At 40.7% G+C, this 144,179-nt stretch overlaps 1 non-coding gene across 1 annotated transcript; it reads right to left on the minus strand.

Annotated features, from left to right (window-relative positions):
• Positions 1-114,594: 114,594 nt before the first annotated feature.
• Positions 114,595-114,666, minus strand: trnav-aac. The gene has a single exon. It is a non-coding gene; the product is annotated as a tRNA-Val (tRNA).
• Positions 114,667-144,179: the final 29,513 nt, after the last annotated feature.

Consider the following 144,179-nt stretch of genomic DNA (forward strand, 5'->3'; position numbering starts at 1 on the left):
TTGAGCAGCTGGTACTGAGTAAACCTGATACAGGCCATTGGACTTGGAACCTCAAGAACATCAAAGTGATTAGCACATTACAAGCTGTCCTGCAAAGGTCCTCCACCACACTAAAGGCGTATGCCCGCCAGATAGCTGATGTGAAAAGTCTGAGGCTTGGGGCAACAGCTCCTGGAAGGCGAAACCTGAAGTCCAAGTTTGTGAACACACGCTCGTATATCCAGGCAAGCAGCTGTTTCTTAAACTCCACACATCCAATTCATGGAACCATCACTCAATGGGAAGGATGTGTGCTCGAGCTGCGGACAGGAAGATGGTGGCAATGATCTCATGCATTTCATGCTGAGACGTGATGCCCACTGGGAAGCTTGCAAGGAGTTCCTGGTACCTACCATCCACCTATTGAGGGCTCAAATGCGCGCTTGTTGAATGTCATGACTCGTGACTATCTTCTTGGGTGGGGGGGTGTTGGTAGGTAAGCCAAGGTCTGAACTAGCTCCAAAGTGACATGCCGGCAATGGAATATCGGAATTGATCCAGTCCTCTGTGGCGGTCTCGGTAGTCTGGTTCCTGAGCCAGGCAGATCCGCAGTATTCCGGAGCACTGCTCACAATAACACAGCCAACCTTGCTCATCAGCAGGATCTGGAAGGGCAGACTAGTTACTGGAGGCAGGGAGTCATCAGAGTCAGCTCCTGTTTAAGAGATTGTTTAAGGATTTATTAATATAATTATATTAAATTAATGTTTAAGAATCTTCCTGTTTCCCCGCCGTCTTTCACTCTGCCCCACCCTGACCCCCAGCTAGGGTCCTGATCCCTGTCTGTCCAGCGCCTTGGGACGTCCTCCTGACGTGAAAGGTGCTATACAAATGTAATTTTGTTGTTGTTGTTGTTTAAGCCTTCAAACCAAAGCGCTAATGGGTAGAGCAGTCTAGCTGGTCAAGCAGCGGGAAAGCTTGCTGGACAACAATATCAATGGCAAGCTGCCCGGTTTTAGCTGTTTAGACTCCAGTAGTACCCCCAACGCACACTCTGGGGTCCTAAGTCTTGGCTCTTGCCAACCTGCACCTAATACTTTACAGAATTAAGTAAGCAGGAGGCGTCCCTCCAGGGAGAGAGCGTGCATTCCACTCCAACAATCTCTCTCTGGAATTTCCATGTGTGGGTGGGTTGCATGGAAATCTCAGCTTGGTTTGGATAATCTAAAGCATGGTTTCCGCATCTGTCAAACACCCAAGTGAAAAAATATTTTAAAAGGAAAGTACAGGGTGACCAAAAAGTTGGGATATCATTGCAATGTTTAATAAGTCTTAAAGAAATTATGATTTTTTTTGATAATAGGGTAGTTTTCACAAATTCTGCGTCACCCTGTATATGCACTCTGAAACAAAGGTTTTATTTCTGTCTGTTCAGGTCCACATTCCCATTGCACTATTCACAAAAATCCCATTGCACTATTCAAAAAGAGAAAGGAGTTTCTCCTGAAGCCCTAATCAACAATCCCCCAAAATAAAATGATCTGTTTGTGGGACATTATTGTGCTCAAACTGGCTGGTGTGTTCACCTAGCAATACGCAGTGACTACTGTTCATAGTAAGATCCTGTGAGGCACTTTGAGATATCTCAATGACATGATAAGTGCAAGCGAGGATTATTATTTACTTACAGCTGCTTATAACTGAGTACCTTGTTGCCTTATAAACCTATCTGCTCTCTCTGCTCAGCAGGGTTAGCTCCAAGTCCCCTGCCCAGTCCGCCCTACCATTAGTGGACCTTCAGCCTCTCTGCCCCACTCTCTGGAACTCCATCCCACATTCCCTTCACCTTGCTCCCTCCCTTGCCTCCTTCAAGGCATGCCTCAAGACTCTCTGCCTTGACTGTGCCTTCGGCCACCCTCCTATCCTCTCCTATCCTCTCTGCCCTCCACCCTCCCTGATCCCAACCCCCAACCCACTCGGGTCCTAATCCCTGATGTGAAAGGCGCTTTACAAATGTAATTTTGTATTATATAGTATTGTGTATAATCTAGCAGCTATATTCTAGTTTATTTTCATATCCATACAATATGACTCATGTAAGCTGATCACAATGTAAATACAGTCATTACAGGAATATTGTATGTGTCCACATGATGGGCAGGAATAATTTGTGGATTTTAGTCACTTAACTTAGTACATCGGTGTTAACACATTACAACACTGCCATTTTCACCCTGCAATTGGGAAAAGTTCCCGTGAGCATTAATGTTAATCGTCTTATGCAATGTTGGCTATGAATGGGATTTCCAATAATGATTAATGCTGCTCGTACCAGAGTTCTAAGGACTTTGGAGCAGGAGCAGGCCATTCAGGCTGTCAAACCTTTTCTACAATTGTATTGCTCATCCTATGTATTGCTCTACGAAAATCATTATTTTAAGTGGAGACCAATATGAAACCATAGGCAAGTTTCTTTATTCCACACCTCTATTTACCTCGCAGTAAGTAAGAACCCGGTTGTTCGCAGATTCGCAGATTGATTTCCGGGGTTAATAATCCTTTCAAAAAGATAATAATAATTTTGTCACTCAATCTACAACTGTTGTGAGAGACTGATGTGCTCAATTGGCTGCCGTGTTTCCGCCACAAAATATACAGTCAACTTACTTTACAGTGTATTCTGTGGAGTGCTTTGAGACGTCTCAACAACATGATAAGGTGCCATATTAAATGCAGGGAGTGTTAGTATCAATTTGTTTTCTCTTCTCTACACAGATCAAAATAAGGTACGATGATGTTGAAAAAAGAGCCATGCCACAAATCATACAAAACCAGGAATCCTGGATTTTTGCCCCTTTCTCTATCTTGGAAAAAAATGCTTTAGTATCAAACCTCACTGAGAATACACGCACTGCTGCTCTGACTGATTGATCCTGGATCATTTGTGTCACTCAGAGTCATATCACATAGAATATTAATCACCTGAACCTGAGGGGGAGCCTTCATTGCATAACGTATTGCACTTGTATGAGAGAAGGGAAATGTAACAAAGTTAGCCTACATTAGCTCCTGGAGCTAGCTTCTGCAGAACTGGACATCGAGGCCTCAATTGCCTCATTAATATCAACAAATATGATGCCACTGTATCTGTAACAGTAAAAAAAAAGCCTGCTGGCAAGACCAAAATAACATACCTCCAGAGAATACAAGCCTCTGATGCAAACACACAAGACAGATTGGTGTATAGAATTGAGCATTATTAAAATGTAAGAACATACAGAATTTTGAAAAATTCTTAAATCGTGTTAGTTTTTAAGTAAGACTGCAAAAAAAACAGGTTTCAAACCTATGATTACAGAAATGTTCAAAATTCTGCAAGTTCTTTAAAACAATGGGATTCAGACTTCAGATATGACCTAATTACCTTTTTGTCTCTTTAATTGTCTCTTTAATTCTTAGGAACTTCAGGCTCATAGTCTAGGATGACACTCTAATCTTTGGGGAGTTCTGCATTGTGGGAGGTGTCGTCCATTGGATAAGGCAGTAAACAAAAATCCCTCTGCCTGTTCCAGTCCATATTGTTAAAGATCCCAAAGCACTATTTAAAAATCAAAGGGAATTTCTCCTGATGTACTAGTCAACAAACCCACCGAAAAAAAATTATTCATTCGCTTCATGGCTGCTTGTCAGTCATTGCTGTGTGTAAATAGCCTACCATATCCACCTACGGCTACACAGTTGCTACACTTTACAAAATAACTCTGTGAAGGTCTTTGAGACATTTCATAATAATAATCCTTGCATTTGATATAACACCTTATCGCACTTTCGAGACTTCTCAAAGCACTTCACAGAATATATGGTAAAGTGTAGTGACTGTATATTTTGTGGGCGAAAGAACTTTATGTTAAACATGTACCTAGAATGAACATGTGGAGCAATATTTCACCTTGATCTAAATTTTCTTCCAGAGCATCCAGAATTTGGCAAATTGTTGAAATCAGTCTTAGCTTTGAAGTTGGTTTGCTGTAGTTCTGTAGTGCCACATTCTGGCCTCTAAAATACTGGATAAATAGAGTAATTCTAAACCAGTTGGAATTTCTTCTCAATAGACTAATTTTTCTGTGTTTGGTCCATAGTCCTGGCATACAGCTACCAATCCAATTAACAGTGAACGTATCGACGAGATCAGAATTGGCTAAAGTTATGTCACGGTGCCCCCAGGAAAATAGTCTGCATTTATGTGCTGGTATTTCTGCATCACATACCACCTGAACATTAATAGAATGGAAGGTTTTCCTTTTAAGATATGTGTGTGAATTCTCAGCGGGCCTGTGGATGATTATGAGGATATGTATGAGAGTGTTCAATAGAGTGAAGAATAGCAGAGTATCTTGGTCTATTGCTGCTTTAGGGATTTTGGATAACAAATAGAGAAATGTTCCTTCTGAACAGATCAGCACTGAATTGAGAATGACTTTGGACACTGCTGACTGAATGAAACCCATTGTAGCCTTGCCTGGAGTTTGGAAACTGCCAGCAGTTTAGAAGGCAAAAGCTGAGTTCACTATTGCTGAGAATGTCTCTCCAGGCCCTCACTTACAATTCCTCACAGAGTCCATAAAGGTTTCATTTATCCAAACAACCAAAATCCCAAATACTGAGTGTCAGACTATCCTATAACCTAATGTGACAGCTGTAAATTTTGAGGGCTGCTGCTCTCTCAGTATCACTAATAAATGTCAGCCATTGTGAAACTGACAGACAAGATTGGACGTTGCAATACATATGCAGCTGATAAAGAAAATCCTTAGATTTGACCCAGCACCTTTGATATCTAGTCAAGTCACTATATGTGACAGAGTAAGGGGCTTGCATTTTAAGAGTACATATTAAAAAATAAATATCCTTGTGTCTATGGCAAGAATTCACTTCACACTTTTATAGCTGTTGGATCATATTATTCTCTAAGGTGATATCGATCATCCAGTTCTTTAGCCAGGTGAATCCAGAGTACTCCAAAGTAATTTTGATGACAGATTACAGAAGGAACTGGGAAAACTCAGCAGGTCAGGCAGCATCTATGGAGAAAGGAAAGTGAGTCAACGTTTTGGGTCCACGACCCTTCATCAGAAAGTTCTGACGAAGGGTCGTGGACCCAAAATATTGACTCACTTTTCTTTCTCTATAGAATCTGCCTGACCTGCTGAGTTTTCCAGTTCTCTCTGTTTTTCTTTCAGATTCTAGCGTCTGCAGTATTTTGTGTTTTGTTGATGACAGATCAACCTGGTTCATCGACAGGTTTGAAATGGTAGACCAGTCATTGGGAGCAGGGATTCTTTCTACTTGGCTCCTGCTAACCCTGCAAACCAAGACCCTAACAGGTAATGTGGACAAGTAGCATGAAGTTTGCCTGACAATGCTTAAAACTATGTAGTTTTAGCAGATTAAAATCCAGCATTATCCCAGCACACACTCTAGGGTCCCCAAGCCTTGGCTTTCACCAACTTGCGCCTAATACTTACTGAAATTAGATAAGAAAGATGCTTTCATCCAGGGAGAGATTGTATATTCCGTTCCAGACACAGGAACATTTCCATGCATAAGTGGCATTCATATGTGGAACTTTGATACTCTTAAGCTTGGTGATGGGTTTCTGCTGTATCAGCTGATCAAAAAGATAATATATGTTCTCAGTGTCTGACACTATAATTTGTCTACAATGTGCAAGGCAAGCTTTGTACAGTCCTCATTCAGGTCATGTCGGATGTCACCTCATCTTATTTAATGCTCTCACAGTCAATTCCAATTTACGCTGATTGTTTTCATAGAAAGTTTTCTCTAGGGTTGAAAGACACCAGATGGATTTAGGAAGATTAAGTGTGTTTAAACACATGCAAAACTTGATATCTTCAAGATAGTACAAATCTTTAACTGCTGGTGGTCTGAATGAAACAAGGATTAAATAAAACTGAAAATGCCATTAACACTAGGTGATTGCTAAAGGTTTTTTCAGTGGGTATAAAAAGAAACTACGGATATTGGAAATGTAAAATAAAAGCAGAAACCAGAGAAATTGCACACTAGGTAAAACAATGCCTGAAACAAAAGAAAGGTTAACTTTGCCAGTGGCATCCTTCATCAGAACTGGAACTGAGCTGATAAGACCTCATAGGAGGACAATAAGGACCAGATTAGGAGAAATTAAAATATTAGAAAGAAAATTCAAGGACTAACTACAAACTACAAACAAAAAGTAGGCATTAATAACCATTATGTATTAATGTGCATTGTTTGTCAGCCTGGCTAAGTTGGTAGCACTCTTGCTCCTGAGTCAGAAGGTCAGCACCTTGGGACATCCTCCCGATGTGAAAGGCACTATACAAATGTGATTTTGTTGTTGTTGTTGTGGGTTCAAGCCCCATGTCAGGGTTTGGAACTCACTTTAGTGTTGTGCTGGGTGTGTGTTGCATTGTTAGAGGTGCCATCCTTCAGATCAGACATGAAACTAGACTCTCTTCAAATGAACTCTAAAGAACCCATGGTACAATTCAAAAAGAGAAAGGATTTTCTCCCAGTGTCCTGGCTCCATGCCATGATTCAATTCCCCAAATAAAATTGGTCATTTTCTGTTTGTAGAGTTTTGCTGTACATAAATGAAATATCACATTTGCCTAAACAATTCGCAGTCACTACACTTTATAGTGAAGTGCAATATCAAATGTAAGAATTATTATAACCATTAACAGATGTGAATTGGTGGAACAGAATGTTAAAAGGTTTTGCAATAGAAAGACAAAGGCATGAGCAATAGGGATAGATTTTACTATAAAACGCTTCAATAAGTTCAATATGTTCATGCAGTGCTTTAGTACCGTAAAAGGAGTAAGAACTGTTAATTCAGCACTAGAGGCAGAAGGCAGTCACCTCCATAAAATAGCTCTAAAGCTGTAAAAGTTCTCTTTCACACCTTGATCGTCTGCAAATTATCATCAGTATCTATGAATGTCTTTGATCATCATAGAACTGGCGTTATCAGTCTGGGTCACATTAGTGTTCACCCCTGGATACTAAACTATTGCATCTGAATCTGTGAATAACATTTCTTAAGCATATACCTTTCTCAGTTTGCACATGTTTGCCATTTTAGTGAATTCTATACAAGTACAGCCAGTGTTTCAGGTTCTCAACAACTTTTTGACAAAATTACTATGCGATGGATGCCAAATCCATGTGATAAGTGCTTCAAGACTTTAAAGAGATTTAAAAATCAAAGAAAGGCAGGGTATACTTTTGAAGGTAGGGAAATATTAAAAGATGTAATGATTTTGGAAGATAGTTCCAGAGGACTTGGATGGAACAGAAGAAATGTGGAAAGAGTAATGGATAAAAGTCAAAAGAGTGGAAGGTACAGGTTCGAACTTTTGACTGGAAAAGATTTAATTATCATGGTGCGGGGAGAACACAGAAAATTGGAGAATTATTGGAAAATTGTAACATTAAGTTTTCTTTTTGATCTCTTTGAAGACCAGAACAAGAATAAGACTGAGACACTGGGAATGAATAGAACTTGGAGAGGATGAGGAAAATGGGTTTATTTAACATTGTGCACAAAGGACTGATTTGTTGAAGCTTTTGGAGAGTGAAGCTAGGGAGGAAAACGTTGGAATTATCTAACATTGAGGTGCTGAAAGCACAGAGAAGGGTTTGCGATCAGCCCTATAAAGTAGCTTCTCCAGCTTAGAGAGAGTTAAATAAGGAATGCAACCATAATGTTAACCTATATTTCTTTTTCATTTACTGTGCAATTCCAGCATTTTTGTTTATATTGGAGAATTGTGACATTTAATTTTCCTTTTGATCTCTTTGTTTAAATTCCTCACCCCAACACTATTCATAATGGGTGTGCTCAAACGTTAGACACACCACGCTCTGTGCTTCCATCTTGGGGAATGTGGCATTGGATAGAATTTTATCAGGATAGCAGCCCAACTCAAATACTTTTCTAATTACCTAAAATTTTGCTAAGTCAGGGAAATGAAGTACTCTTCCAACCCACCTGGATCCCGGTCAATAATTAACACACAGATTTGTCCTTTATTTCAAAAAAGTTTGGAGAAAACCTGGGAGGTTGTGTATTCCTGTGTTGTGTATTGTGTTGTGTAGTGTATTGTGTATTGGAGTCCTGTAGCTCAGTGGTTAGAGCACTCGCTTTGCAAGCGAGAGACCTGAGTTCAATTCCAGGCAGGGCGAAACCTTGGGCAAGTTTCCTTACTCCACACGCCTAATAATAATCCCTCCAAAACCAAAACCAATAATAAAAAAAATTGGTCATTTTCAATTTACGACTGTTTGTGGGACATTGCTGTGCGCAATTGGCTGCCGCGTTCACCCACAAATATACAGTCAATTCACTTTACAGTATGTTCTGTAAAGTGCTTTGGGACGTCCTCCTGACGTGAAAAGCGCTATATCAAATGCAAGGATTATTATTATTATTATTCCCACTGTTTGGAGCTAGAGGGGATAAAGTGTGATTAATAGGACAGTGAGAGAGAACAATTCAGGGTAGCACCAAGTGCAGGAAACAGACCATATTCATGAAAGGTGTGTTGATAAACACCATCATAAGCACCATCGTAAACTTTCTCTTCGACTGTGCCTACGGTCACCATGCCCTCTCCCCAGCTCAGCGTCAAGCTCTGCCATTGTTAAATGTTCCAAGCCACTATCCCACATGAAGGGCACCATATAAATGCAAGTTGTTGTTTCATAAGCCATTTAATGTAATAAGTATCACATCAAACACAAAATGAAATTACACTCATTGCACCTCCACATTTTATTATTTTCTGCTGTAGGAATTTGTTTCATTATCAACAATGTCTTGCATTTACATAGCACCGTTCATATGGGGTAAAGTCTTGGAGCACAAAGATATTTTTGAACTGAATGATAGTCACACATGGCCTTTCCACACTTCTTCAGCAGGAATTGAGCCAAATAAAAATCTGAGAAACCAGGTTATCCATGTGTGGTTTATTAAGGATTTTCTCCTCTAGTATTTCAGAATCCCTTGCTCTTATGCCACAGTAAATAATCATCAGCGAGGGAAAATAGCCACGTGAGCTATTCTTTTGATGTCAATAAGAATGTTCATTAATTAAGACCCTAAGGCAGATGCAAAATATTACTTTTTTTCCTCTATTTAAATGTCCAAGATTTTTGTCGGTGCAGCATTCAGAACATTTGGAATGTGCTATACATCTGGAGTTAACACATCTGGGGGAGAAATTCCACTTGGGCAGGGCTAGACATAGACTAACTCAACATTTCATCTCTTGCCAAATTCTGGATTATTCTTAGTTTTAATTTTCAAGTCAGTTATCTGAATGTTCTCTTAAAATCTGCAGAAAACTGTCTTCAGATTAAAAATCAAGACCAATTTTAAAAATATTAAGATTTTATGCTCTGAAATTTTAAGAAAAAGTCTCTCCTCTTCCACCCTCACCCCTCCCACCCCCACCTCACCAATCCCAACTCCTGAGTTTAATATTTCAATGGACTCGCTCCATGGACTTCACATTATGGAAAACAAATAGCAACACAGAAAATATTAAACCTCAGCCATGAATGTTCAGACCCCAGCATATTTCATTAATAATTTGACTCAGATGTACAATGCTCCCTTAATTCAAACAGGTTACACAGTAAAAGATTAAACATTTCTAGGGAGAAATGAAGTGATAATATGAAATTTACCAAATGGAATGAGGAACAAAACAGTGTGAACTCTGGGGGTGTTAGAATATATTATCAGTGACCTGACAAGCACATAGCAGAATTTAACTTCTTCGCAAGCAAATAAGTATATTAAGCAGTCTAGCTGTGAGAAAATTGAAGCTTGTTTGATCCACAATGTGGATCCACTTTACAGTATATCCTGTGAATTCACTTTACAGTATATCCTGTGAATTCACTTTACAGTATATCCTGTGAATTCACTATACAGTATATTCTGTGAAGTGCTTTGAGACATCTCAATGACATAATAAGCCACTATTTCAAATGCAAAGATCATTATTATCGTGATTACCTTTAGATGGGTAGACTACATGAACCAGAGATTTATTCTTGACTGAATTTGTTGCTACTCTGAGAGGCTGCAAGCAAAGAATTGATTTTGCACAAGGAAGCAAGCAAATATTTTTCCTTGTGGTTGTCAATCCTTGCCAGTTTTGAATATCTACTAATGGCTAGTGTTGGGGTGTGGTACATTGTTGGAGGTGCTATCCTTCTTATGAGATATTAACCAAGTTCCCGTCTGCCTCTTCAAATAGACTTTAAAGATTCTGTGGCATTACTCAAAAAGAGAAGAGTTTTTTACAGGGTTCTGACCAGCAAAGCCCCAGGTAAAATTGATCACTCACTTCATGGCTGTTTGTGAGACATTGCTGTGCACAAATTGGCTGCTGTGTTCACCCACAAAATATACAGTCTCTGCACTTTACAGTTTATCCTGTGAAGCATTTTGAGACAGTTTGACAATGTGATCAGGCACGACATGAAATGCAATGATTATTATTATTAATATGGTAAAGAAAGCACCACAAAACAAATCACTATCAGAATTATGGGGCAAATTTCTCCCATTTTTTTTTGCCTGTTTACACAGTAGTATTCATCCTTGCACCAAAAGGAAACAACAACATACTCATTTACTCTTGAGTATATTTTTTTAAAACGTTACTATGGGAATAATATAATTTTCTTCATGCATCATGATCATTACCAGTTCCAAACTATTAATTTCCAGTCTAAGTAAAGCAAAGCATAGTCGTAGGTATCAGCCTGGCTCAGTTGGTAGCACTCTTACTTCTCAGTCAGAAGGTTATGGTTTCAAGCCTCAGATCAGGACTTTGAGTTCAAAGTCTAGGCTGATATTTCAGTGAATGCCGGGGGAAAGCTGCAGTGTTGGAGGTGCCGCCGTTTAGATGAAACATTAAACTGAAGTCCCTTCTACTTGTTTAGGTGGACATTAGAGATCCTATGACACTAAACAAAATGAGAAGGGAGTTTCTCTCGGTGTCCTGGCCAACCATCCCCCAAATAAATTTGGTCATTCATGGCTGTTTATTGGACTTTGCTGTGTGCAAATTGACTACTGCACTTACCCACAAAATACACATCAACCACATTTTACAGTAAATCTTGTGAAGTTCTTTAAAACATCTTCCTGACATGAAAGGTAATATATCAAATGCAAGTATTAATATTATTATTATCAATATCTCAAGCCTAGCAAATGCCCAAACCAAGTGATTTCATTTCATATCTTTTGATCTGGAGATGTAAATTTAATGGAAAGAAAGTATTCTGAGTAAGAACTGTCAGAACTGAAAATTACCAGCATAAAATACAGCAAATCAAAATATGTGCTAGTTTTGTTATATTGTTACTTTCATTTACCTGTGTCAAGCACAAAATAGAATTGTGTTCTCAGCACAATCTATTTATTATAGTTTAAAATAACCATAAAACAAAATGAAGAAATGGTTACAATTAGAGAATTTGCAAATATAAAATTTCAACCATATTAGAACTTTATGCAACACAATAATTACTGAGAGATGTCCCGAGGCAATCAGAGTTGAATCTCAAAACCCATTTGAGATTTTTTTTAAAAAAAAGACTACCAAATGAAATGAGTTTAAAAGTATTATTTTTTCCAATTTTACACGGACTTTCAAAGTGCCCCTTTTTCTGGCAGTTACATCAGGGAATGAATAATGCTCTTGAATTAGTTGGAGAAGCAGTAAAACAATGTGATTATCGATCATTTGCAGAAGGATTCCAGTCAATATGAAACGGTCATCAACAAAGCTAATGGGAAACAAGAATTCACCTCTCAAGGGCATTGGACTGAAAGCTATGAGGAGAAGCTAGCAGAGTTGGGCTTGTTTTAATTGCTCCGCTCTGTATACATTGCAAAAATTAAGCTCAGGGCACACACTGCGCACTGTGCACACATAACTCCTAAGTTTGAAGAGATATGCTGATTAAACAACCTATTTTGAAGTCACAAGGACCATTTTGTATATTCACTGCATTCTGAACTGTTGCAACTGGCGACAGAAGAAGCTCCATGATCCTATTAGTAGCGTCAAACTAAAGTGGAGGTCAGTCAAAGATTCCCAGATTTAGAAATGTCATTGTTTTCTAAGAACATAAGAACATAAGAATTAGGAGCAGGAGTAGGCCATTCGGCCCTTCGTGCCTGCTCCGCCATTCAATAAGATCATGGCTGATCTTCTCACCTAACTCTGATTACCTGCCCTATCCCCATATCCTCTAATCCCTCTATTTTTCAAGAATCTATCAGTCTCAGCCTTGAAAATGTTCAAGGACTGAGCATCTACAGCCTTCTGGCGGTAGTGAATTCCATAAGTTCACTACCCTCTGAGTGAAGAAATGTTTCCTCAACTCTGTTCTAAGTGGCTGACCCTTAATTTTAAGACTATGACCCCTGGTTATAGATTCTCGTACCAGGGGAAACAGTCCCTCTGTGTCTACTTTATCTGGCCCTTTAAGAATCTTATAAGTTTCAATATGATCCCCCCTAATTCTTCTGTACTCTAGAGAATACAGCCCTAGTTTATTCAACCTATCCTCATAGGTCAGTCCCCTCATCCCAGGAACTAACCGAGTGAATCTACGCTAACATTGAATTCCATCTGCCACCTACTTGCCCACTCCCCGAGCCTATCTGTATCCCGTTGCAATCTTTTTGCATCATCCTGAGAGCTCACTCTGTTACCTAGTTTAGTATCATCCGCAAATTTAGACACATTACATTCAATGTCCTCGTCCAGATCATTGATGTAAATGGTAAATAGCTGAGGCCCAAGCACTGATCCTTGTGGCACTCCACAGTTACATCCTGCCAATTTGAGAATGATCCGTTTATCACTACTCTCTGCTTTCTACCCGATAGCCACTCTTCTATCCATGTTAATATTTTCCCATTAATCCTGTGGGCCTTGATCTTGAGTAACAGCCTTTTGTGTGGCACCTTGTCAAATGCCTTCCTAAAATCCAAATATACCACATCTACTGGTTCCCCTTATCCAACCGGCTGGATACATCCTCAAAAAATTCTAAAAGGTTAGTCAAGCATGACTTCCCTTTTGTAAAGCCATGTTGACTCTGCCTAATCTTTTTATGGTCTTCCAAGTATCCCATAACTACGTCTTTTATTAAGGACTCAAGAATTTTCCCTACAACTGACGTCAAACTAACTCGTCTATAGTTTTCCCTATTTTCTCTCCCACCCTTCTTAAATAGTGGAGTTACGTTTGGAATCTTCCAATCAATGGGAACTTTTCCAGTATCCACAGACTTTTGGAAGCTTCCACCACTCTCTGCAAAATGATACCAGATTTTCCCACAGGGATGTTCTGGAATCAATTACAATCAAATACCAATTAAATACCATAAGGACAGTATCCTCATAAGATAACTTTAACCCTTTTCTCTGCTGATATATCCAAACTCGTTCCAATGGTGATTTGGAATGTACACACTGATGCATGGGTATGATGCATGGTAGACACATGTTGCATTTGCAGTCTGTTTGAGAAAATATTAAAGATCCCATGGCACTACTTGAATAGAAAACAGAATTTATCCCATTTCCTGGCCAAAAATCCTCAGATAAAGTTCATCAAATATTCACCTCATTACTGCACGCAAATTCGTTGTCTTGTTCGCTTACAAATACACCATCACTATACTTCACTATAAAATCTGTGAAGCGCTTTGAGACATCCTAATATAACACCAACAACAACTTGCACTTATATAGTGCCCTCCACACATAGTCGCGTCTTAGAGCTCTAAACAGTGGCAGAGCCACTGGGGGGGCATGTGGCTGTAGGCACGGTCGAAGAGGAAGGTCTTCAGATGGGACATGAAAAAGGGGAGAGAGGGGACAAGGTGGAGGGATTGAGTGAGTGTGTTCCACAGTTTTGGGGCATAATGACTGAAAGCGCAACTTCCAATGATGGGGCGGGGGATGCAAGGGACAAGCAGGAGGCATGTGACAGTTGAGTGGAGGTGCTGGGTGGTGGATTGCGGAGTGAGGAGGTTGGAGGTGTAGGGAGGTGTCAGAGAATGAAAAGATTTGAACACAAGTGTGAGGATTTTGAAGTCGATCCGTTCGGTAATAGGATCCGATGGAGCCTGGCCAGAACTGGTGAGTTGTGGGTATGGAGTTTGGTCCAGGTCAGTATGTGGGTGGCAGCGTTCTGGGTGAGCTGGATCTTTTGAATAGTGGAGTTGGGGAGACCGGTGAGGAGTGCGTTTGAATAATCCTGCCACCCACATACAGGTGGGAGGTGACAAACACATGCACAAGGGTTTCAGCTGCATTTGAGGTAAGGTACTGTCGGAGGTGGGCAACATGGAGGAGGTGGACAAAGGCGATCCTGGTCAGGGACCGGATGTGGGGGAGGAAGAACAACTGGGGATTGAACCAGATGCCTAGATTGCGCCCTGGTTCAGTGAGTCTGAGGGAGAACCCAGGGAGGTTGAGGAGTTTAGATCCACAGGAGTGAAGACGTTGACAGGAGCCAAAGAATATGGCTTCCGTCTTGTCCACATTCAGCTACAGGAAGTTTGCACTCATCCAGGCCCTGGTGTTACCAGACAAACTGATAGAACATCAGCGGATCTGGAGTTCCTACGGAGAAGGCAAAGTAGATTTGTGCATCATCCCCACATCTATGTGTCATCCGCATAATAACGTAATAAGGAACTATATGTCAAGTGCAAGTATTATTAATACAACTATCTAACTATTCTCTAGCTGAGCAGTAAAGTTGAATAGTTGAGAGTTTTACCATAAAATACATCTGGCACCGCTGAGAGGAGTTCTCTGATTGTTCTCTGAATGGAATGTTTTCATAAGTTTCCAATTCACATACTGTGAATGACACCAATAATGGCATCTAAGAAGCACACCAGCACTGTCTCCTCTGTGTGGCTGCTGGCAAAGACACCCATCCTGTGAATGGTTTTCCAAGAAAGCAAGATTCCATCAGAGTTGAGTTGCTGCAACACTGCATATCATAATTGTAATAGTAACAATAATAATAATAATCCTTCCAATTGGTACAGTGCCTTTCACATAAAGTGCTCTGAGATGCTACCCCGCTTGAAGGGCCTTATGTAAATGCAAGCTGTTGTTGTATCAAAGCGCTTCACAGGATTTACTGTGAAATGGAGTGATTTCCGATTTCAAACAGGTTTCTGTGCTGCCCAAAGCACGGAAACAGCCCCTGGTCAAAGTCATTAACAACATTCTGATCATCTGCGACCAAGGCTCTCTCTGTCTTTTTGTCCTTCTTGACTCTCAACTACCTTCGACACTGTCGACTATTTTATCCTCCTATACTGCCTCTCCTCTCAGCTCAATTTTCGCAGACCTGCACTTGCCTGGTTCAAATCCTACCTCTCCCAGCTTCTCCACCAGCATCCCCAATGTTCCTTTGGGTCCTGTACTTGGCCCTCTCCTTTTCAGTATCTATTGGCTCCCGTTTGGTAATATGATCCGCAGACATGGGGTCAACTTCCACATGTATGCGGATGACACCCAACTCTATCTCTCTGCCTCCACCCTTGAATCCAGCACCACTGCTGTCCTTACAAACTGCCTGACAAGCATCAAATCTTGGATGAGAGCTAACTTCCTGCAGTTGAATGTCAACAAGACCAAGGTCTTCCTGCTTGGGCTCCCATCAGTGCCTCCATACCTCAGACGCTGACAGCATCTCCCTCCATGGATGCACTCTCACGGAGCCAATACGGAACCTCAGTATCCTGTTCAACCATCAACTGTCCTTCATACCCCACATTCATGCCATGACCCGCTCTGCCTTTCCCACTTCTGCATCGCTCAGCTCCGCCACTGTCTCACACCGCAGGCTACCGAGACCTTCATACATGCATTCATAACATCCAGCCTCGACTTCGCAAACTCTCTGCTTGTCAGCTTCCCCAACTCTTCCCTCCATAAGCTGCAGATCATACAGAACTCTGCAGCCCATGTCCTCTCCCGCACCAGGCTCCTCTCTGCAATCACCCCACCCTCACCTGACTCCCCTGGCTTCCCAGCGTACAGAGGATACAGTTCAAGATCCTGGTCCTCACTTTCAAAGCCCTCATGCCCTTACTTCTCCCTACTTCTGTGACCTCCTAACGCACCACCAACCTGCCCCCTCCCTCTGCTCAGCCGGCTCCGGCCTGCTTTACATCCACCCAGTCACCTGTCCCATCATTGGTGGTGGGCCTTCAGTCACTCCGTCCCCACCTCTGAAACTCCATCCCGAAGTCCCTCCACCTTGCCCCCTCCCTTACCTCCTTCAAGACACGTTTCAAAACGCTCCTCTTCAACTGTGCTTTCGGTTACTTTCCTCCACCCCTGCCCTCCACCCTCCCCGATCTCAACCCTCAGTTCGCGTCCGAAACACTGATTGTCCAGCGCCTTGGGATGTCCACCCGACGTGAAAGGCATTACACAAATGTAATTTTATTGTTGTTTGTTGATTGTGTAAGTCATTGTAGCTGGAGAATTGTACACAGCAATGTTCTAGAAGACAGCCATGAAATAAATGACAAATTTTATTTGGAGGTTTGCAGGTGAGGATACCAGTAGAAACCCCCTTCTCTTTTCGAATAGTGCCTCAAGATCTTTCACATAACTGAACAGGCAGACAGGGCCTTGGTTTAATGCCTAATCCTTTGTCTTTGTCACCTCAAGGCTGGACTATGGGAACTCTCTCCTCGCCGGCCTTCCCGCCACCTCCCTCCACAAGCTGCAGGTCATTCAGAACTCTGCAGCTCATGTACTGTCCCGCACCAGGCTTCGGGACCACATCACTCCCACCCTCTCTCGCCTCCACTGGCTCCCCATCCCCCAGAGGATTGATTTCAAGATCCTCATCCTCACCTACAAGGCCATTCACGGCCTTGCTCCCTCCTACCTCTCCGACCTACTATCCCCCTACCTACCTGCCCGTACCCTCCGTTCCTCTGGCTCCGGTCTGCTCCACGTCCCCCGCCCCAACCGCCCTACCATCGGTGGTCGGGCCTTCAGCCTCTCAGCCCCCAGTCTCTGGAACTCCATCCCCCAGTGCCTTCGCCTTGCTTCCTCCCTTTCCTCCTTCAAGGCCGGTCTCAAAACCTTTCTCTTTGACCGAGCCTTCAGCTCCCCTCTCGACTCTCTTCCCCCTCCTCGCTCCCTCCCTTCCCTCCCCTCACCCTGACCATTTCCCCCCTCCTCGCTCCCTCCCTTCCCTCCCCCTGACCATTTTCCCCCCTGCTCGGGTCATGACCCAACTGTGCAGCGCCTTGGGACGTCCTCCTGACGTGAAAGGCGCTTTATAAATGGAATCTTGTTGTTGTTGTTGTTGTAATCCGATAGATTGCTCCTCCGACAATACAGCACACCATCAGCACTGCAATGGAGTGTCAGCTTAAAGTATGTGAGTTCAAATCCCAATATGGGACTTGAACCCACAACCTTTTGACTCAGAGAAGAGAGTGCCAATGAGCCAGGGTGACACAGGTTGTACAGAAGAATCCCTAGAATAAAAGCATTCTCCAATGCATAAATTTCCAATGTACATCCTCTCCTCAAACTTGGGGTTTGGGGTCAAACTGTGAGGAAATGCTGTATTTCCAAAATCAAGGGGATACGCTCAGCCACATCTGCCCCGTCCACAGCCAACCCCACATCATCTCTCCCTCACCTATCCCCCCCATACACCTTCAAACCTATCTCTCCCTCCTCCCTCTCCGCGATTTTTTGGAAACTCAAACTCACCACCTTATCCCTCGATACCATACCCACCTATTTCCTCATCTCCTAGCTCAACCTTCTGGCCACTCTCCTGCTGACTTCATCAATCTCTCCTTGTCAACCGGTTCAGTTCCAACTTCCCTAAAAACTGTTCTCATCACACCCATCCTGAAAAAACCTTCCCTGAACCCATCCCTACTCTTTAGCTACCACCCCATCTCTAACCTCCCATTCCTCTCCAAGGTCCTGGAATGAGTCGTCGTGTCCCAGCTCCACTCCTTTCTCTCTCGCCATTCCCTCTTTGAACCCCTCCAATCCGGCTTCCACGTTGCCCACAGCACGGAAACAGCCCTGCTCAAAGTCATTAATGACATACTGAACATCTATGATCAGGGCTCCCTCTGCCTCCTTGTTCTCCTCAACCTCTCTCCCGCCTTTGACACTGTCGACCACTCCATCCTCATACATCGCCTTTCCTCCTTACTTAATCTTCGCGGACCTGCCCTTGCCTGGTTTGATTCCTATCTCTCTCACCATCTACACTTTGTTGCCTCTAACGGCTTCTCCTCCAGTCCCCGCACTGTCACGTCTGGTGTCCCCCAGGGCTCTGTCCTTGGCTCTCTCCTCTTTAATATCTACATGCTCCCCCTTGGTGACATCACTGCAGACATGGGGTCAACATCCATATGTATGCGGATGACAGCTTTGTCTTTCTGCCTCCACCCTCAACTCCAGGACCACTGCTGTCCTGACAGACTGCCTGTCGGACATCAAATCCTGGATGAGGGCAAATTTCCGACAGTTGAATGTGAACAAGACTAAGACCCTCCAGATTGGCTCGCGCCAGCGTCTCAGCACCTCAGGCTCTGGCAACGTTAACCTCCATGGTTGCTCTCCAACTCACCAAGCCAGTCAGGAACCTAGGTGCCTTGTTCGACCCTCAACTGTCTTTTCTTCCCCACATCCAAGCCATGACCGGCTCTGCCTTCCATCACCTCCATAACATCGCTCGACTCCGCCACTACCTCACCCCTCAGGCCACTGAAACTCTTGTTCATGCCTTCATCACCTCCAGGCTCGACTATGCAAATGCCCTGCTTGTCGGCCTTCCCAACTCCTCCCTCCACAGGTTGCAGATAATCCAGAACTCTGCAGCCCGTGTCCTCTCCCACACTAAACTCCGCGACCCCATCTCCCCCACTCTCGCCCAACTCCATTGTTTCCCTATCCTTCAGAGGATCCAGTTCTAAATCCTGGTCCTCACTTACAAAGCCCTCAATAGTCTCGCCCCACCCTTTCTCTGTGACCTCCTAACCCCCTACCAACCCATCTGCTCCCTCCGCTCAGCCGGATCCGGCCTGCTCCACATCCCCCGACCCACCCGCCCCACCATTGGTGGGAGAGCCTTCAGCCACTCTTCCCCCAACCTCTGGAACTCCATCCCCCAGTCACTCCGCCTCGCCCCCTCCTTAGCCTCCTTCAAGTCCCACCTCAAGACCCTCCTCTTCGACTATGCCATTGGTTACCCCCTTCCCCTCCCCTCCCTTCTCCCCACTGACCCCAGCTCGGGTCTGAAATGCTGTACAGTGTCCAGCGCCTTGGGACGTCCTCCCGACGTGAAAGTCGCTATACAAATGTAATTTTGTTGTAGTTCTTGTTGTACATGGAGTCCTGTAGCTCAGTGGTTAGAACACTCACCTCGCAAGCAAGAAACCTGGGTTCGATCCCCAGCAGGGCGAAATTTTGGCAAGTTTCCTTACTCCACACGCCTCTGTTTACGTAGCAGTAAGTAGGAACCCATTTATTAGTTGATTGGCAGATTGCTTTTCTGGGCATAATAATTTCTTCAAAAAAATAATAATAAATTGGTCACTTTAATCCATGACTGTTTGTGGAACACTGCTCTGCGCAATTGGCTGCTTTGTTTCGTCTACAAAATATACAGTCAATTCACTTTACAGTATATTCTATGAAGCGCTTTGGACGTCTTGAAGACATAATATATCAAATGAAAGGATTATTATTATTACATTGCAATATTTGTTTCACTGAAACAAAACATCTTCGCCTATGAAGTTTTACTGAACCAAAAATGCGAAACACTGACTTACATTTTAGTTGTACAGTCAAAATTCAAACAGCAATCAATTTTGTTTAATGAGTGAATTTTGGAATGATTCACTGTTAGCCAGGATCCAAGTTGGTATAAGAGCGAGCTGCGGTCAACTCATGTGCAGTCAAGCATGCGATGGAACTAAACATAATTCTTTGGGTGCCGAGCTGCTGAAGTGTAACCTAGGAATTGTGTTCCCCTTCTGGGGCTGCAAACTTTATTCTCTTAATCTGACATTTGAATACCCAGTGGTGCTTACTTGTGCCTTATATTCACAAGATTGGTTTGGATGAAGAAGGCCCATTGGCCCATTTGATCTCATCCTTCCAGAACACTACATCTTACATTCTTCTCCTCTTAAGGTGTAACTTAGTGATTTCTAACAGAATTCTTGAATAAGGAAACTTGATATGTGTTACCTTCACTCAAAGTACTCTGATGTGATGAATTTTCGGAGCAGTATTCTTTTGAGCCTGTATAATGTGAGTGGCTATCCCAGTTATCAGGAGAAGTCCACTCTTGAGTACCTTGTTATAGAATCCTGTTAGAAGTCCCAGTAGATCTCATTGCATTCACTATAGGAAGTTGAATTTTTAATGATAAAATCATCATCTTTCAAGGGAGTCCTGTTGCTCAGTGAAGGGAGTCCTGTAGCTAAATGGTTAGAGCACTCGCCTCACAAGTGAGAGACCTGGGTTTGATTCCAGGCAGGGCAAAACCTTGGGCAAGTTTCCTTATTCCATACGCCATATAGTCACTCAATCCACGACTGTTTGTGGGACACTGCTGTGCACAATTGGCTGTTACGTTTCGCCCACAAATATACAGCCAATTCACTTTACGGTATATTCTGTGAAGCGCTTTGAGACGTCTCGTAGACATGAAAAGCGCTATATCAAATACAAGGATTATTATTTATTTATTATAAGTAGTCTGGGTTAACATTGCTCATTCTTATCTATAGCAACAGAGAATTCTGTGTTTTGGTACAAACAATTTCACTGCACTAAGATGAGGAGTTTGTGCCCCACATATCTCAGCAGTATTGATACAGAAATGTATTCTAAATGGCTACATAAATGGTCTTTTAACAATAGGAACAATAACGATCCTTGCATTTGATGGCGCGTCTTTGCACGTGTTGGAACATCTCAAAGCATTTTGCTGTATTTAGTGAAAAGTGTAGTGACTATATTTGTTTGCGAACGAGCAGTTAAAACTTTCAAACATATGGCATTACATTTTGTCACTCACCCAATGCTTTTCTTTGCAATTTTCTCTCATCTTGTTTCACCGTCAAACTATATAGTCAATTCACTTTACAGTACCTTCTGTGAAGCGCTTTGAGACATCTGGAAGATGGTGCTGTATCAAATGCAAGGATTATTATTATTATCTCCTAAGGGACATTGACTCATCTATTCCCTCTACATGGGGTATGGTTCAATGACATCAGTGGTCCTCAGGTGACTATTCTAGCAGTTGGGAATCAAATTGTCTTGCTATCACTAGTCTTTAAAAAAAATAAAAAAAATAAGGAGAAACTATTTTAGAGAATTAGAGAGAACTTTAGACTGTTACAGCTTTGAAACAGGAGCCTTCACCACTCCTATTCCCCTCTCCCTTAATTATACATCAAGTTTCCTCTTATTATTGCTGGGAAATAGGTCACTACTATTCCAGAGACATTGTTAGAATTTACACTTTTTGTATAATGTTGCAATCATAACAGATGTTGCGAACGGGTTAACTTTTAAGTTAAGTGTGTTGTGGGCAGCTGGACTGAAACTCATGAGTTTCCCAGGATCACGTGAATGTCTCAAGGATAACATGTGTACTACTGCCCTGCAAGTACACAAGATAACGGACTGTCTCAAGGACAGTGTGTTTGTGTGTGTGAGGCAAGTACACCCCATGAGATGTTCACGTGAACCCAGCATGATTTTGGCCAGGTGACCTAATGTCTGCACCATGATTAGATGGACACAAGCTTAAGACACCGTGCCAGACCAAGATCGACGCGTGCCCAGGACAGTACCTACCGTGGATCGAAGACTGAGAGCTAGAAGGCAGAAGTAGATGACCACAAGGAGGGATTACGCGGTACTATTGTTCTGTTAGTGAATCTATTGATTGTGCTTACTTGCCCATGCCCATCGGGAACTTGGACGAATCCTAGAGTTTAATAAACACTACTCTGGTTGCAAACAGTGGTTGTGTTTGATTGGAACTCGAAAAGAAGATTTTATTTTCTAACAACATTCAAAGTCAGCTACAGTACTAGTTAAAAGCAGAACTCCTTTTGCACTACCCCAACTATGTCCTTTCTTCAAAAGAAAATCTCTGAATGTATCAGTTATTGTTTTTCTTCAGCCGGAAACCAATCACCATGCTTAATAATAATAATAATAATAATAATAATCCTTGCATTTGATATAGCGCTTTTCACGTCGGGAGGACGTCCCAAAGCGCTTCACAGAACACACTGTAAAGTGAATTGACTGTATATTTGTGGGCGAACGCGGCAGCCAATTGCGCACAGCAATGTCCCACAAACAGTCGTAGATTGAAAATGACCAATTTATTATTGTTTTTGGTTTTGGAGGGATTATTATTAGGCGTGTGGAGTAAGGAAACTTGCCCAAGGTTTCGCCCTCTGCCTGGAATTGAACTCAGGTCTCTCGCTTGCAAAGCGAGTGCTCTAACCACTGAGCTATAGGACTCCACGAGTATCCAACTTAAGAGTATCCAAACCAAACAGAGTTCAATGCATCCCATCTCCACATGGAAATCCCACAGATAGATTATTGGAATGGAATGCGCATTCTCTCCCTGCAGGAATATCTGGTTTACCTAATTCCGGAAAATGTTAGATGCAAACTACCAAAAGCCAAAGCATGAGGACCTCAGAGAGTGCATTGGGGTACTGTTGGAGTCTAACCAGCTAAAATCCACAACTTGACATTGATATTATTGTCGAGCAAGATTTCAGTCAGCAGTGTTCTAGAAGTACGGGAAAGCCTGGATCAGGAATCGGACTATCAAGACCAACCGCTCCAGAGGACTGGCTCAATTCTGCTATTCCATTCCCAAATATGTCACCTTGTGACAGTTCAGCTCCAAGGAGACCCCGATTGCCTTCCCTCCAAAGAGAATAGTCACTAGTTGATCATTTGACATTCGACAAGCATGGGTTGGAGCCATCACGAGGTAGATGTTTGGTACGAGGAAGTCCCTGCAAGCTTCCTGGTGGACAACACAGCTCAGCATGAAATGCATGAGAGTAATGCCACCATCATGGATGGTGTAGACCTGTAGCATATTGGATTGAGCGCTCCCCTCACAAGTAAATAGACCTGGGTTTGATTCCCAGGCAGGGCAAAATCTTAGGCAAGTTCCCTTGCTCCACATGCTTCTGTTTACGTAAGTAAGCAATTTAAGTAAGAACCTGGTTAGTCAATGGTGGATCGCTTTCTGGGGGTAATAATCCCTTTTAAAAAAAACTTGATCATTCAATCCACGACTGTTTGTAGGACAGACTGATTGTTGTACACTGTTTTGTGGGCTGCCACGTTTCGCCCACAAAATATAAGCTCAATTCACTTTACAGTATATTCTGTGAAGCACTTTGAGATGTCTCAATGACATGATCCAAGGATTATTATTATCATCTTCCTGTCCACAGTTGGGCACATGTCCTTTCCCATTGAATGATAGGATTGGGACCAGTACACTAGTTATTCTCCTGAGATACAGTCCCAAACATTTCATTTAAGCATAGGTATTAAGGAGCTGTTTTATACTACAATATCTGTACCATTCCTTAATTATCCTTGGTGATAGTTAAGGAATATTTTGAGGAATATTGCAATTTCCTCTTTTATTTGTCTACGAGGATTGACCTCATCTGTTCATCCATGTGACAAATGTTAATTGATGCCAGTTCAACCTGACAGCCTTTGTTGGTGTTGCAACTTCCCTCAATTCCGGAATACCATCTATCTGAGAATCATCTGTAATGGAGCAGACAGTAAACAAAGCTGTGTCTATCCCGGCTGTGACATCCTTTAGTGAGAGCATTGCACAGTTGGTGATGGGCTTACGCTATATTAATAAGACAGCATTGGCAACTTCCCATAGGCAAGAACTGGAATCAAGAACATTACAAAACACCTTTGGCCAGAAGCACAATTTGGTCACTTTTCATGTGTGAGCGCAGACTTTGAGTGCCAGTGGCCTGTTCAATCACAGTGGAAAGCACAGCCAAACTTGATCTTCCTTTCGTGAAAATTACAACGTTAATTAGCATATCATTGAAAAATAATACAAACAGTACATTACATATTTACATTTGTAATAACACTTTTCATGTTGGGAAGAAACCCCAAACACTTACATTTCTGGCTGGACACTTGAGCAGGGTGGGAACGAGAGGGCCAGGAAGAGGAAAGATGATTGAAAGCACGGTCCTTGAGATAGTTCTTGAACTGAAATATTTCCAGTCCATCTCTAATTGTATCAACTGCTCCACCAGTGTGAGCGGAGCAACATCCCACCCCCGTTTGTGTCACAATGGTTGCTCCAAAGCTGGCCTCACAATGGATTACTGGCCTGTGAAATGAATTGATTTTATTGAACTAAAAGATCAATATTAAACCCAGATCGCACTACTCAATGGAACAGCGCTGTTCTCCATGGCTATTTTCAGGCCAAACTATTATGTTGGTGTCAGGGAGGATCAATCTCACAGGTTGCTGATTATAGCATTTCAGACATCTTTAAATTATGAGGGGCTTTGATATTCAATAGAAGGAATCATTTCCACTGGTTGGTGAGTCGGTCACTTGGAGGCATCAATTTAAGATAGTTAGCAAATGAGCAAATGGGGAGGTTAGGAGAATTTTTTCAACACCTTGAGTAGTTGGGATATGGAATGCAGTAATTGAGGCAAAATTTATATTATCTTCAAGAGAGAACTGAACAACTACATGGGTATGAGGAATGTGGGACTGAAAGCATTGCTCTTCAGGGAGCTGGTACAGATCGGCCAAATGGCCTTCTTCTGAGCTGCAAATTCCTATGGTTCTAAACATCATATTTTTTCACTCTTATGGGAAGATAAAATTGCATAGTCAACTTTTTCACAACATTCTATGGGTTTTTACTTTTAGCTTGTTCACTATTTATAAAGCATTGACCTAGTTATAAAGTTTTGAAGACTGCATTTCTTTAATGTTTGTCATGCGGAAAGTATTGTCATTTGAAATGCAAGAGATGTGGTTGACTTTTCCAATTCTGTCTGAGAAGTGTTTTCCTCCGTATAACCTCTTTTTTTAGCCACATGTATTATCTATGATGGTGACAGTTTTCTGCCTGATAGAAAAGTTTAGATGTATTACTATGTGGCTGACCTCCTAGAATTATCTAGGCCCAGATAAACATAAGAATGAAGGGATTGCGAACTGATCAATCTATTCCAGACAAATGCACTGTGGGCAAACTAGTCTATGTATCATAATTATGCTTTCCAGACACAATATTCCCTCAAGCCATCAGTCTGAAGCTCAATTAAAACAATGTGAAGATTTTCTACCCAAAAAGTTGGTTGAGGAGCAAAGAGATCTTGGGATTGAGAAAAGTAAATCTCTAAAAATACAAACACAGGTGGATAAACCCATAAAGAATGTCAGTATGAGTCCCGAGCTTTATGTGCAGAGTAATACAATATAAAATAATAATATAATAATAATAAGCTTTGCATTTGATATAGCGCTTTTCACGTTGGGAGGACGTCCCAAAGCGCTTCACAGAACACACTGTAAAGTGAATTGACTGTATATTTGTGGGCAAACGCGGCAGCCAATTGCGCACAGCAATGTCCCACAAACAGTCGTAGATTGAAAATGACCAATTTATTTATTGTTTTTGGTTTTTTGGAAGGATTATTATTAGGAGTGTGGAGTAAGGAAACTTGCCCAAGGTTTCGCCCTGCCTGGAATTGAACTCAGGTCTCTCGCTTGCAAACCGAGTGCTCTAACCACTGAGCTACAGGAGTCCACAGAAAATAATGGTTAATTGTATAAAACTGACAGGGCATAGATATGATAGCCATAAGAAGAGGGAGGCTTCGGAGATTTTTTTTCATACAGAGAGTTGTTGGAATCTTGAATGCCAAGTAAGATGATGGAGGCAGAGTTCATTGTGGGTTTCAGGAAGGAGTGAATAATGAAAGATTGAAGGGATATGGAGTTAGAGGAGAGGGGAGGGATAGCATAGCTTGCTCTGGGAGCCGGGCAGACTCAATGGGCCAAATGGCCTCCTTCTGCACTGTAAATTCCTGTCATTCTAACCTTGATTAGACCACATTTGTAATACTGTATACAGTTCTGTTCAGTGTTACTATCAATACTGTAGATTCTATGGATGGATCTATGTACTTTGGATGCAATTTGGATGCAGTAGCAATGCTCAAATCTAAGGCAATGAAACTGACAATGTTGCAGTATTTCAATACCATAAGAAGTTATTATCATTAGCCTATTTTAACGGCCACAAAGGATGTAGCCTAAACTTAATTGAATGTTGTTGTTGAAGAGGATTACCATACCTGTGCTATTATATTGTAAATGGTTTCAATTACTTTCCTGTTTCCTTCACAGGTTTTACATTTCTTTGGGTATCAGGTGTTTCTATTGTCACAGTGAATGTCACATTTGTCGTTATATCAGGATTTATGTTCACAGGGTTGTTTATTCCCCAGTTAGTCAGGATTGTTTTCATTGCTTTTTGATCAGCATTGTCTCAAATTTATTAAAATATTTGTTTAAATGATGCTTGCATTCCATATTGGATCTTATCACATTATTGAAACATTTTAAAGCAATCAACAAGCTAAACGTTGAGTATTTCTTAACAGAATTACATAATTAAAATGCCTAATTACATTTTGCAGACTTGAGAATGCTAACCCCAACTCAATTTATTTTGGGTCATGGTTACCTCAATTAATGTGATATATTTTGCCCACAAATATACAGTCTATTTACAGTCTACAGTCTACACTTTACAGTCTATTCTGTGAAGCGCTTTGAGACGTCTAGAAGACGTGAAAAGTGCTTTATCAAATGCAAGGATTATTATTATATTTCCAGTTCTTTACTAACTAAGAAATGCTGTAAAGAAATATCACAAAATTAGGTGTCAATCTGGCTCAGTTGGTGGTACTTTCACCTCTGGATCTGAAGTTTTTGGGTTCAAGCCCCCATGTCAGGATTTTGAGTTCACAGTCTAGGCCAATACTCTAGAGCAGTGTTGTTAAACAAAGGTCCCATGTCCCTGTTCAGGTAGATGTTAAGGATCCCACAATGCTACACAGAAAGAGAAGGAAGTTATTCCCAGTACCCGATCAGAGCATTGTCTGACAAGCTTGCTACGGCTGGGACTATCCTATCTACGAGGGCTTTACCTTGCAGAATTAACAGAAGAATCCCTGCTCTCAGTGACCAATGAGCCCCCAGAAATTCTAACACTGTCATTAGCAGTGCCCTGGATTACTGTGGACCTACCGGGCTCAGCAACTGGACTACCAACACAACACAGAGGGTTTACTCAATTCTGGCATTCTGTTGCTAAGCATGTCACCTTGGAGCCAGTTCAACTCCAAGGCAACCCTGCTTACTTCGCCCACCAAAGAGAATTTGAACCCAAGAATGAGTGGGGAGCAGTCCATTACTGAATAAATTTCCTTGTCATGAAGGGAATAATCATGATAAGCTCACTTCATAAGCTGTCATGAAAGCTCATTTCTTTGTTCCGTCCCTCCTTCATTTTTTTATACCCTACAATATTAACAAGCATCGGAGGAACATAGGAACAGCATAGGTCAACCCTCTGATTTTCATTCAGACATCATTATGATCAGTGTGTGTTTATGGTGAGACACTGCATGTGAAATAAAAAAACTCTGAAACACTAATTAATACTCCTGGGGACAGAATTTTTTTTCACCTGCTGTACTCTTGCCAGTTGGAACAGATGCTGCAGAGCTGAAAAATTCAGTTTTAACAGTCTGTGTCATCAAACTTAAAATATCTCCACAGAGTCCAGTGCTGTTGTGCTAAACCTTAACTGCAATGTCTATTTATGAGCAGCTCTCACATTTTTTTTTATTACTTCAGCTTAAATTTATTGAAATATTTTCATTTTGATTCAGTGTATTATGTGTGTGGCTAACATCGACCTGCTTCAGGGCTCCCACTTCATTCACCCCACCATTGGTGAGCAAGCTTTCAGTCAGCTTTGAGACATCTCAAAGATGTGATAAGTCGCTATATCAATTGCAAGGATTATTCTTATTATTATCTCCTTATTTGGCTGTGTCAGCCTGACACAGTCTCGCCCCCTCCCTACCCTTTGATTTCCTAATCCAGGCTGATTCTCCAGCACAGGGCAGGGTAGGACAGGGTGGGGGGAGAGGGTGGGAGGACTGAATGCCACATTGTCAGAGATGCCATCATTTGGATGAAACATTAAACCCAGCTCTCCATCTGTGCCTGTTCATGCGCATGTTAAAAATCCTCATGGCCCTACTCGAAAAGAGAAGGGAGATTCTCTCTCTTGCCCCCACCCCATTATCTTGGCCGACAATCATTCACTTCACGACTGTTTGTGGGACATCGCTCTGTGCAAATCGGCTGCTGCTTTTGCCCACAAAATACACAGTCACTCCACTTTACGGTAAAAATCTTGTGAGGCACTTTGAGACACCTCCACGATTATGTTTGGATATTTCTTTTGGATGTAAATGTGGAATAATGTATATTTTATTTAAAATTTGTTAACGTAAACTGGGGTCTTTGTTATCAGTTTTCCCACACCTGTTGCCCCATCTCATGGATCCTCCCATGGAGTGCTCTAGGGTAGTGGTGAGCCCATTCGCCTCACAAGTGAGAGACCCAGGTTCAATTTCCAGGCAGAGCAAAACCTTAGGCAAGTTTCCTTACTCCACACACACGCCTCTGTTTACCTAGCAGGAAGTTTACCGGTTGTTAGTAGATTGGCAGATCCCTTTTCTGGGGGTAATAATCCCTCCAAAAACATAATAATAATTTGGTCACTTAATCCACGAGTGTTTGCGGGACACTGCTGTGTGCAATTTACTGCCACGTTTTGCCCACAAAATACATAGTCACTACACTTTACAATATATTCTGTGAAGCACTTTGAGATGTCCCAATGACGTGATAAGGCCTATATTAACTGCAAGGATTATTATTTATTATTATTTTGGCCCGCTCTCTAGAACTTGAATCTCCCACTGTTAATTCTGCCATCTCCCTCCCCCCTCCCTTTCTCCCCAGCTTTAAAGGCTGTGCTTTTGGACTTCATTGATCTACTCCTCCTCCCACCATCCTCAGTTTCCCCCCAGCTGACTCAGGCTCCTAGTCAAGTATATGAAGTACTTTGAGATGTCCGCCCAACATGAAAGCCACTATGTAATTGCTGATAATAAAATCATTCTATTGTAAGATAATTCTTCCACAGTTAATGACCACCAAAATCATACAGTCAAAGATATCAAATAAAATAAAGAAATAAAGGAAATTAGATAAAAACCTAAAACGAAAATGCAAGCATATGGGGAAAGGCAGGTAAATGGGACTGAAAAGATTGCTCTTAAAAGAGCCACGATAGATATAATGGGATGAACGGCCTTCTTCTGTCTTGTAAATTTCTATGGTTTTAAATTGTTTTCAAGAAATTTCAGTCTCTGGTGCGATATTGTTCAACTATAAAATTTTCAACTGTAATTGTTCATCTTGAGAGCAGACTGAAGTATATTGTTTTAGAATTTAAATGATTTTTCGTGGTTTCATTGCTAGTTTTCTTGACAATTTGCAGATGTTGCAGAGGCTGTGTTGTGATAATTTGAATATAAAAGTGCACACACAAATAAATAATTCAGAGAAACAAACATTCTTGTTCTACATTAATGCAATACAATGTAGCTAATTAAATAATTTTAATTCTCTCAACTGTCTTTTCTTCCCCACATCCAAGCCATGACCCGCTCTGCCTTCCCTCACCTTCGTAACGTCGCCCGACTCCGCCACTACTTCACCCCTCAGGCCGCTGAAACTCTTGTTCATGCCTCATCACCTCCAGGCTCGACTATGCAAACATGCTGCTTGTCAGCCTTCCGAACTCCTCCCTCCACAGGCTGCAGATAATAATAATAATAATAATAATAATAATCCTTGCATTTTGATATAGCGCTTTTCACATCGGGAGGATGTCCCAAAGCGCTTCACAGAATAGGCTGTAAAGTGAATTGACTGTATATTTGTGGGCAAACGCGGCAGCCAATTGCGCACAGCAATGTCCCACAACCAGTCGTGGATTGAAAATGACCAATTTATTATTGTTTTGTTTTTTTGGAGGGATTATAATCCAGAACTCTGCAGCCCATGTCTTCTCCCACACCAAACTCCGTGATCCCATCTCCCACACTCTCGCCCGCCTCCAGTGGCTTCCTATCCTTCAGAGGATCCACTTCAAAATCCTGGTCCTCACCTACAAAGCCCTCAATAATCTCGCCCCACCCTTCCTCTGTGACATCCTAACTCCCTACCCCGCCTGCTCCTTCCGCTCAGCTGGATTCCCAGCCAGCAGTGTCAATTACTTTGAGACATCCTCACAATCTGAATGATGCTATAGAAATGAAAATGATATTGTATTTCATGATACAATCCTCCATTTGTTGACAAATTTGCAGACCTTGGATCTTCTCATAAAGTACAGCTTGTCAGTAACTAATGGGTTTGTTGATGATTACAGTGATGGAGGTGTCCCTGGGCTTCTCTGCTTTGGGAGTGCTGTTGAGGCCATGTCATGCATATAATTGGAACATGCGAGTGTGAGTGGAACCTCATTATATTCATAAGATCCCAACACCATGTTATAATGAGGTGTGATATTTGTGCAGCCAACCAGCTCCCAACCTATGTGCAGTTTGGTTCTCACGGTAATAGAATAATGGGCCACTCCTGGGCCATAAGGTCACCCCAATATTACTTCCTGGTTACTGTGCACACACAAACAGGAAGCAACATTGGTGGTTACCTAATCACTCGGAAGTAGTCTAGACTTCTACACCAAATGCAAGGATAATTATTATCTTTCCCTTCATGTCAAGCTGTTCATTTATCTAAGGTAATGAGTCCTTGTGTCTTCCTCAGGAAGTGATCCAGCAGACTGCTTCATACACTTTGGGAGTTAAATGTAACCTGATTGATAAAATAGCTTTATTTCTTACGAATAAGATTTTCCAATTTTCCAGTGAAAAATCACTACTGCATTTTTAGTGATCAACTTAAATGACCCCATTTAAATTTAGATGGAGAAACATGAACTCATTCCAACCAAACCCTGTTGTGTCTGTCCTGGCTCTTTTAAGAGCAATCTTTTCAGGTCCATTTACCTGCTCATATGCTTGCATTTCATTTTTAGGTATTTATCTAATTTCCTTTATTTCTAATGTATTTATCACAGCTGGTTTCATGACCTATTTGTGAATGGAAGTGTTGGACTTTGCTGTAGTGAGCGGAGAGGGGATAATGTATCTCCTTCCCATTAGCAGTGAATGTTTGCACTAGCTGCACATTGTCAGATATCTTCAATCAGCCAGGAGCAGCAACAGCCAAACAAGATTGTCTAGCTTTACCCACTGTCTAACAGACACTGTGCCTGCTGCCAAAGGCATCTGATGCTAATACTGTATGCAAATAGTAGAAAAATGTTCCAATCATTTCGATGATACTATTGTTTTGCTAAGTACATACTGTCATTCACAGTAAATACTTAAAATTCAGCATAGGATCAACTATTTATATTTTGTGCACTTTATATTAGAGCCGCACATATTTCTGCACAACAGAAGCGATTCTAATGTCGTATAAAGGAAATTTGGAAGCCAGATTTCATATTATGGATCTAACTTGTTGTCTCAATTAAGAAATTCCTTAAATATTTTATATAAAAATATAAAAGATTTACAAGACAGAAGAAGGCCATTCAATTGATGCGGAAACTGAAAGTTGTTTTGCAAATTTTGAATGCTTTCATAATATACATCATTTTTGTCTTGATAAAATCCAACTAATTTTCTAATTTTCCACAGATTTAGGAAATTTAGAATGTGTAGGAAGACAATTATTATCTTTTTTACTTCCCTGCCGCATTCTACCCACCTCCAAATTTCTCTTCACCCCTCTTGAAGGTTTCTAACTCATTCAGGTATTGGGGTCTACTTATATCTATCACTCTCTAGTACTTTGCCCAAGTGGTCTTCTTTTATGTGAGAAATGATACAATGAGAACTGATACGTCGTAACCGACAACTTCATGACCCACAGAGGAAAGAGTACTATCAATTTAGCCAGACTCCAGCAGAGGTCACTGGTGAACAATCCGGAACCAAGGGGCCTGAGGCTAGTTGTAATAATAATAATCCTTGTATTTGATATAGCACTTTTCACGTCGGGAGGACGTCCCAAAGCGCTTCACAGAACACACTGTAAAGTGAATTGACTGTATATTTGTGGGCGAACGCGGCAGCGAATTGCGCATAGCAATGTCCCACAAACAGTCGTAGATTGAAAATGACCAATTTAATTATTGTTTTGGGTTTTTGGAGGAATTATTATTAGGCGTGTGGAGCAAGGAAACTTGCCCAAGGTTTCGCCCTGCCTTTGTACTGTACTTTACTGCCCTTATTCCCACCCTGGTTAACATCAGTGAATACTGCATGAACAAGGACAAGATATTCTTTTAACTGTTTAATTCATAGGATTAAATTGAATTGAACTGCAAAAGGCCTTTTTATAAATTGTGATTTAAATGCTACTCTTGTTTTTTTGAGACAATGCCTGAAGAATTTATAGGGAACAATGATAAATAATCCTTGCATTAGATGTCAAAACTTTACATAGGTGTAAAGTGCAGTGACTGTGTATTTTATAAACAAACAAATTTCAAACAGAATCATGAATCGATGCTTCATAATTGATAATCATAATAATAATATTTTTGCATTTGATATCAATATCAAGAGGATGCCTCAAAATGATTCACATGAATTGCTGTAAAGTTTAATGACTATATTTTGTAAGCAAATGAGGCAGCCAATTTGTACGCAATAATAATTCATAATTTGGAGAACATTTATAAATAAGCTCAGATTCTGGGAGACATATAAAAGTTAATTCAATAATTTCTGATATTGATTTTGTCAAAACTTCCCTTATATAATGATGTAAAACTTTATTGTGATCCGTACAGAAAAATTGCCCAAGCTATCAGCTTGGAATGTGGTGAGTCATACTTCTATGCATGACTCAGACTGAGGTTATAGATCTAACAAAAAAAGTACAACGCTTGATAGATAGGTCTATAAAATAAGATGAGCAATTGGCAACTTGCTAATCGGAATTAATACAGAGCTGTCAGATGTTTTAATGATACTCAGGAGCCAGTGAACAAATTTACAGCTTTATCAGCTTTGGGTATAAACTTGTCTTAAGTGGAAGCATTCATGCCCCTTGGTCAAAAGGCTGTAGGTTGCAATCCCACCTTATGACTTGAGCTCATGATCTGAAATGACCTTTCAGTACAGTACTGGGGGAGCGCTGCTATGTCAGAAGTGCTGTCCTTTGGATGAGAGCATTTACCAAAAATACAGTCACCATAATTTATAGTAAACCCAGTGAAACACTTTGAGACTTCTCAATGGTGTGATTATTAAACCACGATCACATCTGTCTGTTCAAGTGTATTCTATTTGAAAAGAAGATGAAATTTCATTCTGGGTTGTAGACAACAATACGCCCACAAAATATACAATTCTCTTTACAGTATATTCTGTGGAGTGCTTTGAGACATTTAGAAGAAGTGATAATAATAATAATAATAATCCTTGCATTTGATATAGCGCTTTTCACGTCAGGAGGACGTCCCAAAGCGCTGCACAGAACACACTGTAAAGTGAATTGACTGTATATTTGTGGGCGAACGCGGCAGCCAATTGCGCACAGCAATGTCCCACAAACAGTCGTAAATTGAAAATGACCAATTTATTATTGTTTTGGTTTTGGAGGGATTATTATTAGGTGTGTGGAGTAAGGAAACTTGCCCAAGGTTTCGCCCTCTGCCTGAAATTGAACTCAGGTCTCTTGCTTGCAAAGCGAGCGCTCTAACCACTGAGCTACAGGACTCCACGGTAAGGTGCTATATCAAATGCAAGGATTATTATTATTACTGTGCACAAATTAACTACCACATTAGCTACACGTACACAGTTACCACACTTGACATCAGTTATGTGTTGATGTTATAAACTCTATATCAAATGCAAGGATTATTGCCATTGTCTTGCACATTTTACCTATGCTTATTCAACACCCTTAGAGATAAACCTTTAGAATCCCAGTTGATCACTAATATAGTCCTTCAGCTGGATTTCACTACAGCTCATTGGACCATGTGTTTCAGAAATTCTTGAGATCAAACGCTACTCTATATGTAATGTCCAGGACAATATAGATCAGTGGTGCCCACCCCATGGCCTGGAAGTGGCCCACGAGGCCATAAAGAAATGCCCCCCCAACCATTCGCTCAAGTCTAGGTAAATTTGTGTTCAATCAATATTGCGCTTCCAGTTTTTTCTTGACTGAATATTTCTTGCTTTATGGCACACATCAAGAAATATTCAATCAAGAAAATGTATTTTGTTGGTCAACCAAAAAGGTTGCCCACCACTGGTATAGATAATACCTTCAACCATCCATTGACCTGTAGAAATTCACTTCATTCAATTCGAACATGCCTTCAGTCACCCTCCCACCTCTCTTCCTTCCCTCACCCCTACCCTACCCCTCCCCCATGCTCGGGTCCTGACCCCCTGACTGTCCAGCACCTTGGGACGTCCTCTCGACCTGAAAGGCGCTCTATAAATGTAATTTTGCTGCTGTTGTTGATTGTTGTGGGAGTCCTGTAGCTCAGGTTAAAGCACTTGCCTTGCAAGCAGGAGACCTGGGTTCAATTCCCAGCAGAGCAAAATGTTGGGCAAGTTCCCTTACTCCACACGCCTCTGTTAAGCTAGCAGTAAGTAGAAACCCAGTTGTTAGTCAATTGGTGGATCACTTTTCTGGAGGTAATAATTCCTTCAAAAAAAAATTTTGTCACTTCAATCCACGACTGTTTGTGGGACACCGCTGTGTGCAATTGGCTGCCACGTTTCTCCCACAAAATATACAGTCAATTCACTTCACATTATATTCTGTGAAGCACTTTGAGATGTCTCAAAGACATGATAAAGTGCTATATAAAATGCAAGGATTAGAATTATTATTGTTGCTATTTCCTTGGTGCAACATACATTTTGACATTGTTGATGCATGTTGTGAGTGTGGTCACTGTAGACAATACACGTTACCTGGATGGATGGCCCGACTTCACTTGCGAAGAGAATACATGGAATAGTTTAGGAGTATCATGTGGTAAAATGACAGCATCCTTAAAATTATTTAGCTGTATTTATATTTTCCAACTTTTCTTTCTATCCTTTAATTCCGTTATAATCTTTGCATTACCTGTTTTAACACCTCAATTGGCTGTGATCCTCTCACATCTCACTTCAATCAAACCTCATGTTTACCCAGCATCTCATCATAGCTGATTCTCTTCAAACCAGGTATCATACTGTGAATTGACATCAAAATTTCACTCCTCGCCTCAGCACAATGCTTGAGCCTGTGGATTTCAATGCTCCTTTAACTAGCTCCTTCCACAGCAAACAGCATTTTTGTGCAGCTACAAAGAGGATACTTATTTGGTTTAAATCAATCAGTATTCTTTGATGCAACACTGAAATGGTACCTCCCAGATCAGGACAAGGGCTTTAGAGCTCATTAGGCTAAACTGGAATCCTACTGGTCTTCAAAGTCACTGGTGGGAGGAGGAGATTGTTCATTCCCAACCTGGCGATAGTTAAAGACAAGTGAGGATTCCCAGTTTTTGACGAATTGATAAATTATTCCTTATTTTAGGAATGTCATTACTTATGAAATTGAATATATTTAGGGATTTTCCCCACAGTGATTTTTCAGATTAGTTTCAATTTTATAAATTCTTTGTTATGCAGAGATTAAAGTTTCCAGTCCTGATCTTACTGACTGCTTTTTAATAAAATAATAATCCTTGCATTTGATATAACATCTTATCACGTCTTCAAGACTTCTCAAAGCGCTTCACGCAATATACTATAAAGTGAATTGACTGTATATATTTGGGGCAGCCAATTGCAGTGTCCACAAACAGTCGTGGATTGAAGCGACCACATTTTTTTTAAGGAATTTTTACCCCTGGAAAAGCGATCCGCCAATTGACCAACAACCAGGTCCCTACTTACTACTACATCAAGATTCCATTTTTTTTAATACTAGGTATTAATTACTAGGTAGGCATTTTTTTAATTACTAGGTAGGCATGTGGAGTAAGGAAACTTACCCAATGTTTTGCCCTGCTGGGTTTTGAACGCCGGTCTCTCGCTTGTGAGGCTAGTGCTCTAACCACTGAGCTACAGACTCCCACGCTTTCTGAATCTCTTGAAACATCCCCAAGGTACCACTCCCTTAAGTAACTAGGGGAAGCAACTCTACAAACAACTCTTTACTGCATATCATGCAGTCCTGTAGCTCAGTGGTTAGAGCACTCGCTTTGCAAGCGAGAGACCTGAGTTCAATTCCAGGCAGGGCAAAACCTTGGGCAAGTTTCCTTACTCCACACAGAGCCTAATAATAACCCCTCCAAAAAACAAAAACAATAATAAATTGTTCATTTTCAATCTACGACTGTTTGTGGGACATTGCTGTGCGCAATTGGCTGCCGCGTTCGCCCACAAATATACAGTCAATTCACTTTACAGTGTGTTCTGTGAAGCGCTTTGGGACGTCCTCCCGACGTGAAAAGCGCTATATCAAATGCAAGGATTATTATTATTATTATTATTATCTTAATCAAACATCAGTTCCTTAGTCCATTTCAGTATATAATGATCCTTGCATTTAATAAAATACCTTGATACATCATTAAAATGTCTCAAAGTATGTCACAGGATTTGCCTGCCAACTCATAGCCAATCAGTACACAACAATGTCCCACAAACAACTTTGAAGTGAATAATCAAATTTATTGAGGAATTGTTGGCCACGATACCAGAAGAAACTCCATTCTCTTTTCAAATTGTGCCATCCACTTGGACAGGCAGACGAGACCCGAGTTTAATTTCTCATCTGAATGACACCACCTCCAACAATGCAGCGCATTGAACGCAGTAATATATTGGAGTGTCATCTTAGACAGTGAGCTTGAAGTCCCGATGTGGGGCATGAACCAACAACCTTCTGACTCTGAGTCAAGATTGCTACCAATGGAGCCAGTCTGACACCCCACTATCTCAAGATGGTGAGGGAAAATAGTGGAACATGTACTGATCAAGGGGAAGAATGCTGCAGCAAAGAGTGTAATTATAATTTTCATTGTCATCAGGTCCCAGAAGAGGTGTCAACATTTTGACATGACCCCCACAGTGCTACAAAGTAATAGCAATGAAAAACTGTAAATGTAAACCAAAATAGAGTGAGAAGCAAGAATTTGTTTGGTTCCTGCCACAGACTGTTGATTCTAGCACTGCACAATGGGAGGAAACTGATGGCAGGGGACACACCATTGTGCAGATGTTCATTTTGTCCCTTTGCACTGTTTCTGTGTCACCTCAACCTAAAATAATCAAATTGGTGACAATTCAAGCATTGGGGATTTAGCTGAAAATAAAGCAGATGTCAGGAATTTTAGGTTTTAAATTTGTTTTGGCTTCCTTTGTTGCTGGCGAGACACTTGATTTAGCTCCACTTAATCCCAGCCTGCTGCTAGGTAACTACTATGGTCCATGTGGAGAAGTAGTTGCACATTTATTTGTTTAAATGCACTTAGGTTTGAATAAGGTTGGTAGGTAAACTCAACTGAAAATAATGTGATTGAACCTCTGCAATCCAGCTTCCATGCTGCCTACAGTACCGAGACTGCCCTGATCGAAGTCACCAATGACATTCTCTCCATTTGTGACCAGTCCTCTCTGCCTCCTCGTCCTTGACCTCTCTGCCATCTTCAAAACTGTCAACCATTTTTTCCTTCTCCACCACTTCTCCTCTCAGCTCCATTGCTGAACTTTCCTAGTTTCATTCTTACCTATCCCAAAGTCTTCACTTCGTATCTGCCAATCGTTTCTCCTCTTGCCCCTGCACCATCACTTGTGGCATTTCTCAGGGCTCTGTCCTCACTCTTTAATATCTGCACGCTCCCACTCAGTGATGCCTTCCACAGACATGGAGTTAACTTCTACATTTATGCAGATGACACCCGACTCAATCTCTCTGCCTCCACCTTTGATTCCAGGACCACTATATGATGGACTTTCTCCAGTTGAATGTCCAGAAAGCAGAGGCCCTCCTGCTTGGCTCCCGTCAACGCCCACAAACAGTCATGGCCAATTTTATTTGGGGGATTGTTGGCCAGGACACTGGGAGAAATTTCCTTCTCTTAAGGCAGTAATTACTTTTCAGGTCAGGGGAACATCTCAAAAATGCTTCTTTTTTATAAAGTGTAGTAACTGTGTATTTGTTAGCTGATTAAACTCAATAAAAATGGGCCAAATCTATGCAGTACTTGGTGATTTTTAAAAGAATTGATGCATTTTAGTGAACATCTAAACTCTATTCTTTGTAGGAAACAAACTGACTTAAAAAGCTATGGTGCTAGGTGATATCCCTCCCCCTCACCCCACTTAGATTGACTGTATCTACTCTGTTCATCATCAGTGTTAGTTTTGGCTGGAAAAAAAACATTTAGAAAATGTTCTCTGTACCTTATTGATTCATGTAAGGCTCCCATACACAGCAAGATTCAGGCAGATGCACTTTATCTTCCAAATATCTGCTGTCAGCATTACCAGCTGATTCTTGTTTGACATCAGAGATTGCATTGGTTTTCTTTTGCCAAATATGTTTTGTCTCTTTTAACCCAAGAATGGTTAACAGAGATTTTTAAATGTGTTGACAATAAAGTGCATCCTAATAAATCTGGCTCCGTTGCTGTTAATAGTGTTATCCATACAAGCAGGCATTGGGCTAAGACAAAGATAATTGTTTTACCCTCAGCTCAGATGTTCATCTACAAAAAAATACACATTAAATCATGTGAATCGCTTTGAGAAGTCCTCCAGACATGAAAGGTGCTATATCAAATGTAAGGATTTTTACAAAGTTAAGGGTTTATTCTCTGTTTCACCTATTCAATTTGGTGGGAAGCTATGTTTAATTCTTAATGAATTTTTCATTTTTGTAAATAAATAATTCAAATCTAAATTGGAAAAAGTGTTTTCTGGGCATTTTTCACCACTCATCTAAAGATCCAGCCTAGAAAATTACTGAAACACAAAGAAGGACTTGACTCTCTGAGAGTCAGAAAAGAAAAAAAAAAATCTTTTAGTTAGTCAGGAAAGATCACCGAAAGCACAGGTAAAAAGATAATTCTTAAGGGCGATTTTAAAAGTGGGTAAAGAGGGGACAATGCTGAGAAACTGCAGAGGCAGAATATCTGAAAGTTCACCAACTGATGGTCCGGAGGTTTGGGTGAGGGATAATGAAGCAAATGACGGCCCTTTCAATAAAAACATGGTAACTTGGCAGGGATAGTATTGTAAATTGGTATTATAAATTGGTAACTTGGCAGGAATAGTATTGGATAAATTGCTTGTTGAATTAGACGAAGATAACAAATAAGTTCCATCCCTTATTAGCAAAGTGAAAATGAATAAACATACATGGTTCGCCTGAAATTTAAATTTGACAAATTGTTCTGAATTGATAGCAGACATTCAATAAAATCCCCCAAAAAACAGTGAATTCTACAATTTGTGAATATTCTCTGCCTGTTTCTTCATCAACAATTTTATCCAGAGGGATTTCATCTAATGTTTGATTTATTTAAAAAATAGAATCATGTTTGCAGACAGCAGTTCAAACTTCTGTGTCTTAAAAGGTCAATAAAGACCATTAGCACAGAGTGTAGGAGGCATTTTATTAGTGCAATCATGGTTAAAATTCATCTAGCGTAGAATTTCCATGAAATATTTATGATCCCAGTTGTTTCACAGTATTAAACAAGAAGTAAACGATCATAATCTATTTGCTTCAAATTCTTTTGCAGGGTTCTAGGGAGCCTGGTAAGTCTTCCTACAGTCCCACATATTATTACAATACACAATATTACATTTATATAGCACCTTTCACAACTGGAGGTGGCATTCAAAGCACTTCACACAGCAAGCTGACTGGGCACCCTAGCTGGGTGGGGGAAGGCAGTTAGGGAGTGAAGGTGGACAGCAGGGGAGAAGATGACTGAAAGCACAGTTAGTCTTTTTTCTCCTTACTACTCCATCGAAAGCAGCATATTAGATCATGACAGTCCATTTGTAATGCCATTTTTTCCTTATTATAGGAATAACTGTTCACTGTAACAGGTTAAATGGGCAACAAATGATCCATTTTCAGCCATTCGCTATTTTAGTAGAAGAGTAATTACATGATACTAAAGTGGCTCAGCTAACTAAGTATATTAAAGTAACACTATTGCTAAATTGGCATCCATTCCATCAGTGCTAACCTGTGCGATATTTTATTAACTTTTGCCTTTATGTTTTAATCAATTTTTATATTCCTGCTTTGAATCTTCCCTGTCATTGAGCTGTACTTCAGTCAGTAAAGGAGATGGTCTGGGTCACCACAATTCCTAGATGCCTCCTCATGTTTAATTCCAGGGCACTGCTATTGACATCCACCAGACTGACTCATCATCAGTACTTCAAAGTGCAGACCAGTCACTGGGGGCAGGGGCTCTTTCCACTCACTTCCATTGACCATGTAAGCCAAACCCCTAATGGGTAGGGTGGTCCCACCTGGACACGCAGCGGGAAATCACCCATCAAGTGATTTTTTATTTGGGGGATTATTAGTCAGGACACTGGGAGAAACTCCCTTCTCTTTTCGAATAGTGCCATTGGATCTTTAATGTCCTCCAGAATAGCACATGGGACCTCATCTTATCCAAAGGACAGCACCTCCAACAAAGCAAAACACCCACAGCACTGCATCGGAGTGCCATTTGGGGCTATGTGAGTTCAAGTTCCGATGATTAGGCGGGTGACATAAATGTCAAAAGTACACAATCTGTCTCTTTAATTACAATCATTTTTACTGTCGTTGTGAATGTATTTTAGCAATCAATTGGTACATACATAGCAGTAATGTTACAATTGGGAAAAGTGGTATTATTTCTGAACCATTTGTCACAGGTGTTGCATATTGTAATTGGACATTGACAATGGGAAGCAAGTAAGTATACAAGCATTCTGGGAACTTGACTGGGCAGATTGTGGAAGAGAGTGGAAGTGTAAGGTTTAAATAAAGGGACTAGTAAATCTAAACTGTGTTTTGGATTTACAAACATAATAGAAGGTGTCCTTCTGGAGAAAAAGTGCCATTCCCTACTGGGGAATTTCCATGTGTAGGTGGAAAGCATGAAACTCACAGTTTGCTTTGGATACTCTGAAACAGTGTGCATGCCTGCCAACTCCACACAATGCATTGACTGCCCACTGAACCAAACAATACATCATTATTGTATAATTGAGTGGTTACTGGCTTAACCCAGTTAAGTCTAACCATTGTGAGAGTCGAGGTCTATCCACTGTGACAGTCAGAGTCTAACCACTGTGACAGATTGTACTGACCCAACACTGTACTGTTGTTTGCATGGATTGGACACAGTGAAGCTAAGATAATGTAAATTGTGTATAAAAAAAACCTTCAGATTTCTGGCTTTTGTCTCGTTTCAGATTTCCCTAAACAAGTATAAACAAAAATGTTTGTTTGTTGGCTCACTTGGTAGCAGTTTCGCCTCTGAATCGGAAGATTGTGATTTCAAATCCCATGTCAGGATTTTCAACTCACTTCTGCAGTGAAGTTCATAGGAGATCCCAAAATTACACTGTTGGAAGTGATGTCCTTCAGATGAGATGTTAAACCAAAGTCCTGTTTCAGTGAGTCTTAAAGATCACAAACCACTACAATAACAAACAACATCTTGCACTGATATATACCCTTCACATGTGTAGCATCTCAGAGCACTATTCAGGAAGAAAAAAGTGTTTCTCCAGGTATTTCTCCTGGAGCAAATATTCTCCTTCCCTTCTTCCCAAAAAATGATCATTCATTTCATGGCTGTTTCTGGGACATTGCTGTGCATAAGTTGCATTAGCCTAGAAATTTAGATTCATCACAAGAAATGTTGTTTGAATATGATAAGATGTTATGTTAACTGCAAGGATTATTATTTTAAAACAAATTTCAGTAATTTGTAACACATTATCTTGTTTCATTAAAAGGACATGTGCTCCTTGAATGGATGGAACTTACCAAGGGGAAAGCTGAAAGAGATTTAGGGGTGTTAGCTGACTCATCTCTCACTATGACATCAACAACAGCAACAACTTGCATTGATATAGCACCCTCCACTCCGGGGGGCGTCTCAGAGTTCTTAACAATGGTGGAGCCCAAGGCTGAGCCAGGGGGAGGGGGAAGGTGACCGTAGGCGGGGTCGAAGAGGAAAGTCTTCAGTTGCGATCTGAAGATGGGGAAGAAAGGGGCGAGGCGAAGAGGTTGAGGGAGGGAATTCCAAAGTTTCGGGGTGTAGTGGCTGAAGGCACGGCCGCCGATGGTGGAGCGTAGGATTCGGGGGACGCGGAGGAGGCCGGATCCAGTAGAGCGGAGGCAGCGGGTACTGCTGTGGGGAGAGAGGAGGTTAGAGAGATAGGGGGATGCCAAGGAATGGAGGGATTTAAACACTAGGGTGAGGATTTTAAAGTGGATCCACTCTGTGACAGGGAGCCAGTGGAGTTTAGCACGGGCTGGAGTAATCGGGGTACGAAGTTTGGTACGGGTGAGAATGCAGACGGTGGAGTTTTGGATGAGCTGGATTTTGTGAATAGTGGAGGAGGGGAGACCAGCGAGGAGGGTGTTAGGGTAGTCCAGTCGAGAGGTGACAAAGGCATGGACAAGGGTTTCGGCGGCTGTTGTGGTGAGGTTTTGTCGGAGACGGGTGATGTGGTAGAGGTGGAAGAAAGCGATGCTGGTCAGAGATTGGTTGTGGGGGAGGAAGGATAAATGGGGATCAAACCTGTTGTCTAAGTTGCGCATGCGTTCAGAGTGTTTTAAGGACAGGTCGGGTAGGTTGAGGAGGTCGGAACCATGGGACAGAGGATGGGTCCTTGGGGTACTCCACAGGTGACCAGGTGAAAGTGCGAAGAAAAGCCATTTGTAGAAATGTAGTGCTGGCAGTTTTTGTAAGGCAGTTTGTATGTCAATAATAATAATAATAATCCATACAATTGATATAGCGCCTTATCACATCTTTGAGATATCTTACAGAATATACTATAAAGTGAATTGACTGTATATTTGTGGGCGAAACATGGCAGCCAATTGTGCACAGCAGTGTCCCACAAACAGTTGTGAATTGAGCGACAACATTTTTTTTAAGGATTATTATCCCTAGAAAAGCAATCCGCCAATTGACTAACAATTGGGTTCCTACTTACTGCTAGGTAAATAGAGGCGAGTGGAGTAAGGAAATTTGCTCAACATTTCGCCTTTCCAGGAATCAAGCCCAGGTCTCCCGTTTGCGAGGTGAGTGCTCTAATCACTGAGCTACAGGACTTCATGAAACAGTGTATCAAAACAGTACGAGGCACCAATAAAGAAGGCAAACAGTATCCTGTGCTATATTACTAAATCAGTTAAGTTTAGAAATACTCAGGCTCTATTGTGTTCTAGTCAGGCCACACTTAGAGTAAACTTCAGTCTTGAGAGAAGATGACTCACAGGGGATCCTACAGTGGTGTACAACTTGTTAAATAGGATTAAAAGTAAATCCAGTACAATATTAAATTATAGGTTTAACATAGGTTTAGAGTTGCAAAGGGCATTTTCAGGACAGATACTATACTACAATGTTTTTCTTTTCCCATAGGGCAATTAACAATTAGAATAGGTTGTACAAAGGGTAATTTAAACCAGGACACCAGACTCATTGAAAAAACAACTTGATGGTGTGATTGGGAGATGGTAGGGTGGGTATTCTGGAGGAATGAGATCAGATAGGCCGAAGGGCCTTCTTCATCCATATCAATCATCTTGTGATTGTTTATCCAAACAATAACCAGCAAGTTGCTATTTTTTAAAAAAAGTTTACAATCACCAATTATTTACAATTATTGACTGTTAAAATCTGTCATATTCAGTACTTGCATTAGCAGTTTGAGAAGGGAATAATCATAAAGCATTATGACTTTAAAAAGCCTTTCAGTATTGTGATAAAAGCCACTCTCATTGCACATCAAAGCAGTCTACATGTATCGTTGACAGCTCTGAAAGATACCTGTACTGTGATTGGTGAATTGCCTGATAATTTGAGCGTTAGAAATTGAAAGATCAAAGCTTTTGGAAATGTATTCTTTAGCAATATTTGATTGCCAACTAAGAAAGATCGATTATTATGGAAATTTACCTGTAAATTTTCAGTGGAATAGCAAAATTGCACTGAATATTCATCCATTTTACATATGATAAAAGATTTTTAATGGGGAGAGAATAAATATTAATCATTGTTCGGATTTATTGCAACCATTTGTTATAATTTGCAATCATAGCCTGTAACTCTATAAAATTAATATAATAATAATAATCCTTACATTTGATAACACTTTCATGCCAGGAGGATGTCACAAAGTGAAACACAGAATATATTGGAAAGTGTAGTGCCTGTGTAAATGTAGACAAACATTTGTTGCGCTCACAGCATACATAAGCAGATTGTTATATCTCTTAATTTGAATTATTCCCTTTCTCGGTTGTCATAACCATAGTAGCAAAGCTCAGCAACCAAACTCTTCAATAATAAATAGTGCATTGGCTTTTAATAGGACTCGGTCTCTTTCAGAGAAGTGGGAGAGCAGGGAGACAATGGTACACTAAAGCAAACTGTTGAAAAGTATCATCCTAATTCCCTGTAATTAACTAAGTGTATGAATCAAGGGGATGAAAATTGTCATGTTGTGAAGTACACCTGTGGTGCTATTTAACATGTGCATTGAAGTTAGGAACATTCTGATAATTAACACGCCAACTGGTCCCGGATAATAATAATAATTCTTGGATGTTATATAGCGCCTTATCACATCTAGACATCTCAAAGCGCTTCACAGAATATACTGTAAAGTGAATTGACTGTATATTTGTGGATGAAACATGGCAGCCAATTGCACACAGCAGTCCCCCGCAAACAGTCGTGGATTGAGTGACCACATTTTTTTGAGGGATTATTATCCCAGGAAAAGTGATCCACCAATTGAGTAACAACCGGGTTCCTACTTACTGCAAAGATAAACAGAGGCGTGTGGAGTAAGGAAACTTGCCTTCCTAGGAATTGAATCCAGGTCCTTTCGCTGGGGAGGCGAATGCTCTAACCACCAAGCTACAGGACTTCACTACAGGATATGCTGGAGGAAAACACTTCCCCTTTTAATTGGTTCCATCAAGAAGCTTGTCATCCTCTGATTGCATATCTGGCAAGTAGATCACCAGTTAGGGGATACCAGCTCAACTCAACAAAATAACGTAAACATGGTACCCCACATGCCTTTATCGGCTTCTGAGGATTACAATCATACATCTCCAAGGCTGCTACATATAACCTTGATTGGTATTTCAGCTCACAAGTGATTTAACACAACCCACCAGGCTGCTAATTGTCTTTGCTCTCCACTAAAATCATTATCCACATAATAGGAAAGTGGGTTAAAATAAAGTACATGAAATATAATTCACCATATGCTTTTCCATATGCCTCTATTTTATTTTATCTTCACTTCTGTGTACACTTTATCTGTCAGCATGCCTATCACAGTAAGTTGGCAAAAAACATTACCAAGCATTAGCCAATGCCACTTTATCCATTGCATTTAATATAGTGCGTTATTGCATCAAAATATCTAGTTTCATAGAGATTTCTGTAACGTGCAGTTCATAGGCAAGCATGGCAGTCAATTGCTGGACTCAAATTTCGGACACACAGATATGAAGTGAATCACTATTTATTTTACCTGGAATATTGTTGATTGGGAGAATCTTCCTTCTCTTGTTGAATAGTATCACAGATTTTTTAAGATCTACCTGAATCTTCAATTGCCTGAACAAGCAGGTGGGAACTTGGTATAACTTCTCACCCAAAGGATAGCACCTCTAGCAATGCAGCATGCCCTTAGCACTGCACTGGTCAAGCTAGATTACAATTTCTAAGTGGAGCTTTACCACATAACTTTCTGACTCAGCGGTGAAATTGTTAACGACTGGGCCAGGTTACCACCTAAATAACACAGAAGCTCTGCTTTTACTGTCACTTGGTGGAAATGTCTTATCTCTTATTTGGTGTCTCACTGGAAGGCTTACCTGGAATCAAGAATATAAACTTTCTGTTTGATCGCAAAGATCTCTGTTTAGGCTGAATGGATGGACCTCAGTTGAACAGTAGGTTTAAACTGAATTAAAACAATGCAAGTCTGACAAACCTGCAGTTTAATCAAAACTAAGAAACTTGCAATCAAAATCTACAGTATAGGGATACCTGTTCTAAGATTCTTTTTGTTGCTAGGCTCAGATTTAGGTCCTTATCTTTTGTACAATATAGTGTCAGTCAGTCTTAGTTGGTACCATTTTTGCCTCAGGTTGTGGGTTGAAGTCCCATGTCAGGATTTCAATCTCACTTTGTCTGGATTGAGCGTCCAAAGTATTGCTGGGTGCTCTGCATTGTTGAAGGTGCTGTCATTTCAGATGAACTGTAGCTAAACTGCATCTCATCTACCTGCTCAAGTGGACATTAAAGATGGCATTATTCGGAAAGAGAATGTGTTTTTTCCCAGTGTCCTGGCCTATAATTCCCAGATAAAATAATTAATAAATTTCACAGCTATTTGTACGACATTGTTGTGTACAAATTGGCTGCTATATTTGCCTACAAACTGCAAACACTACACTTTACAATAAATTTGTGATGGGCTTTGAGAATTCCTCCCGTCTTGTCACACACGATATCAAACGCAATGTTTGCTATTTTTATTGTTATTACAAGGCACACACGTGTCACATTGCAGAAAATCAAGTAAGAATTGCTGGCTGTGGGACAGAATGGCTGGACTAAACAATTGAGATAAGTGGGGATTGTCTTGCCCTGATTCTTTCTGATCTTTGTTTACTAGTGTGCCAAAACAATTTGCTTCAGGAGTCACTTTTCTGTTTGTTGATCTTGCTCCAGGCTTTTCGGACTATCTACGGGGAAAAATTTCACCAAGCTCTAGGTTTAATCTATGTAGCATTTTAGAGTATCCAGAATTAGGCAAATTCTTAAATATGGCATTCATTTTCATTTTTATTTTAAGAACTACAAAAAAAGACCAATAACTGAAACTGACAAATTATTTTTGAGTCCATTTAAAATTGTTCTGCTTTAGAAATTCAAAATGCTTTGCAATGAACCTGTGTTTATTTAGGTATACTTTAACTCTAGTGATAGATTTGTGGGCACGTGTATCCTGTGACAATTGCTGGGAATAGTTAGCTTTAAATGCTTCAGTCTGATTGGGATAATGATAAATCAATACCGGGAAGAACCCAGATTTCACACTTCTTCTCCTGGATGGTGGCCTAAAAGTAAATCTAACACGGAAATGGTTGAGAAACATTCAGTGAACATTGACCTTCACTGCGGATTGGCCATGATATTTGGAAGTAGTGGGACAGGTTTGATGGGCCAAATGGCCTACTCCACTTCCCATGTTCCTGACCCCCTTACCAATTGACGAGCTTTCAGCCATTCTGCCTCCACTCTCTGAAGCTCAATCTCCATCCCTCCATATGATTTTCTATAGCTACTACTTGAGTGTTATAAACCTCACTCATCAAGTGTTCACCATTTACATATTATTGCTATTCGCTATGGTCCATTGGATGGCTTAATGTAATGTTGATGGTATATAAGAATCTGGAAAATTACATGTTGGTGGGTGTGGAAGAACAATGCAACACTTCATAGAATCATATAATCGCACAGCACAAAAAGTGGCCATTCGGCCCATCGGGTTTGTGCCGGCTCTTTGAATAGAGCAATTAATGTCAGTCCCACTTCCCAGCCCTTTCCCCATAACCCTGCAAACCCGTCCTCCTCAAATGCCCATCCACTGCGTTTTTAAAAGTAGTTATCGAATCGGCCTCGATCACCCTTTCAGGCAATGCGTTCCAGATTCGAACAACTCGCTGCGTGAAACAATTTGAGTAGGGGTATGGTTACTGCTGAACAAATCTGTGCACAACCCTCCACTCGAACCACCACCATTCAACCCATCCAAAGTAGTTACTTTTCAAGTTAAGTTTCATTCATTGTTTGCTTAGCATAGTGATGGCCAAACCATGGCACGTGGCCCAAAAGTGGCACATGGGGCCGTCAAAATCTGATCCATTGAACATTCACCCCAATCCAGGCAAGTCCATTCCAAATCAATACCTTGTGTTCAGTAGCTACCAAGTAGCGAAGTCCATGGCACTGCCATAAATCAAGAAATATCCAACAAGAACATTTATTTGGTTGACCGATCAAAAATGTTGGCCAACAATGACTTAATACATAATTGTCTTTAGATTCTATTAAAAGAAAATCTCCATCTGCAGCTACTTTTACCATTTCATGTTTTAAAAACATGTAAACATTTGCAATGATCCTTTCCAATATCTTCTGCTAGACTCAGCACCTCTAAAGGATATGAAGCCAGTTCACCCCCTTTCCCACAGCACCAGGATTTTGCTCCCTGTATCACTAAGAAAGGAATACAGTACAATCAGATTAGTTTGAATTGTGTCCTCGTCAGTCTGACATGAGTGTATATTATATGTGCAATCTCTCCTTGCATTCTATCTGTTGTTATATCATCTCCCAGCTCATTTCCCTTCGACTTTCTAGTTGATTCTGAATTGGATATATTCTTATCCTCTGGGATATGATTTATAATCCATGTGAAGGGTTGCCCTGATAATAATAATAATAATAATCCTTGTTTTGATAGCGCTTTTCACGTCGGGAGGACGTCCCAAAGCGCTTCACAGAACACACTGTAAAGTGAATTGACTGTATATTTGTGGGCGAACACGGCAGCCAATTGCGCACAGCAGTGTCCCACAAACAGTCGTGGGTTGAAAATGACCTATTTATTATTGTTTTTGGTTTTGGAGGGATTATTATTAGGCGTGTGGAGTAAGGAAACTTGCCCAAGGTTTCGCCCTGCCTGGAATTGAACTCAGGTCTCTCGCTTGCAAAGCGAGTGCTCTAACCACTGAGCTACAGGACTCCACAATGCCCAAATGACTCTTCTTAATGTATTTGGCATTAAAAAATAATTTTGAAAAGAATTAGTTGCAGTTAATTAGGTTAAAAAAGCAGACTTAACAGCATTACAGTTCCAGTGTTACTGGAGGCAGAATGTGTTCTCATTATATCATGACTGGGTCAGTGTGACATTTGTTTCACCCAACATGAGATTGTACTTAATTCAAATCTAAAGGTTAAGTTATGCAACTTCCATCTGAGTAAATACTTTTCAGTATTCCTTCTGAGACACTTGGTGCTAACGTCAAAGGCTGACTGAGATGGTCCTAGCTCTGGGCTGTTGCTCACAAGATCGCAAGATTTGTTCGGATGGAGAAGGCCCTTCAGCCCATCTGGTCTCATCTCTCCAGAATACCCACCCAACCATCCTCCCATCACAGCATCAAGCTGTTTTTTTTTAATTAATTCAGCGTCCTGGACTCAACCACCCTTCCTGACAAACTGTTCCAGTAAGTAATTATTTCTGAGTAAAGAAATACTTTCTGGCTAGACCTCGATGTCTGTGAGATTTTTGTTATTATCCGTGTCCAATTGTCTACCCTCCTCTCTTGCTTCATGATGGTTTATGATTCCACAGGTACTGCTCACCATGGCTATAAGCTTCGACTATGTGAGAACCCAGCCAATGAGAATTAGCAGACATCACAGCTGAGCCTGATCTGTCCTCACACGATCATTGATAGCTGATAACTTAGCCTCCCTTGTCTGTAGGTCCTGCGATCAATGGTAGTGCCCTAGTTCTGCACCAGTTTACGTTGAGTAACATGGGATTGCAGATAATTAAAGTTTGGGACTTTCGTCTTTATATGACTGTTTCATCCCAGGTGACGTTTGTACCAGCAGATTGTTTGGGTTTGCCCCTATATGTTTTGGGTTAGGATTACACCTAGAGCCCTCCAAACATTCCACATTGAGAGGTATGTTAAAAGGCTTTGTAAAGCCATAAACTCCAGTTTCTTCAGGATTAAAAGCTGGTCCAACTGTGATTTATTCAGTTCAGTGTACCACATAAGTATTCACAATCTACAGCGAGGGCAAATGATTGGACCTGCCTTGCAATAATTGAGTTGATTAGTACTTTCATTCCACCGAGTAAAACAATTTACCACTTTGTCAAACACATGTCAGAATTTGCAAGCAGCTACAAATGCCACCCAAAAACAAATGAACTCAAAACTGCTGTTTATTATTGATGGGTGAGCACCGCTCTCTGGAAATCCATTCCACAGTTTGTCTGTCACTCCATTATGGGGTCTGTCTGAACCCCACCTTAAGACCTTTCTTTTCAAAGGCTATTTTGGCAATTTTCCCCATAGCTTCCTCAGCCCCCAACGCACCCATCCTCCCCACACACACATACACCTAGTCAGGTCTTTAAAAGTGCTATATAAATGTAAGATTGTTGTTGTTCTGCATCTGGCATATCAGCAGATCGATTATCACTAAGCATAACCGTCTCTTCCTCATGTTTCTATATTAATTATAATCTACATAGTTTCATGATATCTTTCGAGTAAATATTCAATATATTGTGTTAATAAATATTTATTAATTACATTAATAATTAATTAAAATGTATAGTTCTATCACATATTTCTACTTAAAAATCTTGAACATGAATAGCATTAGTAATATAACTATGATTAGTTACATAAATATATTGTGATTTTTTTTCAATGTATGTTAATAAAATGCCAAGAATATACTTGTAGTATGTTCTCTATATATTACATGCCATACATTTATATTCTTTTGAATGTATTTATTAACCTTGCTTGAAAACACTCATTTAAATATTAAACATATAATTTTAAAAGCTTGAATTATATTTCAATCCTTGATTGTAACTTGTGCTTCTTATTATATTGTCATATTTACTATATTAATTACAATTTATTCATATCATCTGAACAAGTGTTATGAAGCAATAATTATGCAGTGTGCAAAATCTATTATCAGAATTATTTTCATTTTGTAATAATATCTGCAGAATTAATTATTCGGGGACATTATTTTGTGCAAATATGTTGCAGTGTTCACTTACAAAGTACATAATCACTACACAATATACCCGCAAACCCTATGAGATATCTACCCAATGTGAAAGGTGCAATGTAAATAGAAGGATTATTACATTAAGTTTTATTATTCTGATGAAAATCTGTTCACCTGGCCTCTTCTCACTTTACAAACACATAAATTATGCGTTCAAATAGAGATCATTTCATAGTGTTCTGATATATCAGACAGTGGTTTAAAATAAGGAATAATGCATAGATTGCTGTTTGCAATTGGGCAGGTTTATGCTTATTGGGTTAAAAGCATTCCAAAACATAACATGGACATAGAGTGAGATAGACACTTTATGGAGAGGGCTATTTGATGAAGAGGTTAACAATGCTGAACAACTCACATGGAAACTAGCTCTGTTCTTAATTAATAGAAAATGACATAGTTTGTTGTAATGTTTGTTTGCCAAAGATAAGATGTTCAGCAATTCTGAAATCTTGATGAAGGTGAATTAGCTGATTATTAGCTGATGGCACCCTTCGCGACCACATCACTCCTACCCTTGCTCGCCTCCACTGGCTTCCAATCCCCCAGAGGATCGAATTCAAGATCCTCATCCTCACCTACAAAGCCATTCACAGCCTTGCTCCCTCCTACCTCTCTGAGCTACTATCCCCCTACCTACCTGCCCGTACCCTCCGTTACTCTGGCTCCGGTCTGCTCCACATCCCCCGCCCCAACCACCCTACCATCGGTGGCCGTGCCTTCAGCCTCTCAGCCCCCAGGCTCTGGAACTCTATCCCCCAGTGCCTTCGCCACCTCCTCCCTTTCCTCCTTCAAGGCCGGTCTCAAGACCTTTCTCTTTGACCGTGCCTTCAGCTCCCCTCTCGACTCTCTACCCCCTCCTCGCTCCCTCCCTTCCGTCCCCTCACCCTGACCATTTCCTCCCTTCCTTCCCTCCCATCACCCTGACCATTTTCCCCCCAAGGCTCGGGTCCTGACCCAACTGTCTAGCACCTTGGGACGTCCTCCCAACGTGAAAGACGCTCTATAAATGGAATCTTGTTGTTGTTGTTTTATCCTCTTCTATTAGTGAGAGTCATGTTATTCATCTCTCTGTATCACGTCCAACAGATGGAGATAAAAATGGTGGGCATTATAAACAGATGTATGGAAAGTATCATCATCAGAGCAGCCGTGTTGTGTTCAGCGTTTAGTTGTTATGGAAATGGCACAGAGTTGGGCAAAAGTGCTTCATTAAACAAATGATTAAAGCGTTAATAATCTAAAGGTCTCTTTGAATGCTCTGAATTCGACTGATGATGAACGGTTGCCAAGGCATTGCTGCAAGTGAAATATTGGAGTGGTTCAGCTGGAAACATTCAAATAGCTGCTGTGGTACTGAGGGAACAATGCAGACTGTCAGCATTGAATTATATAGAATCTACAGCACCAAAACATGGTGTCAAAGCCAACTAGTCAGTGCCATTGTTTATACTCCACACGAGCCTCCATCTCTCCCAAACCCCCTTCCCTCACTTCCCCCATATCCCTCTATTCCTTTGTCTCCAGTGCATGTAGTAAGTGGTTAACATCCACAATTGTAGTTTGATGAGGATAGGAACAATAAAAATGGGAGAGAATAAATATTCTGAATTTCAAAAACCTAGGCATGTATAGGCCAACTGTCAAACTTTTCATGTAATTAGAGAGACATCTAATGAGGAATGTAAGCTTTCTTTTTAATAATAATAATAATCCTTGCATTTGATATAGCGCTTTTCACGTCGGGAGGATGTCCCAAAGCGCTTCACAGAACACACTGCAAAGTGAATTGACTGTATATTTGTGGGCGAACGCGGCAGCCAATTGCGCACAGCAATGTCCCACAAACAGTCATAGATTGAAAATGACCAATATATTATTGTTTTTGGTTTTGGAGGGATTATTATTAGGCATATGGAGTAAGGAAACTTGCCCAAGGTTTCGCCCTGTCTGGAATTGAACTCAGATCTCTCGCTTGCAAAGCGAGTGCTCTAATCACTGAGCTACAGGACTCCACAAAGTCCTTTAGTAGAGAAGTTGTTCTCCAAATAAAGTAATAATCATAACAAAGGAAAATGATTTCTGCCTACTTTATTCTAAAGGGAACTAGATAATGTATACCATGAAAAGCTGTTTTGTCTTGTGCTGAACAATAGAACCAGAGGACACAGTCTGCGATTGAATGGGGGCAAATTTAAAACAAATCTGCAGAAACACTACTTCAGTGAGCGAGTAGTAAATGTATGGAACAGGCTCCCTCGAGAAACAATGAAAGCAGAAAGTGTTGATTCTTTCAAGAATAAATTAGATAGATTTCTGTTGGGTAATAATATCTCGGGATACAGCATATAGTTTGGGACATGACATGTGCATGCGACTGCCAGATGATGGAAGGCGAACTGGATGGACCTTGGTCTTTCCAAGCAATTCTTATGTTCCTAAATATTTGCCACCCTCAGTATTAATAGTTAGAACTCTTAATACTGATGGTTGTAGCTCGACAGACAGCAATATGTTTATGTATGTATTCATGTTCATGTATAAAATTTATCTTGCTGGATATTACAGCAATGATATCTTTTGCATTTGATTGTAGTTTACTGTCGCTGAGACTCCAATAAAGATTGCTGATTTTAAATCTTGTTATTCTATTATTTTCAATTCACGTTTCACTTTGGAACACAGAATATATGGCATATATGAAAAAAGGCAACATGTATAATTAATCAGCTTCAGGTGGAGGGAGCATATATATATATATATATATACCTAAAATCAGTTTCTTCATTAATACGGATGTATAGCACCAGCTCTTAACTGTTGTAGGATTCTATTTTTCAAGTGCAGCACTTTAAAAGCTTTGCAATGTGTGATTTGAACCTTGAACAATGGCGCCCTTTTATATTCTCCTATTAGCCTATACTGCAAGAAAATGTGTTGCTAAGCAACTTCTATACCTCAAACCACATAACCCACACAGCAACATCCATATTAACCCATCCATTGTCAATGAAACCATAATGCTAAGTGTTAATGACCACTGATTACTGCCTCTCCCCTATTGATTGACAGAATATTATGCCTTTAGCAGCAGTTCTTGGCACAACATGCATCAGAGCAACAATTCAACAACTTTTCATTCTACACTTTGCTACTACCCTCCTGTATTTTACATTTCCTCTATTAACTCCAGATTTCAGTCAGAGCACGAAGCAGACCCTGTTGTCCAAAAACAATACTACTTGGAGCAAAGCCTATACATTATTTTTGAAATAAATTATATAGATGCCTCAAGAATAAAAAGATTCATGTTAATAATAATCTTCGATTTGATATACAGCCTTTCATGTTGGGAGGATATCTCAAAGTGTTTCATAGGATTTAATGTGAATCATAGTGTCTGTGTCTTTTGCAGGCAATACAAAGGCTATGGAGAGTAAGCACAAAAGAGAAATTAAATTGAGGGGAAACCATATTCTTTAATTCTATGTGAATTAATACATAGTTAAATGATTCTTCTCCACCAATAATAATAATTGCTTACATTTGGTGTAGCGTCCATAAAGTCTCAAAACGCATCACAGATAATTTCTATAAAGACTGTATGCATGTGTCTGCTTGTCTCAGTAGTAGCAATCTCACCTCTGAATTGGAAGGGAAGGGGTTCAAGCTCCACGTCGGGACTTGAAATCACAGTTTAAATTGACACTCTAATGCAATGCTGGAGTGTGTTGCATTGCCAGAGATGCCACCCTTTGCAAGAGTTTGTCTGTTTAGGTGGAAGTTAAAGATCCCATGGCACTATTTGTAAAGAGAGGGGAGTTTGTCCCGGTGTCCTGGCCAACCAGCCCCCAAATAAAATCAGTCACTCACTGCATGGCTGTTTGTGGGACACTGCTGTGGGCAACTGGCTGCCACATTGCACCCACAAAATACACAGGGAAACCTCTTTATAGTATATCCTGTGAAGCACTTTCAGATGTCTCAACAACGTGATAAGACACTTTATCAATGCAAGGATAATTTATTATTATTCTATTTGTAGTTAATTAATTTGTGCACAGCAATGTTCTACAAACAGCTATGAAGTGAATGATCTATTTATCTAGGAGATTGTTGGTCAGGACACCTCCCATCTCTTTTCAAAAGGCAGATAGAAAGCTGGTGGCAATGCTATCACCCATTTCATGCTGAGATGCGTTGACCACCAGGAAGCTTGCAGGGAGTTCCTTATACCTTCCTGGTCAAGGCTCAAATGCTTGTCGGATGTCAAACGACCAACTAATGATTATCCTCCTTGGGGGGAGGTAAGCAGTGTCTCCATTGAGCTGAACTGGCTCTAAGGTGACATGCCTCACAAAGAAATGTTGGAATCGAGCCAGCCCTCTGTGGTGGTCACGGTAGTCCAGTTCCTAAGCCAGGCGAGTCCACTATTCCAAGGCACTGCTGGCTCATCGACACAAACTGGAAGGGCAGACCAGTCACTGGGGACAGAGAGTCATCCCACTCAGCTCCTGTTAACCCTGCAAGTCAAGGCCCTAATAGGTGAGGTGATCCTAGTTCGACAAGCAGTGGGAAAGCTTGCCGGACAGCAATATCAGTGGCAAGCTATGTGGTTTTAGCTGGTTAGACTCCAGGAGTACCCAAATGCACAATATGGAGTCCCCAAGCCTTGGCTGTTGCCAACCTGCACCTAATACTCTTCGGAATTAGATAAGCAGGATGCGTTCCCCTCCAAGGAGAGTGTGTGCATACCATTCCAACAATCTGTCTCTGGGATTTTGACGTGTAGGTGGGATGTGTGGAAATCTCTGCTTGTTTTGGATACTCTTAAGGATGGTGATGGGTTTCCACATATGTCAAACATCCAGCTGACCCCTACCAAAAAAAGAAAATTTGAATAGCAACTTTAATATCCAACTGAGCAGGCAGACAATGCCTTAGTTTTACGTTTCATCTGAAGGACGGAGGAGTCAAATTGATACTACATGCCTGGGTTTATTAATGTACTACTAAGCAGATTTTGCTTGTAAAATAAATAATTTGACAGCAGTGAGTCAGCAGTTTACATTCAATTCAACCTGAGCCACATCCAATTTTCTTCTATTTATCAGGAGCAGGTTTAAATTTGAGCATCCAAATATGTAGCATTTTCCTGCAGCTATGGTTCTTCCTGTTAAAGATATGTTTTGGCTGTTGACTATGAAATATAACCTGTTCTTTGCTATCTTCTACTTAATTGATGCAATGGCAGAGAAGTGTCCAATTGGTCAATCAGAAATCTGGAATGAATTCCCTGCAGCTTTTTGCAAATTTGAGGTTTACAGATTTGATAAACGGAATCTTCATTTTCCAACTTCATAATTATAGAAACCAATATATAAAAAAGTTATCTGTATACTAGTATTGACAGCGTGAATGATTATCATACATAGAGATCTATTTTACAATATTTTTCAATAGATTTCTAGAACAGAAATATGCAGTCATTGAATTTGCAATAAACAAATATAATGAAAACTGCATTCTTCAGCATATTCTTTGTTTAAAAATGCAGTAATTACACATTTCTTATTTGAAAAAAATCCATTAATACTTGAAATTAGGCCCATTAAACACATTGTCATGTATTAGAGAGATAAACAGCGCACGTTCTGTCCCTAGGGTCACTTCCATCTAGCAAACCAAGCTTGGATAATCTACAGGGAAGGATAAGATTTATGCAGCCTCCAAAAAGGAGAAACAAATGAATTATCACATCCACTTTCTTTATAGTTTACAGAGGGATACAGATTCAGATCTTCTAAATGGGTTCCTTACAGAAATGTTCTTTGGAGAGCAGAGCAATAGGATGCAGGTTTATCGTTACAAATAGCAATTTCAGGACAGATACGAGGAAGCAATTCTTTATCCAGATTAATTAACAACTGGAATCGGTTATCAGGAAGCGTGGTTGAGACTAAAACCTGGACTCCTAAAAAAAACAACTTGATGCTATGACGGGAGGGTGGTAAGGTTGGTCTTCTGGAAAAATGAGATTGAATGGGCTGAAGGATCTTCTTCATCCGAACCTATTTTGTTATCTTGTGATATCTTCTTATTAATAGGAAAATGAACTATATCAAGCCCCAACGTGCCTTATCTTCCAGGGTATCTTTTAGGAGCTTTACAAATACTAACATTGTAACTGAAATCTGGAATATAGCAAATGTTATCCTTTTGTTCAAAAAGAATGAGACATGAAATCCAAGCATCAAGCACAATCCTCATCTAAAGAGCACATAAGCTACAAGGAGCAATCAGCATTGGGTTCAGAAGCAATATGACATGCCTCACAAGTCAATTGGAATTGTTTGAGGATGTACCTAAACTAAACTAAGCGCTCTAAGACACGGCCCTACTTGAGAAGTGTTATATAAATGCAAGTTATTGTTGCAGTGGACGAGGGGCTGCCCAAGGATATAACTTACGTGGAGTTTCAGAAAGCATTTGATAAAATTCAACATAGGTTTGTAGAAGATATAGTTCAGAAACGAGCCATCAGCCCATCCAGTCCTGTTGTTGTTTACACTCCACACAAGTGAGATGTTAGACATTTAAAAAAAGTTAAAGCTTGTTAAATTAATGGCAAATTATCCAGCTAAAATGAAAATGATTTAGCAATGGGAAGCAGAAGGTGAAAATAAATGAAAAGGCTCAGTGTGGGTTCTATGACAAGCAAAGTTCTAGGTATCTGTTCTAAGTCTCCTGCTGTTTCCATATTTCATAAATGACTCAGAGCAGATCACCTCTTTGTAATATAAAGCAGACAAAAAATAAGGAGGTTAAATAGCAGTCTGGAAGAACCAGACCAATTATAGAGATGGGCTAAAGAGATGAATGTCATGGTATATATGAGGTAAAGCATGTTGGAATAAGAACCAGAACATATGTATATAGAATAAAGGGGTTTACACCACTTGCAGAGGGGGGAAACTGTCTCATTATTGATCATTCACTGAAAGTTTTCAGGAGACTTGAATCTACTCTCAACTAAGTTAATGGAATACTAGGTTGACCTTGAGGGCATTTGATTGTAAAATGCAATATTATCCCAATATTGTGCATATCACTAGGGAATGTCCAAGGAAAAAGGCAGCAAGGGCAAAGGAGGTCTAAGTTCTGATTGAAACACAGCATGAATTTGTTCTCATTAGGAAAAAAAAGAGCAGATGATCCAGAGATGTTCAGGCAGGACACAAAAAGAATTATAACTTCTTTGGGTGTTTCTCCAGTGGCTCAAAGTGAAACTGAGCTACACATGCCAAGAAGGTCCCATATTGATACTGAGTCCTCCCTCCATAGACTGCAGATCATCTAGAACTCTGCAGCCCACGTCCTCTCCTGCACTCGGCTCCACGACCCTATCACCCCCATCCTCGCCCAACTCCACTGGCTTCCCATCACACAGAGGATACAGTTCAAGATCCTGGTCCTCACCTTCAAAGCCCTCCATGGTCTTGCTCGCCCCTACCTCTGCGACCTCTTAATCCCCTACCATCCTGCTCGCTCGCTCAGCGAGCTCTGGCCTGCTTCACGTCCCCTGCCTCGCTCGCCCCACTATTGGCGGGTGGGCCTTCTGCCACTCTGCCCCCACCCTCTGGAACTCCATCCCGCAGTCTCTCCATCTCGACCCTCCCTTGCCTCCTTCAAGACCATTGCAAGACCCGCCACTTTGACTGTGCTTTCGATCTCCCTGCTTCCCCTGCCCCTCCCTCCACCCTCCCTGATCCTAGCTTGGGTACGAAACTCTGTCTGTCCAGCACCTTGGGACATCCTCCCTATGAGAAAAGCCCTTTACAAATGTAATTTTGTTGTTATTGTTGTAAGTCTTCTCAAACAGACCACTGTTACAATTGACTTTAGCAAACAAGCATCATCACCCCGAAAAAAACACTATTTGCTTTGGGAAATGTGCCGCTGAGCCCTAAGCATTAAAGGGACAATAGCACAACACCATAAATCAACCTCTACACTCATTTAACACAAGGGTGCAAATCAGACTTATTGCAACTGTTGGGAGACTGGATTTTTTGATCACTGCAAGCAAGAAAGCAATTAAACAAGGAAACATTCAACATAATTCTCTAAAAGATACACATATTTGCATGATTACAACTCTGTAAGGAACAGCAGATCTGTATGGAGATTGTTCACCTCCAGAGACAGTAATTTAATCCCTGTCTCCACAAAGCTGTGAATTCCCAGTGAAATTAATAAAACTTCTTGAAGTGCTGGGTGATAGGTGTGTGATAAAAGCTGTTTTGAGATTACAACAAAATGAGAATTCTGCTGTGCCCTAAATCTTTCTTCAAGTGAATATGATTCCTTCGCACAAACTGCTCTTCATTTTAATGTTGGCTCTGGAGAAGCTTATCCAGAACCTGTGAAGAATAAACATTTCAACTGGGGTGACAGAAGACATGTTTGTGAGTTTGCAGTGTTGATTAATAGAGGATAAAGAAATATTTTCTCATGTTGCCACTGATTCGCACTAAATTGTGCTGTACCTATGAGTGATCTGTTCTGTCACCAGCTGCAACATTCATTGCAATAAACATGGCAACATTTTTTAAAAAATTGGCAGAAAAATGATTTAGCCAACTGAGCAGTTACTGCGCTTGAAATTCCAATGGCCTAATAGTAAAGCGGTCCGGATGGTCTTTGCAGATTATTTTTGTGCCAAAACAGAAATGTGTGATATTCCTCATTTTGAATGTTGGTCTCTGGCAGCACAAAATCAAACAACTGGAAATAGTCAAACACAAGCCGTTTTCAGAACAAGGCTCTGACTCCATCTTAACATGCACAACAAGGTGCTAATAACATTTGGGACATGCCTCCTGTATATAAAATGTTGTTTCAAACAGAAATGGAATGAGTGATAAGGCTAGCATGTCACCTGCCACACTTTATCTGCTCATCCTAATTGCATAAGATCTCCTTACAACAATCAACAGAGGAAAGGCTCCAGCAGATCAGAAATAAATACTATCAGAGAGCATAAATAGCCTGTTCCTATCTACACTGATAGAGCAAGGACTGAAGCCACCACAATACATCAGTAATACCCCAATATCAGTTAGTCTGCAGTAAGGTATACACTGCTTCCCAATCCAGCCCCAGATTGGACCCATATTCAAGTTATCTGTTTTGGGTAAACAAAAAGTTTAGATCCTTCCTGAAAGGAACAGGAAACCGTAAAAGATGTGAATCCCTGTACCATCCTCAGCAAATCCAATGTTAGTAGTAGTGGAAATGGAATCACAAAGACATAATGGGAAATATTTCCCCAGCATTTGAAGAACACACCTTGGGTCTCCTTTGTCCAAAGAAGGTGACTGTTTTCTATGTCACCAATGTCCCATGAACAACAATGAGATGAACAAGCAAATTTAATTAATTGCTTGTATTGGCAAATGAGTGAGCAGACAGTGAATTGTACTTCAAAAGCTACGTATCACCTCAGCAGGGAATTGGAAGGTGCTAGTCAGCAAGCAGGCTCCCCCATAATGCTCCATATAATTTGAAATGGTATAAAAAGGCATATAAGAGAAAGAGCAGGAGATTGCAAGTAAACAAATATCTCCTTCAGAACCCAAGCACAGGCTCAACGGGTGGAATAACCTAATTCTGTACTTTACATCCAAGGCTGCACTCTCCACCTCTCAAAGCCAATCAGGAACCACGGTGTTCGGTTCGACCCTGAGCTGTCCTTTCTTCCCAACATCCGCGCCACAGCTGGCACTGCCTTCCACCACCTCTGGAACATCGCCAGACTACGGCACTACCTCACCCCTCACGCTGCTGAAACACTGGTTCACGCCTTTATCACCTCAAGGCTGGACTACGGGAACTCTCTCCTCGCCGGCCTTCCCGGGACCTCCCTCCACAAGCTGCAGGTCATTCAGAACTCTGCAGCTCGTGTACTGTCCTGCACCAGTCTTCGCGACCACATCACTCCCACCCTCGCTCGCCTCCACTGGCTCCCCATCCCCCAGAGGATCGAATTCAAGATCCTCATCCTCACCTAAAAGGCCATTCACGTCCTTGCTCCCTCCTACCTCTCCGACCTATTATCCCCCCACATACCTGCCCATACCCTCCGTTCTTCTGGCTCCGGTCTGCTCCATATCCCCCATCCTAACTGTCCTACCATCGGTGGCCGGGCCTTCAGCCTCTCAGCCCCCAGGCTCTGGAACTCCATCCCCCAGTGCCTTCGCCGCCTCCTCCCTTTCCTCCTTCAAGGCCGGTCTCAAGACCTTTCTCTTCAACCGTGCCTTCAGCTCCCCTCTCGACTCTCTACCCCCTCCTCACTCCTCCCTTCCCTCCCCTCCCCTCCCCTGACCATTTCCTCCCTGCTCAGGTCCCGACCCAACTGTGCAGCACCTTGGGACATTCTCCCGACGTGAAAGGCGCTCTATAAATGTAATATTGTTGTTGTTGTTTAAATTTCTATGGATATTATAACAATAATAATATTCTTTACATTTGATATTGAGTCTTTCATATCGGTAGGACATTTGAAAGCACTTCACAGAATAAACTGTGAACTTTGTAAGTGAAACGTGACATAAGAAGCCATGAAGTGAATGATCAATTCTATAAAAGCACAACAATACTTTTGTGATGAAAATTCAAAGAGTTACAGTGGAATCTGAAGCACTTCAATTAATTGTGGAATGCTCTCATTAATATTGCTATTATTTCAGCATTTTGCTATTCATCTAATTCTGGATTAATGCTGTGACATTCCACTCCTGTGTTTCTGAATCAGTCTGGTTGAGCCTTCATTATTAATGTCTGCCTACAAGTCCAAAAAATAATGGATCCAACCAGGCGAGAAGGCTGAATCTGCTGTTTCTAAATTAGTTGATTTGCCAAACATATTGAGAATGAGATGAATAAGGAAAATTGTGTGAATTTGACTGCAAGGAGAGTAATGTGGATGTAAGTAGAGATAGAGCTTTACAGGATGAAAGGCTTGCGTTAATAATTAATTGAATCAATGTTATTTTGAGAAGACAATCCGATACTAATTTCTGTAATTGGAAGAGATTTGGGCATTGAAGAGGGAGTATTTCTTTGAAGGAATTTGAAGGCTTGCTGATTACAGATATAACTATTAAACCTCTTCAGTACAATTCAACACAATAATTCTGATGATTGTCTGCCAATACCGTGCAAATTATGTAGGTTTATTTTACTTACTTTTTTTTATTGTGTGAAGTCTTTTTGACTTCTTGCCTGAAGGCTGGGTGGGTGGAAGGAGGGCCGATTTGGTCAAGCAGAAAAAGGTTCATCAAACATGTTATTGAAGTATTCGAGATCTTAAAGTGTATAAATAAACTGAACCACAATAACAATTTGAACATTGGCAAAAGTCTAGAACAAGGGAATATGGGCTCAAACTCAGAAGAAGGAGGGTGATCAGATTTAACTACTTACACAGATAGTTTTAAGTATGAGGAATGATCTATCTAGGGAAGTGGGGATTGGGGATTGTGTCAGCAAATTCAAGCGAGAAATAGATAGAAATTTGGCAAAGAGTTCAATTGAGGGGAATTAGAAATAGTATGTTTCTTTTGTGTTTTGTATTTGTTTTGGGACAAATGGACTGCAATGGTTTATTTTGGTCCTTTTCATCTGATGAATCTATCCTTAGATGGAGAAAGTAAACCGAGAACAGAAAATAAAGCCAGAACAATACTTTCAAATACACCGAAACAACAGAACAAGAGAGAAGTTTAGGGTTCCAGAGGGTAATTTCAGGACAGGCACCAGAAAGTTTTATCTTTACATAAAGGATAGTTACAACAGCAATTCAACAACTTACATTTATACAACCCACTTCACATAATGCAGAGGTCTCCAACCAGTCGATCGCCACCAGGTGGCATCTTGTGAATGCTCAACAGAAACAAGAGGAAGAAATGATATTTACCCCAGTTTAAACATTATATTTTATATTTTTATTTGGAGATGCATGAAAAACTTTCGGCACCTGACTTTGTTTTGGAGTCAATAACTACTCAATTCTATCAATCCTTCCTCTTTGTCTTTTTGACCATATGTGAGAGTGCCACCTAACTATTTGTTAACTTGAAGACCACTAACATAAGGTAACATCTCATAACTTTTAACTACTGTAGTGGATTACCAGAAAGGTGATGGAGCTAGAATGCTGGTTTCATTTTTAAAAAAATACAGTTTGATGTTGTGATGGGAAGATGGGAAGGTGCCTGGCTATTCTAGAAGAATTAGATCAATTGGACCAAGGAGCTTTCTTCAACTATCAATGGTTTCAACCAATGGCTTATAAGTTTACATCATGTTACACAGATATTGTGGCCTTTGAACCAAGCTGTCATCTCTTGCTAGTCTGACAGCATCTGACAACTCTGACACAACAGCTATCTGATTTCAGCTTTGTTGCTGTTAGGCCTATTGGAGGTTGTGGGATGTTCCCCACAAGGAATAAAAAGTTATTTTGACAATGTGCTGCCCAAGTCTTTGAATCTACTTTCACCTAACTAATCAATACTATTTGTGTTGCACATTTCTTCTGATCAGCAACTTCAATTTCCACCTGGATGGTTAGTTACAAAGCAAACAGCGGTCAACCATGTCTGTGCAGCACTCACTCATACTGTCAGTAAATGCATCAGCTTGGTTCAGTTAGTAGACAGTTGATTTTGTCTTTCGGTCAGAAGTCTGTGGGTTCAAGCTTCAGCTTTTGGACACAGACTAGGCTGACATTCCAGTGCAATACCGGAGAGAATTGGATTGTCAGATACCAACATTCAGATGAGAATTTAAACAAAGGTTCTGTCTGACTGGTCAGGTGGATGATAAAGATACCATGTTACTATTCAAAAAGAGAAGTTGTTTTAGCCAACAATCCTCCTGATATCTGCCTGCCTTCCTACCAGCCTATATGCCAGCTCACTGTCAACCCAGCTATCCATTAATCTAACTCCACATTTGATTCTAAAAATATCGCCATTTGGGGTAATACATCCAGAGTCTCACAAGATGAAATGTTCCCTGGATTCACTTTTAATTGGTTCAGCTCTAATTCTAAGATTAATTACCTTACCATTTTCCTTTATTTACCAAAACTATGAGGTCAGTACACTCTTCCTAAATTAGCATGCTTAAAACTTACAATAAAGCTTCAATAAGATCTGACCATCTTTCTCTGTGCACTTTAACTGTAGTAGGATGTTTCTTGCTTTTACATTCCAGAGCTTTGTGATAAAGTCCAGCATTCTACTATTTTATTTTGATTGCTTTTTGGACTAAGGAAAATAATGGAATCACTCTGTAAAAGATTGTGTCCCCTTATTTTGGGTCTCCTATTGTCTCCAATCTAGCTTGTAAATTCCCACATTAGTTTGAACATCTCAATCAGATCAGCTCTTAATCTACTCATCTCTTGTGAATATAATCCAACTTTACCCAATTTCTCTTCATACATGGAATCCTCTAGCTCAGTGGTTAGAGCACTCGCCTGGCAAGCAAGAGACCTAGGTTCAATTCCAGGCAGGGCGAAACCTTGGGCAAGTTTCCTTACTCCACACACCTAATAATAATCCCTCTAAAACAAAACAATAATAAATTGGTCATTTTCAATTCACAATTGTTTGGGGGACACTTCTGTGTGCAATTGGCTGCCGCGTTTCGCCCACAAATATACGGTCAATTCACTTTACAATATATTGTGTGAAGCATTTTGAGACATCTAGAAGACGTGAAAAGTGCTATATCAAATGCAAGGATTATTATTATTACCCATTTCACTTTATTCCAAATTTTTTGGTGAATTGTTGCTAGCTGCCCTCCAGGTATAGTATATTCTTTCTCAAGTCGAGGACCCGAAACTGAACACAGTATTCCAACACTTAATACAACAATAGCAGCGAACACTTCACATAAAATATGTATTGTTCCAGGCTTGATGTAGACATGGATGTCCTGCTATTAGCACGTTTGATTTAATTCCATTGATATACTAGTAAATCATTGTGTTTATCTAATTCAATCTGACCTTATGTAAAGAGGGTTAGATTTTAGTGATTAGCAACAGAAAATCATGACAAAATGATTGTTATTTCAATATTGCCGATTCAAAGAATGAGCAAAATCAATAATCCCCATTTCAGCTTTTGTTAAAGACCAAATTTACATTGTATAATTTACAAACTTGCCACCATGAACTATTCAATGAAACAACCTTATTTTATAATGCATTTGGACCCAGTGCATGCAACTAATGGATCTCAGGTTGAAAGCTCATGTGGGATTGCACACAAACTTTACAAAAGTGGCACTGTCGCAACGGTAACATGCCATACTTGCGTGAATTTTCTAGTCGTTATCAGATGACCTCCAGTTATATGATTAAACACCAGAGTGTAGAGCTAAATGCTGACATGATGACATTTTTTCGTGAATAATCATAAAAATCAGTGTAACTCTTTCGTCAAACAAAAATACTTTGTTTATTGTATATTAAGTGTTCCTGTGTGAACAAACATGCAATCTGTCACCCTTGAATAGCCTTTTCCAATTTACCATTGCATTTACTCACTCTATGGTTGTACACATTAACAGTACTTCATAAATGGCCTGATCACTTGCGAATCAAATATTTGCGGGTGCTGATTTGGGGATGAGAATTACACTGTTTGATACCTCACTTGGTATGCAGTCCTTCTGATAAAGCGCCAAATAGTGGAACCATCATATGAGTGGGGCTGCAGTGAGCAATATAGTGACTATGGTCTTGTATTTTATCCTGAGTAGCTCAGTGAATACAAGGTACTAGCCTGATTTTAGTATGTGTCAGCCAGGCTCAAATGGTTCCATTCTTGCCTCTAAGTCAGAAGATTGTAATTACAAACCCCACGTTCAGGACTTTGAGCTCATAGTTCAGAATGACATTCCATTACAGACTTGGGAGGGTGCTGGATGGTAAGGTGCCATTCTTCCAGTGGGATGTTAAACGAAGGTCTTATCTACCTATTCAAGTGGTGATTAATGATCCCATGGCACGATTCGAAAAGAAAAGGGAGGTTCTCCCAGTATTTTGGCCAAAATTGCCCCAGATAAAATTGGCCACCCACTTTATAGCTGTATGTGGGACATTGCTGTGTGCAAATTGGCTGCTGCAATTTTCCGAGAAACATAGTCACAGTAAAGTCTGTGAAGTACTTTGAGATGTTTCAACAATCTGATAAGGTACAGTATTATTATTTTTTATTTATTTGGAAAGTCTTGAGGCACAAATTTCCTAATTTCCAAATACTTATTATCCACAAAGGGCTCAATCAGATGTCTAATAAAGTATTAATGAATGGCCTCCTAGAGTTCACCAAAGCCTTAAAGAGATTCTGTTACAGGCAGAATCTCTTTAAGGCTGAATCCCCAAGTGACATGGCTGGCAGTGGAATATCAGAATTGAGTCAATCCTTTGTGATAGTCTTCATATTCCAGATGCTGAGCAAGGCAGGTTGGCAGCACTCCAAGTACTATTGATGATTAGCCAGCCAGCCTGGCTTATTGGAAGGACATAGCAGACCAGTCAGAAAGAATCTAGCCACTTGGCTTCAGGTGTCAGTTTCTATCACTCTTGCTTCTGAGTCAGAATTCTGTGGGTTAAATGCCCCACATTGTGAGTTTGAATTCACAGACAATGGCATTACGTAGTCCTCCACATCAGCCAGCTTTAGTGACAAGTACCTTACATCAAATGGCTGGTTTTCTCACCTTGTAATAGCAATCTAATGTCTAAATGTGATTCTTACCTAATGCTACACCATTGCAGGGAATTAGGATGGATACTTTCTTGAACAACCAGGAAGTTCAAGGCAGATTCCAGGGCATTTGTCTTTACCCAGAGGTTAATTAACGACTGGAACAGATTGCAGGAAGGGTGATTGAGGCCAGGACAACTGGACTGTAATGTACAACAACAACAAGATTTCATTTATAGAGCGACTTTCACGTTGGGAGGACGTCCCAAGGCGCTGGAGAGTTGGGTCGGGACCTGAGCAGGGGGGAAATGGTCAGGGTGAGGGGAGGGAAGGAAGGGAGGGAGGAGGGGGTAGAGAGTCGAGAGGGGAGCCGAAGGCACGGTTGAAGAAGAAGGTCTTGAGACCAGCCTTGAAGGAGGAAAGAGAGGAAGCAAGGCAAAGGCACTGGGTGTAACGTGTGGACTGCAACATAAAGAATAATCAAAACAGGTACCTATCTTCTTGAATACCTATACTTCTACAATACCCATGATGTTTTCCGTTCAGAGTATTTATTACTCAATCAATTCTGTACACACATACATTTGAACTGCACAGTCTTTGCAAGATTGGCATGATTCATATTTGCATGCAATTCATGCAATCACCATTAAGGTACGAGTTCTCCACTAACTGGCAACTACAAACCATCCCTTGAGTTCCTGCTGTTCAAAGAATGGACCAGGTTTTCGTCTGTTCTTGAGGGGATTTTAAGGCCAGGGAAGGAGCACCACCTGTTCTCTTTCAGCCTCTTTTACTTTGTGCCAATTTTGCCTTAGTGAGGAGCAACACAGGCTTTATCACATCTCTCCATTCATTTCATTTGCAGTCACATTGGATCCTTGCATAGTAATAAAGTGGCATTGTAGAAAATACAATACTGTGTGAAAACACATTACCCCCATAAGCCTCTTGGCTGACACCAAGCAAGACAGTATTTTCAGTTCAACAAAATACATGTTTATATTCAATTCTTCATTAGATTAAAAAGTAATAAATACGTTGGGACAATGTATGGGGCAATTATTGAAGAAACCATCATATTTGATCAAGGTTTTGGCATTAACATACTTTTACTCCCATTCCGAAGTCTAAGCTCCTACATATACAATTGCCACCTGTTCCAATGGTTACTTTGACACCCTGCTTCAAATAATAGCACTGGATCTCCTTCAAAGAACACCAGGCTATGTGCAAGGCAATCCCAATGGCTGTTTCTGTTTATTTTTCCTTGTCTGTAAGCAGAAAACGCAGCCAGCCCCAACCCAGAGCAAGTCCTCCTTGTTTATTATCATAGTGTCCACCAAAGCTTGCTGGGCCACTGAAAATTCACACAGTTTCCTCACCTACATTGCTAACTCCAAGGTTTGTGTCATTTGATAATTATAGCCATCAATAGTTAATTACCACATACAACAACAACAACAACAAGATTCCATTTATAAAGCGCCTTTCACGTCAGGAGGACGTCCCAAGGCGCTGCACAGTTGGGGCATGACCTGAGCAGGGGGGAAATGGTCAGGGTGAGGGGAGGGAAGGGAGGGAGTGAGGAGGGGGGAAATGGTCAGGGTGAGGGGAGGGAAGGGAGGGAGCAAGGAGGGGGAAATGGTCAGGGTGAGGGGAGGGAAGGGAGGGAGCGAGGAGGGGGAAGAGAGTCGAGAGGGGAGCTGAAGGCACGGTCAAAGAGAAAGGTTTTGAGACCGGCCTTGAAGGAGGAAAGGGAGGAAGCGGCGAAGGCACTGGGGATGGAGTTCCAGAGCCTGGGGCTGAGAGGCTGAAGGCCCGACCACCGATGGTAGGGCGGTTGGGGCGGGGACGTGGAGCAGACCGGAGCCAGAGGAACGGAGGGTACGGGCAGGTAGGTAGGGGGATAGTAGGTTGGAGAGGTAGGAGGGAGCAAGGCCGTGAATGGCCTTGTAGGTGAGGATGAGGATCTTGAAATCAATCCTCTGGCGGATGGGGAGCCAGTGGAGGCGAGCGAGGGTGGGAGTGATGTGGTCCCGAAGCCTGGTGCGGGACAGTACACGAGCTGCAGAGTTCTGAATGACCTGCAGCTTGTGGAGGGAGGTGGCGGGAAGGCCGGCGAGGAGAGAGTTCCCATAGTCCAGCCTTGAGGTGACAAAGGCGTGGACCAGGCTTTCAGCAGCGTGAGGGGTGAGGTAATGGCGTAGTCTGGCGGAGGAAAAGATAAAGATAGAAAAAACAATGAAAGAATCCATTGAAGAAAGTCTGTCTGCTGGGGCCAGGGGCCAGGGATGGCTGATGGAATAGAGTCAATTGGAACATCTAGAAAGGAATTGGAGAAGTACATGCAGAGAAAGGGTATTAGACAGGACAAGAAAAGTAAAAAAATGAGGAGTAAATATAATAATACTATACAATAAATCTCAATAATACTAATACAATGGGTTGAACGACTTCCTATTGTGTCATGGATTTCTATGGTTCAATGGTTTACCCAATTCCAGTGAAGGCCTTCACAATAACATGGTTCAAAAATATTAAATACAAAGTTTCACCAAGCTAATTCTGCAGTCTCATCTCTTTCATTGCAGATTTACTTTCCTTGTGCATTTTCTTCACAAATATGTTTCTGTGCTCTTTCTCTTTCTCTCCCAGTATGCTTTGTTACCTTGGCCCCAGACTCTCAAACCTTTTCAATATACGTTGACTCAAGATGATGCTTTGTGTAAACAATTAGCATTTACATCGGATTTGAATTTCAACAGTTCCAAAGGAGATGTCTTGTTTACACTTATCTTGTTCGGATTGGGGTGAAGGTATTCCATATTCCCCAGTCAAATGTGTGCTGATAGCCTGGGCATTGAAACTGAGGCATAGTTTTATTCTTTTAGTTTAAGAAATTGTCAGAAGAAAATTATAAGTTAAAAGTTTGCAATACCTTATTTTATTACAATAACATAAGATAAATGCCGAATTGCTTTGAGTCGTCTCGAAGACGTGATAAGGAGCGATATCAAATGCAAGGATTATTATTATTATTATTATTGTATATGTTAGAATGGTGCCAATTCTGAATAAGTCACTAACATGAAGTAATTTACTTAAATTAAGTAATTTTCTTGAAATCTCACGTTTTCACTCTAAGTTGGATTTCAACTGTATTTTGTATATATTTACTTTATTATCATTATTGCAGTGCATTGTTTACAACAACAACAACATTACATTTATATAGCACCTTTCACGTTGGCAGGACGTCCCAAGGCGCTGGACAGACAGAGTTACGGCCCCGAGCTGAGGGTTGGGGTGGGGGAGGGGGGAGGGAGGGTCTACTAAGGAAGCAGGGAGATCGAAAGCATGGTTGAAGAGGAGGGTCTTGAGGTGGGTCTTGAAGGTGGCGAGATGGAGGGACTGCGGGATGGAGTTCCAGAGGGTGGGTGCAGAGTGGCGGAAGGCCCGCCCGCCGATAGTGTGGTGAGCAAGGCGGGGGACGTGAAGCAGGCCGGAGCCCGCTGAGCGGAGGGAGCGAACATACAAATATGGTATTGCAAACTTTTAAACTTTTATAATTTTAACTTATAATTTTCTTATGACAATTTCTTAAACTAAAAGGATAAAAAGGATAAAATACTTTAATTCTTTAATTCAAAATACTGTCTTGAAAAATTCCCTGTGCAATTGGGGTTTAATGTAACCTGTGCAACAGAATCAAACAGTTGTCATGACAGTACATCCCACACACGGCACACTGAATTCACAATTATGAAAGATGTGAGGAGAGAGGAAAAAATACTTGCAGAATTAATGCAAGAATGTCAGGAAAGTAACGATTATTTCACTAACAAAGCGAAACTCGTATTATTCTGTCTTGTAGCATCCAATAGTTACTGCAGTGACAAGCAGGTCTATTGGGAAAGAAAATGAATTGCAAAGGGATAGCTTCAGGGTTTTTATGAGTCATTCTTACATTGTTGTTTTCTAACAATGATACAAGTCCAAATGTTTTCCTGTGGTATGCAAGTTAAGTCAGAAAAATCAGCTAAGTGGACCCCAAAGACTTGGATCCGAAGATTATGAAACAGCAAAAGGGTGACCTGTTGTAACAACTAATTCTTCATCATCATCGAAGTGCAACATTGCTGTGAATAGGCATGAGCTCAGTGGCTCAATTCAGTTTAATTCAAATCAACTTTTCCTCAGTCACAGACTCAATGTTATCGCCGTTCTTTTTAATCCTCTATCGCCCCCAAGACTAGCATTGTCTAAAATAACACTTCTAATTGAAGCCAGGGCTTGGAATCCATCTTGATTGGCTTGCAGCGAGGTAAGCAGCTGCTTTTCAAGCTCCCCACCTCCAGCTGGTGGGACTGTTGCTCAGTAGGAAGGAATGTGTGTCTGAGCTGTGGACAGGAAGGTGACGGCAATGCTCTCACACATTTTATGCTGAGCTGTGTTGCCCACCAGGAGGCTTGCAAAAAGTTCCTGATGCCTCTCATCCACCTAGTGATGGGTCAGACCTGCACTTGTCAGTGGGTAAATGACCAACTCTAACAACAACAAGGAGGCAGGCAGAAGAGTGGTGACAGTGATTTTTCTCCTTTGGGGGGAGGTAAGCGGAATCTCCTTGGAGCTCAACTGGCTCCAAGGTGATGTGTTTCACAACGGAATGTCATAATCGAGCCATATATCTATCTACGATTTTCCGCTCAGTTCCTTTAACCCTGCAAGCCAAAGCCTTAATGAGTAGGGTGGTCCTAGCTAGACAAGCAGTGAGGAAGCTTACCTGTCTGGCAGCAGGAACAGCCTCTCTCCCAGCCATGCACATGAGGTGGTTCACCCTATGGTGGCCAACGGTTAGGAAGACGCAGTTGGTAAGGAGACCTGCTTGCCTTCACCTCACCTCGAGAGGGACTTCCTGACAGACTGCAGCAACCGGGCAGTATTATTTCCACTTCCCATGCATTGAGCTGCTTTAATGAGAAGACAGTTTTATAGGAAGGGAGAAAGGGAGGAATGGTTCGCGGGACGGATGAAATCATGCCCTGGACTGGATGCGGCCACTCTGGCCTAGACCATAATCTCAATATTTCAATGCTGGCTTTAAACCTACAACCTTCTTTCAGAGGTGAGAGTGCTTCCAACTGAGCTAGGCACTTCGCTCATGAGTGAAGCTTACTGAGAAAAGCAGCCTTATTCACACAAATAGTGTTATATTCACCTGCAGTAGTGATACTCTTGTGTCCTTTATAACTCAGAGTGTCACTGTGAATACACTTGTACATATGTCATGTTATGGTTGCACAGACAAGCCTGTGGATGTACTGCCGTTGTCCAAATTTTGAAGGGAACTAGAGCAGGCAGATTGTGCCAAGAATCTATTCATCAGTGAGAGTTTAATGCCCCTGGGGAAGAAAGGGCGCTAGTGAATACAGGTTTCACTGTGTGCCTTGAATTTGTAATCTCGTGACATACATTGGTTTCTGAAAAACTGTAGGCTTCAACAATTCAGGCAAGTGTGGATCATTAATTTATCTAGCCTTCTTTTCCTCAAAATTGCTTGAACACTTTCTGATATGTTAGACACCTGACTGACCAAAAAAATTAGTATCCCAACCAAGCAGAATTCCATACATCCCACCTACATATGAAATTTCCAGAGATATTTATTGAAATAAAATGCACATTATCTCCCTGGAAGGACACATCCTGCTTACATAATTCTGAAGAATATTGAGCACAGGTTGGCAAGTGTGTCTTAAGGTACTGCTGGAGACTAACCAACTAACCAAACAGTTTGCCCTAATTCAAGTTAAGACTATAATAATAATAATAATAATAATAATCCTTGCATTTGATATAGCGCTTTTCACGTCGGGAGGACGTCCCAAAGCGCTTCACAGAACACACTGTAAAGTGAATTGACTGTATATTTGTGGGCGAACGCGGCAGCCAATTGCGCACAGCAATGTCCCACAAACAGTCGTAGATTGAAAATGACCAATTTATAATTGTTTGGGGTTTTTGGAGAGATTATTATTAGGCGTGTGGAGTAAGGAAACTTGCCCAAGGTTTCGCCCTCTGCCTGGAATTGAACTCAGGTCTCTCACTTGCAAAGCGAGTGCTCTAACCACCGAGCTACAGGACTCCACTATCAAGTCTGCCCTCAGTTTTTCAAAACAACAGTCTTAAGTTGCCTAATTTTTCCTCATCAATCGGAATCAGGACAGTGAAAGTAATATTATATGACCTTGAGAGAATAAACTTATAATAATTCTTGCATTTGATCCAGTTCTCGAGTTCTCAATCACATCATTAGATATCACAATGCTCAGTGGTTAGAGCACTCCTCTTGCAAGTGAGACACCTGAGTTCAATTCCAGGCAGGGCCAAACCTTGGGCAAGTTTCCTTACTCCACACACCTAATAATAATCCCTCCAAACAAAACAATAATAAATTGGTATTTTCAATCCATGACTGTTTGTGGGACACGGCTGTGCGCGATTGGCTGCCGCGTTTTGACCACAAATATACGGTCAATTCACTTTACAGCATATTCTGTGAAGCGCTTTGAGACGTCGAGAAGACATAAAAAGCACTATATCAAATGCAAGGATTATTATTATTATTTACAACAATAACAATTTACACTTGTATCGCTTCCATCACGTCGGAAAGACGGTCCAGTTACTGTGAATCATAGTGACTGCATCTTGCGCATGGCATCAATAACATTTTGGTGGGGGGGGTGTGGTGGTGGTGGGTCATTGTATCCAAGTTTGTATCCAAGTTGTATTTTCTGCAGTGTGTTTTTTGACTCTGTATCCAGTTTCTGTGATGGTCTAGTTAATGTGTTTTCCAACGGTATACAGGTCTGCTTTTCTGTCATCCAATATGCATTCACTTTCCTAGTAAAGTCCCTGGAGATTTTTATGGTGGCTTCTATACAAATAGTTCTATCTCAAGACTCAGATAACTTTGATTCAGGGATGCGAGAGGGTGTTAAATCCAATTCAAAGCCCAATTACTCCAAATACTCGCCTTCACTGTTTGTTTTCTCTAATTTAAAAGCTTCAAGCAACTTTCAGTCAGCAATGAGAAAACCACAGCAGACTGATAAAAAAAGTATACCTCCTACTCAGTTTGGCTGGCATCTTGTTTGAACAAACAGTATATATCATGTGCCAGTCTGGCTCAGCTGTGGTAGCACTTTTACCTCTAAATCAGAAGGCTGTGGGTTAAAACCCCACATCGGGACTTTGAACTCACATTATCTAAGCTGACACTCCATTGCAGGGCTGGGGATGCTCTGCATTGTTGGAGGTACTGTCCTACGTTAAAATAAAGTTCTGTCTGCCTGTTCAGGTGGACATTAAAGATTCTATGGCACTATTTGAAAAGAGAATGGAGTTTCTCACAGTGTTCTGGCTAATCATCCCCCAGATAAAATTGGTCATTCACTTCACACCTGCTTGTGGGATATTGCTGTGTACAAATCAGCTGCTGTGTTTGCCTACAAAATACACAATGCCTACACTTTACAGTAAATTTAGTGAAACATTTTGAAATGTCCTCCCAATGTGAAAGGTACTAATATAAAATGTACCATAATATATCCTTGAATCATTTCTCAGCAATAATCTGCATGGTGCACAGCTTGATATTACACTGTTAATTGTTATGTTAAATCCAAGTTAAGCATAACCCAAATAAAGCTACTGATTAATGTTGGTCATGAAGTGGGACATAGCTGAAGGAGTGCAATTAACGTTGCTATATCTCCTAATTAAATAAGATAAAAGTTGCTATTCGCATGTAACCTCAGAACACCATTGGGCAACACACACTACCTCCCCCCATCGATCAGTAGTGTGTTTTCAGTTTTTTCTTGATTTAATATTTCTGGATTAATGGCATGGATCAAGAAATATTCAATCAAGAACATTTATTTTGTTGGCCGACCATGAAGGTTCAGAGCAAGGTCGAATATGTAGGTAGAAAACCTGTTACTATTGAATCATTAGTACTGAAACAGCATTGTAATGTGGCATTGAAGAACAATTTCTATCCTTGAACAGTAGATAAATCCACCGACCTGCTAGCCTGTAATGAATTTTCCACCAAGAGAGGCACTGACAGATTTAAATCTATAAAATGATGCAAAACAATCCAATACATTGCAGGGTAGAGTCTCAGAGCGCTGAGAGTGCATGGTGCATGGAGCAGAATAAGCCACTTTAATAAGCCACACACTATATCTTTTCAGTCCATTGTTGATCATAACAGTGGAAATAATCTCTTCAATATCAAGAAGTTTGCACTCTGGTTCCTCTTTACTTTTACTTACAAACTGTCTCCCCTCTGATTAATTGGAACAAAAAGCTTGTAGCTGCTGCCAAAAGGATCACATGCAATCTTACAACAAACCAAGCACTGTGAGCTCAGCCAGTAATTCATGATGAAATAGAATAGTACTGTACAATCAAACCTGTATTCAACACCCACTCAGGGAACTAGACCAAAGTGGCTTTTATGTTTCCGTGCCCACACCATGGAAAAAGCCCTGGTCAAGGGGACAAATGACATTCTGTCCATCTGTGACCAGAGCTCCCTCTGTTTCCTCATCCTCCTCGACCTCTCTCCTGCCTTCGACACTGTGGACCACTCGATCCTACTCCACAGCCTCTCCTCTCACCTCAACCTTCAAGGTTCTGTCCTTGGATGGTTCAGATCCTATCTCTCACATCGGCTCCACATTGTCTCCACAAAGTTTCTCTTCCAGCCCCTACACCGCCTTGTGCTGTGTTTCTCAGGACTCTGTCCTCGGTCCTCTACTCTTCAACCTGTACATGCTGACATCATCCGCAGACATGGGGTCAACTTCCGCATGTACGGGATGACACACGACTCTATCTCTCCGTCTTCACCCTCGGCTCCAGGACAACTGGCGTCCTGACAGACTGCCTGTCAGTTATCAAATTCTGGATGAGAACCAACTTTCTACAGTTGAACATCAATAAGACTGAGGCTCTCCTGTTTGGCTCCTGTCAGCGCTTCCAAAAGTCAGGCACTGGAAGCATCAGAATCCATGGATGCACACTCCACCTCACCAAACCAGTCAAGAATTTGGGCATCTTGTTTGACCCTCAACTATCCTTTCTCCCCCACATCCATGCCATTATCCACTCTGCCTTCCCCCATCTTCAAAGCATTGCCCGACTCCTCCACTGCCTCACCCCTCAAGATGCCAAAACCCTCAAACGTGTCTTCATTACAACCAAGCTCGACTATGCCAATGCCCTGCTTGTTGGCCTGCCTAACCCTTCCCTCCACAAGCTTCAGATCATCCAGAACTCTGCAGCTCATGTCCTCTCCCACTCCAGGCTCTGTAACCCCATCACACCCACTGACGCCCAGCTCCAATGGCTCCCCATCCCTCAGAGGATCTAGTTCAAAATCTTCATTTTCATGACATTGCCCCCTCCTACCTCTCCGACCTGCTAACCTCTTATCAACCTGTCCGCTCCCTCTGCTCAGTAGGCTCCAGCCTGCTGCATGTCCCGCACCCGGCCTGCACCACCATCGGCAGTCTCTGCCCCCACCCTCTTCCATCAGCTTCTCTGCCTCCACCATCTGGAACTCCATCCCACATTTCCTTCACCTGGCTCCCTCCCGTGCCTCCTTCAAGGCACACATCAAGACCCTCCTCTTTCACTCTGACTTTGGCCACCCTCCTACTCTCTCTGCCCCCCACTCTCCCTGATCCCAACCAACTCCCCCATTTGGGTCCTAATTCCTGATTGTTCAGCACCTTGGGAAGTCCTGCTGATGTGAAAGGCGCTTTACAAATGTCATTTTGTATTGTGTTGTATGTAAGAGTGGCTTTTGAGTAAGGATTCATTGGTTGTCAACTGGGCTTGAAAAAGTTAAAAACAATTCCGCAAGTTGAAAATTTCCACAGGCCCACAAGTAGACTCCTGCTAGACTCTTTGCGCATTTACCAATGCTATCTCACCCGTGAAGAGGGAAGCTGTGGGCATCATATGGGCTCCTCATTGCGGTGTTGGCAAATGCGCTAGAAGTCTAGTGGGAGTCTACACAAGGGACTGCGGAAATTAGTAATTCATTACTGGTAGTACATTACATTCACTTAGAAGTGGCCTCTGAAACTGGTACCAATGTTGAGGGATTACAGTTATTCAATACCTTCTGTTTTCACTGGATCAGCGAAAGTTAAGAGTAAATATAATAGATGTCTTTAAAACTCTGAAAGATTTTAAATGAATAAATAGTGAAAGATTATTCCTGTTGGTTAGTAAGTTGATAACAAGGGAGCATAAACCTAGGACTATGACTGGAAGGTTTAAGGGGGGAGGGTTGGGCGAAGGTTAGGAGCGATGTATTTATGCAGGAGCCTCCCCATGCAACCCTGCCTGAGACAAACTCAGCACAGACCTGTGGTATGACTTCTTAATAAAAATTCCGTATCAAAAAATCCTGTTAAGAAATACCACATTTTAGACCTGAATGCAGCATAGCTACTTGGTAATTGCTCCAGTGTTAACTGCAGGCTTTCTCTTGTGCTGCAAATTTTATGATTCTATGATCTATGCTCTTTTCCTCCTCAATAATTCCTTGGTTAATACTGCAGTCTTATAGTTTGAGCCAGAGGCTTCAAGACTTCTGTTAATAATGGAGCTGACAGTAGACAGCACTGCAGAGTTTCCTGTCTGAGAGAATTCAAAAGCAGCATATTAGTTGGTTGGCAGTTCTCTAATCCACCTGAAGAACTTTTAGCCAGGGTCAAATCTCTCTCAAGTTACAGAAAAAGCAGTTGCATTTCAGCCGGTTAAGCATCTTTGTGACATCCGGCAAAATAGTCGCAGGTAATATTTTGTATTCCCTTACCTCGCTCATAATATAAATGATTCTTTGCTCTGTGCATTACTTGTTTGAATATTTCTCACTTGGTTTGGTCCCATTATATCACAAAATATCCCCTCTAACTGGCTTGTCAGCAGCTCGGCAATTATTTCAGCAGCGATGTGGGTCAGTAACCAACGCAGTCCAGGGGGACTTATTCAGCTAACAAATAAGCACAAACTAAAACTGTTCCTTTCTATAATACTGCTAACACTTTCCCTTATTGTTGAACCTTTTTCCTCCATGGAGCTCATTCTCGCCAACAATGGAGAGTAGCAATCTGCAGGGAATTCGGTCTCCCGGTGCATTATCTGCGGGTAAATTGTAATTGTTTTTTGAATCTCCTCCACATTCCTTGACATCTTTGTGTCTGCCAGAACCTGTGGAGTCCTGTAGCTCAGTGGTTAGAGCACTCGTCTTGCAAGCAAGACACCTGGGTCCAATTCCAGGCAGGGCGAAACCTTGGGCAAGTTTCTTTACTCCACACACCTACTAATAATCCCTCCAAAACAAAACAAAAAAAATAATAAATTGGTCATTTTCAATCCACGACTGTTTGAGGGACACTGCTGTGTGCAATTGGCTGCTGCGTTTCGCCCATAAGTATACGGTCAATTCACTTTACAGCATATTCTGTGAAGCGCTTTGAGAAATCTGGAAGACATGAAAAGCGCTATATGAATGCAAGGATTATTATTATTTTACCCCACCCCCACCCCGAAAAAAATCTCAGGACTTTCTCTGGTTTAGCTTACCATCCACTGTGTACTGTGTAATTTCTCTTTTGTGAAATTCACTGAATGCCTCATTGATTTCTTTAGCCTCGTGGGTGATTCATTCCTCCTGATAGTTAACCCTCTGAAGGATATTAGAATCTTTCCATGTCCTTGGTGCACATGTTGGTACTTTTTCAGTTTTGTCCCTTGTATGTAAAAGCATGTACAAGGGATCGGTTGGATTAATTGGCATTCAATGTTTTCTATTGCTAGATTGTTGCATTGAAATTTGGCTGTAGTTCGTTCTGACAATAATAATATGATGGATGCCTATAAGCTGTTCTGGAGATAGTTAACTGAGTCACCCCCTCCTCATCTTTTTGTTTTCTGTCAATGCAACGGTTCTTTTGTAAGCGTCCTACATAAATCTTTTGAGATCTCATCATTCCATTATTTACTATGAAGTACAAATGTTTCCCACACAGGAATTAAACAACCAGTGGATGGTGCATACAGGATCTCTTATTGTCTTGGTGTCAGGATGTGCTCTACTGACTCCAACAAGAACCGTATGTAGTCTGAAATAGTAATTATCCCCATCTGGGATTCCCAAACCATTCCACTCAGACATGAAGAAGTCACACTGATAAAGTCCACTGATCCAGTGTGTCTGTATTTCAGTGAGAAGATGGAATCATATTGCTTTACCTTGTCATTCACTTGAAAGCACTTGAAGTACACTTTTCCCTCTCTGCTCAGTCATGTCACAACCTAATTCCTCTCCTTTTTGGAAGTGATTCTCTTGAAATAGTGTAATGTTGTGCTTTCATGGACATTGCCATATACTCTTGTGGTTATCAGCATCTCCTGCCTCGAGTGACAAGACAATTCACAAGTGAAATGTACAGGACCATTCAGTCATTAAATATGCAACTAAGATACAGATGGGCAAAAACTCATGATTTGCATTATACAGAGCACATTCAGTGATGTCGGCCACTAATGGAATTTCTGCATTAAAATTGTGCATCACCCAAAGCGATACAGGGAACTGAATAGAATTTCAGCCCCAAAAATGAGCAACAACCTTCAGCAAATTTGCATTCATTTTAGTGCAGTAATGGAACATCCTCATTAATATCCATCATCAGCAGTTTGATATTGATTGTTGTCAGTTTCTTTTCAGTGACTGACCTGAGTAAACACGAGGCATTGCCCCAGAAGCAGAGCCAATATAAAAGTGGCGCCGTAATTTTTCTGCGGAACCTGCTGCAAACAACCTCCTCTGCTACAAATCTGTAAAGATGCAGTGTGCTCAGCCCTGGGCCTGGGTGTCCGCCGCCTCGTGCAGGCTGTTTGCTCAACGACACTTCTGTGGGCGAAGTGGCTCCGGACACTCATGCGCAGTGCGGCACGAGAGGGTAATGGGCTTCGCTCTCCACGAGGACCTGCTGGTAAGATTGTCTGTATGTCTCTCCCTTCTCCGTATGTGTATGTGTCTCTCTCTGTGTCTGTGAGTGTGTCTCTCTCTCTTCTTTATGTGTAGGTGTTTGTGAGTCTCTGTCTGTACGTGTGTGTCTGAGTGTATGTGTCTCTCTCTATGTCTGTGAGTGTGTCTCTCGCAATCTGTGAGTGTGTGTCTGTGAGTCTCTCTCTGTCTGTGAGTCTGTATCTGCGTTCAGTGGCAGCCCTGAGAGGCAGGGACTGGTGACCTCCTGAAGTGTAATGTGGGGTGGAAAAGGACCATTCAGCCCTTTGAGCCTTCACTATTGTTTTCCCCCTTACCAACTGCACCCTGCAAGTGGGCCACCCAGTTTTTGTTAAAAAAAGCATTAATAGGTTTAATAGCACAATCTAATGTGTGTTATTTCTTCATGTTTAGTCTTAATCAATAAAGTGAAAAATGTAGGTCACCAGTAAAATATAATAATAATCCTTGCATTTGATATAGCGCTTTTCACGTCTTCTAAACATCTCAAAGTGCTTCACAGAATAATAATAATAATAATCCTTGCATTTGATAAAGCGCTTTTCACGTCGGGAGGACGTCCCAAAGCGCTTCACAGAACACACTGTAAAGTGAATTGACTGTATATTTGTGGGCGAACGCGGCAGCCAATTGCGCACAGCAGTGTCCAACAAACAGTTGTGGATTGAACTCACCAATTTATTATTGTTTTTTTTTCTTGAGGGAACTATTATCAGACATGTGGAGTAAGAAAACTTGCCCAAGGTTTCGCCCTGCTGGGAATCGATTCCAAGTCTCTCGCTTGCGAGGCAAGTGCGCCAACCATCTAGCTATAGGACTCCTATACCTGTTAATAGCACCAATCAACTCTGTGCAATTTTTCGCAAAATTTGTCAAATCCCCCCCGCAATTCTTGGCAAATAATTCTGCAATTTTCTATTGGTCCTGCCCAAAAAGAGCAATGCCCTGAGACGCTTTTCTACATCAAGAGCACTATATAAATGCACGTTGTTATCACTGTTGTTGTTAAGTGAAAGGCATTATATCAATATAACTTGTTGCACTGATAGACCGGCCATCCTGGCTCATCGTTTGGACGTGGAGGGGCAGATTAATTATTGGGGGCACATGTCACACACATTCATCCCACTCAACCACTGTTAACCCTGCAGGCCCAAGCCCTAATGGATAGGGTGTCTTAGCTGAACAAACAACTGGAAGCTTGCCAGACAGCACTTTTAATGCCAAGCTCTGTGGCTTTAGTTGGTTAGACTGCAGCAGTACCTCAATGCACGTACTGAGGTGCACAAAACGTAGGTCTTGCTAACCTGCACATAATTTTCTTGAGTATTAGATAAGCAGGATTCCTCACTGGTATGGGAATATCTATGTGTAGGTGACAGGTTGATTTGGATACTCTTTAACATGATGATGGTTTCCACATGGTTCAGACATCCGGCTGATCAAAAAAATTTAAATTGTTATTGGTGGAAGATTATTTTACTTAAAATGCAAGATCAGGTTGAATTTTGGAACATTATATGTGAATTTATGACTCTAGTTCATAAAAAGAATAGTCTTCCATATTAAGACTAAATTTAAAAAAATTCCACAATTCTGTGCATTCTTACATTTTAAAACAAAATGGTCTTTTTAAGTGGAATTTCAGACTTTTTTATTTTATTTGAAGGTTCAATAGAAACCTAATAAACTACAACAACAACAACAAGATTCCATTTATAGAGCGCCTTTCACGTCGGGAGGACCTAATAAACTAACAGAATTAAATGAAAATTAAAACCTTCTAATTTGTGCAAACCTCTGAACTCACCCCCCACCCCCACCCCCACCATCTGTTCCTTAGGTTTGTCTCTACCCTTGCACTCATTCATACCTGACTTCCCTGAGCTTTTTCTCTCCCCACCTATCCTTTTCCCAACTGCTCTTCTTTCCATACAACAAAATAACAACACAAATTAACTTTAAGGCCTTAAAACTAAAAGTCAAAATATTGTATTGGATATACTGCTCTTTTTATTAAACATGTAAACACAAAACACAAAATACTGCAGCTGCTGGAAATCTGAAACAAAATCAGAAATCGCTGGGAACACTCAACAGGTCAGGGAGCATCTACGGAGAAAGTTTTGTGGTTCTGATGAAGTTTCGTGGACCTGAAACATTGACTCACTTTCCTTTCTCCATAGATGCTGTCTGACTTGCTGAGTGTTCCCAGCGACTTCTGTTTTTGATGTAAATACAGAACCCATTTTGGAAATTATTATACGACACAGACATAACAAACCCAGATGACACACTGAAAGCACTTTTATCTTGGTGAGGACTGAACCACAGAGGGATCATACATCATTCCTGGCAAAAGTTAAACAAATTAATGCTGATTCTGTGTCCCTTCCATGACTAATGGCACCATTAGCAGTAAAAAAAAGTTATTAAAAAGGTGAAGGGGGACCATATCTATGATATCTTTTACACTGTGAAAGACATCAGATATAAGCATTGCACGCAAACAGCTGTGGTGTGTGCTGCATACGGTATTTGAAATACGCTCAAGACTCTTGCTCAATTCCTTCTCACCATTGCTGGACACATTATGGATGCTGTTTTTGAGATTATAATTGTTTTCTGCCTTTTGACAATGAAGCTGCTGATGCACAACACTTTGATTTCCAGCCGTTTGAATATGTTATTGAACAGATACAAGAATGCTCTCTAAATCTAGTTCATTTTAATGAATAGCTGTAAAATTCCATATTCAACAATTTGCATTCATAGAGTAGAATTTGCATCAAAGAACAAATCGAAGCACTTGACATTGAGAACGGTGGACAACAAACAGAATGGGAGAGGAATTTAGAGGTGAATGAAATCACAAAGGGATAGGGCTTTGTAAACGGGAGAGCGAGATAGAAAGGAAAAGTGACAGAGGCAGAGGCTTCAGCTCTGGAGGGAGTGGGTTTGAGGTAACAAACCTAAGTCAGAAGAATAGAAAGCTGAGGGATACCAGTTACAGTTACAGAGTTTTACACAGATACAGTGGAGCAAGTTATCTCGTTATCTGGCTGGTTGGATTGCATTTAAATATGAAAGTTTGGGAATCAATTCAATGTGGAAGTCAGTGTAGCTGATAATGGGAATGTGGGGCCTTGTGCAGGACAGTACATAGCTGCTAAATCCTGGATGATTTTCCAGTGTGATAGGTTGCAAAAAGCTGCCACCAAGGACACCATTGGCGAATGCCATAGTAGAAATGACAAAAGCATGTTTCAGGATTTCAGTAGTGGAGGTTAGGTAGATGCAAAAAGGACTAATGTTCTGAAGGTGCAACAAGACAGTGTTGGCAGTGGATTGGATGTAGGATTTGAAGTTTATCCTAGGCTTGAACAGAACTTCAAGATTCTGCAACAGCAATTTCATCTAGGAAAGTTAATGCAATGGAAGCAGAAGCACATCAGTGCTGGAGAGAGACAAACAAAATGGCTTATATCTTGTTGACATTGAGTTGTAGAAAGCTTGATAAATCAAAGTCTGTATGATGGACAGATGATCAAACATAATAGCACAATAGCAAGGGTCCTGGAATCAAAGTTGATTATATACAGGTAGAGTTTGTAATGAAGAGAGTTGGTAATATAGGGATTGAGTTCATACTAGAAAGTTGAAAGGGTGAAACAAATAATGCTACAGCGGAAGAGGTTTGTAGGGAAAATGCAGAGAGGGTAATAGAAAGGCAGAGTTGGTAATAGAGAGGTATGGAAGAGGCAGAGGTTTGCATTTAATTTCCTGCAGGTTCAGCTTAGTTGGCTATTACAATACATAAAATGTTAGATGTCTACACTACACAAACATATTGAAAAGTTCAAGAAATAAATAATAGACCAGGTTTAGTGTGCTTTGATTTAGGTTTGTGATTTAATGGCATTGTGTGCTGCAGTTGAAATTAAACCAGACATAGAAGTAAGACTGAATGTCTTTGTATTTAAAATAAATAGGTTTTGCATTTTCTCTCAATGTTTTATCAAACGAAAGTTCGGAGAAAGGCACATTTCAATTCTTTTGCCTGATTTTCTTTGGTTAGCCAGGTGTCTGACACATGCAGAAACCCATTACCAGGCTTAAGAATTTCAAAAACAAACTGGGAGTCCCATACCCGCCACCTGCGTGTGGAAATGTCCATGTTTGGAATGGAATGAACTTTCTCTCTCTGGAGGGACACATCCTGCTTATCTAATTCAACAACAACAACAAAAAATTACATTTATAGAGCACCTTTCACGTCGGGAGAGCATTCCATTAATTCCAGAGTACATTAAGAGCAGGTTGGCAAGAGTTGAGGCTTGGGGAGCCCAGAGTATGCATTGGGATGCATGATCTGTCCAGCTTCCTGCTGCTTGTCCAGCTAAAACTATTAGGGCTTTGGCTTACAGGGTCAACAGCTGAATGAGAAAAATCTCTGGCCCCAGTGCTCCTGTATGGTGCAATGTCATACTGAACTTTGTCTTCTAATAGATCCATCTATTATCATTTTCAATTAGAATTCTGCAACTTAATTATTCAATGGTTGAATCACTAAAGGCTGGTCCTGAATAAAATTGGCTTTAGTTATCAATTGGATTGACTGCAATTTTAGTGATGTTAGTGATCACACATTGCCTTTTTCACCCTATCGCTTATTTCTATCTAATTTTAGCTCACTCAATGTGAGGCCTATGGCTGGATGGGTTTTGGATGCGTCCCTTTCTTTTTAATATATTCTTTCACTTCCTGCTGAACTTCCGGTTGGCATTATACCATATAAAATAATGGATTTCCCTATTATAATCGTACATCACCATAATTTTTGCACTACCAGAAATTCAGCTCACTGCTTCCTGATTCCTAAAATTTTACTTGCATCTTTAGTGAAGTTCGATAATTCCTTTTGCTTCAGTAACCTCCAGTCCAGAATAATTCCATCTAACAAAGGTCAAGTGGATCATTTCTGTCTGTTAAGCTTTTCAATCTGTTTTGTTCTGTTGGGCAGCTTAACTTGCCATCAGCTGTAAATTGTCACGCAGAAAAGCGTAAAATAACATTATAATGGTTGGTTACCAACTGCGAATAATTACTGTACATCTACTGCTCAAACAGCCTTAACCACCATGGACAGGGCAATGCCTTTATTGCACGCCTGCTCTTTTGGCAAAATTACCTGCAGTCAGTGACATAAAAATGAGTGATAAACAAAACTGACAAAACAATATTTGCTATCTTCTGATAATGTTTTGTTCTTGTTTTATACTTTTGAATCAAAGTGCTGTAAACGCGCCACAATTCTAGTGCATCGATCAGACGATTTTTGAATTAATGCTCCAACATAAATGTTAATGATTGCGTCAATTAACTCCACTTCTCAAGCAGTTCTCAGTGAATAAGGCATTCAGCCCCAGTTCCTCTGCAAGTGTAAAACACATTAAATTCCATAAATGTTTAATAGTTTCAGTTTGCATCAACACCAAAAGGACAAATGCTTTTCCAGCAAATCCAAAAATATGGTGTAAGTTATAGGGTGAAAAGTGCAATATTTATTTACAGATTTGGTGTTCTGCAATCTGTTCAGAGGCATTGCATTTTTCACCTCTACTTTACAAGACATGCATGTGCAGTTGTAATGAAAGTTGTGGCAAATGGAAAATTATATATATATTATACCAGGGGGTTGGAGAGTTTATGGAGTTTGTCCCTTAGACTAATTTGTAAGTACAATAAACAGTCAACCAGTACATGAGAATGCTGCATTTTTCTTTCAGCACCCTATTGCTATTTGTCTATTTGTGGGACTTGCCAATTGTGAATTTTTGTGACCTTTTCAGAACAGACTCAATAATAAGATAATTAAATGCCTTAGCAAACAAGCAGTATGCCCCTTGATTCTATAAGTCAGTAATATGGAAATGTTTAATGTCCCGTTCGGTGTCATGCTCCACCATTGTCAAGCACTCTGGGATGCTACACTGCATGAGTGACACTATATAAATGCATGTTGTCGTTGTTGTTGAATGGCAACTTCATAGCAATGTCATAAAACTGTGATTCTGGTGCATTTGACCAATGTTCATATCAAAATGCTTGTATAGGAGCTCACGGTCAAGTGTCCTGCTAATTGTGGATCAAACAGCAACTTACCCGACTTTTAATTAAACTAGGAATTTTTTAAAATAAATATCATCAATTTGATGTCACATGATCAGTTTCTTGTCTGGTGTGAAGGCGTTATATGGAAAATAATTCAGAATATACACATTCCTGGGTAGTAATTCCACCTGGGTCTAGATTTACACAGAATGTCCAGAATTTGACAAAAAAACTTAAGCCCAGCCTTGATTTGGAGACGGTTTTCTGTCACGTCTCTTAAGAACTAGACAAAATCAACTTCAAAGTTAAGACAGATTGAACAATTTGTGAACTTCTGCACACACTGAAATGCTGCATAAATAAAGTGAGTGTAGATGCGGGTGGAATTTCTCCCCCACCAATTTTAAAATGAACCGAGGCATGATTAGCTGGAAGAGAAGTTCCACTTGGATCTATACCAGACTTTTCTAGGCATTTCAGCGAGCGCATTTTGAAAATTCCTTTAGGAACCACAAAAAATGGCTTTGATATTAAGACTGAATTTAAAAATTGTCCAAAATTTTCGGTCTGAAATGCTAAGAAAAAAGTCTTAAGTCTAGACTCAAGTGACAATTCTCCCCATGGATTTCAGAAAGTTCTGAACATAGGATTAGAAAGGTGAATAAGACTAACCAAAGTATTGAGAACTTTGCAGTCTTTATTCTGTACACAGTATCTAAAATTATGCAACTTGACATTTTGCATGCCCTAAAATAAAAGTATGTCAGAATTCAAACTCAGTGAAATACAATACAAGTTTACATTTATATAGCACATTTTCACATTGGGAGGATGTCCTGAGGCTCCGGACAGTCTAAGGTCTGTGCCTGAGTTGGACAGGAGTTAGGGAACAAGGATGGATCAAGGGAATGGTTTTATATGTTATATAACATTTGCAAAAGTTTTCAGACAACATTTTGAACCCATATTTACTTATATTATGCCAACCCATCATTGGTGTTATGAGTTTAAAGCAATTGTAAAGTGGTTGTCCATTAAAGTGCAATGATGACAGGACACAAGATGCAGCTGGTGAAAAGGCTACAGAAAGACATTTTTTGTACATGTGTTGGACATGAGAGATGGAGCTACAAATATACAGAGAGACAATTGGTTAAAGGGTTGTGTAATTCAGGAGTGGATCATATTTTGGTCAAAGTTGGATCTTCAGAAATAAAATGGTCATATTTTACTGAGATAAAGGTTAGAGTTGAACTGTAATTCACTTCAGTAGAAACAGCACCTGTCATAAAATGAAAATGCAGATTGTTTAAATCCGTATTATATCGCAAATTTCGGACTTTGTATGTCAGTGAGGTTTGTAAAGCACTCACACACATCATTGTTCATGTAAATGTGAAGTAACCTTGTTAAACTATCGCTTTACCTTTGAAAAGTACAGCTGGACCACCTTACAAATACATTTTCAAGACATAATTATAATATGTTTCCAACTGTAACAAGCTGGACTAATGCCAATCCATAGTGCAACCTATTTCAGTACATCCCATTTATTTTGTCCCTCTCTTCCTCTCTGTAATGAATTTTACATGCACTATCTCTTTCTAATGGGTTGTGTTAAGTGTTCCTTGATTGCTTTGTCCTTGGTTTACTCTGTAGCTTTGTTACAGTATCTCTTGAATCTGCTCTGCCACATATTTTCACTCTATCCCCTCCACCCACTGAAACTGCAATATTAGTTTAAATAGATTCAAAGACAAGCTCCTATTTTAATTTTGAGATGAAAATTAACGCATCAGTAAATCTGTAAAGGAATATTGCAATTGCTTGTTGATAACTAAAGACTGGTCTTAAGTGTGAGATTCTCCTTCTGATTCTGGCACAATCATCAAGCCAACAAAGGTCTAAAAATTTGAAAGCAACTTTAGGTGTACCTGATAGTGGATTGCATCGTTGTGATGCTGCTTCATTGTACACCTTCTGAACTAGGATTGAGTTAAAATGATATCCCAAGTAAGTTGGGAGTTCAATTCCAAGGCCATTCTTTAGGAATGGACGGAAAATGTGGAAAAGTTTTATCCCAGATTTAGTGTGATATTTCACATCACATCTATTATGACACATCGCATTTCTCACCCCAATAGATCAGTTGAAAACATTTCCATTTGCAGTGTTGTTGGATGTTGTGATGTATCATTCTGATTAAGCTGATTAAAATTCAATTCATTTTAAGTATCAACGTTAGTTGAAAGCTTTTATATTGTTTGAGGATTCTGTGCAGAGATGGAGAAGATACAATTGAAGATAGATTTATGGTTCTTTATCCGTTATTATCATATTTACCCTTCTCGCTGGATGCTTTGTCTTGTAATTAACAGAATTTATCTCTTCCTCACTTTTAGTACAGAGGCTGATCTACGAAGGCAGAGGATTTGTCATCTTGTCCTAACAACAAATTATGATTGTGTGGGTGAGGTAGTTTGTTTGTGGACTGTCTCATTTTGTTACAAAGGTTGGCAGATTCCATTGTACTTGTCAATTAGGAATTAGTGATGCCTGAGCCACACGGAGTAGGAGTTTTTGGTATGGGCAAAACTACTGAACATGTCCTATTATAACAAGCCCCGAATTATTTCAAATCAACATTATCCACTTCAGGCCATTTCCAACCAAATGTTAAAAGCAAGGTAAGTAGTGCCCAAATCCATTACGAACACCTGGCTAAGGACATGCCTTAGACACTCATTTCAATACAAAACAAATTTGGGTGAAAAATGTGGCATGTAATTTAACAAGTATTACCAATGATAATTATCAACAACAACAAGATTACATTTGTATAGCGCCTTTCACGTCGGGAGGACGTCCCAAGGCGCTGGACAGTGTACAGCATTTCAGACCTGAGTTGGGGTCAGGGGGGGAGAAAGGAGGGGAGGAGAAGGGGGATGGCTGATAGCATGGTCAAAGAGGAGGGTCTTGAGGCGGGACTTGAAGGAGGCTAAGGAGGAGCGATGTGGAATTCCAGAGGTTGGGGGCAGAGTAGCTCTCACGCCAATGGTGAGGCGGGAGGGTCAGGGGACATGGAGCAGGCCAGAGCCAGCTGAGTGGAGGGAACGGGCGGGTTGGTAGGGGATTAGGGGGTTGCAGAAGTAGGGTGGGGTGAGGCCATGGAGGGCTTTGTAAGTGAGGACCAGGATCTTGAACTGGATCCTCTGAAGGATAGGGAGCCAATGGAGTCGGGAGAGAGTGGAGGAGATGGGGTCGCGAGTTTGGTGCGGGAGAGGACACGGACTGCAGAGTTCTGGATTATCTTCAGCCTGTGGAGGGAAGAGTTGGGAAGGCCGACAAGCAGGGCATTTGCATAGTCAAGCCTGGAGGTGATGAAGGCATGAACAAGAGTTTCAGTGGCCTGAGGGGTGAGATAATGGCGGAATCGGGTGAAGTTACGGAGGTGAGGGAAGGCAGAGCGGGTCATGGCTTGAATGTGGGGGAGAAAAGGCAATTGAGGGTCGAACAAGACACCTAGGTTCCTGAATGGCTTGGTGAGTTGCAGTGTGCAACCATGGAGGTCGATGCTGACAGAGCCTGAGGTGCTGAGGCGCTGGTGCGAGCCAATCAGGAGGGCCTCAGTCTTGTTCACATTCAACTGTAGGAAATTTGCCCTCATCCAGGACTTGATGTCCAACCGGCAGTCTGTCAGGACAGCAGTGGTCCTGGAGTTGAGGGTGGAGGCAGAAAGATAAAGTTGGGTGTCATCCGCATACATGTGGAAGTTGACCCCATGTCTGCGGATGATGTCACCAAGGGGGAGCATGTAGATATTAAAAAGATATCACATCACACATTGAATTTTTCCTTCCATGATGTATTTTGACATGGATCAAAATCCAACCTGCTCAAATCCTATTCCTCTGGCTGCCTCCTTTGCTCAGCTGGCTCGAATATTCTGATTGTTCTTCATCCTCCCTGCTCCACAATTGGCAGCCATGCTTTCAGCCCCGATGCCCCCGAATCTCTGGAACTCCTTGTCTCAATCTCTCAATCTTACCTCCTTCTTTGCCCATTTCCAAAACATACCTGATCAGTGGTCAAAGCACACTGTTGTTAAGAACTTCCGAGCAAAGGGTGCTGCACAAAGCAAGTTGTTGTTGTAGTTTGACATATTTTCATATAAACACGTATGTTCATACTCACATAAATTATGTATATATAGACAGTATTTATGTAAATTATATACACAGTGTACAAATATGTCACTTGTGCTGATCACAAATGTCACCCTTAACTTTAAGCAACCTCGGGCCAGCTGTGTGGCCTATGCTTCATTCTCAATGGCCCACAGGCCTTGGCAGGGTCTCCACGCTTCACAGTCCTGCTCCAGCAAGAGAGACTGAGGAGGACATGATCACATTCTTAAGAAGGCACAAGCTCTGTACCTTGAGACTGGCCTGAGGTCTTAGTATCTGCTACAATATTATATTCGCCAAATGAAAGCTGCTATCTCTCCCGGGTGTCTTAAAGTATAAGAGATTTTGAAGTTTGGGTTGTGATTAGATCTAAAGATATAATAATAATAGCTTACATTTTTAAAAAAAAATAATAATTTGGTCACTTAATCCATAATTATTTGTGGGACACTGATGTGCGCTATTGGCTGCGTGTTTTGCCCACAAAATACATAGTCAATCCACTTAACAGTATTATTCCGTGAAGCTTTGAGATGTCTCAACAATGTCATAAGGTGCTATATCAAATGTAAGGATTATTATTATTATATATAATGTGGCTGCATAAATAGGTCTGTGCCACTTGTGTTGATCACATTTGTCACTTCTAGTATTTCTCCAAAGATGACAGGTCTGATAACATCAATCATTCTCCACAAATATTATGTTTGCTAAGAAAAAAAATCTAAAGATATCTTTGTGGACATAAATGAACATGAGGGGACATCAATAGAGGAATAATGGACTTAGATTAGACTCTTTTGATGCAGTTATATTAGTCTGAGGAATTCAACATGATTTCATTCTATACCAAAAAAAATTCTGCTGATCTTACAATGACACCAGATTTTACAAATGGAGGATGATAACCTAATCTGCTTTGCTTACAGCAGTTGCTAGAAGTCTGAAACTACAAAGCAATATGGAGATCGCCAACAGGTCAACCAGCAATCAAAACAACAACACAAAATTACATTTGTATAGCACTTTCACGTCGGGAGGACGTCCCAAGGCACTGGACAATCAACGTTTCGGACCCAAGCTGGGAGTTGGGATCGGAGAGGGTGGAGGGCAGGGGGGGAAGGAGGGTTTCCGAACAACAATAACAACAGCAACAACTTGCACTTATATAGCGCCCTCCACGTAATGTGGCAGAATGGCGGAGCCTGACTCTGAGCTGGTGAGGGAGGTGGCCGTAAGTACGGTCAAAGAAGAAGGTTTGCAGGTAGGACTTGAAAAGGAGGAGGGGGTAAAGTGGAGGGACTAAAGGAGAGCATTCCAGAGTTTCGGGGCATAGTGGCTGAAAGCACGACCTTCGATGGTGAAGAGTAAGGTGAGAGGGACGAGCAGGAGGCCGGTGCCAGTCAAGCGGAGGTGCCAGGTGGTGGATTGGGGAGTCAGGAGGTTGGAGAGGTAGGGAGGTGCCAGAGAGTGAAGGGATTTGAACACAAGTGTGAGGATCGTGAAGTCGATCCATTTGGTGATAGGAAGTCAGTGGAGCCTTGCCAGAACTGGTGAGATGTGGGTACGGAGTTTGGTCCAGGTAAGTAGGCAAAGGCATGGTTGAAGAGGAGGGTCTTGAGATGGGTCTTGAAGGAAGCGAGGGAGGGGACGAGGCTGAGGAACTGCGGGATGGAGTTCCAGAGGATGGTGGCAGAGTGGCTGAAAGAGAGAGAATAGTTAGTGCATTGGGCAAGCATACAGTCAGGCCTAATCTATACTGAATATCAATTAATTATTAGATATTAGTGTGTTATCCAGTCTGATGTTAGGTACATGGTTATGGTGCTTGATCTAAATAGGATGCCAAAGTCATGACGCAAATTCAGTGCATGTAATCAGAGCCAAATCCTCAGCTCATAAAACATGACCTTTAATTAGCAAAACATCTATTAAAAGTACATTCACTTAGCTGTAATCAAAACACAGCAGAAATGAAAAGGCAATGGAAGAAGTCACATGAAAGATCAATCCTGTTATTTGGTACTAAGTTTATCCATTGTAGCTATGCTTGCAACCAAAGAATCGAATATGGAATGTAGATTTGCACACAGATAGACATTTTATCTTTATTTACACTCATTTGGAAGGACTCCTGGGAGGAGGACTCTTTTTCGGAGGACTCAGCGGGAGGACTTGATACATTAAAAATCTAATTCTGTTGTTGTTGCCGCAGCTTAGTTTTGTCTGTGTTTATTTGGCTACTTGCGTGCTCTGTGACACAAAATGGCACAGCGCCATTGTCAGCCGGCACAGCCACCAAGTGTAACTGCAGTGTGTGTGTACATAAGTACATGTACATCTGTGATGCACAATGCACAGCGGCACTTTGACTCGGCGGCCACCAGGTATAACTGCAGCGAAAAATGCAAAACTGAAAATAATTCATTAACAAGAGGAGATACCCGAAACCAAATATGCCCACGTCACTCCAAGTTCAAGACCTTTCTAATGAGGTATAAATCATGTTTCTACATCAATTGGTTATTGAGATCCTTCTTGAAGCCCAGACAGACATTATTGTTTTATTAGTGTAGAAGAAGATAGAAGAAGATAAATGGTGTTGTGGACCTGGTAAAAATAAAGAGCATGTATTGCTCTTACAGACCTGTTCAGGTCTAAACAAATTGTACCCTGGATTACAACAATCTAATTGCACTGCTGTCCTCATTTTTTTTCTGGAATCAATAACATACAAGAATTTCATGCCCGAAAATTCCAATGAGGATTTTGTATTCAAGTCCGAATGGCGGTCAATCTGATACAAATGTTCATACGAAAGGAGAAACTGCTCTCAGAGGACTGTTATCCAATTTTACGTCACTGAGTCTAGTTTGTTTGGTCCCTACAAAAGCATCTTAAATAATGATTCAATTTATTTTAATTACCATTACAAGAGGAAATAGAGGGAACGTTGCAAAGGTAGAATTGATTTTTGACATGACTGACACTTCTTCTTTTAATCGTCTTCCAAAGAGGGAAGAGAAATTTAGAGCAGCAAGCAAATCTAAGATTAATTCCAGAAGATATCTTAATATCCAACTATTGACTAAAATTACTTGAAATTATTATCCTTATATATCAAACAAAATAGCAATTGATGAGGGACTGTGTGGAGGAAACTGCTATTTCCTCCACCCCTCAGGCACTGGCAACATCAGCATCCACGGAAGCACATTCCACCTCACCAAGCCTGTCAGGAAGCTGGGTGTCTTGTTCGACCCTCAACTGTCTTTTCTCACCCTTATCCATGCCATAACCATTGCCCGACACCGTCACTGCCTCAACTCTCAGGCTGCCGAAACCCTCATACACGCATTGATCACCTCAAGGCTCGACTACAGAAACTCCCTCCTTATTGGCCTCGCCAACTCTTCCATCTACAAGCTGCAGATCATCCAGAACTCTGCAACTCATGTCCTCTACCGTACCAGGCTCCGTGACCCCATTAGTCCCACCCTCGCCCGTCTCCACTGGCTCCTCATCCCTCAGAGGATAGAATTCAAAATCCTTGTCCTCACTTTCAAGGCCTCCACATCTTTGCCCCTCCCTACCTCTGTGACCTGCTGACCCCATATTAACCTGTCCGCTCCCTCTATTCAGCAGGCTCCAGCCTGCTCTGTGTCTCACGTCCGATCCACCCTAACATTAGCAGCCGGGCTTTCAGCCTCTCTGGCTTTGGAACTCCATCTCGCAATCCTTTCACCTTGCTCCCTCCCTTGCCTCCTTCAAGGCATGACTCAAGACCTTCCTTCTCAACCGTGCCTTCAGCTGCCCTCCTACCTCTCTGCCCTTCCTCACCCCAAACCTGCCCCCCACACTCGGGTCCTGATCCCCGACTGTTCAACACCGTGGGTCATCCTCCCAACATGAAAGGTACTTTACAAATGTAATTTTGTTGTTGTTTTAATGAAACAAGTGTAACATTGTTGCATTTAATCATCAATTTGGAACTTTGATCAAACTTGTCAGCGGAATTTACTATACAATCCAAAATAATGGTTACATCTGTATAAAAGTGAGATCAGAAAATATTTCTTCAGACAAAGGATTGTGAGAATGTGGATTGTACTGCCTCAGAAGGCTGTAGATGCAGAACTAATTGGGATGTTTAAAAAGTGAAATAGATAAGTGCATGGGAAGGAAGGATATTAAGGGATATGAAGAAAAATCTGAGAAATAGGGATTAAAAGATCTGTCACATTCCCAAATTGTAGGAACATGGTTTATGGGTTAATTGACATCCTCATGTTCCTGTAACTCAAAGTATTAGCTACAACAACAACCAAAACTTGCATTTGTATAGTGACCATCACTGGTAGCATATTAGAATGCTTGAATAATAGCTGTATAACAACAAAATATGGCATTTATATAGCACCTAAAATGCAACTAAATTTGTGGGGGGTGGGGGTGGGCAGCGAGATGTCTGACACACATGGAAACCCACTACCATGCTTAAGAGTATCCAAACCAAAATACTGAGAATTCTATATTTGCATGGAAATTTACATTTGCCTGGATGCACACTCTTCCTGGATGCTGTTTGCATAATTCCGGAGAGCATTAGGCATACGTGTGTATGAGCCAAAGCTTTGTGATACTATTTTAATTTTTTTTGATCAGCCAGGTGTCTGACACATGAGAAAAACATCACATACATAAAAGTATGCAGCCAATCTGAAGGTTTCACTTTAATCAACAGTGCTATTTTCAATGTTGGCTTAAAGGGCAGGGAATTTTAAGAGCATAAGAACATAAGAATTAGGAGCAGGAGTAGGCCATTCAGCCCCTTGAGCCTGCCCCGCCATTCAATAAGATCATGGCTGATCTTCAGACCTAACTCTAATTACCTGCCCTATCTCCATATCCCTTAATCCCTCTATTTTTTTAAAAATCTATCAATCTCAGCCTTGAAAATGTTCAAGGACTGAGCATCTACAGCCTTCAGGGTAGTGAATTCCATAAATTCACTGTCCTCTGAGTGAAGAAATGTTTCCTCAACTCTGTACTAAAAGGCTGACCCTTAATTTTAAGACTGTGACCCCTGGTTATAGATTCTCCTACCAGGAGAAACAGACCCTCAGTGTCTACTTTATCCAGCCCTTCAGGAATCTTATATGTTTCAATAAGATCTCCCCTAATTCTTCTGTACTCTAGAGAATACAGCCTTAGTTTATTCAGCCTATCCTCATAGGTCAGTCCCCCCATCCCAGGAACTAACCGAGTGAATCTACGCTGCACCCCCTCTAGGGCAAGTATGTCCTTTTTTAAGTAAAGAGACCAAAACTGCACACAATACTCCAGGTGCGGTCTCACCAAGGTCCTATACAGTTGCAGCAAGACTTCCCTACTCTTGTACTCTAAACCTTTTGCAATGAACGCTAACATGCCGTTCGCCTTCTTAGTAGCTTGCTGCCTCTACAAACTAACTTTTTGCGACTGATGTACAAGGACACCCAAATCCCTCTGAACACTAACACTATCTAATCTCTCCCCCTCTAGAAAATAATCTGTTTTTCTATTTTTTCTACCTAGATGAATAACTTCACACTTCCCCACATTAAATTCCATCTGCCACCTACTCGCCCACTCCCCGAGCCTATCTATATTCCGTTGCAATCTTTTTGCATTATCCTCAGAACTTACTCTCCCACCTAGTTTAGTGTCATCCACAAATTTAGATACGTTACATTCAATGTCCTCGTCTAGATCATTGATGTAAATTGTAAATAGCTTAGGGCCAAGCACTGATCCTTGTGACACTCCACTAGTCACATCCTGCCAATTCGAGAATGACCCGTTTATCCCTACTCTCTGTTTTCTACCCATTAGCCAGTCTTCAATCTATGCTAATATGTTCCCATTAATCCTGTGTGCCTTAACCTTTACTCTATATCTACCTGTGCTATGCCTAACTTGCTGACAGACTTAATGGTGACAATGCGTATTTAGTAGAACATGACGTATTTCTAGGACTAACATCAGAGCACTCTCCTTGCAAGCGAGAAACCTGGGTTTAATACATACCTTCGAACCTGTTTCCCCACCCTCTGTCACCAAACTCATCCTCTCCCTGAAACCCACCACCTGCTCCCTTGACCCCATCCCCACTCCACTCCTTATCTCTCAGCTCCACCTCCTTGCCCCACTTATCACAGACATCATCAACCTGTCCCTCTCCTCTGGCTCTGTTCCCATTCCCCTAAAAACTGCCACCATCACTCCCACTTTGAAAAAACCCTCCCTTGATGCGTCGCAGCTATCAAGCTACCGGCCCATCTCCAACCTCCCCTTCCTGTCCAAGGTCCTTGAAAGAGGTGTCGCCTCCCAACTGAACTCTTTCCTCTCCACCCATTCATTATTCGAACCCTTTCAGTCGGGTTTCTGTGCTGCCCATAGCACAAAAACCGCCCTGGTCAAGGTCACCAATGACATCTTGACCATCTGCTACCAGGATTCCCTCTGCCTCCTCATCCTCCTCGACCTATCGGCAGCATTCGATACGGTCGACCATGCTATCCTCCTCCACCGCTTGTCCTCCCACCTCAACCTTCAAGGCACTGTCCTTGAGTGGTTTAGGTCATACCTCTCCCACCGTCTTCATTTTGTTTCCACAAATGGCTTTTCCTCCAGCCCCCGCACTGTCTCGTGCAGTGTCCCTCAGGGCTCTGTCCTCAGTCCCCTCCTCTTCACCCTCTATATGCTCCCCCTTGGTGACATCATCCGCAGACATGGGGTTAACTTCCACATGTATGCGGATGACACCCAACTCTACCTTTCCTCCTCTACCCTCAACTCCACGACCACCGATGTCCTGACAGCTGCCTGTCTGACATCGAGTCCTGGACGAGAGACAACTTTCTTCAGCTCAACGTGCGCAAAACTGAGGCCCTCTTTATTGGCTCACGTCAGCGCCTCTGCACCTCAGGCACTGACAGCATCAGCATCCAAGGCTGCACTCTCCACCTCTCAAAGCCAGTCAGGAACCTCGGCGTTCTGTTCGACCCTGAGCTGTCCTTTCTTCCTCATATCCGCGCCACAACTGGCACCGCCTTCCATCACCTCCGGAACATCGCCAGACTACGGCATTACCTCACCCCTCACGCTGCTGAAACTCTGGTCCACGCCTTTATCACCTCAAGGCTGGACTACGGGAACTCTCTCCTCGCCGGCCTTCCCGGCACCTCCCTCCACAAGCTGCAGGTCATTCAGAAATCTGCAGCTCGTGTACTGTCCCGCACGAGGCTTCGCGACCACATCACTCCACCCTCGCTCGCCTCCACTGGCTCCCCATCCCCCAGAGGATCGAATTCAAGATCCTCATCCTCACCTACAAGGCCATTCATGGCCTTGCTCCCTCCTACCTCTCCGACCTATTATCCCCCTACTTCCCTGCCCATACCCTCCGTTCCTCTGGCTCCGGTCTGCTCCACATCCGCCACCCTAACCACCGGTGGCCGGGCCTTCAGCCTCTCAGCCCCTAGGCTCTGGAACTCCATCCCCCAGTGCCTTCACCTTGCTTTCTCCCTTTCCTCCTTCAAGGCCGATCTCAAGACCTTTCTCTTTGACCGTGCCTTCAGCTCCCCTCTCGACTCTCTACCCCTTCCTCGCTCACTTCCTTCCCTCCCCTCACCCTGACTATTTCCCCCCTGCTCGGGTCCTGACCCAACTGTCCAGCGCCTTGGGACGCCCTCCCGACGTGAAAGGCTCTTTATAAGTGAAATCTTGTTGTTGTTGTTACCTAGCAGTAAGTAGGAATCCAGTTGTTAGTCGATTGGCAGATTGTTTTGGCGGGGTTAATAATTACTTCCAAAAAAATAATAATTTGGTCACTCAATCCACGACTGTTCGTGGGACACTGCTTTGCGCAATTGGCTGAGTGGGACAAGACTTTCCACTCACTGGCAAATGTATCAGCCTTGGCAGCATCCCATCATAAAAGTACAAAGACGAGGTCACTCTTCCTCTATCCCTCCACCTTGCCCCTTCCTTCCCCATCTTCAGATCGCGGATTTCAACACCTTCCTCTTTGACCGTGCTTACAGTCCCCTCCCACCTCCCCTGGATCAGCGTCGTGCTCCACCACTATTGAGCATTCTACCCTGCATGAGGGGCACTATATAAATGGAAGTTGTTTTTGTTATTATTGTTGTTACAACTGACCTTTTCTTAAGATGGCAACCTGGCTTATTTGGCAGTATTGCTGCTAATGACTCAGAAGGTTGTAGGTTGATATCCTTACAATTGGACTTTTGAGTTCATAGGCCAGATACGTAGACCACTTCAATGCAATGTTGAGGGAGCACTGGCATTGCTGGAGGAGATGATAAACCAAGCTCACGTATGGCTGTTTCGGGTATACATTAAAGATCCCAAGGCACTATTTAAAAATAGATGAGATTTTCTTCCGGTGTCTAAGCTAACAATATGTTAGATAAAATTGATCATTCATTTCTCTTATTTGTGGGATATTGCTGTGTGCAAATTGGTTGCTGTATTTGCCTACAAATATGCAGTTACTATACTTACTAATAAATCCTGTGAAGCACTCTGAGAAGTCTTGATGATGTGAAAAAGCGCTATATCAAATTATTTATTTTATGATTGAATAGAAAGCCCTACAAACAGAAAAAAATATACATCTTGGATGTGATGGATGTATTGGATGGCATTGGCAGTCCAGTCACTTGTTGGGTTTGTTTTGAAAATCAGCAATGTTATGTACAGCGCTTTTAGACCTTGCTCAAACAATACTGCCTATACCATTGAGGATATTAAATCATCTGAAAAGGAATTTCAGTGGCTGCTGCCTGTAAATCTATCACCTGAACATTGTAGCTAATGGAACCACTGCTTGTGCTGAGGTAAGGAGCATTTCACAGAAAATAAAAAGAACATAATTTTGGTCTCCAACGACAGAATGAAATAACTAATGAGTATGTGTATAATTTGCACCCCACCCATTGTTGTGGTCATCCATAAAAACACACAGTGTATCTTTGCAGTATATCTGTGAAGCACTTTGAGATGTTCTCCTGACATGAATGGTTCTTTATCAAATGTAAGGATTATAATTATTCTTATTGTTCTTACTATGTCAATAGTATACCCATTATGACATGACCCTAAAGAAAATTCAGGTGCAAAATCGAATGCAATGGTGCAAATACTAGGCAAAGTGCAACCTCTTGCTAAGCACAGAAAAGCATTGCAAATGTCCACAGGTCAGGGATGGAACTGAATTACAGTCTCGTACAAATTTCACAGGTATCAAGATAGCATTTCTTCCAGGGGAGATATTATTATATATGTTAGAACAAAAAGCCAGTAGGAAATAATAGAAGTGAATAGAATATTGTTGCATTCTCTCCAAATCTGAGAGTCCAATACTGATCTGGGAAATAATCATCTCAATCTACCAGTAACAAGTAACACGGGTAACATGTTCAGTACCCTCAATCCATCTCATTCTTTAATTATATAATCGTTTATCAGCCGGTTTAAAATGTACCTGCCTTGAACTGCTGCCAGGTTAACATTAAAGAGTTATTAGCTACTGTTTTGGCTGAGGTAAGGAACATTTGCTGAGATAAAGAGCATTGCCAGGTTAGGGAGTCAGTAACAAACTAGCCCCATCAAACACTGCTCAAAAGGGTTAGTTGCAATCTTGGTTTCCCACTTAACAATAGTGGGTCTTGATTCACAACCAGATTTGAGCACTGCTCCGCATTTCAGTTCAGCCAGTATTCTATTGTTTACTCTAGTGGAACAAAGCTGCCCATGATCGGAAACAGGCAACTGGAGCACTGAGGTATTTGGGCTCAATCATTGTCCCAAAGTCGGCAGTTGAAAGATCCCCCCTCCTCCCCCACCCCTGTTTTTTTTTAGAAAGTATAAAATTATGATTTGAGCAGTCAGCCTCAAACCTCAGCCTGATAATTTTATTTACCATTTTAAGCACAGGCAAATGTCTATGAATATAATATACAATATATGTATAGAATAATAATAATCCTTCCATTTGATTTAGAGCCTTAACACATCTTTGAGACGTATCAAAGCACTGGTTTTGCTCAGTTCTAAAAGTGGACACCGTACTCAAGCTCCAGGTCCATCATTTCAATCTATGACTGTTTGTGGGACACTGCTGTGTGCAATTGGCTGCCGCATTTTGCCCACAAATATACAGTCAATTCACTTTACAGTCTATTCTGTGAAGTGGTTTGAGATGTCGAGAAGACGTGAAAAGCTCTATATCAAATTGCAAGGATTATTATAATTTATTATTATCCAGATCACTGACTATCGTATGGCTTGACTGGAATATAACTTCCATTCTCAGAGTGACCCAGATTGATAGCAGATACCAGGGGATTCATAACATAGGACCTTTGGTCCCCAGGTGGAAAGTATGAGATTCATTCCAAGGGGAACCCCGTCTATGCAGGCCTTTATACCTCTTTGTTTCTCTGATGCTCTTATGAAAGATGCCTGAGGAACACATGATTTAATCACTGAAGGAACGCAAATTCAATTTTATATCATGCACAAAATAATGAAAAACTTAATCAACAACTTAAGCATAACCAGGTTGTTAAGTGTGTTTGTACGATATGTAAGCAAGTTACAGAAATCAGGTCACATGTCACAAATTGTAGACAGTCCACGTGATATAATTACTGTAACTTTCTGTGCAAACATTAATATCAGACATTACTGATCACTAGGGGGAGCCTTCATCCCAAGTCAATGTTCAAGTTTGCTACATTTTCTGCTGTATTATAAACCACATATGGGGTCAAACCACATATGGGGTCAATTTTCATCCTGTTTGTAACATTCATGCACGAACAGCAACAGGTAGAAAATTGAACTTCCAGCGGTATGGATGTTTCATCCATTTAGGATAGAAGTTCCAAGTTTAATTTTATCAAGATGCTGCAAGCAACAAAAAACATTACCAAAGACTCAGTTGAGAGGAGAAACTAAGGCACTTAATTGTTGTTGGAAATCTACCAGCTGGAAAATATATAAGTTTCCTCTCGCTCTGATGCTTACCTAGCACAGGGGTATTGAATCATAGCCTGATGGTGGAAAGTCTGTGATGTGTTTGTACAGTTCTACAGCTCTAGACAGAGTCCTTTGAAAAGTGTGATGAGGACATTTATGCAGCAATTGTAGCTGCCATTGCATTCTTCTGAGGAGAGGAGAAATGAGTGGCGATATCTCTGTACAAGATCGGATTAACAAGGAAGCTCTTCAGACCAGACTGTCCTACGTGAGTGAGCCTTACCAACTGGTGTTGTTTTCTCATTTTTGGTGTACGTGCATGCCCTTGTCTCAATCTATTTCTTCTAGGGTTTAATTCACAATCTAATGTAAAATCAGCTTACTAAGCGCTCAGCATTCAACTATCCAGGATTGCGAAGCTGACCTCTAGCCCCAGCCCCCAGGCAGAAGACAAATGTTGCACCCAGGCTATAGAACATCAGCGTTTGGTAACTCAGGCAGCAATAAGGGCACAACAATTGGTCTCAGTATCCTGAGTAGGGAGAAGAAAGATCAGCCAGGAATCCTGATCCTGAATTGCTCCTCCTTGTTGTAATGTGTAAGGATATCTGAGGCCTGAAATTCTCACAATTTTAGCCTTAAGACCCTTGAATTTAAAATCTAAGATTGTGTGGAATTTTAGAAAATTCTTAAATTGAGCCTTAAGTTAGAAACTGACTTCCTGCTGTCTTTTTCAAAGAAGAAGTGGAAGGAATACTTTTTCATTCACGCCAAATTTAAGAATTTTCTGAACATCCACAACAACTTATATTTTATATTTATATTTTAAATTTAAGACCATGATAAATTTCAAGCCTCAGGTGAGGACTTTGATGCTCCTGATAATTGAAGAACCTACTGATGCCCATTGTGTTTCTCGCACATGTAGAAAGGCCACATGGGTGAGGGCCCAAAAGGAGAGCGGTGCTAGTTGTATCCAACTCCAGCAAGGATCAGCGCCTTAAAATGAGGAGGGCAATCGTTCAAACAAAATGCAGCCACGTTTATGCTGAAAGGTGCATGTGCGTAACTTGCAGGTAATTTTCTTATCAATAGAATTGCCCCTTGTCCACCCTTCAAACAGAATTTTTGGCATATAGGGTGCACTAACTGAGATTAGTTGATGGATTTTTAAAAACTAATATTGAACTGAAAATGATGCATTCCTCAAGAGTTCATGAGGAACATACGAACAAGAGGAGGCCATTCAACCTGTTGAGACTGTTCAACAGCAACAAGAAGATTACATTTGTATAGCGTAGATCATGGCATATCTTCTAATCCTATTTCCTCACTTTTCATCCATTTCCCTTAATAGCCTTACTTCCCCAATCTCTATCTATTGTGCGTCAGCCTGGCTCAGTTGGTAGAACTCTAAACTCTGAATCAGAAGATTTGGATGAAATGTTAAACCAAGGCCCCATCTGCATTTTCAGGTGGACGTTAAAGATCCCATGGCACTATTCGAAAAGAGGAGGGAGTTTCTCCCAGGGTCCTGGCCAACAATCCCCCAAATAAAAAATTGGCCATTCACTTCCTGGCTGTTTGTGGAATCTTGCTGTGCGCAATTGGCAACTGTGTTCACTCACATGGCATGGTCTGGTGTCAGCCAATGTGATAGAATGGGGATGGAGCTATTCAGATCCATAGCCTGTCATCAGTTGTCAATAGTCCTCATTGAGAATATTCGCTGCAATGTGATAACTATCACTAGTGATAAATAACACTTCACAAGTGGCAATTTCATTTTTCTTTTCCAAGCTAATTGGATCTTATATCTGGACTTTTTCAAATTATATCTTCACACTATATTTGGAGCAAAGTCAGTGTCGTGTGCAGCTCGTTATAACACAGAGAGTTTAACACTGAGAGGCTGCATACCAGTGAGAGCGGATTATTTTATGATCCATCTTATTCAGCCACTGGTTCATGTCTTCTCACCAAAATAACAATTCTTTCTGTGAATGAACAAATTAAAGGTGGATATTGAAAAATAGTGGGAGAATCAGAGCGGAAACTTACATGGTGAGAATAAAGAGTTTCAATTTCACCATTGGATTTCCAGGAAAAATAATCATAAGATTTTTACTGTGAATTGTAGGAACTATGTATTGGTAGGCAAACTCAGCAACCAATTTTTGTGCAGCACAAACAACCATGAAGTGAATGACAAATTTTATCAGTGCCATTATTGGCCAGGGCACTCACTACCTTCTCTTTTCCAAAGTGCCAAGGCATCTTTAACATCCACTCGAATAAGCAGATCTCTCACAATGCAGCACTCCCTGAGCAGTGTATTGGAGTGTCAACCTAGAGTGTAAGTTTGAAGTCCCAACATGGTGCTTGAACCCAGAACCTCTTCACTCAGAGGCAAGAATGCTTCCAACTGAGATAGGCTGACACCGGACCATGAGACCATTGCAGAGATAAAATTAGAAAAAGTTTGATTTAAGAAAAAGATTTTTTTAAGCGGTGGTTCAAGAGTGGCAAAGATCTCGGAGGTGGTCAGTATCTATTTTCTTAACTAAGGAATAGTATGTTGCATAGAAAGATATAAACATTAATAGAGAAAATAAATGGAGCAAAGGAAATACTCAAAAGAAATACATTAGCACCGTATTTTAAACCTCATATACATTATTCAACAGTCTCATTGTGAAGTTATAGAATGACAATGACAAAATAGTCTTAAACCCATTAATGTTACATAGAAAAAATAGAATTGGTCTATTAGGGACATAGATTATCGAGTGGAGTGGAAAATGGCATCAGTATGCAAAGTTACATTTCTACAGAGCTGTATCATTGAAGATTTCCCGAGGGAGCATAAGATAGCTACAATTATTTCAAAATATTTGGCAAACATTAATGACAATGATGTTTGAGTGGATCTGCAATCAATCAGTTCCTCTGAGGAACAAGTAGAATCTTACATTCAATTTACAGAGTTAGCTTTGATGTGGAATTAATCACCACTTGCTGAAGGATGCATTAGGCAAAAGGAGTCTGCCTGTCTTTCTCCTTGTTCTGTATTGCTCGTGAGAGGAGGCAAACAAAATGAGCGATCACTGCTCAATAAGCACCGCTGTTTGTTTGGAAGTAGGTTGGGGGCATAGACTATAATTCTCCCACTATTGAATAGCCTGCCCACTTTCGCTGTCCAGTTTCACATGTGAAGAATGACTACTTGGGTAGATAATGAAAGCTGCCAACATTTCTAGAACCTCATCCCAAAATGAGTCAGCAGCTTCAGGAGAGAGTTGGAGGAAATTGATGGAGGACTGAGAATTGTTAATTGTTAAAATCAACATCAATACTGAAATTTGCATGATCCATAATTAAGACATGGTTTGCAGCCAATTCCTTACTTAAAGCACTAGGATTGGCTTGGATGAAGAAGTGCCTTTCACACATCCAATCTCACCCCTGCAGACATTCTATCCCACCATCCTCTTATGAAAGCATCAAGCTGCGTCCAACAGCTTGTTATCAACCATCATTCTTGGTAACCTGTTTCAATCATTATTTACCCTCTAGATAAATAAATACTTCTTTGTGTTTGTCATGAAATTGTATCCCTAAGCCTGTGTCCTCATCTTCTGCAGTCTTGGTGCATCGGAATACATTGTTCTTAATTAAGTGAGATTGAGTTGACTTTCTCAGTCTTACTTAATAACACTAGTAATAAATAATAATAATAATAATCATAATAAGGGATGCGGTCAAAGAGGCAGGTCTTGAAATGTGCATTGATGGAGGCAAGGGAAGGTGTGAGGCAGAGAGACACCAAGTTGCAATTCCAGAAGGGGAGGCAATGATAGCATTAAAATCAATTAAACGGCAGTTCATTCACACATGATTATGTATTCACCTCTAATTGTTGCAGGTTTCTAATGTATTTTTTCTAAGAACATTACCAATGCCAAAGTTCAGACAGAGAATAAAATGCACACCAATAAAACAAGGAGATCTGCATCCATTATACTCTGTTAACACTTTGAATGTAACAAAACCTTAAGATCCACTTCAATGGGTTTATGTTCAAAGTCGTGTCATGGCAATTCTTTATTTAAGGTACTTGGCACAAATTATCAGCGTGAATATCAACAAATCAATTATTAATGCTTGAAATGCATTCCTATTCCTTCCACAGCCCCAGAAACTCAAGCAAAGTGCATTTGTTTAAAAAATTATGCACATTTAGAACACCTCCATTAATCTGATTTGGGTATAACTTCAGCTCCGTGTAATACCTTTTCCCTTTTGTATTGTACTTGCAGTAATGTGTGGCTTATCTTGCCCTATTTATCAAAATTATCAGAGAAAGGAATATCTTGTGGGTACCCAAACATGCCAATTTCATCACAATACAAGCTGAGTTGGAGGGTGAAAACAGCAGTTTTATGTAAAGAGGAAGTAATGAGGAAAATTGGTAATTGCTGTTTAAAAGAGTTATTTTAATTGAGCCTCATTTTTTAGCTGCATATAAGATTTCTATTTCATTGAAAATAATTACAGTTCATCCTTGTTCTCACGGAAATTCCAGCAGTAGTTACACTTGACAAAGTCAATCCACTTTACAGTACATTCTGTGAGGTGCTTTGAGATGTCTCAACAACTTGATAAGGTGCTATATGCAATGTAAGGATTATTAAAATTAACATAAAATAATGCAAATCACATTGAATATATGGGAAATGCAGACCTGTACATTAAGCTGTGCACCACCATCATTATAAAAGGAGAGTACCATCAGCACTACTGCCCTGATTCAACAGAGGAACAGAACAAATGACCATGAGACAGCAGGAATAGTGATGGAGATAGGACAGAGTCTAAGTGATGTTTTTTGTGACCAGAATGCACTAATAGAAAAGGCACCAGTAAGTAATTCTCTCACTAGAGTAATAAAAACAGTTTATTGTTTGTAATAATAACAAGTAATAACCCTTATTTAGAAACGTACATGGAGTTTGAATGCTGCCTATAAATATTGGCAGCTATGATTTGGAAGTACACACCTCTATACCAGGAGGTTAGGGAAGGTTCACTTTGTGAATCACATTATACAGTAATTGTAGGCTAGGAAATACATTTTGAATCAGTTTTCAGCATCAAGTCCATTTTGCCTGTCTATAACATGCCCAGAGGCTATTTCGGAACTGGATACACATTTATTCATCTTTCCTAGCTTTCATTTTGAATGCAGTGAATGGAAATATAACAATTTAGGAGGAGCAGCTATCAAGTGAAGGGCATCAACACCAATAACAACAACTTGCATTTATATAGCACCGTTCATACTCATGGAGCGCTTAATAGTGGTGGGGCTTGATGCTGAGCAGGCAGAAAGGGGAGGTGAACCTAGGCACAGTCAAAAAGGAAGGTCTTCATGTGCTGTCTGAAAATGGGCAGGGATTGAGGCAGAGAGTTCCAGAGATTCAGCTGTAGAGGCTGAAAGCACGGCTCTCAGTGTTGGAGCAGAAGGGGAGCTAGGGACATGGAGAAGGCCGGAGTCAGCTAACTGAAGAGTACGTATAGAAGAGTGGGGTGTGAGCAGGTGAGAGAGGTAGGGAGGTACTAGAATTGTGATGGAGGTAAGACAGAGGCTGAGTGATGTTCTTTATGACCAGAAGGCACAAAGAGAATAAATAATAATAATCCTTGCATTTGATATAGCGCTTTTCACGTCGGGAGGACGTCCCAAAGCGCTTCACAGAACACACTGTAAAGTGAATTGACTGTATATTTGTGGGCAAACGCGGCAGCCAATTGCGCACAGCAATGTCCCACAAACAGTCGTAGATTGAAAATGACCAATTTATTATTGTTTGGGTTTTGGAGGGATTATTATTAGGCGTGTGGAGTAAGGAAAATTGCCCAGGGTTTCGCCCTCTGCCTGGAATTGAACTCGGGTCTCTCGCTTGCAAAGCGAGTGCTCTAACCACTGAGCTACAGGACTCCACGAATAGGCATCAGTAAGTAGATTTCTCACTAGAACAATACAAGCAGGTCAAAGTAATAACCCTTATTAAAGACATACATGGAGTCTGAAATGCTGAGTGATAAATAATTTTTCATAGGGATTCTAAAATGTGGGATAATGTTATGCTAAAAAAAAATACTAATAATCCTTGCATTTGGTGTAGCATCTTTCACATAAATGAATAATAAATACAGACACATTTCCAAGTATTGGAAAAGACTGTTTTGTGACCAGCATTTTGCCTCCAACCTTGTGTCAAAATAATATACAGTAGATTTACTGTTAATGCCTGTTAGCCCCTTTGGAAATTGTGCCATGAAGTCAGAAATGATGGAAACAGCTTAACAGAGGAACAGGAGCATTGGATAGTTTCAGTCTGATAGAGTACAATAGTCCTTTGAAAGTCATTGATGCTATCATTGTTATTGTCCCTCTGAGCTTTAGTGCCTTGCTCTTCCCAAATATCCAAGTCATCTAGCAGGCTGTTTTGACCTGCATCTTAACTGTGTTATATTTAAAACTCATTGCACCATCTACTCTTCTAACTCATGATACCTTATGTAAAGTCCTTATTTTCTCCAGTCTTCCATTCCTCCTACAAACCACAGGAATTTAATATCCATGCTTGACAACAACTAGCTTCAAGTCTAGTGTTTGACCTTCACTCTAGCTTCTCCTAAAAACACATTGTAGCTCCCCTGATGGTAAACAAATGTTTCATATGAAACTGAGGGCCCAGGTTAGCTCTTCCCAGCTAGAACATCAATGGGAGCACTGAGATTAGTTTCAAATTACCACTTTTGATCATTGCCCAGGTGCCTTTCCTGAAACATGGCTCCATTTGGACACTTGGTCAGGCTTCGATGGTGTGCTCCTCATAAAGAGCTGGTTGACATTCCCTGTAAGCTCACATAATAGTCAATTCACTTTACAGTACATTTTGTTAAGCGCTTTGAGACATCGCGAAGACCTGATATGGCACTATATCAAATGCTAGGATTATTATTATTATTATAAGATGAATAGCCACATTGTGAGATGGTCAGTGTCCCAAAGAACCATATAAGAATAACAGCAACTTGATTTCTATAGCACCCTTTGTGTGTGGCAGTGTCTTTGACGGTTTAAACATAACTATTCTGAGTGAAAATGTTTCTGGAGAGAAACCCGGAGTGGAAAACTGGAACAAAAATATTGTATTGTATTAAAATTTGTCTATGACAGAAGCTGTTTGATGCTAGAACATGAAATTCTATTCTTTTAAAATAGGAGTCAGTTTATTTATGTAGTTCTTGGTTCTTGAGACCTAATATGTCTAGCGTACTGTCCAACACCATATTTCGATTCTTCTGTTAGAACTACAGAAATAACGGTCATGACCCTAGCATTACCCATAACATTACTGTTTGCTCTGAATTGGATTTGATATGCCTTTAAGTTTAAATCCATGTAAGATGGTCTGAGCATATGCATCTTTGTTTCCGTGTCTCTTACTGCAGTGCTTTGGCTTTGGCTGACAGTCATTTTCTTTCCCAATCATTCTGAGTGCCATACTGTGCTGGAATGAAATTGTTGAATGAACATTCATCACCTCTAAAGAGAATGAGTAGTCCAGAATGGGAGCTGGAAGGAAATTAAGGTAAACATTTGTATTCGTAGACGGACAAAAATGTCAATGCAAAACCAGAAATAAGACTTGTCGACAAACACAACTTTATCAATTCAAATCAGTTCTTCCTAATTAGAATCATATAGCAATCATTGAATCTGATGGCTTTTAATAACAATAGTAATCCTTGCATTTGATATAGTCCCTTATAACGTTGTTGAGATGTCTCAAAGACTGTGTATTTTGTATTTTATTCCTTTTAGTTCATTGTGACGAATTAATCCAGAGATTGGTTCAGGAGAAGAAGGCCCAGTGACCCATTTCATCTTCTCCATCCAGAGTATCGGCCCATTATTGACCCAATTCGACCTGTTGTATTATGTTTCAGTGGTGAAGCAGGAACTCAAAATCATGTAGGACTGGGGGCAAAGGGGTGGGGAGGCCAATAAAACTCCTTTAGTGCGACAAAAGCTGGCATTCGCATTGAAAGGTATTGAGGTGCAGTGAGTCTGTGTTGGATTTACACTCAGGATCCCAACATGACAGACATTGCACTGCATAACCGAACCCCCTTTGATATCGTAACTTCCTCTTGGCCTGTCTGCCTCTCCGTCTGTCAGTACACATTTCTGCATACACATATGTATCATTGGGACTCTTGAATAACTGAAACAAAGCAACGTTTTATGCTAGATTTCCATAGCTTGTTGAATTGACCATAAGGTGTAATTAGAAACATGCTGCAGATCTCTGAAACTATCTTTTAGAGGGCAAAGGTATATTTTTGCACAGTGAAACTCAACAAGCAATAATTTGAATTGCAATATCAGATTAGCTACAATTAGATGTGCTCATTGGTACCTGATAAAGGAATCAGCTCTTCAATACCAGCTCTTCAATGGTCAGACTCAAAGTCAATTTGCAAATTCCTGGATAGCAGAGTATCAACTTAACACAACAAAATAAGGCAAGGAATATGTTGCATCTTGCCACTGGCACTCTAATCCAATGGTCAGAAAGTGCCATGCATGTAAGAAGCTTCTTACCAACTATTGTGAAAGTTGGGGGGGAGTTAATAGCCACACCCACAGACAAATCAATGTCTTGACATTGCCTTTCACATCAGGAGATATCTTGAAGTGCTTCACAGGATTTACTGCATAGTGTAATGACTGTATATTTTGTATGTTTTGACAGAGCAGAATGCGTTATGAAACACTGTAAATTTCACTCCACAGTGAGATGTCAAGAAAGTCCCCATTACAATAATATTTTCTCTTGTGTTCCATGACAATTGCACAGAACATTTTCTGAAATAATAATTATTCAATCATCTGTTCAGCCGTAGGAATCATGCACGAACATTTAGTCATTCCACAAATATCTCTGCGCCAACATATTCAGCAAAAGGCCATTTGTCTTGGTGGCAAAGCTATGATCCAGTTAAGAGTTATTAAATACATCACATTGATGCCTTTCTACAGGGATAATTAAATGGTCTTATGTACAGTATAGTTTGACTTAAAGTACTGAAGTGCTGTTCCTCAACATGTTGTTTCATTAAAACTTATGGAGCCCAATGGACCTCACATCTTTTATATTTACTTACCAGCTTGTCTTTCAATTTATCACAAATTTGTTTATTATGTAAATCACCAAATGTGACTGCTGTGGGTTTGACAACACAATAATTAGCTTGGCAGATACTTTCAGCAATTTGCTTACCAAACACAAACAGTTCTTTGTAGGCATGGTTCTCCTGTACAATGTTTGCATTAGGAAATCATGTTTAAAGAAGCATATCAAGTTGTCTTATGAGACATGTTGCAGGCTTGTAAACAGAGTTGTGGTGATATTGTTGTGTTTAATGGTCACATCTGTTCTGATAAGTGTCTTTGGTGTTTAAAGGGATAGAAGTATTAGCACAATGTGGCTGGGAAGTTTTTCTGTATTTAGTAAACTAGTTAACAAAATGATGCATTTCATTTTGAATTGCATATTGCATATTGCTGGCTTGTAAGCTGACACCCCACTATTCTTCATCCCAGGAACAAAACCAATACATATTTGAGTTAATAATNAAAAAACAAACACCATTGCACAAGTGTGAACATGCATCAGTATCTAGCTACTTGACTAACAGTTGTCATTGGAGGATATTTCTTCCTGCCTGCAAACTTTCCATTGCAGCAACATTAAATTGACACTTGCATTTTGCAAACTTTTTGTAGCATAGTTAATTAAGAATTACTTTTAAACCCCAATGCAATACATTATTCAGCAACTCCAAAAACAAATGCTGCTAATGCAAAGTAGAAGCTACGAGGAAGGTTGGTACAAGCCCAAACATTGGGCAAGATGTGTACAATGCAATACAAATTTACATTTATATAGCGACTCAGGAGAATTAATGTGCAAAATGCCACCCAGTAGATGAATTCTGAATAATGGTAACGTGTTGTATAGTTTAAAATTAAAATAATAAATGATTATTTTGAACGATAGTAATTGGTATACATTTCTGTTTGAAATTATTTGAAGTACTTATCAGGTGTCTGCCTGGTTTAATTGGTAGCACTCTCACCGCTGAGCCACTCACACCTGGGTTGTAATTTTAACTAACATGCTCCAATGTAGTGCTGGGGGAATCTGTCTGCTTGTTCAGTGGATTCTATGGCACAACTTGAAAGAGAAGATGCTACCATTATTCTGAAAAAAGGAGCAACTCTGACTCTCTCTGTTACCAGAAGTTTCTGTTTGCAGTATAAATAACATCTGAATTTAAACAGGTAAATTTCTTCATCCTTCTTGACTTTGGAGGTATAACACTTAACTTGAAAATGGTGCCATTCTTATCTCAGTTTAAGATAGCAATATTTGACTCTATTTTAATAGAGCAGTCATTCCCTCAAACACTGTACATCAAGGACCAGATTTTTGATTTTCACCCGACCAAGCCATTTCCTCACCATAAGCATCAATCGCTTAATTTTCTCTTTCTCAATCCCTTCTTTCTCCAGAAATAAATCCAGTTGCCCTTTACATAGTCAGTTTGTCACTATTGTCATGAAGTGTTGCCCTACTAAAGAAGCCTGGTCACTGTTTCCCTTCTTAAAAAAACATCATTCTCCATTTTTAATTTCTCAAACAACGTTCCCTTCCGCCAGCTATGTGCTCATCTTCCTTATCATTTCCTTTCAAGTCCGATTCAGTTCAGTTTCAAATTCACAACCCAACAATGAAGCTTCCTTGATCAAACTCACCAATGTCATTGGGTCACCTCAAGTGTATTCCATAACGTCCTGATAACTATAGATTTGCTGTCACCTCTCTTCCTCCTCAATCCTACCACTGCCATCAATACTGGAGTGTTTTCCATTATTATGCACATTATATTATTGAAATACCAACTGGTTAGTTTAGTCTGATGGCCAATTTCTGAGTAACATAATAAGTTAAACTGTTCACCCTCCAGTTCCCTTTTTATCCTTTCACTGAGCAATACATGGTCTGTGATACTCAAGATTTGAGGTCAGCTATTTTGAACTCTAAAGAGCATAGAGGCTAAACTAACACAATGTCTGATAAAATTTGATGTCTGTTTCCTGGAAATTTATTCCATGCCCACTGTTGGAAATGCCATCGACAAACATTGACATCGTCATATCTCCACCTCCTTGGGACGTCCTCCTGACATGAAAGGTGCTCTACAAATGTGATTTGTTGTTGTTGTTGTTAACAACACACAACATAACAAGCCCCCCCACCCCTACCCCCATAGAAGTACACACATAAACATTTTACAATGGCAAAGCCTTTAGTTTTTCCCTTAAGATGATGCATAAAGTAAAGATGCTATTAAGTTTAATATTTTTGGTGGAGTGATTGCAAAGATGCAACCTCTGGGAGAAAGCACTGAAGTAGGTAAAAACAAATGAACTGACCGAGTACTGGGAAGAGAGTTTGCAAAGATGAGAAAAAGGTGCAAGTGCAAATCATAAGCAGGTGGTAAGTACTTTTGTAGTTTATTTTACATTAATATATTGTAAAGATTCTACATTGAAATGTAGGGACAGGGATTACATTTTACATCTATAGGTACTCTACAGAGTTGAAATCAACCCATTCTTTTGAGATTGTATAATTTTTCAAAGTTCAAAGTTCCTAACAGTGTGCGGTTCCACTCTGTTGCGCAATCCAGCTAGCCAACTATCCAGTTTTATCCCTTTAGGAAATACTTTCTTCTCCTGAGAGAATTTGACCCAGTAGGCATTTTCAAGATTATGATGGGTTATGATAGGGTAAATAGTACTATATTTTTTTCACCAGTCAGCAAGTCAGTAATGGGAAGGCACAGAATTAAAGGGAAGTTGGAAAAAAGGTTTTAGGCAGAAAGTGTTGGGAATGTAGAAACCTCTGGCACAAATCATTATTTAAGATGAGCTTATAAAAAACCTGAAATCCCACTTAGTAAACAACAATTTGCCTATAAAAAACAATTTTGCCTTAAAATTTAAGATGCCACACAACTGTGGAATTTTTTTCAATTAAGTCTTAATTTGGAAGTTGTTTTTCTGCAGTGTCTGAAAAGAAACAGCTTTCAAATTGAGACTCAATTTAAGAATTTTCCATAAATCAGCACAATTTTAAGACTTATTTGAGGCTTATTGACTATGTAGAGATGGAATTGAATACATTTTTGAAAGGACCGTAAGTAAGTGCTTGAAAAAAGGAATATAAAAGGGTATGAAGAGGGGTCAGGAGAGTGGGGGTAAATATAATAATAATAATCCTTGCATTTGCTATAGCACTTTTCAAGTCTTCTAGACCTCTCAAAGCACTTCACAGAATATAAAGTGAATTGACTGTATATTTGTGGGCAAAACCTGGCAGCCAATTGCTCACAGCAGTGGCCCACAAACAGTCGTGGATTGAGTGACCAACTTATTATTTTATTTATTTTCCGGAGGGATTATTATCAGGGATGTGGAATAAGGAAACTTGCCCAAGGTTTCGCCCTGCTGGGAATCGAACCCAGGTCTCTCGCTTGTTAGTCGAGTGCTCTAACCACTGAGCTACAGGACTCCCTGAGTAGATTTGGTGGTTCATATGAAGCAAAATATCAACTTGGATTTAATGGGGCAAACAGCCTGCTTCTGTGCTGTAACATTTAAAGATTGTGCAAAGTTTCTTCTCAGTGGAAAATCATACCACACTCCAGAATATTAACCATCCTTACATCCCACACCTGCATCTTCAATTTTCATTGGCAAGACATTCCCACGGTGCAGCAGAAAATTATATTCCAATCCCAATTCCAGCATTTTTTATCCTTACCAGTATTTAAAATACACATTCTTGTTCCTCACTAGATATTCGTCCAGCTCTTGTGATAACTTTTATTTGATGAGGGGTGAATTATTTTAGCTAGGTCTGTGCTGGCTCTTCCAATTCAATCCCACTCCACGCTCTCACCCCATAGTCCTACAAACTTGTCCTCCCCAAATAATTATGTACTTCTCTCATAAAAGTTATTATTGAATCGGCTTCCACTACTCTTTCAGGCAATGCGTTCCAGATCCGAACAACTCGCTGTGTAAAATTTTTTATCTTCACCTCCCCTCTGTTTCTTTTAACAACTATTTTAAATTGGTGACATTGGATTACCGAGGTACTCCCAGTGGAAATAGTTTCTCCTTGTTCACCCTGTTGAATCCCCTCATAATTTAGACCTTCTCTGCTCCAAGGAGAATAATCTTAGCTCCCTAGCCTCTCCTGATAACTGAAGTCCCTCATTCCTGGTACCTTCCTAGTAAATCTACTTTGCACCCTCTCCAATACCTTGACATCCTTCCTAAAGTGTGGTGCCCAGAACTGAACACAGTCTCTAGCTGAGGCCTAACCAGTGTTTTATAAAGGTTCATCATAACTTCCTGACTTTTGTATTCTATGCCCCTATTTATAAAGCCTAGTATCCCAAATGCTTTTTTAACATCTTTATCTACCTGTCCTGCCACCTTCAAAGATTTACTTATATGAAACCCCAGGTCTCTCTGTTCCTTCACCCCTTTAAGATTGTACCATCAGCTTATATTGCCTCTTCTCATTCTTCCTCACAAACTGCATCATTTTGTATTTCTTAATCTTCATCTGCAACATGTCTGCCCATTTTACCAGTCTGTCTATGTCTCCTTGCAGTCTGCTACTATCCTCCTCATTGTTTACTACTTTTCCTAGCTTAGTATCATCTGCAAACTTGGAACTTGTACTCCCTATACCCAAGTCCAGGTCATTTATATAGATCAAAAACAGCGGTGGTCCCAATACTGATCCCTGGGGGACACCACTGCACACTTCCCTCCAGTCAGAAAGACAACTGTTCACTACCACTCTCTGCTTTCTCAAAGAGAAATTTCACTACAGATAGCTGTCTTGGTTATTAATGAAGATTTTGTTTCTCTTCATAAACGACATGACGTAAAAACCAAGTAACTTCAGTGTCAATGTTTGAAGTGTGTAGAATATGCTCTACAGAAATGCAGACAGAAGGTTAAAATAGCAACATTATTGAGTGAACCCTGGTTTAATAACAACAAAGCAACAACAAAATTACATTTGTATAACGCCTTTCATGTTGGGACGACATCCCAAGACGCTGGAATATACTGCAATGAATATACTTGAGGTACCAGTAAATATTTATGTAGCATTTTGAAAACNTTTTTTAAGCTTAAAACATCCAGATTGCGAAATGACTCAAACCAAAGCTAAGTCAATGCACTGATTCAGCTGTCCTTATTTCAAAACTCAAACATTGAATGAAGAATGTGAATTCATCTTATATATTCATACTGCTCTATGGTTAATAAAGTTTGATAAATAAAAGGCACCTATTTCAACATAACAGTGAAAGATGAAAGCCAACAAATCATGTTTAGTGCTATTGCCCCAAGAAACTGTTTCAACAGGGTCCAGACAGAATTACTTTATGGGCTGCAGTGTCTTGTAACATTGCAACACACTGAACAGTTTGGATGGCACCATAAATGTTAATAGTAAAGCTGTCCCAGTTTCTAAACATTGTCTCAGACCTAAGGCATGTTACATAACACTGGAACTTATCCCATCCTTTATTTAATATCAAGAAAGCTTACTAAAACCAGAATAAAACAGTTACCTTGATATTACTCAGCTTTCTAAAGTCTCTTTAACAGAGCAAATAGGAATGGATGATTAAATCGGCAATTTAACAAGTAGTAATAGTGTATCAAATTATTTAGCAAACAGTTGTGTACCCCCAAACAGATTGACATGATGATTTTTCTCAGTATTAATGACATGATATTAATAATATTAAGAACACAGAGGAGTAGGTTGGTTCTCCAGTCAGTGTGCTCCTTTGTTAAGAAAGAACCACATGCAGCTTCTGTCTGTTGCCACTCAGAGCTCCTTTGAGCCTTGCTGTAGCAGCACTGAGACAGCATTCAGTTTCACAGTAGCAGATGCCTCAGTCAATACAGAGCATGGTTATATTGAGGGTTCGTTTGGGTAATAATAATAATAATCCTTGCATTTGATATAGCGCTTTTCACGTCAGGAGGACGTCCCAAAGCGCTTCACAGAACACACTGTAAAGTGAATTGACTGTATATTTGTGGGCAAACGCGGCAGCCAATTGCGCACAGCAATGTCCCACAAACAGTCGTAGATTGAAAATGACCAATTTATTATTGTTTTGGGTTTTTGGAGGGATTATTATTAGGCGTGTGGAGTAAGGAAACTTGCCCAAGGTTTCGCCCTGCCTGGAATTGAACTCAGGTCTCTCGCTTAATGGGTCTTCCCAAAGCTCAACAGCCAGCGTGTTGTAAATTCTCTAGATGAAACAGCAGGATAGGGCACAAATCATGCTGAAATATTTTATGGTCTTTAAACACCATTACTTTTTTTTATAGCTCTGTTGCTTTCTGTACATATTTTAAAGGGACCTGAGGATTTACTCAGCCATTTGTCCTTTTGAGATTGATAAAACATATCTGGCGTGTGAAGGAGATAGGCCAGGTCTCTCTGAGGTGTCATGTCTGACAAACGCAGGCAGGCAAACGGGACCGCAGTAATCCAAGATAGACTTCAAGGTGTAAACATGTCCTGAACCCTGCAAGCCAAAGCCACAATATATAGAGCAATCATTGCTGACAAGTACTGTGCTCTGCAGTGATTATTATTATTTACATATTTTAAAATGATCAACCGAACCCCTTTAATGCAACCACACTAGAAAAATAGGGATGAAAAATGAGAATTTGTTGTGATAACTATCACTGGTGATTATGATCCCATAAACTCAGTCTTTATTGTTTTATGGGAATTCCAATTCATTCAATAAAATAGTATAACATTGTATGCTGTTTCTTTTTAAATGGGTATTACATTCTAAATTGCATTTAACTTCCATGTTCCATGGTCTTTATTTACAAATGTTCATTCTAGTTTACCTCGGCTAATTCATTCCTCATTCCATTGTGGTTAGATTTTTCTAGCCCAGTACCTGAGTCTTTCTCCTTCTCTATCATTACCTTAAATCTTACCATGTTATGACCAGTATCCCCAAGGGCTTCTCCTATTTTTAAATCCCTTACTTGCTCTGGCTCATTGCCCATAACTGAATCGAGTGCTTCCACTCTTATTGAAAATTCTACACATTGGCACAGAAACAAATCCTGCACACAGTTCAAAAACTCCATTCCCTTCTCACTTCCAACTCTTTTTCTTTGAAAAGCTATGGAGGATAATTGAAATCCCTCACAATTATATTTTTTTTACCATTTTTGAATATCTCTGCTATTTATCTGAGTATTTCTTTTCAACTGTAGTCCACTCCTTATGGAGTAGTTAATCCTTTCTTATGTTTTATCTGTATCCAAATGTATTGTGTCTTTACCCTTTCTTTATTTATATCTTTACTTTCCAATACCATTACGATATCTCTTGTCGACACTGCTATCCTATCCCCTTTGCTACAATATATTTCCAAATAACCTAATTTCTAATAATCACATTGCCGTTACTGCAACTATATCTATTTCCTCACTTTTAACTGTAGCCTTGAGTTCTCCCTTCTTGTTAGGTCTAATGAAACATTGGCAATTTATTAGGCTCCTTTCACTATTCTCGTTATTTTAGCTAGTATTTTATGATTTACATTTTTAATTATTTCTGTTCTCTGAACGTTTATAATAATAATAATAATCCTTGCATTTGATATAGCGCTTTTCACGTCCCATAAAGTGAATTGACTGTATATTTCTGGGCGAACGCGGCAGCCAATTGCGCACAGCAATGTCCCACAAACAGTCATAGATTGAAAATGACCAATTTATTATTGTTTTGTTTTTTGGAGGGATTATTATTAGGCGTGTGGAGTAAGGAAACTTGCCCAAGGTTTCGCCCTCTGCCTGGAATTGAACTCAGGTCTCTCACTTGCAAAGCGAATGCTCTAATCACTGAGCTACAGGACTCCACAATTATTCTACTTCCAGGATTATATTCTACTAACCTCTTCTCGCTTTTACTCTTTCCATGTTTATGTTAAAGTTATTTTTCTATTTGGCATTCCCCTGCCCCCCACCAACTTGCCACCAAGGGACTGTTTGTCCCAGTTACGTGCAGATGGAGTCTGTCCTCTTTGGTACAGTTCCCTTCTGTCCCAGAGCTGATATCAGTGTCCCATGAAATAGGACGCCTCACTCCTGCATCATTCTTTCAGACATAGCTTCAGTTCCTTCAGCTCACCTCCTTTTTCTGCTGGTTAGCACGTGGCTAAAACAGTAAACAAGAGACTATCACACTTGAGATCCCGTCCTTTAATTCACTGCCTAATTTCTGATACTTAACAGAACCTCCCTTTCATATAGCTCTATATTGTTGGTTCCCACATAGATCATGATCACTGGCTGTGCACCCTCCCATCTAAGTTCTATTCTAGCTGCTTCGAGAGATTTCGTAACCTAGCTCTGGGAGCCAATATACCATCCTGGTCCCTCCAACTTGCCTGCAAAAAATTCCCTCTTTACCTCTAAGAAATTAATCTCTAATTACAATTACTCTCTTGAAAGAGTTGTTGCTTCCCAGCTTCACTCATTTCTCTCCTCACTCCATTCACGGACTCCTTCAATCGGGTTTCCGAGCTGCTCACAGCACAGAAACTGCTCTGGTCAAGGTGACAAACGACATCCATCTGTGACCATCTGTTCGACCATGGACAACACCATCCTCCACCGCCTCTATTCTCACCTCAACCTTCAAGGTTCTGTCCTTGATATCTCTCATACCTTCTCCAGTCCTTGGTACCCTCCTCTTCAACCTCTACATGTTCCCATTGGTGGCATCATCTGCAGATATGGGGTCAACTTCCACATGTACACGGATGACACCCAACTCTAATTCTCTGCCTCCGCCCTGATTTCCAGGACAACTGATGTCCTGACAAGACTGTCTGTCATACATCGTCCTGGATGAAAGATAACTTTCTACAGCTGAATGTCAGCATGACTGAGGCCCTCCTGATTGGTTCGCGCCAGTACCTCCTCACCTCAGGCACTGGCAGCATCAGTATCCATGAATGCCCACTGAACCTCTGGAACCTGGGCATCTTGTTTGACCCTCGATTGCCTTCCCCCACCTCCACAACATTGCTCGACTCCACCAATGCCTCACCCCTCAGGCCGTCAAAACTCTCATACACTCTCCAAGCTTGGATCCTAATCCTCAGGGCCTTGCGACATTCTCCCGATGTGAAAGGCGCTTTGCAAATGTCATTTTGTTGTTGTTATTGTTGTAATCCACTTATTTTCCTATTCCTCTCCCTTTCAATGCGGTTTGACTACCCACCGGACTAAATCATCCGGATATCGCTCCCACTCCCTTATGTATGGGAGTGTCTCTATCTTGTGTTCCAGCCAGACTGCCTAAAGACAGAGAGATATCTCACAAGTGTGGTCATCTGTAACACTTTCACTGTCCAGAAATTCTAAACAGAATCCCACTTTCTGAATTTATTATTTACCATATTTATTGACTACTAATATAGTTCAATATTGCAATTCTCCAAATAGGGCAATGTCTTTTGGAAAGCAGTGGACTTCTGGATCAAAGCAGATTTGGTTGACTAAATCTAACAGTTAATCATTAATAAAGACTTTCCATGTACAAATCTACCGTTGTCAAGGTAAGTGCTGTGCAGTTACAGTACAGCAAGTTCAGTAAACTTTCAGTGAGACACAACATGACAATTCTCTTTAGCTCCTGAACTCAAATTAAAATCTTGAAACTTGGCACCAATGAAGAAATGGCGGTACATTTCTAAATGAATTTATAAGGGCTATGTGAATGTTATTGGTAGAGTAAATTCATTTAATGGAATTAATTTACAATCAAACACCTTCACCAAATGTGAAGCGAAAGATTGCTTTTAAATAAATACACGGTTGCAGTGAAGTCTTGTACAACACAAAAGTTTGCATTACATCATAGTGCAAATCGCACAGTTTGTTGATTCATGAAAGATTATCACTAGCCCAACAAATCATTTGAAATCGTAATTTCCCTGAGATATTGTTCCTTTTACTTTTATACATTTATTGAGAAGGATCAGAGTTATAACATTGGGAAATCTCCTGGAAGACCAATGTTCCTGATCCATTGTGGTTGACCTTTCCAGAGCAGAGTTTGAAATTCAGCTTGTTTTGGGGCAGCTTATCTATTGATCATATTTAATAGTTTAACAACTGGGGAGGTGGGAGGAAATGATTGAAAAATCGTTCACCAAAGCTTTCTGTCCAATGTGAAGCTGCTGTCATACAATGCAATTGAATACTAAGATGAGCCTTGAATTGAAAAAAGATGTTCTAAACTTCTTTCTTTCACTGGTCAGATGATATCTGGAGTAGTTTATGCTGTTTCCGGCATCTTGCCTTCAAAGAACATTGGGACAGTGGAGTTAGTCCAAAGAAGAGTAGCCAGACATGATGATTTTGTGCCTTTGGTCCTACCCCCACCCTCCCTGTTCTCCACCCTCCCTGATCCCAACCCAGCTCAGATCCCAATCCCTGACTGTTAGCGCCTTGGGACGTCCTCCCGACCTGAAAGGCGCTTTACGATTGTAATTTTGTATTGTATTGTACTAACATAGACTAAATTAAAAAAATCTGCTGCTATTCCTGCTTGTAATCCAGAAATTAATTATTGAACACACCATTTATTTTATCATTACTGAATTCCTTATGTTAAAGATAATTATTGTTTACCAAATGATAATATTAAATATTACAGTGATTTATGCACCGAATGCCCAATTTAGCAGTCAATTATTTGAAGTAAAAATACTTAGCCTCTTTGCTTTGTTTTCTCTTCTTAGAATCATAGAATCATATAGCACAGAAAGAGGCCATTCGGCCCATCATGTCTGCGCCGGCTCCGAAAAGAGTAATCCAATTCAATCCCACTGGCCTGCTCGGGTCCTGACCCAACTGTGCAGCGCCTTGGGACGTCCTCCCGATGTGAAAGACGCTCTATAAACGGAATCTTGTTGTTGTTGTTTCTCTCCATAGCCCTGCAATCTTGTTCTCCCCAAATACCCATCTACTTCTCTCTTAAAAGTTGTTATTGAATTGGCTTCCACTATCCTTTCAGGTAATGGATTCTAGATCGAAATAACTCGCTGGATGAAAACATTTTTCCTAACTCTGTTTCTTTCAAAAAATAACTTAAATTGGTGTCCTCGGGTTACTGAGCCGCATTCCAGTGGAAACAATTTTTCACATTTCAACCTATCAAATCCTCTCATGATCTTGAAAATCTCTATTAAATTCCCTCTTAATCTTCTCTGCTCTGGGGAGAATAATCCTAGTTTTGCTAACCTCTCCTCATAACTAAGGTCCTTCATTCCTGGTACCATCCTGGTAAACCTCCATTGCACCCTTTCCAATGCCCTAACATTTTTCCTAAAGTGCGGTGCCCAGAACGAACGCAGTATTCCAACTGAGGCCTAACCAGCATTTTATAAATATTTATGGAGTCCTGTAGCTCAGTGGTTAGAGCACTCACCTTGCAAGCGAGACACCTGGGTTCAATTCCAGGCAGGCGAAACCTTGGGCAAGTTTTCTTACTCCACACACCTCATAATAATCCCTCCNAAAAAAAGCAATAATAAATTGGTCATTTTCAATCCACGACTGTTTGTGGGACATTGCTGTGCACAATTGGCTGCCGGGTTTCTCCCACAAATTTACAGTTAATTCACTTTACAGCATATTCTGTGAAGCGCTTTGAGACGTCGAGAAGACATGACAAGCGCTATATCAAATGCAAGTATTATTATTATTCAACATAACCTCCTGACTTTTGAATTCCATGCCCCTGTTTATAAAGCCTAGTATCCCGTAAGCNTTTTTTAACAACTTTATCTACCTGTCCTGCCACTTTCAGAGATTTGTTTATGTGGACCCGCAGGTATCTCTGTTCATTTGCCCCTTTTAAGATTGTACCATGTAGCTTATATTGCCTCTCCTCATTCTTCCTACCAAAATGCAACACTTCGCATTTCTCCACATTAAACCTCATCTGCCACATTTCTGACCATTTTACCAATCTGTCTAAGTCCTCTTGGAGTCTGGTGCTATCCTCCTCACCATTAACTACATTTCCTAGTTTAGTATCCTCTGCAAATTTGGAAATTGTGCTCCCTATATCCAGGTCCAGATCATTAATATAGATCAGAAAGAGCAGTGGTCCCAATACCGACCCCTGAGGGACACTACTACACACCTCCCTCCAGTCAGAAAAGCATCTGTTTACTACCACTCTTTGATTTCTGTCTCCGAGCCAGTTCTGGATACATGTTGCCACAGTCCTTTTAATACCGTGGGCTTCTATTTTATTTATAAGTCTCTTATGTGGCACTTTGCCTTTTGAAAATCTAGATAAACTATGTCTACCGCAGTACCTTCATCCACTCTCTCAGTCACTTCATCAAAAAATTCTATTAGATTTGTCAGACACGATCTGCTTTTAGCAAATCTGTGTTGACTGTCCTTTATTAAACCATATTTTTCTAAGTGAGAATTTATATTGTTCTGGATTCTTAATGGAAAGTGTCATCCTAGAAGCTTTTCCCCTTTATCTCCATTCCTCTTTTTATACCTCTTTCTCTCTGTTCTTTTTATAAAGCCACATTTCTAGTCCTCTTTCCACTCTGTCTTTTGCTCGGCCAGTGCCCTGGGTAGGAGGGGAACAAGTGTAAGTGAGTGAGAATCTCTGTGACCTCCTAACCCCCTACCAACCAACCTGTCAGCTCCCTCTGCTCAGCGGGCTCCGGCTTGCTTCACATCCCCCACCTCGGCTGCCCCACCATTGGCAGGGGGACCTTCAGCCTCTCTGCCTCCATCCTCTGGAACTCCATCACACAGTCGCTCCACCTCAGCTCCTCCCTTGTCTCTTTCAAGACCCTTCTCAAGAAAATCCTCTTCGACCATGCCTTCGGTCACCCTGCTAACCCTCCCCTTCCTCCATCCCTCCTGATCCCAACCACGAGCTCGGGTGCAGATCTCTGACTATTCAGCACCTTGGATCATCCTCTTGACGTGAAAGGTGCTATACAAATTTATAAATAATAATAATTTAATTTACAACAACAACTTGGATTTATATAGTGCCCTCTACACCTGACGGCGTCTCAAAGCGCTTCACAGTAATGGATCCTGGGGCCGAGCCAGGGGGAGGGGGAGGAAGGTGACCAAAGGCGTGGTCGAAAAGAAAGGTCTTCAGCCGGGACCTGAAAATAGGAAGAGAGGGGGCGAGGCGAAGGGAGTGAGGAAGGGAGTTCCAGAGCCTCAGGGCATAGTGGCTGAAGGCACGGCCGCTGAGGGTGGAGCGGAGGACTCAGGGGACAAGAAGGAGGCCAGACTCGGTGGAAATTTATTGTTGTTGTTAAGAGGCAAGGGAGGGAGAGACAAGCTTGAGTGGATAGTGGGGGAAACAAGTGTGAGCGTGTGTTATACTCAGAGGTAAAAGAGAGCAAAAAGATAGGAGAGAAAGTGAAGTGTCACACACAACGAAGATGCTGGGGAGATGCAGAGGTTTGCAGAATGCCTGAATGCAAAAGAGTGTGTGCAGCTCTGATGATGTCACAAATTTTAAAAAATTGATTTGGATAACTTTGGCCTATCTAATCTCATCCCTCCAGAATACCCACCGTATCAACCTCCATCACTGCTTCAAGCTGCTTTTTAAATGAGTCCAGTTTTCTGACCTCAAGAAACCCTCCTGGCAACCTGTTCCAACCATTAATTACCCTCTGAATGTAATGAATAGAGCTGCAGGAACAGCACTTGCCAGTTTAAATCTGAGTCTGTGCTGTTTGCTGATGTACTGTGAATAAATCAAGCCCTTTTTCATTCAATAAAAGGACCCCAACGTTTCCACTCTGTACAGTACAGTCTGGGAGTTCAACTATTTGGTATTTAATTATTTAACAACAGAATTGTGCTGCAGGTTTTACACATAGAACAGGCCCAACAAAGAATCACACAAGTAAAGCTTTTTAAATAGTATAACTATCTTTAATTTTCGAAGCAAAAATCTAACTAACATAACATTGCAAGAAATGTCAGTGGTGTGTAAATTTGACCCATTAAAGTTCATCTGTCCAGTACATTCATGGGCTGAAATTCTAATTCCGTGACGTATAGGACCTTTTATGTAATCATAATGGGGGTAATCTCACCAGTGGCTGACATCACCCAAAGTGTTATGTGTTACAATTAATGGAAATCAAGATTTAAGTATAATACAATTACAATGCAATACAATTAACACTTGTGTAGCACCTTTCACACATGGGGACATCCCAAAGCAGTTAACAATGTTCGCTGGAGCTAAAAAGAGAAAGTGAAGGGGTTTGAGGAGGGGAACAATGACTAAAAGTGTGGTCAAAAATGTATGTTTTGAGGCATATCTTGAAAGGCGGGAGGGAAACATTCCATCATAGTATCTACATTTTAATAACCTCAATGTCATAGCTGTTTTTTTGCTTTGTCATCTATTGCAAATGTTTGCCACTCTACTTACCCACCCACCTACCTACCTATATGTTTTATCTTCTGCTTAGGATGATCCAGCAAAAACATTTCTGCTCAAGTACACTCCACCACTCCACCACTACCAATCCATGAATTAGATATGACTCGTACCCCTCCCCATAAGACCCAAACGATTTAGATGAAGTCATACCCCACCACAAGACCACATATACTTTAGAATATCAGTGGACCCACATCTGCCAAATGTATGCAAAAATTGCTTTAACCTACTTTGAGGGTACCTAACATATAACAACATATGTCTAGATATTGTCTCTACAAGGGCATAATTGATGCAAGATTGAATGTAAGAAATAAATTCCACATCTTACAATCTTTTGGGACATCTGTAAGGACAAGCCTAGTGATTGATCTAACAGCCATCAAGAAAAGACTGGAATGTTGATCCAGAATCTTATTTGGTGTTTGCAAATATTACAGTTGAAATTGGGTCTGGATGATGAGAATGGAGTGTGGAATATCATATAAAGAGGAGTAGTGCTTAATGGATGGACAGGATTTTTAAAATACATTTAAATGCTTGGAAAGAGTTTTTAGGGCATTGTAATATGTAAAATTAGTTACCTCAATGTATGTTTCCGAGATTGCAGTTGGAACAGGAGCATCTCTGGAGTATTTTAGACAGTAGAAGTAAGGGATAGGAAACAAAGTTTGGGCACTGGTTCAAAGATGTTTGGCAGATCTATCTGGAGCAGTTTTGAAGACTAAAGAGTTCATTCATTCATTTGTAACAATGACTTATTCTGCTGCATGCACTACTAGCTGCATTAACCAAACCCATGACTTCACAAACCATAATTGTAGCTTATAGTCTTTAGCACATATCTTTATTGTACGAGTCATTGAAGGTTGTGTTTTACCTGTTGTAATTGGTTGCTTTCTGCTACTAATTAAACTGATTTAAATATAAAAATGTTAAATTCCAGACAACATGTGAGACAATTAGTCCTCTCATAGCTATCAGCTATAAATGAAATATGAAAATTAAATAAAGTAATAAAACATGATAGAGTTGAAGAATCCATTCAAGTTGCATTGAGTCATTTTGAATTATTGCTTTATCACTGAAAAAAATTATAACAAAAATAAATTAAGTCAGTACAACTTCTGAAGCTTAAAATGAGGCCATTTAGAATATTGGGGTTAAGATTGCGATGTGTGAAGGTGAGAGACAACGCACTATATACAACAAGAACAACTTGGATTTATATAGCGCCCTCCATGCCAGATGGCGTCTCAGAGCACTTGATTGTGGACATCAGCCAGAAACTATGGACCACATTGTACAGCAGTACAGCATTGTACAATTGTTTGCCAGCTGCATCTCAGACATACACCATGCCACGTCCAAACCCTCCCACTGGCTCAACAATTGGACTTGGCTATTTGAACATTGATAATCACCACTTTTGCCATACGAAGAAGAAGATTATTACCAGGCTTCCATTATATTCAGACTTTGTCCCGAACTTGAGGGTGGGGGGGAAATGTAAGGGGTGGTGTTCGGGGTTTGTGGTGGTGGATTTTGAAATTTCTTTTCACTTTAGAAGTTGTTTTTTCACATTTTGTAGAAGGAACCAAATACAATCAACTCCAACACAAAGACCAAATTAAAGACTGTTTCCCAAATTTCTGCACAATCTTAAAACAGTGGTTTTAAGTCCAAGAACATGGTAAATTCCAGGCCCTAATGATAGCACAGATGTACTTTCTAGCCCTGGATAGCAGACAGAAGTGACAAGCTAAAAATTATATTCTGAACTGTGAGTGAGCATCACTCACTCCGTCACCGCGTTGTAAGAAATATATTACAAGCAACAGTTAATATATCACAATTTGTAACCTTGAGCTATTTGCTAACCGGTTGCAACACTGTTGATACATTATGTACATTAAAAATGGTGATTAACTGTTTGAGGGAGTTAGAGAGAAAAATTAAGGATTTGAGGATTATTGGATTTAATGCAGAAGACTGATTATTTGCTTACAGAGATACTGGAAATTGAATGTTTGATATGTTTATGCTGTTGAAATTAGATTACTTTAACATGCAATGTGATTAGAGAAATCAAGGGGAATTTGGTCGGAACTTGGTGACATAAAGGTAAGAAAATAATAATTGAGAATTTCTTTGGCCTATCTGAACAAAAGCAATACATTAACAGATTATCTTGAGCAAGAATGAGTTCACTTGGAAAACTAAAAACTACTTATGGACAAATTTAATTAGGCTGAATTAAAGTGGAACAAGACTGAGGATTTTAAAAAATAAATACATAGATAAGACAAGATTGCTTCTTAATGGCAGCTAATTTGTATATAGCAATAACAACAACTTGCATTAATTTAGCGCCCATCACGCGGGGCAGCCTCTCGGAGCACTTAACAGTGGTGGAACTGGACGCCGGGCTGGGGGAGAGACGATGTGACGGTAATTACGGTCAAAGAGGAAGGTCTTCAGTCATGATCTAAAAGAGGGGAGGAGGGATTGAGTTAGAGACTTCCAAAGTTAGTAGCAATGTCCCACAATCAATCATGAACAACAATAAGAATTTGGATTTATATAGCACCCTCCACGCCGGACAGCGTTTCAGAGCGCTTCACAGTAACGGATACCGGGACCGAGCCAGAAAAGTCTTTCGAAAAGAAAGGTCTTCAGCAGAGACCTGAAAATGGGAAGGGATGGAGCGAGGCGAAGGGAGTGAGGAAGGGAGTTCCAGAGCCTCGGGGCATAGTGGCTAAAGGCACGGCCACCGAGGGTGGAGCGGACGACTCGGGGGACGAGGAGGAGGCCAGACCCGGAGGATTGAAGGCAATAGGTACTGTTTTGAGGAGAGAGGAGGTCAGAGAGGTAGGGGGGTGCAGAGGAGTGGAGGGATTTGAATACTAGGGTGAGGATCTTGAAATCGATCCTCTCTGGGATAGGCAGCCAGTACATTCCGGCAAGGACTGGGGATGTCCATGAAGTGAATTATCAATTATTATCTAGGGTTTTGTTGGCCAACACATCAGGAGAAATTCTCTTCTCTTTTGAGTAGCGTCATGGGATCATTAATGTCCCCTAAACAGGCAGATAGGACCTGGATTTAATGTTTCATCCAAATAACAAGAATCCAGCACACCCCCAATTCTGCACTGGAGTGTCAGCCAAGAGTATGTGAATTCAAAGTCTCAAAGATGTGAACTTTCAACCTTCTGGCTCAGAAGTGAGAGTGGTTCGAACTGGGGCAGTGTCTAACACAAATGACGTCGGATATTGAATGGAAGATAAGAAAAACAACTTTGTTTGATTTTGAAAGGAAGTGAGAAGAAATAAAAATGAAGTTAGCAAGTGATAGTTTGGCAAATGCGAAAGCAAAAGATAGTTAACCCAATGTACTATAGAGAACTGATTTCAGAGCAATGAAAGGAGGTCTGTGGAGTAATACTCTGAGGAAAAAATATTAAATAAATAGCAAAGTTTTATATATTAAACTACGGAGAGTCCAATTTAATATTATATTCCAGAACATGAGTGCGAAGGAAGATCAGATTCAGTCTTTTCCCCTGCTGCTCTCAAATGTCAATATACAGCCATTAGGGCAACATTAGAACATAAGGATTAATTCGAACTGCTATTCTGCGAACACGTGAGTGAGGAATTTAATTTGAAATTTGCATGATTAATTCAGGATGTATTGATTTCAAATTTGTTATCTTTTTGTCGATATCAGACTATATCCACATCTCCCCAACATGCTACCCCCACCCCAACGCCGCAACCATGAATTGAAGGCCTCAGAGTAAAGCTGTGACCCACAGTGCAATGACACAACCCTCAGGAGAGTAGTCGAATGCATTGCGTGGCTTTATGCACATCAACATAAAGTGGGAGAGAGGAAGAGGGAGGAAGGGATATTCTGCCTTTGGCACTTTCAATAGATTACAGATCACTACATTGAAACCACATGCTAAACATCCCAAGGTATTAATTTCACACCACGTCATGTAAACATTGAATGGACAGTGATTGTGCTCAAGTGTATAATAATGCACACAGTGGTAATGTGGCAGTGGCAGAGCAGAAAAACAAATGGATCTGTGTCCATTTGGCCTGACAACATGCCATCTGTTCTCTGAGCAGAACAAGCAAAACTGAGCAGAAATTCTGAGTCAGCAGAGGAACAGTATACACCAGCTCACGAACCATTATCACCTGGTTGGACACGTATACAAGCAGCATGGAGAGTTCATAAGGGGCAAATGTGTGGTAGCAAAATCCATTAAAGCAAGTGCATTGCAAGCAAACAACAACTTAATTAATGGAAGTAGGTTTTTCTTGCAATCCATTCTTCCTTAATTGTGTCTTAAGTATAAGTCTGAAATGCTGTACTCTGTCCAGCGCCTTGGGATGGCCTCCTGACGTGAAAGGCGCTATACAAATGTAATCTTGTTGTTGTTGTTTGCGCAAAGCAAAACAAACCATGACATGTAGTTAGCAGCGAAACAAAACAAGGATTATGTTACAATAGCAATTCTACCCTTATTTGTGTAGATACATAAGAACATAAGAACTTGTTAGGAGAAAGAAGACCAAGAACTATCCAGTTCGCCGTCCACCATCCAGGTAGTTGCATTTCATGTCGCCTACATTTTTACTAAAATTAGAGATTATTTTCAATTATTTTCAATGAGGATCAACTAAAGGGCTGAAGCAACATCTTTAATGGGTCTTGTTCAGCAAATTTACCAACCTTGGTCCAAGCACATATTGGTAATTTCACTGGTATCTTTCCCATGACAACTTCTGACTTCCTTTCAAAATCCTCATGATTGTTCCATTTGTCAAATGTTTTCAGTGCTGATCAAAAAATGTAAAATGTTACCATTTTTCTTTAATCTTCCATATCTACTTCACCTGTCCTAAACTGCATGCAAACAATTCATAGCTTAATTGTAAACTGGAACACAGTCCTTCATATCTAGAATCATTCTATATGGAAACTAATGCAGTCAATGGCCGTTCTAATGCAGTGGTTTGAGTCTATGCAATCACTCTGTGTGAAAACAGGTCACATAATAACAATAACCATTGATCAGCACTCCTGGGCTGGAAGCTTACTGCTGGTTAAAGAACCAGGCTGCACCAGTGCAGGCAGGAAGTCAGACACTGTTCTTAGGAGTGTTTCCAGGAATTTCTGGGATGCCAGGTAGCCGTGCATGCTTGCCCCAGAAGCCAGAATGTGCTTCCAATATACCCCATATCCATGGTGCAAGCGCGCTGCTATTCAGTTATAACTACATACAGGGCTAAGCCTGAGTGAGCAATGCTTCCAGTAACCAAATGAACTTCAGCCTGACATGCGGGAAACAGTTCCAAAAATAAACCTCATGGGAGTGGAGTTCCTATAAGTCGGCATGATGTTTTTCCCAGATTTCTAAATAATGATATGCTGTTTGAAGTCATTATCATTTAGATCCTGTATCTGTGGTTCTGCACAAATGCTTCAGAACCTCACTATTACAAGTTGCTTTTATTCTTTTTTTTAATTTTAAACACAGTTGCTGCAACACAGCATTTCTCCAAAACAAAATGTTAGGAAATAAGAGCCACGGTGGGGAATTTCCACATCAGTCTTGATTTACTCTATTGACATAGAATTTCAGAACATTTGGCAAATTGTTGTATTCAGTTTTAACTTTGAAGTGATTTCTGTGCTTCTAAAAAGATTAAGATTGTCTTTAACATTTTGCCAAATTCTAGATGCTCTAAAATGCTACTCCTTTAGGGAAGTGGTTAGCACTCTTGCCTCACAAGGGACAAGACCCGGGTTTGATTCCGAGGCGTGGCGAAACTTCAGACAAGTCTACATATTCCACACCCTGTCTTTACCTAGCAGTAACTAGTTGTTAGTCGATTGGCGAATAAATTTCTGGAGATAATAACCCCTCAACAAAAAAATTTGATCATTCAATCGACGACTGTTTGTGACGGACTGCTATGCACAATTGGCTGCCGCAGTTCACCCACAAAATATAGTTAATCCATTTTACAAAATATTCTGTGAAGCACTTTGAGATATCTCAACCGTGTGTTAAGGCTCTATATCAAATGCAAGGATTATTATTATAAATAAAGTGAATCTACACCCAGATGCAATTTGTCTTAATCTGTTTCAGCCAAGACATAAAACATTGGGTGCTGCACATTCTGTTACTACATTTTGTGTTATCTGTTAGTTAGTAAACTTGTATGCCTATTACTCATTGAGTATGCAGGTCAAACCTCTGCTGACACTAGATAGCAGAAAGGTTATATTACTTCAGTAAATTTGTGCAAGATGTTAAAGCATCCCATATACATCATTTTATTTAGGAACAACCCTGCATTCCTGATTGATAATGTACTGAAATAATCTTTTGAAGAGGTTAACTTAAATTAAAGAGGTGGATTTGTCTGCTGAGACTTTGTGCTCGAAAGCTATACGTAACAATAAATTGTCCATCTGTGGAATTTCTGGTATCTCCTTTGATGAATCAACTCCAGCTATGTCTGACGGGCGACATTTGAGTACAACATAATATTTTAACCCTAAGGTAATCACGATTATTTCTGTTACTTGTTGACCTGCCACAGAAAGGGAAAAATCAGGTATCAGGTTCTTTTTTACATCTGTATGTTCCCCACTACCAGTCAGGACTTTAAGATCAAGGTCTAGGACTAGGTTACGCTCCAGTGCAGTATTGGGGGAGCACTGCATTGCCATGCTTCAGATGAGATGTTAATCCAAGTCTGCCTGTTCAGATGAGTGGTAAATCTTCTTGTGGAGGCAGAAGGCGTGGCTGACATACTGAATGAGTACTTTGCATCTGTCTTCACAATAGAAGAGTATGCGGCCAATGCCACAGTATTGGAGGAGAGGGTAGAGAAATTGGATAAGATAAGAGTAAACCAAGAGGAGGTACTAAAAGGGTTGATGGTGCTCAAGGTAGATAATCACCCAGTACGGACAGGATGCATCGTAGGTTACTGAAGGAAGGGTGAAAGTGACAATCTGGTCACAATCTTTCAATCCTCCTTGGATACCGGGGTGGTGCCAGAGGACTGAAGGGTTGCAAATGTTACTCCCCTGTACAAAAAGTGGCAGAAGGATAAACCTGAGAATTGCAGGCCAGTCACCTAATGTCAGTAGTGGGGAAACTTCTAGAGGCTATAATCCGGGACTAAATAAATTTTCACTTAGAAAAATATAGGTTAATAAAGGACAGCTAACATGGTTTGTTAAAGGCAAATCGTTTCTAACACATCTGATACAGTTTTTTGATGAAGTAACAGAGAGGGTGGATGAAGGTAATGCATTTGATGTAATTTATATGGATTTTCAAAAGGTGTTTGATAAAGTGCCACATAAGAGACTTATAAGCAAAATAGAAGCCACGGTATTAAAGGGACAGTGGCAGCATGGATACAGAACTGGCTGGGAGACAGAAAGCAGAGAGTTGTGGTGATCGGTTGTTTTTCTGACTGGAGGGAAGTGTGCAGTGGCGTGCCCCAGGGATCAGTATTGGGACCATTGCTGTTTTTGATCTACATAAATGACTTGGACTTGGGTATAGGGAGTACAATTTCCATGTTTGCAGATGATACTAAGTTAGGAAAAGTAGTAAAGGGTGAGGAGGATAGTAACAGACTGCAAGAGGACATAGACAGACTGGTAAAATGGGCAGACACGTGGCAGATGAAAATTAATGTGGAGAAATGCAAAGTGATGCATTTTGGAAGGAAGAATGAGGAGAGACAATATAAGCTGATGTTACAATCTTAAAAGTGGTGAAGGAACAGAGAGACCTGGGGGTTCATATAAATAAATCTTTGAAGGTGGCAGGACAGGTAGATAAAGCTGTTAAAAAAAGCATACAAAATACTAGGCGTTATAAATAGGGGCATAGAATACAAAAGTCAGGAAATTATGATGAATCTTTATAAAACACTGGTTAGGCCTCAGCTAGAATACTGTGTTCAGTTTTGGGCATCACACTTTAGGAAGGATGTCAAGGCATTGTAGAGGGTGCAAAGGAGATTTACCAGGATGGTACCAGGAATGAGGGACTTCAGTTATCAGAAAAGGCTAGAGAATCTAGGTTATTCGCCTTGGAGCAGAGAAGTTAAGAGGAGACTTAATAGAAGTTTTCAAAATTACAAGAGAATTCGATAGGGTGAACAAGGAGAAACTATTTCCACTGGTGGGTGGGTCGGTAACCTGAGGACACCAATTTAAAATAGCTGTTAAAAGAAACAGAGAGAAGGTGAGGAGAATTTTTTTCACACAACAAGTTGTTCGGATCTGGAATACATTGCCTGAAAGGGTGGTGGAAGCGGATTCTATAACAACTTTTAAGAACAAAGTAGGTAATTATTTGGGGAGGACAAGTATGCAGGGCTATGGAGCGAGAACGAGGGAATGGGATTGATTTGGGTATCTCTTTTAAAAAAGGCAGCACAGACACAATGGGCTGAATGGCCTCCTTCGGTGCTGTATAATTCTATGATTCTATGAGCCACTTAACCAAGGTCTTGTCTGTCTGTTAATCATTATTAAGTCACAAATTAATTTTATTTATATGATGTTAGTAACAGTATCTAGATACAGCTGAATTCTTCTTCCTGTTTCCTGTCTCAGAAATTAGTTCCTATCAGTCATCCAAACACTTTATTGATCTTTGCTGCCTCCCATTCCTTTGGATTCATAACCAGAATAAATGAATAGTGACCCTTGTGTTCCTATCTCAGCTGGGACTGACAGATAATTTCGATAAATCACAAATGCCACTATCTTCTGACAGGAATTAATGAAGAGATTGTGTCACACAAGCACCCTGGCTTTTATCTGTAAATTAATAAGTTGCTTAAGAAAACTTTATCTCCTCTCAATAAATTAATTAATGGTGACACACTCTTAGCTCCTTTCACTAAATCAATCAATCGTTCAAAATTTAAATTATTTCTGTACCATTCTGAGTATTCCCCCTACCCCCAACCTGAATCTCCTTTGGTGAAATAGGAGGAGGTGACAAATTCAATCCCGCTTCACTACATTAGCCCTGCCCTACGTTCATGTGTTACTGCTCTCTGCTTCACCCAAGTGCCAATCCCATCCTCTTCATTAACTTGAATGAATAATTTCCGCTGAACTACCTGCTCTTATTTCATCATCAAGCTTCCTTCTATAGTTAACACTATAAATTGATACATTTCTGCACCTAGAAGAAGACGATTTTGTGCTCTGCAGATACCCGAGTCATTTTGCTCCAAGTAACATGCCAGCATTCAGTCCATCTCTATGGAATTCCTATTAGATCACACTCAGCTCTGCTGGCAGTACAAGCGAATTAAGTTTGCATCTCATCACATGTTAAAAATAATATAAAATTATAACTGTGTATTTTTTCAAGTGAGGAGACCTTTGCAAATGGTAGCATCTAGTACTGCAGTATTTTAATATTGGAGACTGTTTATTGTGATTTAAATATGGTGCGTTAGCTGGAATATAGCAAAAATAAATCCTATTTACAAAAACTGATATAAGATCAGTGTCCTGATTTCAACCGTGTTGTGAGCTAATAGTTGTCTAACTATATAGGAAACAACAAGGCTGATCCCCCAGTGATAGAGGAATGATTCAGAAGGAACTAGTAGATAAGATAGGGCTGTTCAGTCTTCAAAAGAGACATGACACAGGGGACCTTATAGAGATTCTAAATGGGATATAGGAAAGAAATTCAAAACAATACTTTCGATATGCCAAAGCAGCAGGATGAAAGGTCTTGATTAAGAGTAGTGAATAGCAATTTCAGTAATAATAAAATAATCCTTGAATTTGCTATAGAGCCTTATCACATTGATGAGATGTCTCAAAGTGTTTCACAGGATATACTGTAAAGTGGATTGACTGTGTATAGTGTAGGCGAAAACAGACATCAAGATGTATTTCTTTTCACAGAGAGCAATTAAAATCTGGATCAGCTTACTTGGCAAGTGGCTGAGGCCAAAACACTGGACTCAAAATAAACAACTTGATACTTTAATGAGAATACTGTAGAAGTGGTAATATGTAAGGATGAGTTTAAATGGGTCAAAGAATTGTCTTCATCCAAGCCTCTCTTGTGATATTTTGATTTATGCCCATTTCATTCCAATACCTTCTACCTATTCTCAATTACCGTCCACTGTCCGATTTTGTTTTATCTCTGTTCATGGTTCTTCTCTCTCATATAACCCCTCTAGTACATATACCATAAAAGCTCCTATCTTCAATAAGGGGAGTAAGTAAAATAACAAAATCCTGTCCAATTTCCCAACTCCTATTAATGCTAGAAGAAGGACTAGCCTCAGAACAGGTTGTTACCCCATCATGATAGCCATCAGTAACAGAATAAGGGAGGATTTGCCACCCTCACCCCCAATATATGCCACCCCATGTGAAGGGCAATATAAATGCAAGTAATAGTCATTTTTGGTTGTTAACCAAGTGTTTGTGCACTTGGAAACCCATCACCATATTTAAGAGAGCATGGCAATTTTCTTCTGTTGTTCCATTTTTCTGCCTCTTATGATGGGCCACCAATGATATATAGCCTTTCCATCATTTCTGTGTATATGGTTGTGATTGCTTCTGTTTGTATTTTGCTCAGTCAAGTAATTAGATACTTCTGAATTTATGGGGGGTAGGGGGGTGGGTGGATTGTGTCACATGATATTGTCACCACTGGTAACTATCATATCAATAAAATACGGGGTCAAAACCAGTCAATATTTATCACTGACCTCCACCTCTACAATCCACTCCCCACCTTCTCCCCATCCTCCACTCATCCCTCCTTTCCACAATTTCTATAATAATAATAATAATCCTTGCATTTGATATAACGCTTTTCACATCAGGAGGACGTCCCAAAGCGCTTCACAGAACACACTGTAAAGTGAATTGACTGTATATTTGTGGGCGAACGCGGCAACCAATTGCGCACAGCAATGTCCCACAAACAGTCGTAGATTGAAAATGACCAATTTATTATTGTTTTTGGTTTTGGAGGGATTATTATTAGGCGTGTGGAGTAAGGAAACTTGCCCAAGGTTTCGTCCTGCCTGGAATTGAACTCAGGTCTCTCGCTTCCTCATTCTTCTCCTCCCTCATCTTCTGCATGAAGCCCATCACCTACTCCTTTGACCCCATCCCCTTACTGACATCCTCCCGATGTGAAAGATGCTGTACAAATGTAATTTGTTGTTGTTGTTGTTGTTGCTGTTCATCTAGCTTCCATCTAGCTTCCCTGCTAGGCAACCTCTTGAACCTCGCTATCTCCATGAATACAGTACCTTCCCTTTGGAACACTGCCACCATTAGCATTATTCTCCTCAAGAAACACTCACTGGACCCTCCATGCTCCAGCTATTGATCCATTTCTAACTTGTCTTTCCTCTCCATGGTGCTGGAACTTACGGTGCGTTGTCATCTCCCAGCTTCAATCTAATACTTGCTAATACTCCCTTTACCAGCCTCTACAACCTGGTTTCTGCCTTTGCCTCTACCTTCATTTCTAGGATATTGTTGTTCTGATAGATTGCCTTGCAGGGCTTAAGTCCTAAGTGAGCTCCAACTTTCTACAGCTAAATGTAACAAGACCCAGGCAATCCTGCCTGGCTCCCATCCATGCTTCCTCACCTCAGGAGCTAAGTACATCAACCTGCACAGATGCTCACCTCAACTCAGCAAGCTGGTATCTTGCTGTCTTGTTCAACCTCTAACTATCCTTCAAAATATACAGCTCACCTTCCCTCAATTCTACACCATTGCCTCCTTCCACCACTACCTATCCTGCTTCAGATTCTCTAGCTCACATATTAGTGTGGTCACAAATTGAAAGGTAAGGAGTCATACGTTTACAACATAGGAGAGGTAGTAACCAATTTGTTATTAGTTCATATAAGAAGCATGCAATCAACTGCACTATAAGCCTATTCCTACCTGTTGAAAACATGCTGTTGATTTTCCCTCTTCAGTCATTGTACTGCAGGTTGATATATCTGAGATTAATCGAGTATCAGCCAGAGTCAATGTGCCCTTACGAGGCATTGCTCCTTCAATCCCGAAAAATAATTGCTAGTTCTAGTAAAGCATAATACATTTCTGATGTGGAGATTAATCACACCAGCTTGTGTTGTTTATCAGTTTCTTGAAATAATCAGTCTGTACTGTCTCTTTTGCTAATTAACTTTGTGAGTTCAGTTCATTATCAACACCAGGAAAAAGAAGGTTTGACCAGAATTCTGAAGGTAATGTTTCCCCTGGGGGATTAATGACTACAGACATATGGCAAAATGCCTATGCATAATTTTTTCCCCTAACTGATCATCCATCCAACGTGTTGCTCTAATCTGTCAAATTCCCTAAAGATTGACATTCAACCAGGGTTTAGTAGCTTCCCAGGAAAACAACAGGGGACAAAATGAGATGGCATCATCCTTTTAAAATAGTTATACTGTGAAAATTCTTTGCACTTCCCTGTGTGGTTGAGACATTCAACGTCTGGTTCTGCTTGTTGTCAAAATAACAAATTGTTAGGCATGTTGGAGAATATTAATCACTTTCTTGATATCCTCAGATCAAAGCACCTGAAGTTGCTACGTTTTTTATTAATCCCTCATGATTCAATGTATTTAAAGCAGTGATTAATTTTGTGTCTGTAAAATGAGCAGTAATACTGAATCTCCTTTATGTTTGCCAGGTGTACAGGTATAGGGGACAGTATAGGCTGGACTATGGGAACTCTCTCCTCGCCGGCCTTCCCGGCACCTCCCTCCACAAGCTGCAGGTCATTCAGAACTCTGCAGCTCGTGTACTGTCCCGCACCAGGTTTCGGAACCAAATCACTCCCACCCTCTCTCGCCTCCACTGGCTCCCCATCCCCCAGAGGATCGAATTCAAGATCCTCATCCTCACCTACAAGGCCATTCACGGCCTTGCTCCCTCCTACCTCTCCGACCTACTATCCCCCTACCTACCTGCCCGTACCCTCCGTCCCTCTGGCTCCGGTCTGCTCCACATCCCCGCCCCAACCGCCCTACAATCGGTGGCTGGGGCTTCAGCTTCTCAGCCCCTAGGCTCAGGAACTCTATCCCCCAGTGCCTTCGCCGCCTCCTCTCTTTCCTCCTTCAAGGCCGGTGTCAAGACCTTTCTCTTTGATCGTGCCTTCAGCTCCCCTCTCGACTCTCTACCCCCTCCTCGCTCCCTCCCTTCCCTCCCCTCACCCTGACCGTGTCCCCCCTGCTTGGGTCCTGACCCAACTCTACAGCGCCTTGGGATGTCCTCCCAACATGAAAGGCGCTCTATAAATGGAATCTTGTTGTTGTTGTAACAGAAGCAAATCCTATAGCTCAGTGGTTAGAGCACTCGCTTTGCAAGTGAGAGACCTGAGTTCAATTCCAGGCAGAGGGCGAAACCTTGGGCAAGTTTCCTTACTCCACACAGAGCCTAATAATAATCCTCCAAAAGAAAAAGCAATAATAAATTGGTCATTTTCAATCTACGACTGTTTGTGGGACATTGCTGTGCGCAATTGGCTGCCGCGTTCGCCCACAAATATACAGTCAATTCACTTTACAGTGTGTTCTGTGAAGCGCTTTGGGACGTCCTCCCGACGTGAAAAGCGCTATATCAAATGCAAGGATTATTATTATTATTATTATTATTGTTAAATGTAATGCCTTGTTAATGACCTCACTTTCCTTTTCATCCTAATAGTTTTATCCTACCAATTATTTGACAGCAGAGATATGGATTTTTAAAGTGGAGTACCACCCTTTCTCTTCATTTAAAATTTCAACAAACAGCATCCTCTTCTTTGTTGTTCTGTGCTGCTTCATTCATTTTGCTCATCAGAAAAAATATATGATACTGTTTTTGGCTCCTTCGATGGTTCATTGAGTTCATTCAATGAGAAGATGAGCCATGCAGCCAGGAGTCAATTTCCGTGCTGCACATTCTTTGTCAATATACGTTAATCCCTACTCTGCTCCTTTAAAACTTTTACCACCTAACATATATTTGCTAAGAGAAGGGAGGTTTACTCAACATCCTGGCCAACAATCCTCTATATAAAAAAATGATCATTCACCTCATGGCTGTTTTACAAAAGGCTTCTCCTCCTCCTCCTCCCAACTGTCTTTAAAACCCCACATCTGGGCTCTTACCCACCTTCCCTCACCTCCGTAACATTGCCCACCTCCACCACTAATTCTTCCCTTGGGTCACCAAAATCCAATTCAGGTTTCTATTACAGCCAGGCTTGACAATTCCAATGCTCTGCTTGCCGGATTCCCTAGCTGTTCACTGCATAGGCTGCAGACCATCCAGAAAGCTGCAGTTCATGGCTTCATTCTCTTTCAAATCCTTTCCATGATCTCACCCCACCCTACCCCTGTGACCTCCTCAAACACTCAGTTACTGACAGCATCAACCTGCATGGATGTGCAATTCCATCTCGGAGAACTGGTGTGAAACCTTTGCTCAGCGAACACTGGCCTGTTTCATTCCCCTACCCTATCAGCCCCATAATTGGGGATAGGTTTTTCAGCCATTCTGCCTCTGCTCTGCATTTCAGAGTCCTCCAACTCGCTCTTCATGTCTCGAGACATGCCGCTTTCACCGTGCTTTTTATCATCTTTCTCCTCTGCACCCCTCTCAGCTTCCATCTCTCGCTCGGGTGCCCAGCCAATAGTGTCAAGCATTTTAAGACATCCTCTCAATGTGAACGGCATTATAAAGATATACATTGTATTGCATTTGGATTCTTTGTGGGACATTAGCTAGTGGAACTTCTCTGCCCTTTTCCCAGTGCTTCTACATCCTTAGTTAGATAGGGGGCCCAGAACTGGATGCATAACTGTTTAGGAGTCCCATGTGTGTGTCTGCAAGTACAATGTAACATAAAATATACTATAATTCAATAAAATGAGTAAACATATTAATTCATAACAAACATATAATGGAGCTACTGGCGGTAATTTGTAGCTTGACCATATGATTCCTATTATATTGTCAAGGCTCTTTCTATAATGTTTATCAGAAAATCTGAAGAAACTTTGTAGTGGTCCCAGGAATTTTGTTATTATGTTGTAGCTCTTTATTTCTATAGGTAAATGGCGCATATGGCTAAATTCCAGTCTCTATGCTGTGAGCCATACTTTCCATTCTTCTGGCCAAAAAATGAATCATTCTTTAATTATCCTATCCCACTTCACTTTAGGCTGTAAATTGAGTCATATAATAGATTATATAGAGGGATAATCCCATTATTCTGTGCTCTCCAGAGATTTGACTTGATGCTTTATACTTTTTGAACGATTCTGTTTTTGATTTCAAAATACCTAATTTTGCTTTTTCCACATTTTTTTTCTCTCCTTTCTCCTCAACTAATGGTACTTGATTCCTTTTCAACTTCCACTGAGATAAGGTTGAAAGGTACCTTGTACAAATGGCCTTTATTCATCGGAAACCCTTGACATGGTACCATAGAACCATATAAGTAACACAGAAGAAGGCTATTTTGGCTCTCTTCTCTCTGTTGGCTTTTTTGGAAGAACAATCCATTCAGTTTCATGTCTGAACACTATTTTTCCACAGAAAAACATCACAGCTGAACTCAACCTGACATCCATACTTGCCCGCTGTCATAAACCTAGGTTGCAGTAGATCAACCTGAACAATTCCTGGACAGCTACTAAACTGCCCTACTGCAACATAAGATTAACCCTTAAACCTCCTCTTGACATTTACCACTCTGCCCATTTGACCATCAGCAGTCAGACCTTCAGCCTTTCTGTCCCTACTTTCTGGAACTCCATCCCGTAGTGCCTTACCTGGGCCCTCGCCTCCTTCAAGGTCCTTATCAAGATCTCACTCTTTGACTGTGCCTCGGGTCATCTTCCCACCCCCATCTCCCTTGCCCCCACCCCTCCCTTTCTGAATCCAACCCCCAGCTGTCCAGCACCTTGTGTCGTCCTCCTGCCATGAAAGCTGCTACATAAATATAATTTATAGCTTGTTGCTATTGATAACAGAGTAAATATCTTATGTATCCACACTCCCACCCTTCACCCCCACCCCAACCAAAAAAAAGTTTCTGAATTGCAAACCATTTGAATACAATACAACTGAAGCCAATTACCACTTCATTGGTGATGAGGGATTATGTAACAACGACAACTTCCAGCATTTATATAGCGCCCTTTACATGAGATAGTGTTTCGGAGGCACATGCATTAAAAGTGATGAGCCAGTCACTTTTAATGTATATGTCTCCGAGACATATGAGGTATCATACTGCTGTGGATGTGGATACTGGATTCCATTCTTGTTGAACTGCCAATGATATCAGTCCAGCCTCTGACAGCACTGTCAGGCCTGAAAACTTCAGTGAAATCTTTACTACTATTTTCAACTGTGGAAACCAACCTCTCTGAGAGTGTACCACATAAAGTCAAATTGTGTTAGGCCAGCGTCCCATAAGAAACAATTTCAAGAAGAGTCTTCTTTGTGAAGTGACCACTGAAACTGTTGGTAAAATTCTATATTCATATTCCCATTGGATTATATACAGCGTGACCAAAAATCTTATTTTTCAGCTACCTTATTATCTAAAAAAATTATTTTTTTAAGACTTATTAGACATTGTATGGTACCATGACTTTTTGATCACCCTGTATATCTTTTTAATGCTTTATATTTTGGGATATATTTTATCTTCTTCATAGATCATTAGTTCAGTTGTAACTGGAAAACAAAACTAGTGAAAGTGTTATTATTTTCGCCTCATATGTATGAGACTAAGATTCCTGTTTGTGAATTGCTCCCAGCCAGTCTGGGTTTGTCAGTTGTACTAACAAGAAAACAACATACAAGCAAGATGCAAGATGAATGATATTGGGAGCAGCAGAAATTGGTAGTATGTTATATTAATAATAATTGTTAAGAATATTTTTTATACAAAGGCCCAATTTCCTATATCCGCTTACTTGCCCTGTCAAGGTTTCTAACTTATACGTCCAGCAAAACATATTACTTATGGACATATTCCCATCTGGATCAATTAAAAAGTGTTTTTTTTTTCATTTTGGCTGCCAAAGGATCAAAGTCTGAAGTTGTCTGTTAACCTTTGTTTCAACACTCAACGTTCTTCCACTGATACATTGGTTGAGGTCATGATTTTGTAAAGAAATTTAAATATTTCCTTAAACTCCCGACAGTTGCTGAAAGCCTAACTCAAATGGCACAGTGTTGTATCACATGATCATAGCCTGGGGTTTGACAATATTTCATGGCCAAATTGTGCTTCTTCAAGTACTTCTGTCAATTCTTGATGTCAAGTCTTTGATGGTTGCTGAATCAGTGAACAATTTAAAACATCTTAAAAGCATCACAAACCCATTTAGACCCAAGAAATGGTATTTATTCGGGTTGAGATTCATAAAAGAAGTTGATTTTTAAACCAAACTGAGTAATTCTTTTAAGTGAGACTTAATAAATATGCAACACAATCATATCACTGGACTTTCAGAGTTTAATTTCCATTTACTTGACCCAGTTATAGCTGACGTTCGTTCTTTAAGAGCCTGTCTTTTTGTTCCTTAGGAGGAGCAATGGATCTTTGAAGAGGGTTGAGTTGCAAACACAGGTGAAAGAGCACTGATGACAATGTTAGGAACCAATGAAATTCACTCTAAATCCACTGATCCATCAAGTTAAAATGGGCCTTTTTAAAGCCTAATAAGGCAAAAAAATTCAGAACTCCACCATCCATGTCTTAATGCGTGTTGAGTAATAGAGGATAAGGTGTTAGTAAGCGCTATTAAATAATGAATATTTGGATAAGTTGCAAATCATAAGTGTCAGAAATGAATACAGTTAAGTACAGGTAGACTGAGAAATACTAATAATAATACTGGCAATTGATATGGTGCCTTATCATGTCATTAAGACACCTCAAAGTGCTTCACAGGAATTGTGAGTCTAGTGACTGAGTATTTATAGAAAAACGCGATAGCCAATGTGTGCACAGCAATGTTCCACAAACAACCATAGAATAAAATCATTAATTTTATTTGGGGTTTCTTAGCCAAGACACTGAAACTCCCTTCTCTTTATATAACACACCTGAACACACAGACGGGCCCTCAGTTTAATGTCTCATCTAAAAGACGGCACCTCTAACAATGCAGCACTGCATTAGAGTGTCAGCCGAGACTCTGAATTCAAAGTTCCATCATAGGCTTGAAACCACAACCTCCTGATGCAGAGACAAGAATGTTACCAACTGAACCAGGATGATATTACATCTCATTGTTGGTTGTAGGTGGCTGTTGGTAATAGAATCACTCAAAAGAAAATTGTATAAATAACTCAGCAG

The sequence above is a fragment of the Callorhinchus milii genome, unplaced genomic scaffold, assembly GCF_018977255.1.
Source record: "Callorhinchus milii isolate IMCB2004 unplaced genomic scaffold, IMCB_Cmil_1.0 Scaffold1, whole genome shotgun sequence".
Classification (NCBI taxonomy): domain Eukaryota; kingdom Metazoa; phylum Chordata; class Chondrichthyes; order Chimaeriformes; family Callorhinchidae; genus Callorhinchus; species Callorhinchus milii.